Source organism: Podarcis bocagei (genome assembly GCF_964188305.1).
Source record: "Podarcis bocagei genome assembly, chromosome: 14".
Lineage (NCBI taxonomy): Eukaryota > Metazoa > Chordata > Lepidosauria > Squamata > Lacertidae > Podarcis > Podarcis bocagei.
Window position 1 is genome coordinate 31,107,453 of NC_138139.1, and position 122,221 is coordinate 31,229,673.

Below are 122,221 nucleotides of genomic sequence, written 5' to 3' on the forward strand. Positions count from 1 at the left end.
AAATCCTTTAACAAACCAGACTAAATTTCTGCTGAGCCTCTTTCAAGCTGATGAGGTCTCATTCGGTGCTTGCACCTGCCTATGTCTTTATTGAAGGGATAACTTGCAGAGCTTTAAAGGAAGGCTGTCTATGGAAGGCATGCACCCTTGTGTAAACAGAGATCTCACTGGCTGGAGTTGGTCCCAGGGCCAGTGTCCATCAGTGTTCCACCTAGCTCCCTGGGGGAAATGCTAGCCAGACCAGCTACGGAGGCTTGCTTCAAATTTGTTTAGGTGGGTTTGTTGCCGTTTGTTCGATTCGCAGCGGAGCTGGGTGTGTTGAATTGCCCATGTCACATATCCAAGCCAACATCCTTGGCATTAGACTTCCCAAGAAAGGCCTGATCCATTCTTCAAACAACCAAGTATGCAAATACGAGTGTTTGGATGAGAGAGATATTTATAAAGCCCAACAGGGAGTTAAGGGAGAGAGACAGGGTGGTGGCGATAGAAGGCAACATCCTTCAAGGGAAATGGTGAGACATCTCTGGAGGTGGGACTGGGCTGCTCAAAGTTCTTTCAAAACTGTATATAGTTATACCTTGGTTGTCAAACGCCTTGTGATTTAAACGTTTTGGCTCCCACAAACCCGGAAGTGAGTGTTCCAGTTTGCGAATGTTCTTTGGAACCCAGACAGCTGGTGTGGCTTCCACTGTTTCTGATTGAGTGCAGGAAGCTCCTGCAGCCAATTGGAAGCCGTGCTTTGGTTTTTGAATGTTTTGGGAAGTCAAACGGACTTCCAGAATGGATTCTGTTCGAGAACCAAGGCACGACTGTATAAAATATTGAAAAGCAAATTAAAAGCCCCCCATTTAAAAGTCCTGTAATTGCACAGGGATGAGCCAGTTGAGTTATCTTAAGAACATCAGAAGAGTCTGGCTGCTGAACAGGCCAAAGGGGGACCATCCTGCATCCTACTCTCACAGCAGCCAATGAGAAGCCACAAGGAGGACATGAGTGCAACAGCAACTGGTATTCAGGGCCATGCTTCCTCTGACACTGGAGGTCCTTAAAAAGCTTTTAGTTACGGAGCCATAGCTCAATGGTGGAACCCTGTTGGATCAAACCAAAGGTCCAACATCCCGTTCTCACAATGGCCAACCAGATGTCCCAATGGGAAGCCTGCAAGCAGGGCACGAGTGCCGCAGCAGTGCTCTTTCCTTGCATGTGATTCCCGGCCACTGGTATTCAGACATACTGCCTCCAATGCTATCACTGATGTCACAGGCACTGTCCAATATGTGGCTGTGCGAGAGTTGACCAAAAGCAGAATATAGCACTGATGGTGCTTGGGAGGTATAGAGAGGAGCTTATTTCACCAGCAGCCTCCAAATGCAGCCCTTGTGTTGCATGATCAAGAAATCAGCTGGGCCTCTTTGCAACTCAGGCATGTTAAGGGTGTACAACTCCCTGCAAGATGCTGCAGTATTGGTGGTCTCTTATTTTAAGGATACTTCAGAGAGTTGCCAGTGCTCCACTCCCTGCTGCCCATCCCTCCTGCTGGCTTCCGGTGTGCTCTGCTGCCCAGCAATCCACCTGGTGCCTCATGACGGGCCGGGTTGCCTTTGCAACAACACCAAGGCCCAAGATCTGCAAACAACAGTAATTGAAAGGGACTTTATTATAGCCTTTATCTTGCTGGTATTGACACATTGGAAAATGAAGGCAGGTGTGTATTTTTAGAAGTGCTGTTTGTGTGTTTGGTGGGGCTGGGATGTAAGTGTGGGTGTGTGTGGACTGAGAAAGTGGGTTCAGTCTTCTGAACTAAGGAAAGGGTGCTTTCCCTGTAACGGTTGCTGAATCAGAAAAGGGCTGGGCATTGGCAGAGGCAGCTGCACCACTTAACTAAATCAGGGAGGGTTGTGCTAGGCTCCCTGCCTCAAATCTTGGAGGACCGCTGCTAGTCAGGGTTGACAATACTGGATGAGCCAAGGGTCTGGAAGTATAAGTCTGTGTTCCTATGTAATGGGGGGGGGAGGGGACAGGACCTCTGGCTCACAGGCCATCTTGGGCTGACACAGTCTAATTTGACCCATGAGGGCCCTTTAGTAAAACCACAACTAGCTGTCCGTCAACTGACATCCCCTTAATGGGCAGTGTGGTGGGGTTCAGCTCTGCATTGGCTGCACCCACCACCAGTTCCCCACAGGAAACTGGTTCGTGCAATCAAAGCAGCTGATGAGAGGGTGGTTAAATCCTGCTCAAACCCCTGCAGAGAGCAAGGTTGAAGACTCCACTCATTAGCAGAGAATTCAGTCCTGCTGGGTGAAGCTAAGACAAGCCTGCAGGATCAGGCCAGTGGCCCATCTAGTCCTGCATCCTGTTGCCGTGGGGCCAACCAGATACCCGTCAGAAGCCCACAAACTGGACATGAGTGCAAGTTCACTCTGCCAACCTTGGTCTGCCCTGTGGGTTAAACTTGATGTCACTGTAATATCAGATGATTGACAGGCAGGCGTTCCCACCCACATTTCAAAGTTGGCCCGCAGGGTTGGGGAAGATAAGAGCTGGTCCACTGGGCCAAAAAGGTTCCCCACCCCTGCTGTGTATGGAAAGCTTAGTGAGGTGGTCAAGATAGAGGTTGCTATCTCTAGCACCCCTAAGAATCAGCCCTGTGACTCTTGCCAGAGAGGAAGAGCTGCCTTCTCAGCAGGGACAAAGGAGAAAAGAGTTGTAGCTCAGGGGCTGGGCACCTGCAATGAACACAGAGCATGCCCAGTTCAGTCCCCAGCAGTGCCAAGTGGGGCTGGGCAAGGCTGCTGCTGCCAGCCAGTGAAGACCTTTTCCATCCTAAGGGCCACATTCCTGCTTGAGCGGCCTCCTGAGGGCCGTGATGGGTGTGGGCTGACCACAGTGGCTGCTCTCTGTGTGTACATCTTTGTTCTCAGGCCTGCTGCTGCTGAGCAGTAAGCTCTTTGAGGTTCAGGAGCAGTAAATAGATACCTGCCACGCAAGGTCTGTGAGAGGGAAGGCGTCCTTATGCAGAAGAGGCTGCAGATCACAAATGATTAAGATTTGAGTGGTTTCATAGCGCAGCTGTAAGTGAGAAGAAGCGGTGGCCTTGCCAGTTTCTTTTCTGGCTCTGCCCCATAGTAGATTATTCCCAGGTACCAGTTTGGCTTTATTCATAGAACCAAAGGATTGTAGAGTTGGAAGAGACCCCAAGGATCATCCAGTCCAACCCCTTGCAAAGCAGAAATCACAATGTTTTACGCATTCCATTTTAAGTGGAGCTGACATTCTCCAGGAGTGGCCAGCATCCCTGCACACCCCCTTGGGCAGAGACTGGTTCAGTTCCAGCCCTGCCCACTCTATCTGCAAGGAATGTGCCCAGCTCAGCAGAAGTTGCCTTTGCCACAACTGTTTGTTCTGGTTTCTTCACCCTGATAGCCACTTTCTAGGATGGCGGCCCTTATCAGCCCTGATGTGGGAAGCGTGCAGGACCTCTGCTTCTGATGGCGGCAAAGGTGACCTCAGCACTTCCGATAGGACACACCATAGCCAGCCCTCGATTGCAGTCTTGACTGGTTTCTTCACTTTTTGGGGGGAGGGGGTGTACTGTAGTCTGGCTGTGCGAGGGGGGAATCTAAAGCCTCCATCTCCAGCAAGGTAGCTTGACTTCTCCCTAAGACAGCAGCCCTTGTCAAGCGATCAGTTCAGACCCCACAGCATGGGCAAGCAGTGCTCCCTCCCCTGGCAGCCTGCTGGTTGGGGAGGAAGAGAAAGAGTTCACCACTCCCTTCAGACTCTGATTCTGCCCGCCACTGCATGTGGGTGGCATGGGAAGGAACAACAGATTTACCCTCAAGGGAATATAGCCTTTTGACAATATAGGGTACCTTTAAAGCATATTCCTGCATTGCAGGGGGTTGGACTAGATGACCCTCGGGTCCCTTCCAACTCTACAATTCAACACACATTTAAAGTACATTACTTCTTCCAAAGAATCTAGCAGATACAGTTTGCTAAGGGTGCTGGAAATGGTAGCTCTGTGAGGCAGAAACTGCAGATACAGTGGTACCTCAGGTTACATACGCTTCAGGATACAGACTCCGCTAACCCAGAAATAGTGCTTCAGGTTAAGAACTTTGCTTCAGGATGAGAACAGAAATCGGGCTCCGGCGGCGCGGCAGCAGCAGAAGGCCCCATTAGCTAAAGTGGTGCTTCAGGTTAAGAACAGTTTCAGGTTAAGTACGGACCTCCGGAACGAATTAAGTACTTAACCTGAGGTACCACTGTACCAAGATTTTACACTGAATATGCTTTAAATATATAGCATGGACCTGCCTTAAGACCACAGAAGCATCCCACCCCATGTGATTGGAGGTTTTTAAGCAGAGGTTGGATAGCTGTCTATCAGAGATTCCTTAGCTGGATTCCAGCATTGTAGGGGATTGGACTAGATGACCCTGGGGCTGCCTCCCAACTCTGCAATTCTATGATTTTTTTGCTGCCATCCATTTTTGGGTTGCCACTGCTGCCTGCAAGCTCCACCTGCCACTGCAGCCTCTTGTGGAACTAATTTCCTTGGACACCAGCATGGGGGACAGGTAAGGGAGAGGGGGAGAGAGCATGCGGAACAAGTCAGGTGGCTACAACTGGGCACAGCTGAGGGCCTTGTTCCAGGACCCATCCTTAGTGACTGCTCACTGATGGGCATCGGCTCTTCTACTGCTGCAGTGAAAGGCTGGATCGTAGAATTGTAGAGCTGGAAGGGACCCCAGGGATCATCTAGCCCAACCGCCTGCAAATCAGGATTCACGTTTTACACTTTTCATTTTAATTGGGAGCTGAGCTTCTCCAACGTTCCTTCAGCCACCCTTGGGCAGTTCAGTTCCAGCCTGGTCCAGTCTTTCTGCAAAGAGTGTGCCCAGCTTGGCACAAGTCGCATTTGCACATTTCACAACTGTTTATTCTGGTTTCTTCACCCTGATAGCCACCTTCAAGGATAGCGGCCCTTATCGGCCCCGATATAGCAAGCATGCAGCAAGAGGTCTGCTTCTGGTGGAGACAAAGGTGCTCTCAGCCCTACTGATGGGACACGCCAGGGCCAGCCCTCCAATCCGGCCGTTTATCACTTGCACAGTCCAGGAAATGTTCAGTTGAGAACACAGAGAGATTAAGGGGGGGAACACACAGAGAGATTTGTGAGCTGTTGAATGATTGCATTGAGCAACTGGGAGAGCCTTCGGGCACACTGCTGGCAGCTTTAGGCTTTTAAGAGAGCTCTTTGGTTGACTGGGCAGCTGGAAAGAAACCCTTGATATTGCCCGAGTTTGGGTCACCCAGCTGGTCAGTCCACCCAGCAGCTGGCTAAGAGCCCCTCCAGCCCTGCATTTGCAAAGCTGGTTTTGTGGGACCCGGCTGGATTGGGGGGGGGGGTGTTAAAGCCTCAAGCAGCTTTGATCCTGGCCACCTTAAGGATGGTCTTTTTCCAATGGCAGGCCTTGCAGCGGCCCAACAGCAGAGGCCATTAAGTAAGGCGGAACATAAGAGTTTGCTGCATTGCAGGGTATTTGGTAGAGCCCCATGATAAGTTTGCTGGGCCTTGGCTCTGTACTGTTTCAGGCACTGGGTCCAAACTGGGCTCTTTTCAGGAAGCACAGGCTCAAACCAGTTCACCGCCATGTGCAGCTGTTTGACATGGGAGGGAGGACCTGGCACAAAGAACCTGGGGGGGGGGCACTCATCCTTTCCCTCCTTACTTGGCAGCAAGGAGAGCAGCAGCAGGCATCAAGGAGGCAAAAGCCCTCCTGCCTACGCTGAGATTTGTATCCCAAGGCCACCCTTTGAAAAGCACAGCCCTGGAGAATGGAAGCTGCCTCCACATGACCTTCAATGCCATGGCAACAGCTCTGGAGGTCAGGCTGACACAGGCATCTCTTGTTGCAAAAGCTCTTTGCAAGGCCATTTTAAACACAAAGTAAGAGGAAACAGTCCCCTGGTGGACTCTCCTTCGCTAGAGGGATTTGGATTAGATGACCTCTGAGGTCCTTCCCAAATTCTAGAATTCTATGTGTGGAAACACTTACAGGTAGCTGGGCTGTGCTAGTCTGGGTGGCGCATAGCAGCCCATTTATTCAGCAGTTCGAGATTTCACCAAGGAGAGGTGCAGCTAGCACTACCCCCCCCCACCAAAGCAGTAGGTGGTGACGCCAGCGGGACACTCCCATCTACCCCACTCTGTTTCCAGAAGATTTGTTGGAGGAAAATTACCACTTCAAAGCACTTGACCTACTTGAGAGGATTTTAATTTGTGGACAGCAAAGTATAAACAAGACGGACAGTGACGCGATTGTTAACAGCAGCTCCTCCAGGCTTCTGTGTTTGGAGAGGCCATGGCTAGTTAATGGGTGGCAAAGCTGTACGTGCCGTAGATCAGATGAAAAGAAGAAGCACACCCACCCGCCTGCCTGCCAGTATGCTGGCACTGTATCCAACATTCGGGAAGCAGCTGGGTGGGAACCAGGGATATGCACAGCCACCAAACCAATGGACTGGGGGTTTGACCTGGAAAGAAGCAAAGGAACGGCAGAGCGTATATGGCAGGGGTGGGAGTCATTTGCATCCCCAGATGGAAGCTGGTTCCTTCATGTTTTCCAGCAGTGTCTACCCTAAAGGGAAGGACACAACCTTCTCTTGCAGATGACCCAGCCATGGGGAAGCTGTGGCCTGTCAGCGATGCTGGACTCCCATCAGCCAGCTTGGTCAGGCAAGATGGGAGTTGGGAGTCTAGCAGCTTCCGAAGAACCACAGGAGCCCTGTCCCTGCCCTATGCCCTTCCAGACATACTACCCCCAATCATAACCCTGTGCAGGGACCCCCACCCCTGTGCAAAATCCACAAGGCCACCCACCTCCTGCCTGCACTCAAGCCCTATGCTCTGAAACAACCTCTACAAAGCCACCGCCTGCAGGAGGAAACGAGTCAAAGCAGCTGCTTGCCGAGGGCATGTGTTCAAGAGTGGATTGCTATGGTTAAGTGCCAGGTCACCTCCTCAGCGCCACCCTTTTCTCTGAGTCACATATCTCTCGCTGCCTGAAAAATATGCAGCTGATAAAGGGACAGTCTGGACAGTCTGATCTGGGTCACAGTGCATGTCCCACATCTACGATGGCCTTCACAACAGTCGTATGAAGTGGAGATGGAGGCTTGCTGGGAAGCCTTCAAGGGCCAAATAGATGAGCACTTTCTCCTCTTGTCCAGGCAGGGAGCAGAGCATTCCTCACTGGAAGGTGGCAGGCAGGGAGGGAGGCTACATACACACCTGCCTGGAGGAGAGGGTGCTGAGGGGCCTCTGGTCACGTTGGCCTCTAATTAGGAATGTGCTGGGTGGGGGGAGATGACAGCAGAAGCACACAGACCCCCCCCCCGCTTGTAGGCTGGCCGGCCGTCCTCCCGCTCAGGAGGTTTGTCTCTGCCCATTTCACGTTCCAATGCACCCTGGATCTAGGGATAAATAAATAACATGTGAGTCTCTCACAAGCGAAGGAGTAGACAGTGGGATTAGTCCAGGCTGGTCAGCGGGAAAAGGCCTCCCATATGGGACAGAACAGTCCAGATCGTGGGCAAGGGTGTGAGGCGGAGGAATGAAGGGGATGCCCAAGAAGGGAAGATGGTGTTACACAAGGCAGCTTCTGGCAGAGTTTGCCAGTCAGGCTTGGAGCCAGCTGCTTGCAGGACTCTCACAAGCCACGCCAGTCACGCCAAGGCTTCTTCCCACTCTTCCTCCTGCAGAGGGCCACGGGAGGGCCAGGTGGAGACGGCTAGACCTGGGTGAGGGGCAGGAACTTCTGGTAGTAGCTCTTGGTGACGTCAATCATCAACTCCTGTGTGCACTCGGGAAGTTCTCCAGAGAAGAGCCCTGGGGGTGAAGTGGAGTGTGAGCAGCCAGCTTGGCAATAAGGAACATCCTTTGCTGTGCAGTCACTGTCCCACTTTGAGTAAGGCACACACAGCTTTATAGGGCAGGCCTCCCCCCCACCCCTTTTCCCCCATTTACCTGGGCAGCCTGCAAAGACGGTAAAAGGTGGGACCACTGTTTCTGGAGGCAAGACTGTGTTGTCAAGGATCTTGCAGCAGTCTTTGAGGACACACCGACGACCCTAAAAAGGATGTGCCACAAGTCAGTTTGGAATTAGAACAGGCCCCAGGTTCCCACCCTTCCACCTGCCACTCATGCCCTGGACTTCCAGGCTTAAAGGGCCAGCAGGCAGCCCAATGCTCAACTGCATCCAAGTGGGTGGTTTTGTTCTTAACTGGCAATATCACTAACTGCAGCACTACAGGACTTTACTTCTGAGTACTGCAGACGCTCCTTCATTGGAGGTTTTTAAACAGAGTTTGGATGGCTATCTGTCAAGGATTCTTTAGCTGTGATTCCTGTGTTGAAGGGGGTTGGACTAGGTGGCCCACAAGACTCCCTTGCAACTCTACAATTCTGTGTGTGGTTTGCAGCACTAATCTTGGGTAGGGAATCAGCCTCTGTGAAAAGATGGGCCCCCTTTGGCCTGATTCAGCAGGCCAGTCTTATGTTTTTCTGTACCACACTCTAGTTCAAGGGTGGGGAAACCATGCCTCCAAATCTATCAGTTCCAGCCAATGCAGCAGATGGTCAATGCTAATGGGAACTACAGTATAGTCCAACTCCATCTGCAGGGACACAGCTCCCCCACTCCAGCTGAAGTTCCCATAGAACCTGCTTGAGCAGGTGAGCAAAACGTAGTGATTAACACCGGATCTTTTACTGTTCTGGCAAATGTGTGTTTTCGCTTCAGACGCCTCTGGGCTGCAGTTCCTGGGCATGAGAGGAGCCGAGTTGCTCAGGTCAGGTGCCAAAGGCAGGTTCTGGGACAGTTAAGCGGGAGTCACGTCCCACACACTGCAGTCCCCGGACAGCCAGAAGCTCTGTTCTCTCAGCAAATAAAAATCTAACAATGTTTGCTCAGGTGGGGACGTGGGAGAGATTCAGAGAGCTCTCGAGTTACCTCGTTCTGAAGTTTGTTGTTTGGTTTGGCTGCCAGAGAGGGGAATCATTCCCACCAGGAAGACTCCGTTGGGAGATCAGGACGTGCCCTCTCTTTAAAGAGACACAGAGAGTCCGCCCCACTTTTCAGGGAGATTGGAAGATTCATGACGGATAAAACTAAGTCGTTCTCCAAATGGCCCATAGTTAAACTTCCTCAAAACAGTGCATAGTTAAACTGTGGAACTCACTCGCACAGGAGGCAGTGATGGCCACTGTAATGGGAATTGGGGTTGCTTGTGCGTAAACTGCAAACTGCTCCAAGCTAGCCGTGTAGCTAAAACTTTCCCCGGTTGACAGCCCTTGAAACACGACTGTCTTAGTCACTGGCAGAATCCGTCAGTGGGCGGGACCTAAATTTGCGCCAACATAGGAGTTGACTCCAAGTCTCCGCCTAGATTCCCTGCGTGGAAGCCTTCTGCGCAGCGTGGGCGTGCCAAGCGGAGGTCCTGTGCTCTCTCCGCTGATTTCACTGGAAGAGTCTCTGAGCCTCCCCTCCGCCTTGCTCTCGGCTTCCCCTTTCTCCCTGGTGTCCCCTGGATTTCTTTCCCCCGTGGGAACCCTCTCTCTCTCCTTGCTAGATCCCTCCCCTGCATCACTGGAGCGACTTTCCTCTCATCTTCCCTCTGATGGCAGTTCCCTGACATCCACCAACTTGGATGTCTTCAAAAGAGGACTGTACAAATTCATGGAGGGGCGGCCTATCAATGGCTACTAGCCAGGATGACTATGCTCTGCCTCCACAGTTGGGAGACACAAGAGAGGAGAGGGCTCTTGTGCTCAGGTCCTACTTAAGTGTTTCCCATAACAGGCATCTGGCTGGCCACTGTGATAACAGGATGCTGGACTAGATGCTGGCTTCGTTTGGCCTGATCCAGCAGGCTCTTCTTGTGTCCAGGAAACATGCTCCCTCCTCAGGTATCTCCACACATGCCAAACCACAGTGGTATCTTGTTCAGGTAAGCTATCCTGGCTGTCCTCTTCACATTTCCCAGCAACAGCAAGGCTGACAAACCAGGGGCTCTGAACTGGTGCCAACTCTGGGAACAAAGCGCTTATTCAGGGCAGCCCCCACGAGCAGCTGGCGCTTGAGCTCAGGCCACTTTGACAAAGAGGGCGCAGGCAGGAGAGATCCGATGCAATGCCCGTTGACAAAAGAGCAGGGGAGCCAAGAGGCATTTAAAGTGCAAACACTGAGTCACGCAGGACTTTTTTTAATACTAGGGCTGGATGGTGAAAGACAAAGGAGAAGGTTGCTACAATTGGGGCTTAGATTGATACACTCTCCTGGGATCTCTCGACAGGCACTCGGGCAAGTTATCAACAGGTCCCGTGGGTGCAGCTTCACAGCTATATCGCTGCAGGATGGCCACCAACTTGGATAAATTATTATTATTATTATTATTATTATTATTATTATTATTATTATTATTATTATTATTATTATTATTATACGGTGGAGTACAGGATCAGGTTTAAGGTGCTGGTTTTAACCTTTAAAGCCCTATACGGCCTAGGACCCTCATACCTACGGGACCGCCTCTCCTGGTATGTCCCATGGAGGACCTTACGGTCTTCAAACAAAAACACCTTGGATGTCCCAGGCCACAGAGAGGTTAGGCTGACCTCGACCAGAGCCAGGGCTTTTTCGGCTCTGGCCCCGATCTGGTGGAATGCTCTGTCACAAGAGACTAGGGCCCTGCGGGACTTGACATCTTTCCACAGGGCCTGCAAGACAGAGCTGTTCCACCAGGCCTTTGGCCAAGGCACAGCCTGACCCCCTCCTTCGGTAATCCTCATAGAACTCTAGCCCAATGGTTGCCATTAATCTGATTTGAACTGATTTTATAATGAACTGATTTTAGAATGTTGTATCATTTTACTGTTGTTAGCCGCTCTGAGCCCGGCTTCGGCTGGGGAGGGCGGGATATGAATCATTATTATTATTATTATTATTATTATTATTATTATTATTATTAATACACCGCCCATCTGGCTGGGCTTCCTCAGTTACTCTGGGTGGTTTCCAGAAAAATATAAATACAGTGGTACCTCGGGTTAAGTACTTAATTTGTTCCGGAGGTCCGTTCTTAACCTGAAACTGTTCTTAACCTGAAGCACCACTTTAGCTAATGGGCCTCCCGCTGCCGCTGCGCTGCCAGAGCACAATTTCTGTTCTCATCCTGAAGCAAAGTTCTTAACCCGAGATACTATTTCTGGGTTAGCGGAGTGTGTAACCTGAAGCGTATGTAACCTGAAACGTATGTAACCCGAGGTACCACTGTAATGATAAAATGTCAGACATTAAAAACTTCCCTGAACAGGGCTGCCTTCAGATGTTTTCTAAAAGTTGTGCAATTCTTTATCTCCTTGACATCTGATGAGAGGGCTTTCCATAGGGAGGGTGCCACTGCCGAGAAGGCCCTTTAAAAGAGGGCTAGACAATATCATGGAGGAGAGGGCTCTCAGTGACTACCAGCCATGAGGGCTATGCTGTCCCGCCACACCTAGAAGCAGCAATGTTTCTGAATACCAGCTGGTGGAAACAACAGGAGGGGAGAGCTGCTCTTGCATTCTGCGTGGTGGTTTACCATAGGCAATTGCTCAGCCTCTGTGAGAACAGGATGCTGGATTAGATGGGCCACTGGACTGATCCAGCAGCAGACTCTTATGTTCTTACACTCAGCCATGGAAATTGTGTGTTATAAGCGTATGGGTGTATCTTTTATCGCTAACCACATTACACAGATATGATGCCTTTTTCTCTCAGACAAACTGTGTTTCTCTCACACACTGATGAATCATTGGATTGTACCCCATGTTAGCCTTATTCAGAGCAGACCCATTACCAGTCATGGACATTACAGTACTAACTTAGGTTCATTGATTTCAGTGGGTCTACCCTGAACAGGAGTTAGTTAGATACAGCCCCATGGCTGTTAATTGGGAATGGCTTCATTAAGTCTGTTCAGAAAGGGTTAGGTGCATAGAGAGGTTCTAACTGTCAGGGATGGAAGTTTTATGGATGTAGAATCTACTAGAATCTTCCTGAACTTTCACAACAGAACAAGCTTGCAGCTGCATTTATCTAGTCAAGGTCGTTGCCTCAGTGGGAGATACATACCCCAGCCTGCTGGGCATTTTATCTTTTGTCCTTCATCCTGCTCTTTACTTTTGTTTCCATATATATTGTGTGATTTTGCTTCTGTAACTGGATGAGTTTTGGAGCAAAGATTTTGCCTTACTGGGAATCTAGTAAGTTCCTGTATGAATTTAAGCCTCAGTAAAACTCATACTGAAGAATCCTGCTTCCTGTGTGTGTGCTTTTCTCTGATCTCTACAAGGAGTGGACTCTGCTGGGGTTTTTTACCCATATCCTGGGGTTGCCCAGGCATGAAGACAGGGGGTGACTGGATTTGGCCATCAGCCCTGTCACTGGCATGCTGCTCATCCTGTGCAGTGCAGAAACTATGCACACATATTCACTCAATAACCTTTTCATAAGAACATAGGATGCTGCCCTATACTGAATCAGGCCCTTGGTCCATCTAGCTCAGTATTGTCAACACTGACGGGAAGTAATGGTTCTCTAGGGTTTCATGCAGAGATCTCTCTCAGCCCTACTTGGATATGCTACTGAGGATTGAACCTGGGACCTTCTGCATACCAACGAGCTATGGCCCTTTCCCAATGCTCAGTGGTAGAACATCTGCATTACATACAGAAGTTGGGGCCTGCTTCTCAGTTCCCTCGGTCTGAAGTTGCGTCCACTCCCCACAACACAAAAAGAACTGCACAGACCAAACTCTTGCTGCTGTCCCAGGTGGAGCTCTGCTAGGTGAGCAGCAGAAATCTCTTGACAGGCCTGCCAAGCCACAGCCCTTCCCATCGCCATGACCCCACCCTCCTGCCATTAGCTGTTGCAGACAAGAGGGGAACACAGCAGCTGGGACTGGAGTTTGGCAGCCACAGCAAGCAGCTGACCAGGAGCAGAAGGCTCCACTCCACAAGTTGAAATCTCTGGCATATGAATGGGTCTCAGCTTCCGCCTGCCTCCCCAGCCAAACACGGACATGGCGAGGAAGTTCCATTTGAATGGGTGCATGCGTGGATCTTGAACTGTGGTGTAATCTGCTTAGGCATCCAGGCTTACAAGAGCCTCAGGGTGAACTAGAGAGCCCGTGTGGTGTAGAGGTTGCTGTCAGACTAGGACCTAGGACCTGGAAGGGTTCAAATCCCCACTCAGCTAAATTCACTGGGGGACCTTGGGCCGGTGACTGCCTAACCTACCTCCCCGGTGGTGTTGTGAGGATAAAACAAGGTAGAGGAGAATGATGTAGTCCACCTTGAGCTCCTTGGAGGAAAGGCGGCATATAAATGCAGTAAATAAATAAAACTTGATTCTGAGCCAAATAAATACCCTGGCTGGTTGCCCACAGGCACCTGGTTGGCCACTATGAGAACAAGATGCTTGACTAGATGAACCCCCTTTGACCTGGTCCAGCAGGCTCTTCTTAGGTCCTTTTGACCCCCGTGCAACTGCCTGAAATTAAGTGGGACTGTTATGCTACATAGACTTTGCAGGATGCCCAAGGGGAGCCACACTTACAATGACGCAGTTCTTGCCTATGTGGACATAGGAGCCGATCTGAGCCGCATTGACGACGCAGTCCTCCTCAATGAAAACGTGGTCACCGATGTGCAGAGGGAAAAATGCAACCCTGAAGAAGAAATATACATGTGTGTTGGGGGGGCATATTTATAGCCAGCAACACCTACCCCACCAAAAATAAAATAAAATCTAATCACTGAAGCCCCAGAACAATAACAAATTTGGTGAGGATGACTTGCAAAGCTTGATCAAACAACATGCATCACGCCCAGGAGCTACCAACGCCCAAGTGGGATTGGCAAGGAAGAACACAAAGATTTCCTGGATCCCACCTCCGAATTCCTCACAGTTGGCAACCTCCAAGCAAAGCTCTTCCGCTCTGCCCGTCCTTAGGTTTTGGCTGCAGCCATGTCAAGAAGCAGATGTAAGGCAGTACACCAGCCCCCACAATGTCTAGGGATGCTGTCTTTTGGCTAGAGGTCTCCTTCCAGTTCCACTGAGACAGCAATCACCCTCTCAGCCAAGTCTCCACTTCCAAGTATGTGGGATCCTTAATCCCCCCAGACTCATCATCACCAGGAAAGGTCCCATGCACTCTTTGAACAATTATATTGAGTGAGGTAGTAGATTCAGCTGGTGGGACTGGTAATCTCCCCCACCAACCATGGGTCAAGTTTGACAGTTGGGAGAGGCCGCTCGTCTGTCAATGGCATGGCATCATGACTGGAATCAAACCATGTGGGTGAGCAAACACAGCACTATGCAAGCCCTGATGAGCAGCTGGTTGCTGGGGCTTTGCTGGAGCTATCCAACTATAGATATGTAGGCTAAAAAATGGTATACACTCTTCTCTTCTCAAATTCATGTATCTAAAAATGGAACAAAACAATGGAGCCAGGCAGCATGGGTCACCTTCACTAACCCCCACACTTTTGAAATTGGGATGTGTACGTGATTTCTCAATCATCTCCTATGGATAGTTGTCACTTCTGCCAAAGGATATTCCAAGTGGGGTTGGGGGGAGATATCAAAAGGAATTGAGCAGTGGGATTATCAGTCTAGATGATTGTATGTTTATTAAGGAACCCAGCTCCTTGAACTCAAAACTCAGCACTACCCTGTTTCAAGGAAGCCCTCCCACCTTGTCCCAAGCAACTCCTACCCCTTGCTGAATTTCTTGAAAGGTGGACGGATGACACTTCGGCTTTTGACCACGCAGTGGCGCCCAACTCTCACATTGGCCAAGTCCCCTCGGATGATGCAGTCGTTCATGACAATTGTCTGAATGGGAAAGAAGAGAATTACTGCAGTTTTGGAGGTTTCTCAAAGCAGGACAGCATTCTGATGGGACCCTGAGAAACATGCAAATAAGATGGGTTTCATGTAAATGTGAACAACACACTAAATGGTTCGTCTTCCTTGGTTGCTGTAAGAACCACTCCCAGATGCAGCCAGTGTCAAGATTATCTTTTATTTATTTTAGTATTTTTATACTGCATTAAAGAGTCTCCCTAGGTGGTTCACAATTAAAAAAAACATAGAAACAATTTAAAACATAAATTTAGGAAATGGCTTTGAAAATGATGAGAGCAGTAAAAGGAAGGAAGTAGAAGGAAGAAAGGTATTTTGCAGTTTGCTGTAGCCTGGTAAATAAGCAATCAACACACTTGAAGGGGCCCACCTCAAGAGCCCCCTTGCCTCTTAGCACTCTCCAGGTTATCCCACTGCCCCCCCCTCAGGGAGCAGTACCACTCACTTTGGGAATCACTGGCCTACCTGAACAAGAGGTCTTATTTTCCACCCTTTGAATCTATCAGTAGGCCATGAACTGTTCACTGCACTTACAATCCCTTCCTACCCTGTCCCATAGGCAGCCTCTGGAGTTCAAGGGCCTCTCACCTTGCCATTGAGCACAATGTTCTGGCTTCCACACAGCACAGACTGCCTGCTCACTTTGTTCCCAGATGCCTAAAGAGATAGAGAAAGGCAGAAATGATTAGCAAAAACAAAGCTCTTAGAGAAGGTACTTGGGGGAAAGCCCTGCGGTCTTTGCAATATGGGTGGGAGCACCAAACGGACATAGTTATCTGTAACCCAATGGCCTCCAGATTAACTACCATAATGTTACATGTGGGGTGCATGCCTCTAAGTATTTCTCAAACTTCAAGGGTGAATGGGTGCGTTTCATTTGATATAATTAAGTGCTGTTGTGCTATTATTTTATTATTTCACTGTGCATTCAAAAAAATTCTTAGCAGCTTTGCATGAACACAACAATAGCATATAAGTTCATAGGAAGCTGCTTTATACCCAGTCAGATTAATTGTCCCACCTCCCTCAGCACTGACTGGCAACAGCTCTCTATTTAGCCACCCCAAGGAAGCTGAGAATTGAACCTGGGGGTTTTGCATGTAAGGCAGGGACTGACCAATGAATTATAACAGCCCTCCTCCTGTTCATGGTAACTGGTTATTAATTGGGAAGAGCCAATGGAAACACACGTTGCCGGTACTGAAACTGCTTCACTAGGTGTTGGTTAGTTTCCAAATAGCCATTTCTATTACCTTTTCAGCAATCGGGTGCCCTCCTGATGCTTTGGAGTACAAAACACCCAGAGGGCACCAAGGCCAGGGAAGTCTGCTTCAAAGCCTTTGCCAGCTTAGGAGCCAGGTACCTAGAGGGCCACCTTAGTCCATGTACAGTGATCATGGCATAGGACTCTTCGCCGCATGCCCCCACCCTCTGAAGCTAAGTGGGATTGGTGGTTCAGGCACTAGCCAAAGGCCCTTCCAGACCTCACCATCACAACACGCACTCTGCTGCTATTATATTATTTAGACACTTTCCATGTTGCTTTTCAGGCAAAAAAATGGAGGCAGCCTTCCAGAGCGGCTTATATATCACTTTAAAAAAGGCGGCCCCGCCCGCAGCCTTAAAATTTTTTTAAAAAAAGACAAGGCACGCGAGGAGAAAAGGCAGGGAGGGAGGAGGAAACGAACGAATTGTGGCCTCCGCTCTGCCTCCATACGTTTCATGCATTATTCTGAGGTGAGCGCCCTGGCATGGCGGTGCTTCTCCCACTCCCACAGGCCTGGTTCCCGGGTAAAGAGGACTAGCGCCTTGACTCGACACGCACCGTCTCGATGTACTCGGACTTGTTGTAGAGCATTTCGCTCAGCTCCATCGCGAAGCCCCCGCGTCACACCCAGAGCGGCTCCCCGACTCTATTGTCCCCGCGGGGCTACCGTACAAACGTCCCACTTCCGCCCTCCAGCGGGCCGTAGACTTTGCAGCCTATCAGCCCAGACCTTCCCGGAGGCCTCCAAACACTGCCAGCCAATGACTGAAGACGAAAGTGACGTGAATACGTTTACTTCCGGTTTCTGTTTGAAACAAGGCGACTCCCCCCTCCCTTGCCTTATTCTCCATGGTGCCCTGTCTTATTTCAACATTCGGCTCTGACTAGAGCCATCCCTTTGTTGGGCATGCTCTGGCGTCGCAGCTACGGAGAATAAAGCGCAATATTAAGTGGGTGGGTGATAGCGACGCGGGAGGGGGAATGAGCCGCTCTACCTTCCGTCTCTATGGCGCTAGCTCCCGTTTCTTGACATGACGCATGCGCAGAGACATTCCCTCGCTCCAGGCGAATCTTGCGTTTCCATGGACGCCGTTTCGCTGGTTCAGCTACTGCGCAGGCGCAGCTGGCGCGAGGTGCGTGGCGCGCAGAGAGCGGGAGATATGGAGCCTCCGCGGGGCCACTTCGCGGCCCTCAACGCGCAGGAGAAGGCCCAGGTGGGCGCCGGGCGAGAGGGGCCGCGAGGGAGGGGCTTTGGCTGGAGGAAGAAAGGGCGGGAGGGTCTCTTGAAGAGAGGGGCTTTGGCCTGGCAGCTGGGGAGGTAAGGCCCGCCCCTCTCCTCTTTTCCTCTGGTAGAGATTTCAGGAGGCGGGACAAGGGAAGAGGGCCCTCACTCTGCGGTATAGAGCATGTGCTTTGCACGCAGAAGGCCCCATGGGTGGGATTTCCAGATATGGCTGGGAACCTTGGAGAGTTGCTGCCAGTCAGTGTAGACGGTACAGGCTAGATGGACTCAAATAATCTGACTTTGTGTAAGGTAGCTTCCTATGTCCTTGCTTAAACCAGCTGTTTATTTAGAACCATGTGGACTGGATTCTTCCTCAACCTTGGGTCCCAAGATGTTGCTGGGCTATCACTCCCATCATTCCTAGCCAGCATGGCGAGGGGTCAGATATGATGGGAGTTGTAGTTCAAGAACATCGGGAGACCCAAGGTCGAGAAAGATCATGGCTTGGAAGAACATTCTCACTCCAGTTTGCATACAAAAAAAGTCTGTTTTTAGTCCCCACTGGCATCTTCAGGTGGGAGTCAGAAACACCTTTGCTTGAAACCCTCGAGAGCCACTGCCACTGTTGACAATACTGAGCTAGATGGAATCTTACTTTGTAGGGAAGGAATATAAACACTTGCTTTGCACACACAAACTCCCAGGTTCAGTTCCCATCAGCATCTCCAGGTGGGAGTAAGAAAGACCCCTGTCTGAAACCCTAGAGAGCCACTGGCCCATATATAGATCCATAACTTAGCAGTAGAGCAACTGCTTGGCGTGCAGCTGGTCCCATATTCCACCTTCAGCATCTCCAGGTTGAGCTGCCCTTACCTGAGACCCTGGAGAGCCACAGCTGTTCAGTGTAGAAACACTACTGAGCTCGATAGGGCAATTTCCTATGTACTCCTTTTGGAGATCTGTTTAAACCAGCCTCCCCCAACTTTGTGCCCTCCAGATGTTAGGCCTATAACCCCTATCAGCCCCAACATCATACAGCTGTGTTGGCTGGGGCTGTTGGGAGTTGCACTCCAAAAAACCTGGAGGGCACTAGATTGAGGGAGGCCAGTTTATACTGTTAGGGATGCGGTTTTAAGTTACACAGAACCCTTCATTTTGAGTACATTGTTTTGGTGTGCAGTCTTGTGTTCCTCCTTCCTCCAGCAAGACCGAGTGTTTGGCAGTGCAGTTCATGTAGCTGCTGCCTTCCTAAATCTTGTTTTAAAACAACTTGTGGTGACCACCTTGTAACATCTTTGTCTTCCAGCTGAAAGAAAAGTTGGCCTTATTGAAAAGAGAATACAGCAAAACATTCCACAGGTTACAGGTAAGTAAACAATAGTGTCTGCCAAGGACTTATAAGCAAGGTCCTGAGGGCTACAACACGAGAGCAGGTCTTTTCTGCAGTGGCCCCTCGCTTGTGGAATGTGCTCCCTGGGGAGGCTCACCTGACTCCTTCCTTACATATCTTTAGGTGCCAGGCAAAAACATTCCTCTTCTTCCAGGCCTTGGTTAATTAAACAATCTATGGCCTTTTAAACTGGGGAGGGGGGTATTGTTTTGTTTGTTACTATAGTGTGTAATTTTGTGTTTCTGTGTTGTAAACCCCTCCTGTGATCATCTAATTAAGAGTGATGCAAAATTTTAATAAATAATAATATTTTTGGCAGAAAATGAAATCACATCTGATTAAGCACCGGTCTTCCCATTACCCTTTTTATTCTTTTTGTTTTTGTAGCGTGCTGAAAGAGCTGAAAAGGTGAACAACTATGTCAAGAAAACGGTTGCAGAGAAAAACCTGTTGCTTATGCAAGAGGAAGCTGAGGGGGACCTTGCAGGTAAGCCTGGAAAGGCAGATCCATGGTTCTTTGGGTGATTATCTGTCCTGATGAAGTCATTGCTCCATGGCTCTCACTCTTGTATTATAGGCTCATTCTACCTTTCCCAAAAGGCAGAGCACTTTTTGTATTGCACCCAATGCTGTTCTTGGGCAGGCCTCTTGGGCTGTGGACTAAGTGAGACCATTACAGGGAGATGCCATAAAACTTAAATTAATTTTTCTTCTGTTGTTTCTGCTCCAAAACTTTGCATTGTTGAGATCTTGGATTCTGTTCACTTAGAATCCCGCACATTTTCTGTTTGGCTATGTACAGATGAGGCCTGGTGTTCCAGTTCAGAACTAGCCCCTTACTCTGGGGTATTTGTGAGTGCTTATTTTCTAAAATGAGGGGAACTGGGACTAAAGCCATCTTGAAAATTGTGCTGGGTGGACTAAGGACTGTGAACTCAGTTCTAGCACTCAATTATTTAATTCTAAGTGTTTTTTATACCTGACTCTGTTTGATGAATCTCTGGGTTTTAATTTTTAAAAAAGGAAAGTTGATTTGTCAAGCCTGAACTCTGCTCTCCACTCTTTAGGAAGTGAAACAGAGTCTTATGTTAAACTGCCTTTGTAGTTTTCAACTTTTTTGATTAAAATGCACTTCGTTTTGCTGTTCTGTGTGCTCCCTTGATGGCAGTGTGCTGTTATTTTTTCCTTCACAGATGGTGGCTGTTCAAAGAAGAGCGCTGCAAAAGCTGCATCAGTCACCTTCAAGCCTGAGGCCTTCAACCAAGAAGACAGCTTGCGAGGAAACTTGAGTTCTTCGTGTAGCAACCAGGACCGCAAAAGGGTTCTTTTTAGTCCTGTTCTTAAGAAAAACCAGAATAGTTTGTCAAGAAGTAGAACCAAAGTGCAACAGAGAGCATCTTTGGCTTTGGAGGAAAGAGAAGAATCTACATGGGATGCACCTCTGGGAAATGTGGGACCCCAGCCAGAGAGCTCCCAGGGCTCCAGGTCGCCAGTTTTCAACAGAAGTGACAGTTTATGGACGGACCATAGCATCCCAGTGGCCTCCTCAGGGAACACAGCTGAAGAAGGAAGAGGCAGTGATGTTTCTCCTGTGTTGCTGCATCTGGATTGTTTACAGGAAACATCTGGGCAAGCCACTTTTCTTCATGATCTGTCGCGTGAAAACCAGGAGTCTTCACCTGAGCATCTTTGTGAGGAAGGCCTGTTTGATAGCTCTGGAGGTCCAGCTGTCAATAATATTGTGTCACCTGCAGACATGCAGATTGAATCTCCACAGATGGAGAAGGAGGCAGGCCAATCTGCAGGCTTAGCTGTGACCATTGAGGCTGCCTCTCATACACATGGAATGCAGCAAGAAGGCAGCCGATGCCAGGAACCTCAGAAATTGGAGCTCAGCGGCGGTGACGCTCCCACCAGCAAGCCCAGTGGAAATGGTTTAGGGGATCAGCTTGAAGAAACTGGATCTCCCCTCCTGGATAGGGCTCCAGCCACACCTGCTAAGGATGTGCTGAGCTCATGCACAGTAGTTGAGGGGCTCCTGTTTCCTGTTGAGTATTACGTAAGGACAACACGGCGAATGTCCAGTCAACAGAGGGAGGTGAACTTGGCGGCCGTCATTCAAACCCAGCTGGGCAAAAGTAGGAAAGGACAGAGAATTGTGTGCAAGGAGAAGAGCACAGATCCAGCCTCGTCGTCCTCCCAACGGCAGACAGAAAGTGGTGAGCAGAGGGAGGCTGTTCCTCTCCCATTTCCCGATTCTGGTGCCAGCCCTGGCACTTCTCCTCTTCAGTCTCTTTCTAATGAGAACACATCTTCCAGCGGGGATCTAGTACAGAGTGAAGGCCTAGTGCAGCCCAGAAGAAAGAGAAGGCTGAGAGGGAGGTCTAATCACAAGGCCTTGTCCGCCGCAGCAGAGGACCCAGCAGAGAATGTGGAGCTGACAATTCCTAAGGTTGATAGTTCTCTTGTGCCAAGTGAAGCTCAGGGAAGGAAGGAAAACCACCATGGAAGAGACAAAGCCACAGTGCTTTACATTACAGCTGGTGGCAGCGTGGAATCCAAGCCGAGTGGCAGAAAATGGCCGGCAGAGTCTGCAGTTTCTGCTTCCACACACCCTGAGACTGAGTTAGAGACTGTCCATGTCTCACAGGTGGTGAACTCAAAGGCCAGTGTTCCCTCCAGCTTCATGGGAAGCCTGGAAGAAAATGACAAGACATGTTGTCCTGACAGTGGGTCTCCTGAGCAGGCTGGGAATTGGAACAACGCTGGGGTCAATCTGGCACGAGTGGATAGAGACCCCTTGCCTCACTATGCACCCCTAGTTGCCTCTGTAAAATGCAAGCGGAGGGGAGCACCCCGAGGTATGTGCCCCCTGGACCCAGAGCTCGTTCAGCTTTATCACCCAGGGGCAGCTTGGGGAGGGGGCTCCTACTTGGTCCCTTTAGAGCAAGGGTCGCCAATGCAGTATTTGTGGGCACCACAGTGCCCACCTATTTCTCCAATGGCTCTCAAGAAAGGCCTCAGTAAATATCCCCTTGGGAATATTTTGCTCATTTCCTGTGTACACTGGCTTAGCTTCTTCAGTGGAGACCCCTCCCCATGAGGCAAGTTGAGAAAGCTCCCTTAGGTGGCGTATTTTCATGAGGGTGGGTGGGCTGACCTGCAGGATCTCCTTAGGAAGTTCTTTGTGACTGGCCCCTTTGAAGTGAGTTGGAGGTGCTGTGCAGCTGGCACACAAGAGGAGCTCCCTGATTGATTGATTGATTGATTGATTGTGCCCCATACTAATTGGGGATGGGGAGGGTTTTTGGATTTCCAGCTTGATCACTATATGCTAATTTTACAGGCCCCTTGGTGGTCTTTGATATTTCCCCATTGTTTTGGGGCCTTATGGAGCTGGGGGATGGGGGCAGAGGACAAGGCTTTTCAAAATGTCCCTGGAAGCACACAGGTCCTTTGCATCTGTCCATTTCTTCCAGGAGAATCCTGAGATGCAGGGGAGTTCACAGCTTAGAGCATCTAGGTGATTCAGCAAAGGACACCTGAGAGCATGTTTCGAACCAGCAGGTCTCCTGCTGCTAATTTGAAGCAGGGTGGCTTTAAGGATCCCAGGAGCCCTTCTAGAGTAAGATCCTCACAACTGCAGTGAATGACAGGCTAAGCTGTTTCTCTTTTGTATTTGCAGGTAGAAGGAGGGCCAGCCTGCCTGTGGAATCTCGGGATCCTACCTCACTTTACCTCTTTGGGACAGGTTCCCCCAAATTGTCCCTTCCTTTTCATGGCAAGAGAAGTAAGATGTCCAGTCTTGAATGGCTGCCCTGTGGCTTAGAGCTGCAAGAATTCCACCTACCTGAAGATGAATTTGGGCTCCTTAAACTGGAAAAGCTCAAAGCCTGTGCTGTAAATCTGCCGGAGACTTTTGACACTGGCCAGTCAGCCAAGTGCCTCCAGGACACTAGTGGGGCTGGCTTTGAGAAAGATTCAGCACTAGGAGAGAATCCCATTTCCCTGGAGAAAGAGCCACCCTTTCCAGTGGGCTCCCCTCGGAAAGCTCTTCCATCAACTGAGTTGTTCCTCTCTCTAGCCCTGGAGGGTGTCCCAGAGTCCCAGCTGCCTACCCCAGTTTTCCCCCGTTTGGGGGCAACCCCAGCCTCCCAGGCCTTGCCAGGCACACCTGGCGCATCTGCTTTGCAAGCTCATGCCAGCCCTGAGCCAGGGGACTCTGCAGGTATTTCTGCCTTGCCCAGGAGCAGGCAAGAGGAAGAAGAGGGAGGTGGCGAAAGGATGCCCTCATTGTCACAAGGCCAAAGGGAAAAGAGCTGGAAGCCTGATGAGGACATGGCCAGCTTTGAAGAAAGGCTGCTATCAGCTGGCGAGTCTGTTGAGTGTTACAAGGAATCCCCCAAACAGGAAGAAAGAGCAGAGGAGCCTCTGGTTGGTTGGTTGGTTTATTCATACAATTTCTCTGCTGCTTTCCAGTGTACAAACAATAATCAACAAGAGCAGAGCATCATATTTACAGCACAAGTTATATAATTAAGAGTTTTCAATAAAACAAAAGAGCAGCTAAAAATGCAGCTGAACATTATTACTCACTCCACCCACATTCTGCTGTAATTATCAATCAGTGATTGCACACTCTTGCTGGGTAGTACCAACTGCTCTCTGCTTTTGGTCATAATTGTAGAGGTCTCTGGGATTCCCAAGGAGAAAGCAGAGGCGTTTCTGTCAGAGCTGCAGGCTTGACCTTCCCGGAACTGCAGTTATAATCAAAACTCGCTCCCTTGTGTACCTCTTTCTTTCCTTTCTCTTGGCTGCCTCCAGAACTCCATGACACTCCCTGTTCTTTGGCCCTGCCTAAGTTTCCCACAGCCTCTCTGTGTCTTTCCCTTTCTTTGCTTCCATGTCTTGCCCGTTTCTCCCTCCCTTCATCCCTCAGTCTCTGCCCATTCCTCAGGTTCTTGTTGCCTACTGTGCCCTCTTTCTTTGGTCACCTTCACCTGGAGTTCACTTGGGTCCCCTTAGCTACCCATCCCTCAACATTCCTGCCTACTCAGCCTGTTTCTGCCAGCACCTCTCTCCAGTCATTCAGCCCTGTGTGAGAGTCCCCCCACCTTTCCCAGCCAGATCGACTTCTCTTTCACAGAAGCTGCATCAATTGCCAGGGTACTGTGGCTGAAACCTTATCTCTGAGCAGGTAGAATGTTCATCAGCATTCCAAGACCATTCCCAGCAAGGGGCAAGTCACTGTTGGTTTTTAGCCTACTAGGTGCGGAATACCCTTGCGTCCAAAAGAAGGCAACCTAGTTCAAGTTTCCTCCCTTAGGCAGGATATTTCATGCATAAATCCTTGGTATAGCCTACCTTGAGTGGGGGACTTCTGTTGCTCCACATGCTGCTGAACTGCATCTCCCAACAGCCCCTTTAGGCATGATGGGAGTTGCAGATCAACAAAATGTGGAGCACCAAAGGTTCCCCACCTCATTCAAGGGGTTGGAATATTGAGAGTTCATGTTTCACCTTAACTTCCTGGAATCTTGATTTGGGACAACTGTGCTTGTCTGCCCAAAATCACATTTCTGCAGATGTAATAATAATAATATATTTTATTTATATCCCACCCTCCCTGGCCGGAACCAGGCTCAGGGCAGCTAACATCAAAATATATGATACATTAAAACATTTACAGTTTTGGCAACTCAGTACACTCCAATTAAATAAAACCAAACAAATCTAGCCAAACATCAAGTACCTATCTGACTAATTAACAATTATTGCATTGCTTATCAACCTACTATTAGCATTCCAGGTGCCTGGCACTTAAGAGGCAGGTGGGAACTCTGCTGCCTGGAAGCCATATGGTTCTTCATTTTATTACCTTGATGTTTTATTGCAGAACGAAGTGGCCATAGAAGACCCAGCGGACGACAGCCAGAGAAAAGGGAGCTTGCAGATGACCTCAAAACTAAAGGTTAAAGAAGAAAACCATGTCACTTTTTAAAAAAGTGCTTTACTGATGTAAATGCACGTCTGCACTTTTTTTTTTTTAATGCCTTGTTCGGATTCTACCTACTTCTGCACACAGATGTGTCCTTCCCCTGCCCCGGAGGTTGGGCCCTGTATGGACAATGTTATTCAGGCTTGCTAGGACTGATTCACGCTTTTGTTTATTTTTCCTTTTATATGCTTTTATTCTGTTTTATTGGTTTGGGTTTTTCATTATAATGGATATTGTATTTATATTGTACGTAGCTTACACTGCTTAGGGGTTAAAAAAATTAAGCAGCTCAGAAATGGTTATGAATAGGTAACAAAATATTGTAGAGGAGCAGATAGCCAGTTAACTGTGGAGTGAGAGGAGTGGCACAGTGGCCCCCACCCTCTTGGGTACTCTCCTTTCTCTTGCATCCTCCCATCACACTCTCCTTTCCTAGGACAGGCCTCCAGGATAGTGCCAAGAATCCTGCTTTTTTTTTTTTTTTGCATGTGTGTGTGCGGAGGACAGAAGTATTGTAGTTGGGTGCCCATGTGTGCTCTCCTTCTCAGTCTCAGGAGGTGGGGAGGAAGCGGAAGGGCAGGATTAGCCGGGTTCAAGTACTTGATGTCGTCTCGGCATCTGGCATGAACAGGGGAAAGGCCTTTAGAAATGAAGTACCGGGAGACCACATCTGGTCCATATTGGGAGGAAGGCCTGGATATGCAGGTGCTTTCCTGGCAAGCTTGAGCCTCGGCCCCTTTATTGAGCTAGCCGCTGGTCTGGTGCCTGCACGTGCCCAGTAAACTGTTTTCCCCTGTGTAGGGGAGCACCAACCCCTTGCTGCTGCTGGAGGAAGCTCTTTGTGGCGCAAGATTTGCCTTTGCTGGCAACATTTCCCTCCCGCCCACCTTCCCCCCTATTGATTCTTTTTCTCTTGTTTTGTACAGAGCTGCTCTGGTTCATGCTCAGTGGACGTGAGCACCGTGTGGTGGGAGGCCGCTGACTTCACAGCACTGTGTGTTGTGACAGCTTGTGAGGCTTCCGTTTCCCTCTGGAGGCATCTGGAGTCCGGCCACTGGGGCTGTGTGCACACCTGGCACTTTACAAAGGTTAGAAAGAAGGGGTCTTTACTCCTGCTGAAATAGAATATGTGTGGTCTGCCCCATGGTGGCTATCATAGCACCAACAACTTGCTGCAGTTGCCCTTGAGTAACTTCTGGAAACAAGAACTGGCTCTGGGCTTCTTCCCATTGGAGCATCCGGTTGGCCCTTGGGAGAGCAACATGCAGGACTAGATGGGCCCCCCTTTGGTCTCTTCCAGCAGCCAGGCTCTTGTCCTGGAAGGGGGAGCACGGATGAGAAGGAAGAGAGTTGATTCTTGTTACTCTGGTTCCCCAGGTTCCGGTCATTCAGATTGTCCCTCTTCCAGGTGTCCAGAGCCTTGTGTGTGTTGCATTGGGAGGACTGGAGATTTCAGAGATCAGGTGAGTTGCACTTGTTTTCAGAGATCCAAACTCTGTGTTCCTCCGCAACATAATCATTGTGCATCTTAAGTGTTACTTTAAAAATGCTTTTTGGGCTCTGAGTAGAGGCCAGCTCTACTGCTGTGGCCTTGAAGAAGGAACCTTGACAGTTAAGTCTTTGTGGTTATTTCGGAGTGCTGCTGCAGAGAAGTGAGATTGACCCTCTTATAACATGATGCTCTGCTCTTTGGGTATTGTCAGGGAACTGCCATCAGAGGGAAGAGGACAGGAAAGTCGCTCCAGTGATGCAGGGGAGGGAACTAGCAAGGAGAGAGAGAGGGTTCCCACGGGGGAAAGAAATCCAGGGGACACCAGGGAGAAAGGGGAAGCCGAGAGCAAGGCGGAGGGGAGGCTCAGAGACTCTTCCAGTGAAATCAGCGGAGAGAGCACAGGACCTCCGCTTGGCACGCCCACGCTGCGCAGAAGGCTTCCACGCAGGGAATCTAGGCAGAGACTTGGAGTCAAACAACTCCTATGTTGGCGCAAATTTAGGTCCCGCCCACTGACGGATTCTGCCAGTGACTAAGACAGTCGCGTTTCAAGGGCTGTCAACCGGGGAAAGTTTTAGCTACAGGGCTAGCTTGGAGCAGTTTGCAGTTTACGCACAAGCAACCCCAATTCCCATTACAGGTATTAATAACTCATCCAATTGTACTTCTGTTAGGCCGGCTGATATGTCACAAAATAGTGTGCAGACTCTCGAGCGCACCTCGTTTGTGTCTCTCCCCCTACCCCACTTTGCATTGCTTGCCATCTAGCCTGATGGAGATCTCCTAGAAGTTATGTCTACCAACTAGAATAGCTTTAAAAGAGTAGGATAAGGCCATGAATGGCTACTAGTCATGATGGCTATGTTCTACCTCCACTTTCAGAGGAAGCATCCTCTGAATACAAGTTGTTTGGAATCACAAGCGAGGAGAGGGCTGCAGTTGCACTCAGGTTCCCCTTGTGGACTTCCCAGAAGCATCTGGTTGGCCTCTATGATGCTGGACAAGATGGGCCTTTGGTATTTGGTCTGATTCAGCAGGGCCTTTTTTATGTTGTTAGTTTTGGAGAACTTGAAAGCTTGCACAGTATTTTGCGACATTTCAGCAGGCTTAATAAAGGTATTTCTCTAATTCGGATTTTGCAATGCTTCTTACAGACCAGTACAGTTACCTTTCACCTTTTCAGCAAGCGGTGCTACAGGTTACTGAGTTACCACAGTTATGCATAGAAAAAGACACAAGAAACCTCCCATCAATGACTTTGTGGCCTTTGGGAGAAGCAGAAATACAGAATTTCCTTGCAGTGCTCTGTAAAAGAGCTGAACATAGCAGACCCTTTTCATAGTGAACATAAATACACCCAAATCTCAGAAGTTCACAATACATACTGTAAGACAGAGACAAGGAATTATGAGGGCTGCCTTGTCAAATAACCCTGTTTTTCTTGCACGGTAGCACAGAGATGTTACCAATACACTAAGGTTCTCAGCATACCTGCCTGAAGTAAGTGCCGTTGACATAAGGGGGGGGATTATAAACATGCTTGGAGTCGGGGCCAAAAGCTACCATGTCACCTTTTCTTCCAGGTTCTTGTTTTATTCTTCTGAAGATGGCTGTGTTAAGCAACCCCTCATCAAAACTGGAAACATAAATGCTGTCCTTGGACTAAAGAATAGGAGGCTGGTCAGTAGTTGTGGGTCACTCCAAGACCAAGAAGTGGAAGTCCTCTCTTTCTCTGAGACAGGAAGGTGAGAGGTGGCAGCAGTGGGAAAGGAAAGTTGGTGTTGGGGTGGGGGTTCCACTGATCTCCTGGAGCAGCAGCAGAGACAAAAGGTGTTTTGCTGTCTTTGAGGCGTCTTCTACTTCTTTCAGCTTGGTTTCAACATCCCTGGGGGTTTCTTTTGTTTCTAGGAGTAAAGGGAGGCAGGCTTTGATGCCTCCTGAAGAGACTGTTTTGGCTTTTGCTGAAGTGGATGGGATGGAGGAGGCTTTAATTGCCTTGACTACCACAGATTGCTTGGTGGTCTGGTAAGCATCTGTATGGAGTTTACTTGCACCACTGCCAGAACAAAGTTTTTCTTTAAATCTAAAAACTTACAAGTGTCCTAAATTAATGAGACTCTGATGTTTGACTTATATTTCATAAGGAAACCAGAAGAAAGCTACACTGCAATTTTATAAACATATATTCCACCCCCACTCACATGGGAGGAAATATTTATTTGTGGGGAGAGGAGACTAGTAAAGGACACTTTAAATATTTTTAAATGGTTTTTTAAAAATTAAGACTTGGTAATTCAACAGCATGTGTTTGTCTTATATTTTTTAAATTTTGGGGTGGGATGGAAACAGTATTTTTAACATGCTAATCTTAGTAAGTCCAGAAAGTCATGATTGATAGTGGATTTCCTGTGAACAGTCCTGAGACCTGTGGGTATAGAGTGGTAAATTACTACTACTAATAATAATACTACTAATACAGTTGTACCTTGGTTTTTGAACAGCCTAGTTCTCAAATGTTTGGCTCCCAAACGATCGAAATCCAGAAGTGACTGAAACTCTCTTGGGTTTCAGACTGGGGAGTTTCTTCCAGCCCTACCTGGAGGGGCTAGAAATTGAACCCAAGACTTTCTGAATGCAAAACAGGTGCACTACCACTGAGCTACAGGCCCTTCTTTGTAACTTGTCCCTCTCTCAGAGGCAGGGTTTTGTTTCCCAGGCTGCCTTCATGGCCATTTATCCCGAGGAGGGCCTGTTCAAGTGGTTTGGTGCAAGGATGCCAAAGAACGATGCGAAAAACAGCAGAATGGTCAGTTCTAGTGCTTTATTAAAGCAAGGTGTAAACTTACAACACAGCCTGAAGAGACCTGCTGCCTTTACAGACTCAGGGCAGATACCGAAACAGCAAGCAGCCATCATGACTTGTCTGCAAGGTGCTACTATGTTAAGCATTACTTATACACAAAGCAAGCTACGCAAGCTGGCGTCAGTAGCCCAGTTAACACCCCTGGCTTAGAGGCCCCTTCCCAGCTCGCATTCATCTCCTTGGATAAGGGAGTAGCTGACAGGCAGCCGGTGGGAGAAGTCTCTCCTCACCTAACTGAATCAAAACAAAGGCTTCAAAGCAGATAAACATATGTGACCTCATTTTTGCAGCGACTAACAATTAGTCTTGGGGTTATCCTGACTATCAAGATGGTGTTTACAGGCCTTCCAAAACATTTTCACAGTTTGATTCTACACACCACCTCCCCTTTTGCTGCACTCTGTACAGGAGCAGGTGACATTTGCTTTCTCCTTTTGCAGGAACTTGACAACTGGGCAGCTGCTGAGAAAGGTGCCCCTTGGTTCTTCCTACCCAGGATCTGTCTGCCACAAAGCCTATTCTGACTCGGTATGTCTCTTAAAGCAGGTTCTGCTCTGTGAAATAAACAGTGCTGCAGTTTGGGCTAGGTCAAGGAGCAAGGCATCTTGGGGAAAAGGGGATCTGGGATTCAAGTTGCACCCTTGCACTTACCTCTCCTGTGCCCTCCCCTGATGTTCTTGTCTTTGTGTTGCACTAGCTCCCTAGCTCTAGACACCACCAAGGTCCAACTTTGACCTTGAAGGCCCTAAATCCCTTTAGTTCTGCATTCCTAGGAGGTTGCCTTCCTTCCTACATCCCATTGCAGTGTAAGGCATCAGCAAAGTCTCCATCAATATAGCCTTCTGTTCCCTGGGTTAAAATGTTTCTGGATTGGCATCTAAGAGCTAGACCACAACATTTCCCGATCTGAGATTTTAACAGAAGCTCTGCTTTCAGTCAGGTTTGCAGCAAGCTGCGTGCACCTTTCAGACTGCAGCATGCCTTGAGTCTTTGAGGTGGGTTAGAAACAGAGTCACAATCTTGTTAAGGGGGTACCACTTTCCTGAGCCCTGGTTATCCTCTCCCTCCCCCTAGTTCCACCACCAGTCGCTGCTACTTTTGTTGCTTGCTGAATTGATATTTCCACTTGCTTTTCCTTCCTTGTGGATCAGGGCCTCCTGTTCGTAGTTCTGAGCCACCCGCATGCCAAGGAGAGCAACTCATGGGTGAACCCTGCCTTCCAGGTGGTTGTGCTCAACCCCAAGACAGCGAGGAGTGCCAGGCTGATGTCCTTATCCCTTCCCCTGGGAATCACAGGAAGGCAAGTTGTTGTTGTTTGCTGTTGTTTCCATAAAACCAGCAGTTAGAGCAGATTGCAGCCAAACTAGGGTATGGGGATCTGACTGCCCATTTAGCTCATTTCTTCCTACTCTGGCTGGCAGCAGCTCCCAGGCTCTCCGGCAGAGGTGTCTCCCAGTCCTGCTACCTCTGATAAGGTTAACTGAGCGCAGCAAGGACTGGGGATGTCCTGTATTCAAGGCACATGCTTCCCCTCCCCCACTTTCTTTCCAGCCCAGTGGAGCTACATTCCTGTTGATGCTTCTGTAGCTCTAGGTCACTGGGAGGGCACTGCCTCCTTCCTGCCAGCCTCCTGTGTAAATCTGATTTTAAGCACTGGAGCTTCCTGGACTCTGGTGAAGGGAGCTGCTTCCTCTGCAGCTCTTCATGTCAGGAGTTCCTAATGAAGCCTCTGCTGGCGTGTGTCATGATGGGTTATCGTTCAAGTGCAGACCACTTTCTGCTTGCCACCTTCTCTGCCCTTTGAACATCCTGGACCTCTTCCACAAACAGCTTTTTTTCCTGGTTGATAATGAGGGTCATTAAAACATGCTGTAACTTCCACTTCTATTTAAGCAGGCTTTTTAAGGATCCAGATTTTACTGCACTGTTGTGATTTTAACAGTGATTATTGTTGTGTAAAGTTGTAGAAAAGTGTTAAATCTGTTTTTAATCGTGTGAGTCCTCTGTGTTTCTTGTTTTTATTTTGACTTTATGCTCTTGCATTTTAGTTCTACTTTTAAAAAATAATAATAGTTATGTTATGGGGCAGCATTAATCTGGATATTGCTTTTGGCTCTAGGTACTTGGAGGGTGAAGTGAAGGGCGCTTCTGCAGCAGCTGTGCTAACATCTGGAACCATTGCTGTCTGGGATTTATTTTGGGGGCAGTGCACGGCTCTGCTGCCCCCCAACTCCGAAGGGAGCTGGTCTCTCGCCAGGTGGTCTGTCACTGACACTTGTCTGCTGGCTGGGCAAAAGGACGGCAGTGTTTACATTTACAGTTACACAACAGCTTTGAGGGACTCGCTTGGTTAGATGAGTTAATTTGGACAAGATTTCCTGCACTTGAACAACATGTAAGGACTGGTGGATCCATTTCTCCAAAAAGTTGAATGCTTTCAAAAGTGTTATGAAGTGGCCTTAGGAGAAAGTTATATTCTGTTTATTCTGGCATTGCCAGTATAGTTGTGCCTGCTGGGGCCAATGGTAGTTTTATCCCAGAAGGCTGGTCTCAGGAATTGATAATGGGCACGATCCACTTTGAATGTTTTCTCTGCATACCCCAATGGGTTTCCCTGGGCACAGCATTGTGCAAAATCTATTGTTCTTACTGTTCACCCCCTTGACAGGCTTTGAACTGTTAAAAACATTTTCTGGAGTGTCTTAAATGTAATATTAAAATTTCTTTTTCAAAAAATGTATAAAGTTTTCTAGGTGATGGGTTATAAATTGCCTAAAATTTTCCAAGTGCTGTATGTGTATCATTGAAAGATAAGACAGTCCATTCACCCAGCCTCACAGTGGTAATAGACCCAAAAGAAAAGAAAGAAATAATAGACACAACAGAAAAGGAAAAGGTAATGGGGAGGGAAGAAGAAAGCAAGTGTTGGAACAGCTAATCCTTTACTGTTCATTATGATGTCTCCCTCTCCATAATTATCCTCCTGGGCTGCAGATAATGGTCTACAGATAGCTGGCATGAAAGTGGAATGGAGTACAGTGGTACCTTGGTTCTCAAATTTAATCCATTCTGGGAGTCCATTCGACTCCTGAAACGGTTCGAAAACCAAGGCATGGCTTCCGATTGGCTGCAGGAGCTTCCTGCACTCAATTGGAAGCCACAAAAGCCACGTCGGACGTTCAGCTTCTGAAAAACGTTCGCAAACCAGAACTCTCACTTCCAGATTTGCGGCATTCGGGAGCTGATTTGTTCGGAAGCCAAGCCATTTGACTACCAAGGTACCACTGTATTTGAGATTTCAGGCACACATCTTCAAATTTCTAAAGGACTGTCTCATGGAAGATGGAGCAAGTTTTCTCCTGCTCTGGAAGGTAGGACTTGAACCAATGGCTGCAAACTCCAAGAAAGGAGATTCCAACTAACCTTCAGGAAAAAAACTTTCTGACAGTAAGAGCTGTTTGTTTGACAGTTTGGAACGGTCTCCTTTGGAAGGTTGTACACTCTCCTTCCTGGGAGTTTTTTAAGCAGAGGTTGGATGGCCATCTGTCATGGATGCTTTAGCTGAGTTTCCTGCATTGCAGGGGTTGGATTAGATGACCTTTGGGTTCCTTCCAACTCTACAATTCTGATTCTATGGGGGATCCCTGCCCTCCTCGGCACAAAGTAAGTAGAGAGGATCTGGGGTGCTGTACTGCACCTGACTGGTTCCTCTTGTTCCTACCCTCCTGCTGTCGTAGACTGAAAATTCTATTGACAAGAATGAGGCTTCCAGACTGTTTCCCATAAAAAGAATGAAAAAAATCCTGGAGGTTTAGCATAATGCTAAATGTAATGATGAAAAAATGACTCCCTCTACAGTGAGAGTGGGGAAGCTTTGGCCCTCCTGATGTTACTCCCATCAGCCCTAGTAAAAAAGGTACAGTAAAGGTAAAGGACCCTTGGAAAGTTAAGTCCAGTCAAAGGCGACTATGAAGTGTAGCAGTCATCTCACTTTCAGGCCAAGGGAGCCGGCGTTTGTCCATAGACAGCTTTCTGACTAAACCACAAGCCGGAGCGCACGGAAACACCATTTACCTTCCCGCTGCAGCGGTATCGATCTACCTGCACCGGCATGCTTTCAAATTTCTAGGTTGGCAGGAGCTGGGACAGAGCAACGGGATCTCACCCTGTCATGCGGATTGGAACCACCAACCTTCTTATCGGCAAGCCCAAGTGGGCCACCTGCGTCCCTTACCAGTCCTAGTAAGCGTGGCCAATGACCAGGGATGTTGAGAGTTGTAGTTCAGCAACCTCTGGAGTGCCAAAGGTTTCCCACACCTCTACAATGATCAGTGGGGGTGGGAGGCTTTGTGTGTGTGTGTGTGTGTGCGCGCGCACATGCACACATGCACTACACAGCTATACCCTCTGCAGGCATGTGTTCCCCAAAAGGGTTTCATCCTGTCCATGTGCCCTGCAGGCTGGCTTTGTTAACTGGTGGCAGGGTTTCAGGTAGGAGTCTTTCCTAGTGGTGGCGTAGCGTGGGTTGTCAGCACCCGGGGCAAGGCAAGTAATTTGCGCCCCCTAACCCCCAGATATTGCGCCCGGTGCGGCCGGCCCCCCCTGCACCCCCCACGCTACGCCACTGTTTCCTAGGTCTTCCTGGAGATGCCAGCCACATAACATGCCGAAAGGCCTAGATTCAAAGTGGGCAAAGATTCCAGTCCCTGTTGTTCTGAATAAAAGGCTGGTTTTAATGGCAACATTGTAATCTATTTTTATTGAGTCAGACCTCTTGGCTCATCTAGCTCCATATTGTCTGCCTGGGCTGGCAGTAGTTCACCAGAAGAATATCCGCAGCCCTTTCTGGGACCATCTGCGTGCAAAGGAGGTGCTGTCTGGCAGTGAACCTTAGGGCTGCAGGAGGGAAGAGGGCAATGAGGCAGCCTGGAGGGCTATCGACGCTACTCCAGTTTTACTCGGAGTAGTCCCATTGAAATTAACTGAGGTCCGTTACTTGTCATTTAAGTCACTGGACGGGGCAAGAGGAGGAGCCACCACGTGAGCCTGAGGGGAAGGCGGGGCTTGCTTTGCATATGCAAACACGGCGCGCTGCATGCCGGGAACCTCCCCTCCTCAATACCCTTGAAGCCCGGCGGGCGAGCGGGCTGGCGCGGGGCATTGTGGGCGTCGGCGCAGGCGCACTCGCGGGGTCATCATGGCGGCCCGTGTCCTCCTGCTCTCCTCCACCTGCCTCCGCCGCCGGTGTTGCAGCGGGAGCCGCGGCTTCTTCTCCGCCTCCTCCTCACCGCTCGGACGTCTCAGCCTCCCGCTACCGCCCGCCTCCCGCCTCGCTTTCTTGGCCCCCCTCCTGCCGTCAGGACCCGCCAGGCTGACGCCGCAGGTGAAGAGCGCAGGCGGGAGCCCGTCTGGTGCAGCGCAGGGTTCGGCTTTGCAGGCCGCCCGGGATCCCGACGCGGGGGGTGGTCTGGAACCCAGCCCAGCGGATCGCGCAAGATTCGGGGTTTTATCATTTTCCTACCCCGCCTTTCAACCAGCAAATAGCCGAAAATAATTATATTAATTAACACAGCTAAAGCTGGATCAAGAATAGCAACAAAGAACGGGGTCAAAACCTGAAGCAGCACCGACTCCCCGCTGCATGAGGGTGGTGCCTCCCCCTCGTGGCCTTTCTTGGCCTTTTACTGCTGCCATGGGGAGATGATTCTGCTGCTGCTGCTGCTTCCTTGGTGGGGTAGTCCCAGTTTCGTTTATTCTTGCATTTGTTACCACTTTGAGGTTTAAAGCTCTTTTCGTTCTTGTTTTTTTACAATCAAGCGGTATGTAAATTTTATGAAATAAATAAGTGAATCTATGTATGTGCCATGCCTCCCCTCCAAGGAGCTCAAGGTGGCAAGGATGGTTCTTCCATCTTGTTTTATCCTCACAACAGCCCTTTGAGGAAGGTTCAAGAGAGAGAGAGAGAGAGAGACCAAGACCAGCCCAATGTTGCCCAGTCAGCTCTGTGGCTGCGTTGAGGATTTTGAACTTTGAGGTCTCCCTGGTCCTAGTTCAGCACTCTGGGCACTGAACCACACTGGCCCTGGATTGTAGGCTGGGCTTCCTTCACAAGCACAAGGTGCTTTGCCATGAAATGGGAGATTTTATGTGCACACCAAGGCAGCAAATGCCCAGTGGAAAACCCCTTGCACTGCCCTCCCTGCTTTTGGAGTTCCCTGTGGCATCTGATCCCTAGGAATTATATTCTGAGACTCTGCTTTTCAGCCAAAGTTGTTTTTTTGAAGGCGCATTTAGTTTGCCATAAATTTTAGGGCTTGAGAATGATCTATCAGGCTCAGATTTTCAGGAGCTGTGTTTCAAAATCAAACATGCACACTGCAGTGTCTCCATCTATGAATATCTGGGGAGCTTTAATGACCAGTTCTTTTTAGGTGTCACCTGTAAAGAGTTAGTATTTCAGGTGAGGGTGCTGAGGATATTCCCAAATCATGAAAAACATATCTCTGGCTTTTCCTATAGGTCTCTGGAACGTTGCTTCAATTATGTCGTCATTACTCTGAGATGCCTCCTTTGACCCTGGATAACATCAAAGATCGAGTTCTTTACGTCCTGAAACTGTATGATAAGATAGATCCAGAAAAAGTGAGTAACTGTGTTACAGCTTCTGTTTTGACCCTCTTTTTCTTGAGTCCCAGATTCTTCATGTGTATGATTAACATACATTTTGCACTGGAGCAAACTGCACCTTTGAATGAACCACAAAGGTGTGTTCCCTATCTTCCTAAAACTTTGTGCCAGCCCAAACAGGTCATCTGTTATGGCCATAGCAGATGATAGGAAGAAAGTTGTCTCTCTGGCTTAATGAAACAAGTGAGCATCCAGACACCAAGAGGAAATAGGAAATGAACAATAAGGGGTGGGGGGGATTTCACTTTAAGATTGTCCAGTAATGGGAACAAAGTCAGAGCAATGTTCTGGGTGGAGTGGAGAGAAGACCTCTATATGTAATAAAACCCAAATCTCCCTGGAGTCTTTGGCCCCTATTTTCTTACTTTTGACATTATTTTGATGGTTATTGACATTGTCCGTTATACCATAATTTGGGGTTTTCTATTTTGTCTTCCAGCTCTCGGTAACTTCCCACTTCATGAAAGACCTGGGCCTGGACAGCTTGGACCAAGTGGAGATCATCATGGCAATGGAAGATGAATTTGGTAATATGTTTGATGTATGCAAATACATCTCAAGATGTGCCTGTTAGAATGTCACAAGGTCAGAGTGTGCCTGCTGTGGAGCTCAGTCTTAATTGAGAAAAAACAGAATTTAATACATAACAAAGTAACACTCCTGGGCAGTTGCTCTGAGCATCTGAGCTAGACAGGTCTGGAAAGCAGATGTTTTCATCTTCCATAACATTGGCAGCAGCCCACCTAGTGTGCCCTTTGATGTCTCTGCCACAGTGTCAGGGAACATCAACTCTGTGGCATTCCTTTGGCAAAGCAGTCTGGGCATTCATTCTAGCAGGGATAGCCAACATGCTGCTTTCCAGATGTTGCTGTGCTGTTCACCATCTCTGACTGGGCTGGGGCTGCTGTGAGTTGTAGTTCAACAACATCTGGAGAACACCATGTTGGCTACTCACATCATTATACAAACTGCCCAACTAGGCTTTTAACGTGACAATCCTTTCATTCTCCTTAGATATGCACACATTTCCCTTTTCTCTCTTATTTGACCTTTTAGTATAAATTTACACTCACTTAGTTTCTCTCTATATTGGTGTTTCCCACAGTTCTCCATGGCACATCGGTCATTACACCACTTCCTTGCTTAGGCTCAGCCATCTTGCACTGCTGTGCATACTGATATGTGATTTGGACTTGTAGGAATTTATACCAGGTCAGATTATATTTGTCTTTCAAGTCCAGTATCATCTACTCTGGCAGCAGCGCTCCAGAGCCTCCTGCAAAGAGAGACATCCCCATCAGCTGTTCCCCTGGTCCTTTTAAGTGCAGATGCCAGTAGCTGAACTAGGGACTACCTTCATCTAGAAAAAAGGGGGGGCACTGGGTTGTGGTCCATCTCCAGTTGCATTTCTGACAAGACTACTGGAAAAAGATGGAGCTCATGCATTTTAGCATAGCCCAGCTTGCTGAACTCCCTTCACTGATATAAGGGGCCTGGTACGTTACCCAAACTGCTGCTTCTTTGGTGATCACTTGTAGCCATGTAAGATTGTCTTCCATTAATATGGTCTTAACAGTGAGTCTGTAGGTGACTGTGGAGGCCAATTCTGGATCCACACATCCTTTCACAGTGGCGCCATAGGTTTCCGGGTGAGAGTTGATCACGGTGAGGATTTGCCAAACGTGCCTTCCTCTTAGCACGTTTCTGCCTTTTATCCCGAGTTTGTGCTTCTTCAAGTTACATGACACCTTTGGTAGAGGCTGTTCTCCAGTTGGAGCACTTACAGGCCAGTGTTTTCCAGTTGTCGCTGTTTATACTACATTCATAAAGATTTGGGGACCCAAACTATAGTGATGCTCATTGGTAGTTGGATAAATTGCTTCTGTTAAATTCCCTTTCCCTCCCCTTACTTTTTAGTAGCACTTTAAGCAGTTTCCGGGAGAATCTCATAAGCAATAATGTGCTTACGAGCTGTTCTTGTATGTTTACACCCTGACTCCCAGGGGATTCTGTTAACTTTCCTGTACTACATGGCACCCCCTTTGCTCCTCCTTTGGAAAACTACAGCATGATCCCTTGTCTTGTTGACTGAGATTCCTTCACCTCTGGACTAAACAGGCCACATCTTTTTCAGGATTTGAAATCCCTGATGTGGAAGCAGAGAAGCTGATGTGTCCGCAAGAGATTGTAGATTACATTGCCGATAAGCAGGACGTGTACGAATAATTGTTTGTGTTGAGCTGAGTAAGTAGAGACTCCTGCTGGAAGGAGTGTGCAGTGGTCTTTTGGCAGAAAACCTGCATGGAGTGATGCTCTCCTCATTCAGAGGGCATCTGATGCAAAGGAAGCAGAAGATGGACGTCTTGGGGAGGACTTCATGCTCTTCTCACTGCAAAGGCATCGGGCTCTGCTAGATAGAGAATCTTGGGTAGCTTGGAGCAGCCCCCGTTAAAACTTCTTTGGGAGGGTGGATTATTTGATTCGTGTTTTGCTTGGGAAGGCCTTGGGAGCCTGCTGCCTCTCCTCGCTGGTGTTACTACACTTGCTTGAGGACACAGCCCTCTATCTGTGTTCATAAGCCACCTTTCCATGTTCATGGAATAAGCAACACACAGCTGTGGGAAGTTACCCTGTTGCTAAGGAAACATCATCCCCCTGTGACGTCCTTTTGGAGTTGAGGCTACTGCAAGCTGGCCTAACACATTTTGCCAAATACAGAGGAACACAGCAAAGGTCCTGTTATGACCAGGTAGCTGAATGCCCCTAGACTAGAGCTTTTCCGGAAAAGGGAGCACTTTTTCTAAAGTAAAATGCAAGGCAAAGTGCAAGAAGAGTAAGTGAAGGCTGTTCCAGAGTGGAGAGGAAGCAATAACTGGCATTGGAACTTGAAAAGGTGACCAGGGGTGGGGGTAGAATGAGAGATTGAGTTTTAGCTCTATAACAACCTCCCTTTCCTTTATGATCAGTCAAAACCATGTCAAAAGGAAGTGGAACCCCCTAGTTTATAAGGAAGTATTTCACTGTGTGTATTACTTCTCGGTGATCTTTTTGAGTTTCTAAGCCATACGTGTCTCCCTCTCCCTTCCACAGGTGACTTTGTTCTGTCGTGAGGGCTAGGATGATGTCAGCAGGAAGAAGGGACCGTGTCATGGAAGCTCTGTGCTGTATTGAATCACTATTACGCTCAGAGGAATAGCCCTGCTGGCTGCTGTATTTAAAGCTGTGTAATATATGTTGGCCTCCAAAATAAAAAGACTGATACTGACTCCTTTATTCTGATTTTCACTGGGTCCAAGCATGTGTGTATTACATGTCTCAGGGTTAGGGTTACAGCTACATTTCCTGTTCTCTTCCGGTTAAGGGGTGTGGTCCTTCTCCCTACTTGCATCTGGGAAACTCCAGGAGTCTTTTGCCCAATTGTGGGGCTCGAACCCATGACCCTGTGATGAAGAGTCTCCTGCTCTACTGACCAAACTATGTTAAAGACACCTCTTGGCTGGTGAGCCAAGAGGTGGGAGGAGCTCTTGAGCCAGTGTGGTGTAGTGGTTAAGAGTCACGTATTCTGGGGAACCGGGTTCGCAACTCTGCTCCTCCACAGGCAGCTGCTGGGTGACCTTGGGCTAGTCACACTTCTTTGAAGTCTCTCAGCCCCACTCACCTCATAGAGTGTTTGTTGTGGGGGAGGAAGGGAAAGGAGATTGTTAGCCGCTTTGGGACTCCTGAAGGGAGTCTTCTTCTCAGGTCAGACAAGGGGAACGTTTTTCAGCCTGAGGCCTGCATTCGAGGGGCCACTTGCCAGAGGCAAAGGTAGGTGGAGCCATGAATGTGAATTCTCCCTTTTGTACAGCAGGCTGATTTCTACACACACCCCTCTCTATCCTCCATCCAGACTTTGTGTCCAGAGTTCAAGGACACATTCCAGCCAGGCAGAAAAACTCAAGGAATGTGCTAAGCTGAGCTGGTGAGGGGTGAAACTATGGCTCAGGGAGGGTCCTGTGAGCCTTTGGCCCAGAGGTCCCCACACCCATCCCTGGCTTAGATTCTCTGCAAAGGCCCTCTGGAGCCCCATGTATTCTGAGGCCAGTTCCTGCCAATTCAAGAGCTTTGCCTTGTTGGGACTTGCTCTGCTGTTGTGTTTGGAGCAGGGGCGTGAGGGTTTTGTGGCCCACCAGGAAGCCTTAGCTCCTATCTGCCCCAGCCATGATGGCCAATGGCCAGGGATAGTGGGAGTTGTGGGCCCCCAACAGGCAGGACCACACCGCACCCTTCCTTGAGCTAGCATGATGGGACATAGTGGTGGCCAACTACTCAGCTACCAAGGCCTCTTGCTCCTGCTCTGCCAGGTGGAGGTGACTTCATGGTTTCCAAGGAAGGGAGAGGGGTTGGGGTGGGGACACTTTTCCACTTGCTCCTCTGGACAACCACATAACAATGATGGGCACCCTAATGCCAGAGCAACTAATGCTAATTTTCCCTCTTTACGGTAAGCTAGTTTCCCCACCTGCACCTCTGCAAACTAAGGCATTGGAGAGTTCAAGGAGACATTTCAGCCAAGGAGGAAGGAGCATTGGGAGGGGGGGTGTTCCCTAGGGCCAGAGAGAGAAGCCTGATGTGCCACATTTGGCCACCAGTGCCTGAACTGTCCTTGCAGCTGGCCTGCTCGATGGAGGCTCCGAGAGGTCCAGGGAGTCCCTGGGATTGAAGTACCTAGCAGGGCGTCAGTCGAAGTCCCCGAGCGGCTGCCCCGAAGAGGGCAATCAAGAGACCCCCTCGGCTGCTCTCGGCCCCACACGCCCCTCCCTCGAGGGGGAGGCGTGGGGAGTCAGGGCACTCTGCAGATGCTCAGAGAGCAACTTTTCCTCCCCATGTGCGCCGGCAAGCTCTGGGGCTGCTGCTTCCCTCGCCTCCTCCCGTCGTGCCACCGCGGGCGTCCCGGAGTTGGGGGCAGGCGGGGACTTCCCGTCTCCAAGCCGGGGGGCTCCGCTTTCCGGGTCTGGGGCGGCGGCGGCGGCTGCTGCTGCTGCTTCTCCGCCTCCTCCTTTTGTGCCCGCCGCGCGCTCGCTGGCTCGTGTCGCGCACGGGAGGTGGCGAGCAGGGCGGAGGGGGGGGGGGGCTCCGCTTCCTGGCAGCGACGGCGGCGCGCTTCGGAGGGAGCCGGGCGCGCAGCATGGACCTCCACCGCCGCTGCTGCTGCTGCTGCCGCCGCCTCCGCTTCTCTCTCGTGGCGCTCCTGGCCCTGCTGGCCGCCGCAGGTAAGGCGCGGGCGAGGGGGGCGCGGGGTGGGCCGGGCGCTCCGTCGGGCACCGCGGGGTACCGCGGGCTCCTCTCCTGCCCTCCTCTGTCTCTCTCCGCGCAGGGCACTCCGGAGGCTGCGAGCGACGCCTGGACGCCTCGGCCGCCCCCGAGGAGCCCCCCTGCTCGGATCTCCTCCCCAGGCAGCCGCTCGCCGTCGAGGGGCAGGAGGCGGCGGCGGCCCTGCCAGACCCGCCGCAGGTGGACTTCGAGGGGGGCGGCCGGGAAGACGGGCGGCAGCGTCGGCGGCCCCGCGGGGAGCAGCAAGGCGCCGGTAGGACCCCTCAGCCTGGCCTCGCCATCACCCCCTCCTCCGGTAAGGACCTCTTCTCTTTTTGTTCCTTCCCTCAAGAGGGTTCCAGAAGGTCGCCCGGCTGGCCATCGGTCTCGCTGTCCTTGGCATCGGGGAAGACCCCGCCCCGTCGGGTACTGTCTGCCCGGGGTGGGCAAGGCTTAGGGCGCTCTCTGCACACGCTCAGAGACCCGCTTCTCTGGATGATGTTGCCAGCGCCCTCCAAAATCGGGCAACAGCCCTTCTTTGCCGGCTGAGGTGCTGGGCACCGCTGGGGACGCTGGAGCCGAAGGTCGCCCGCTGGGGGAGCCAAGTGGCCCCAGGCATGGGGCACCCCAACAAGGCGTCTCGCTCGCCCGAGGACCCCCCACACTCCCCCACTTGTTGCCTGCCTGGAACTGCCAGCAGCGGGTATCCCGTGTGGGTGGTGGAGATTTGGCAGGTCTGAACCTGGGGCTGGTGTGGGGTGGGTGAATTTGGGAGTCACTGGTGCTGCAGGGCGCCCCCACCCCAATTTTGATCACTGAAGTGGCTTGTCTGTGCCCCCCCCCATGTGTCTGGACTCCATCTCCCATCATCATCCTAGACTTTTGGCTGTGCTGGTTTGGGGTGATGAGAGCTCGGTTTCATCTGGGAGCCACAGGGTAGCTCCCCACCCCCTCCTTCATGGAAGATACACCTGGTCTACCAACAGGGAACATTTTTGCACACCCCCAGTCATTAATAAATTATTGCTCATCATTTAGGAAGATTTACATGCCACACTTAATTTTTTTAAAAAATAGCTAAACTGCTTACATAAGTATGATGGCCATGTGCAGTACTATAATTGTTTAGTGCATTCGAATGTTCTTGGGGCTTTTCATATTTTAATCTCAACAACAGCCTAGTAAGGTAGGACAGCAGCATCAGAGGCAGATTTAGGGGAATTCTAATCCCTGCGACGGGGTGAGCTCCCATTGCTTAGTCCCTGCTCCTGCCAACCTAGCAGTTCGAAAGCACGTCAAAGTGCAAGTAGATAAATAGGTACCACTCCGGCAGGAAGGTAAATGGCATTTCCGTGCACTGCTCTGGTTCACCAGAAGCGGCTTAGTCATGCTGGCCACATGACCCGGAATCTGTACTCCAGCTCCCTTGGCCAATAAAGCGAGATGAGCGCCGCAACCCCAGAGTCGGCCACGACTGGACCTAATGGTCAGGGGTCCCTTTACCCTTTACCTTTTACCATACTGTGTGCCGAGCTGAAATGGCACCGCAGGGGGTGCTGCAGCAATGACAAACAACGGAAGGCAGAAAGTAGAAGAGGGTGTCAAATTTTAAAAAGAAAATAAGAAAATAAAAAGAGCCTTCTGGATCAGGTCAGTGGCCCATCTAGTCCCGCGTCCTGTTCTCATAGTGGCCTACCAGATGCCCCAGTGGGAAACGCATAGGCAAAACCCAAGCCCAAGAGTGCTCTTCCCTGCTCTGGTTTCCAGCAACTGGTATTCAGAAGCACAGCAGCCTCCAGCTGTGGACAATGGAGTTCATAGCTTTAAAGCACCTGCAAGCACCATGCCCTTTAGATGGCCATGTGCATTTTTTCACTGGCTTCAAAATGTCCCACGCTGCTCTTGCTGTGTTTCGGGAAACCAGCTGCTCCTTCTGCTAAGTGGGGAGGGGCCCGGACCTCTGCCCCCAAGTCTTACCCCAAAGGATAATGCCCGGCTGCGAGGCCCCATGTACTTCCTAATGTCTGCCATGTTTGGGAGGCTGGTTGTGGCTCCTTCATGGGGCAGGAAGGAGCACTCTGCACATGGCTCTTCTTTCTCCTCCCTTGCTATGTTCCAGGAGGTGTCTGATCTGCAGGGTGCTGCTCTGTCTACAGGTATCTGCACCTTTGCCGCCGCCTGTCCCCTTGCTCGACTCCTATCTCCACTCCAGAAAGACATCGTCTCACCTTATAGTGCTGCGAGGATGTATCTGTGTGGGTGTGCAGTTAGCTGCAGGCAGGTCTTTTGGGGTTGGTGCTGGCTTTGTGCCAGAGCTGGGTATCTTTCTTAGAGCTGCATTCCTAGACTGAGTAGAATGGAAATATTACGCAAGAGGAAAAAAGCAACAGAACCACAGTAGGAAGCAGCTGCCTCTGTGGGATCCCAGCAGAATTGTTGGGGCTCCCATCCTTGGCTAACTTTCCTTCACAATCCCTAGATTAAATATGTCCATCTCATGCTTGCCTACCAACCCCAACAAAAACTTCTTGCTAGTGACCCAAACTCTCCTTTACCTTTGCTTAGGGTCATCGATGGAGGAACGAAGCTCTCGCCCTTGACACATGGTTGTGTTTAGAATAAAGCAATGCCAGACAAATTCATAGCACACTTACATGGTCAACAGGCATCTAGATGCTCATCTCTAGGTTGGGATGGGAGGAGGGCAGCGAGTTATGACTCTGTTCCTTTGGAAGAGTGTGGCTAGGCATGTAGTTTCCCCTCTGTAAGACAAAGTGTGGGGAACATTTTTGAGCCTGAGGGCCACATTGCCTTACAAGCAACCTTATGGGGGCCACATGCCAGGTGTGGACAGAGTCGTGGGTCAAAGTGAGTGTGGCCAGAGGCAAAACAGCAGTTTCCACCACCATTCTCCACTTTTCTACTTTCCAGCCACACAAAAGCCAGATATTTCTGCACAGCTTTTGTCTTCCATCCAGGCAAGCAAAGTGTCATCATTACACTTCAAGGGCACTTGAGGAGATGGCAAGGCAGGTGAGGGCCAGATAGTCATGGAGGGCCGTATTCTGCCCCCGTCTTCAGGACAAGAGATGCAGGGCTGATACAATGCCCCTCTTTGATTGTTCAACCTTAGGTGGAGAGTAGGAGGGCAAAGGCTTCAAGGTTTCACTCAACTCTTAATCAGCGAGGTCATGGGCAGCCTAGACTGGCCCGGTGGTCTGGCTGCCAGCTTAATATACCGCAGGCTCTTACTGGCCTGGGCTTATCTCTCTCAGTCCATCTGTATGAGTGACATGCAGTGCTCTAAGGACAACCTGGCTGCTTGGGGGGGGGGGCGGGAGGGAAGATTTTCCTTCCCCACTGGCAATCAGACGAGAAGTAGTCATTGTAAGCCTATCAGAGACTGATAACTATGGGGTGCATGATGCTCTGCCTGAATCCAGATGTTCGCTATGATGGATGACATCGCAGCTGTGTGTGTGTGGATGCAGGGAAGAGTTGTGGCACTTATCCTACAGTCGCTGATGCACACCCTTCCTCATTCCCTGGGGTCACTGCCTTCTGCTTTGCCCCCACCCGTCAAGTCCTGTGTCTCGGATGTGAGCATATGAATGCAGAGGATCCAGGAGTTCCTCGTACAAAACGTGGATTTCTTCCACAGCAGACACGATGCCAGCCTCCTCCTCCGAACCAGCCGTGTCAGATAGCGGTCTGTGCCAGAGAAAGCTTGTTGCCTTGGCAACACAGAGAGAGTGATGCAGAATATCAGGGTGGGTTGTCTTGAGTGCCTGTTCTGGATTATTAGCTGGGCTTCTGTCGAATATTCTGCCACTGAGACGGCAGCTCCAGAGCCATTCTTACCCAATAGCTACGCTGTGGCCCCTGGGAGGCTGGGGGGAGATTTCTGCTCCACCCCATGTTCTTGCATAAGGTTTTGGTTCCCAACTTCGTCTTGGGATTGAGAGCTGTGTAACTATGGTCTGGATGTGTGTGTGGTGTCCATGCGTGGTGCAGAAATCTGGTGAGAAGCAGGGCAGCTGCTCCACCCCCAAATCAGCAAAACCAGATCAAAAGCAAATCATTCATTCATTCTCCTTGTATGCTGCTTTTCCATGCTCAAAGCAGCTTACAACAAAGAAAAGAGGAGAGCATTTCAAAATCAAAGTGCAAAAATAATTTCCTAATAGCAACAAAACACCACAACAGTATAGAGAACACCAGACAAAAGCAAAACAAAACACTTCAGTGCTATAAATACAGCAAGGTTGCATAAACAACTACAGTGGTACCTCGGGTTAAGAACTTAATTCATTCCGGAGGTCCGTTCTTAACCTGAAACTGTTCTTAACCTGAAGCACCACTTTAGCTAATAGGGCCTCCTGCTGCTGCCACGCCACCGGAGCACGATTTCTGTTCTTATCCTGAAGCAAAGTTCTTAACCCGAGGTACTATTTCTGGGTTAGTGGAGTCTGTAACCTGAAGCGTCTGTAACCCGAAGTACCACTGTACATCCAGCATCCAATTGCAAAAATAACAAGGGAGCTTTACAGTTGCACCGAGAGAGCTCTGTGTTTAAATGCATTTTTGGAACAGGAGGTTTGGGGGCTTTGGCTTATTCACCCTCCCGGGGCTGCCAGCGTGTAGCATCAGCGCAACACCACTGCCTGGTACCTCCCGGTGCTTTAACCTCCTTGCGTCTGGTTGAACAAAGGGCAGTTGCTGACATTTGCAGCTCAGATCCCGTAGACGCCTTCGCTTTTCTGCCTGTAGGGGTGGCAGTGAAGATGGTGCTGCCCCTCGACTTCCTCCCAGGGAGCTCACTGCCTCTGCTTTCCCTCCACCCCACAGGGTCAGATTTCTCTGGGCTGCAGGACTCACTATCTGTAGGGCAAAGCACCAGTAAGATGCTGAAGACCCTCCTCCATGGCAGCGCTGAGCCCTCTGGCATCACCTGGCATCATCTCTCATCCACTGCTGCTGCTGTCCCCACTGCGTGGCACCCAGACGTGCAGACTGGATCTGCTGTCCTTGATGCCAGCCAAGAAGAAACATCGAGGAGGCCAACAGAGGTGGAAGAAAGCAGAGCAGCAGTTGCCACTGGGAGAGGCACTCAGTTCCCCACTCAAGAGAGCACATTGGGGGCTGGCGGGCTGCCCCAACCAAGTCCACCCCTCATCACAACCAAGCCTGTGACCTTCTCAGTATTGCTTCCTGGGCCCATTTCCCCAAAGGATGTTGCAGGTCAAAATTCTTGGCCCTCTTCTCTTCCGGAAGAATCCTCCAGCCCTGGAGCTGGAGAGGAAGCCCCTGAGGTCTGGCAACCCACCAGCCCTGCTCTGCTTCTGGCCTCCAAAGTGCAAGCTGCTACACAGACCCAGGCTGAGCCTCAGCACCCTTGGCCGGAGAGCCAGGGACCCCCAAGTGCTACGACAGGTGGGAATGAGACACGCAGCGTGGGCCCTACAGATGACCTGAAGATGCCCACCAGAGCTGGCAGCCTGAGGCCCCAGGAGACCCAGTCACCCACTGCAGAAACTCAGGGGACCCTTCTTCTGGCTTCCACTCCACAGCCGGTTGAGGCTGATACTGGGGCAGCCCAGGAAGAGGATGTGGCAACCATCACAACACAAATATTGCCACAGGGCTGGAGCACAGCCCCATCTGTGGTGGGTGCTGAGGGGCCAGGGGGCAGCACACCAGGCGTGGAGCCAGAAACCAGATCTCACGAGTCTTGGGGTGCCGTGGGACCCTCTGATCCTGGCTCCGCCCTTGCTCCACCCCCAACGCTGCTGAGATCCCGGGCAGGGTTGGGTCACACGATGGAGACGACCCAGGAAGCCATAAGCGCAGGCAGTTTTGTTCCCAGTGGAACAGCCCTGGTGCACAATTCCACAGAAGCCATGAGAGCAGCACAGCCTGTAGTGGATGCTCAGCCTACTTCTGCAGAATCCCCACATCGTACAGAGGTGGCTCCCCACTCATCCTCATCTTTCCACTTGGGGACAGCTTTGCCCCTGAGGTTGGCGGACTCTGCCACCCATCCTGCTTCTGCCAGCAACCTCCCTGTTGGGTCCACATTGCTCACCTCGTCTGTGGGCCCAGGTGGTGTAATGGAAGAACCAAGAGCTTCCAGAGCAGGTGGGCATGTCAGTGCAGACGTGCCCATGTTTCAGAACTCCACAGACCTGCTCATGGCTGCAGAGACTGCCTCCAGCGGGGCTTCCACAGCCACAGAAGAGCCTGGATCTCAGAGCCCCTCGGAGCCTGGCAGTGCCTGGCCCATGAAAGGGGGCGATCCTGTACAGCCATCCTCACAGCCAAGGCAGCTGACACCCAAGGGGACTGCAGAAGAGGGCACCTCGCCCACCATGGTCCCCACTCCAATGGAGGTCTCTGTCAATTACAGAGAAAGAACAGGGGTGCCTAGCGACGCCAGGGAGGGCCGTCATAAAGCCACAACACGCCCCACCCAGCAGGCAACAAGAGAGGGGTCCCTTTGGCAAGCCACAGAGGCAGCAGAGCCCTTCACCAGCAGCAGCAGCCTCTCAGGAAAGGGTGCCCCCGCTGGCTGGACTCCCAGCCCAACCAAGACCCCAGCAGGCTCTGAGGCTGCCTTGCTCACTCCAGAGGGAGATGATGTGAGCACAGCTCCTTCACTGAATCCAGAGCTTCACTCCCAAGCAGCCATTTCCTCCAGTTTGGGTTTTGGAACAGCTGTGCCCACAAGCAAGATAGGAGACACTGGGACCATGCCCGTGACCCACCGGCTGTGGACCTCTCCAGGCAGGACAAGGAGCTGGGAATGGGGGAAGAGGCCCAGCGCCACAGCCGAAGGTGGCTCCATCAGGGAGATTGCCCGTTCTCCACTTAGTCTGGAGGGCCTTGTCCAAACAACAGCCACTCCGACAGGGAGCAGTGGGCACACACAGCCGCCTTTGCCAGCTCCAGGACCAAAGAGCACTGCAAAGGAGGAACCTCTCGTTGCCAGCACCTGGCTCTCGCCAGCCACACCAGAGAAGTCCACAACACAACTGCAGCCGGCCGTGCCCAGGGAAGGCCGCCCTAGAGCCCACCAGGTCTTTGTGGCAGAGAATCAGCTGCCCCGCCTGAAAGGTCAGTGGGGCACCTCTCTCTGCAAACTGAGGGAGGGAAGCAGAGCTGAGCTGGGGGGCAAGGTTGGTGAGCTAGGAGGGGATTCTGTGGCAGGTGAGTTCCCTGTAAACTGAGGTTTAGTGGGGGCTGAAAAGGACTGTCTGTGAAGGCGGTGGGCTCTCATTCATTGGAGGTTTCTAAGCAGAGTTTGGTTGGCCATCTGACACGGATTTCTCTCTCTCTGATTCCTGCATTGAAGGGCCTGGACTAGGTGGCCCCTGGGGTCCCTTCTACACCTTTTTATGATTCTGTAGTGCCTGTTGGGCCTGGTAAGGCTGAAGGCAGAGAGGTCACAAATAGCTGGAGTTAACTGATTCTAGTTTCAACGCTTTCCTCTCCCCTGATGAGTTTTACAGAAGTGGGGAGGAGGAAGAGGACAGCCAGGGCTGCCCCCTGGATTGGTTGTTAAGTTAAAAGACAGAAGGTGGGGGCTGGCAGAGGATTTTCCTGGGGAAATCTGGGTGTATGGTAGCTGTACCCATTTGCCCTAATGGACCAGTCACCCCCAGGTAGAATTTAACACACAGGAGGCCCCACCACCTTGCTGGAACTAAGCTGGTCTGGGTCTGAATGTAAAAACATAAGATGACTTCCTGGTCAGGCCAAATGGGACCCCACCTAGCACCATGTTCTGACAATGGCTGACCCAGCACCCATTGTGGGAAACCCACAAGCATGGGCATAAAATGAAAAACCTGTAAGAAATGCTCAGTTTCTATACTCATTCTCCTGGTCCAGCTACAGCTGTGGCCACTGGCTTCTTTGAATCAAGTTTTCTGTTGCAGAGACTCTTGGCTCTCCTTTTTAATGCTATAAGCCTGCAGCCTCTGTGCTCCCTACACTTGTGGGGCAGGTGGAGCCACCCTCACCATCCTGCCATGCTGTGGCAGCTGCCATCACTTGGGGCTCTGAAGGTGGTAATTGAATGGTAAACTCATACAGTTGGAAGGTACAAAGCAGGAATCACTACTAAAGAATCTCTTCTCTCTTTCTCTCTCTCTCCCTCCTTCCCTCACCCCCAACCTTGGGCTGAGGTGAGTCCTATTTTCCTTCTACTCCCTTCCTGCAGCCACTCTCCTGCATATCCCTTGTGAGCTGGTCCTGGCCATGGAGTTTTCCAGAGGCTTCTGGAACCCCGACTCACTTGAGTACCAGGACCTGGTGCTCAGCGTCAATGAAACGGTGGGTTAGCCGTGTCTGTTTACCCAGGACTTGGGTGGGATTTTAACTGGGTTGTCCAAGGTCCTGAAGCCTAAAGGCCACATTCCCTGCTGGTCAACCTTCCCAGGGCCACATGGCCATGCCATAGCTTTTTAAAGGGAAATCCTATTCGGAATAAGGGAATTTCCCTTAAAAAAGGGGAAACGTTGACAGCTATGGGTCATGGGGGCGAGGCAGGCCTAGAGGCAAAAGTTGGCGGGGCTGCATATGGGAATCTGGCCTTTGAACATTCAGCTAGTTTCTATGCACCCTTCCCTCTCATCTTCATCCAGGCAAGCAAGAGACATGATTAGAGTACAGTGGTACCTCAGGTTAAGTACTTAATTCATTCCGGAGGTCCATTCTTAACCTGAAACTGTTCTTAACCTGAAGGACCACTTTAGCTAATGGGGCCTCCTGCTGCCGTCGGAGCATGATTTCTGTTCTCATCCTGAAGCAAAGTTCTTAACCTGAGGTAATATTTCTTGGTTAGCGGAGTCTGTAACCTGAAGCGTATATAACCTGAAGCATATGTAACCTGAGGTACCACTGCACAAGGAAATCATTCCGCTCGGGCAGAAGCACTCAAGGAGGGCGTGAAGCATGGGCCAATGAGGGGTGTGGCCTGGGAACAGTGGGTGGGGCCTGATGATAGTTCCAAGGGCCAGGTGAAGAGGACTGGAGGGCCACATTTCATCTCCAGGCCTGAGGTTCTCCAGCCCCTCCTAGAGTTTATTATCTTGAACTGATGATGCTTCATTGTTTTAATACCTGAGGGATTTTTTAAATAAATTGTGTCTGTTTTGTTGCAGGTGTTATAATTTAATTGTATTTTATGCGTGATTTATTTCATGTTAGCAAACCCCCCTGGGATCTGTTTTGGTGAAGGGTTGGAGATGGAAGCTCCATAAATCAATGACTAATTGACTACCCTTCCTTCCCCTTCCCCTTTTCTCTCTCTAAGGTCACACCTCTCTTCGATTCTCTGCCGGGATTTCAGCGACTGGAAGTGAAGGCAATCCGGTATCTATCCATCCACCCACCTCTCTCTTTGGGTTTTCTTGTCTGCCGTATCCCAGGGCTCAGGGAGGGCAAGATGACTGACACCACTGTGTGGCAGGTGAAAATACAAAAGTTCAAAATGGTCCCGGGTGGCTCCTTGGAAGGCAGATGACATCAGGAAGGCCTTGATGACTCTGAGGAATCTCTGAGGGTGCAGGAGGTGGGCAGGGAAAAGGCAACCTACTGGCCAGCTCCATCTGAAGGCAGAGTTGGATCACCAGGAGAGGCTGGTTGCAGGAAGGCCTTTAAAAACTCATGGAACTCAAGCAATTTCCTAAAGTATTTGGTGCATTCATGAGTCACGTTTCCAAAACCTGTCCCTGCAAAATAATTTCGCTTATGGGTGATGACAGGGCCCTGAAACTTCCTGTGTTAGGAATGGCAGTGTGTGTGTGTGTGTGTGTGTGTGTGTGTGTGTGTGTGTGTATCTCAGGACTCAGATGGGTCTGCCCCTGCTGCCACCTTCCGTGTATTGCATTGGACTAGATACCCTTCCACCTCTGCAATTCTACCATTCTCTTATTCTCTTTGCAGGCCCGGGAGTGTGGTGGTGGCATTTGATGCCCTCTTCCTGGTAGCGGCTCCTGGCTTGTGGGCTGCCCTGAATCGCTCATCCCTCTCGGAGCGCTTGCGGCCGGGGCTCTGGGTTGGCAATGCCCGGGTGCTGCAGAGCACGACGCTGGGTAAGCTTTTGCCGACAGGCAATTTGCCCATTTCCCAACCCAGCCGACATCAGTTGCCCAGGAGATGCCGCTGGGGACAGAACCTGCGCACCTGCAAAGCAGCGGCTCTCCCACTGAGCAATGGCTCCCTCCCCACAAGTTTCTAGTCCTCAAGATTTTAAACAAAGTGGCTGCTTTCCATTGACACATCAGAAGCTAGCTGCCTTTCGCCAGTGGGCCCACCTAGGTCTATATTGACTGGCAGCAGCTCTCCAGGGTTCTCAGGTGGAGTGTCTCCCAGCCTTACCTGGTGACAGAACCTGGGGCCTTCTGCATGCCAAGCAGGGGCTCTGCCACTGAGCTGTTGCCTGTTCCTACAGAGCGGCACCTGGACCTCTGCTCCGTGCTCTTCGCCTGCCAAGCCGGCTACGAGTGCGTCTCCACCGGGGAAGACGGGAGTGCCGTCTGCACCTCTGCGTGCCACCGCGACTACTGCAAGAACGAGGGCATCTGCACACACGCTGTCAACCACACACCTGTCTGCCAGTGAGTGCCATGGCGCACTGGCCTTGCGCCCAGTCCCTCTGCCCCTGCACACACGTCTCTGCCTTCAAGGCCTCTGTCTGATGGTTTCCCCCTTTCATTCCCCAGGTGTCCCGTGGGCAGCGACTTCTGGTTCCTGGGGGTGCGCTGCGATTACAAGGTGACCCAGCAGGGCTTGCTGGGGGTGGCCTGCGGCCTCTTGCTGAGCCTGGTGGTGGTCGGAGCTGCCATTGCCGGCCTGGTGATCCGCCGGGTTCGTATGCTGCTGCTGGAGGCCAGAGCGGATCAGACCAAGAGCAGGTGAGACCCTGTCCCTTCTCCTCCCTTCCTGGACTCCATGGAGGTGGAAGGAAGGGAGAGAAACTGGGGCACTGTTCCCATTGGTTTCCTGCCTTCCCAGCCAGTTTAATCAATGCACTGGCTACCTTGGACAGGGCTGGTTTAAACGTGGAGCAAAATAAGCACAAGCTTAGGGTATCAAGGGAAGGGGTTTAGGGTTAGACATTTTCCATAGCTGGATTTTTAACAATAAATGGTCACAAATTGCTCACCTGAGCATTTGTTTTCTCAGCTGAAGTACAGTGGATCCTTGGGTTACGTTACCTTCGGGTAATGTAACTTTTTTGGGTTGTGAACACAGCAAACCTGCACGTGGATACTTCCGGGTTTCGCCGCATGCGCAGAAGCGCTCTATCACGCCACATGCGTGCGCAGAAGCAGCGCCTCATGTTGCGGACTTTTCAGGGTACATACGGATAGCCAGAATGAATTAAGTTCCTATCCAGAGGGTCCACTGTATATTAAAAATCCCAAAAGCACAACTGTGCAACAAGGCAGGCTTGATGTCTTATCTCTACTAAGTATAGAAGTGGATGCGTTAAGGTAATATTAGTTTTGAGGATCTGACCCTCGACTTTGCAGTTAGAAAAAGCAGGAGAAAACTTTTCAAATATAAAGTACACAAAGATAAGCATTATTTTCCATCCTTATTGCAGGTTTTGTTTCATTTCAATAAATAAAATTTTATTTTATGGTTTGTTATTGTTCATATTTTGAATTGAATTTTGTATTTTGAATCGGATATATATAGGGGCACCCAAAATTAAGTGGTTAGGGCATCTAAAGGTCTTAATCTGGCCCTGACCTTGGAAGAGGAAGGACTTTCCTTCATCAAAGGTGTTTAAGCAGAGGTTGGGTGGCCACCTGTCTGGGCTTCTTTAGCTGTGATTCCTGCATTGCAGGGGGGTTGGACTAGATGACCCTTAGAGGTCCCTTCCAGCTCTGCAATTCTATGATGTCTTCCCCCCTATTCACGACATTCCTCATTAACCTCTTCTCTTAGAAAGGGCACCCACAGGGGCTGTTTGCAGTGCTGAGTTTCTGCTGCTTCCCTTTCTCTGGGCCTTGTTGGGCTCACAGGGGCTGTTCACTCATTGCTCTTCCCTTATTATTATTTATTAGATTTGTATACCACCCTTCACCCATAGATCTCAGGGCTCTTGTCTTTTCCCATCTGGTGTGGGGCTGCGGGTGGGTGGGAAATGGAATGGGGGCTGCTAGGCTGAGCTGAGGGATCTATTTCCTCCCGCCAGGCCTGCTTTCAAGGGAAAAGCAAACAGCCAGCAGCTTCTGGCTGAACTCCAAGGGAAATCCGGGGGTGGGGTGTGAGGGGGTAGAGAGTGTGTAACTGAGCTTTGTGTTGAGAGAGAGACAGGGGGGGATTCATTTCATTGAATCTCTGGCTACAGGCTCTCAGCATATGCAGAGTGTAATCCCCTTTCTAGGCTCTGAGCATATGCAGAGTGCAATCTCACTCCTAGAATGAAAAGACTGGGCAGAAGGTCTCACTGTGGGCATCTTGTCTAACCCCCATAAACATCCTCTAAACCACTTTGACCTGCAGAACTGGCACTGTTACAGGTGTCACAATATACCTGTTCCACATTTGTAAGAAATAGATATTTTAGTGTGGCAGCATCTATGGTCTGGAACTCCCAGACTCTTGACATCGGGCAGGGACCTTCATTGTACAGTGGTACCTTGGGTTAAGTACTTAATTCGTTCCAGAGGTCTGTACTTAACCTGAAACTGTTCTTAAACTGAGGTACCACTTTAGCTAATGGGGCCTCCCGCTGCCGCCGCGCCGCCAGAGCACGATTTCTGTTCTTATCCTGAAGCAAAGTTCTTAACCTGAGGTAATATTTCTGGGTTAGCAAAGTCTGTAACCTGAAGCGTATGTAACCTGAAGCATATGTAACCCGAGGTACCACTGTACTCTTTTCTGTGCCTGCTGCTAGAAACATTTTTGTTTAGACAACCCTGCTCAGGCTTTTAGAATGATGGTGCGTATATTGGCCATTTTAATTTTTTTGAATGTTTTAATTTCTTTTACTAATAATTTCTTTTTCTAAACTGCTATGAGGTTTCCTACCATCCACCAGCATATACTTTTTAATTACCAAGGACTTCCCAACAACATGTTGCTTCAGCATGTTTTGTTTTTGCTTTTTAAAATAACTGTATTTACAGTATTAGGATTTTAGATTAGTTTCCATTACATGGGGGGTTGGATTTGATGACCCTCAGTGATCCCAACTCTACGATTCTATGACTCATAGCAACATAAAGGGATCATAAACTCTTGACCCCTCCAGCTACCGCCGCTTCTGCCGCCTTGACGATGTCTCGGCCCACTACTGGTCGGAGCCTTGGCTGGCCTCAGCAGTCTCCTTGGACAACCCGGCCTTCAGCAACTCGGAAGAACTGCTGCACTTGCAGATCCTGGACACAGCCTGCTGCAGCTGCCAGGACGACTGCATGGGCCCCGACGGCTACTGCAAGCAGCCACAGGATGCCCCCTGCATCGGGGCCGCAGGCCGGCCGAGGTAACCATCACTGCAGCCATGGTGGGTGATGTAAGGGGTGGAGCACGAAGGGTTCTGGTGAAAAGGGGGTCAAGGACTGCAATGGCACAGGGGCATACAGTGTTTAGTTTCTGAAAGGGAGGTGCCCTGTCATCCAGCATCAAGTTTCTCAGTGATGGGACACCTGCTTGGCATGCAGAACGTCCCAGGATCAATCCCCAGCGACATCTGCAGGTAGGGCTGGGAGAGACCGTACACACCTTTGTTCTGGATGCTCCTCACCTTCGTGCAAAGGTGGGGGACTCAGTTGCAACAGGAAAATAAAGATGTGCTTTGCTTTGACTGGTTCCTACCTCCACCCATTCTTCTCTGACTGACAATGGACTCTGGGGAATCTAAATCCCTTGATGGAGAGTTGGGTTGTAAAAGCCAACGCCCATTTAAAAAATATATCAGCTTGAAACCCCAGAGAGCCGCTCTCAAGTCAGTTAAGGAGACTGTAGGTGGGCCAGCGGTTCTGTCCAGGTGAAAACAACTTCCTCTGTGTCTGGCAATTGCAAATTCATCCTCCTGTTTTTTAAAAGATGAGATGCTCTGCTTAGAGGGCCGCTGGATGTCACAAATCACCTTCATTTGCCCTCTGTACATATAGGCTAGCATATGCAAAGGACTTCCATTGCTTAGCGACTTCCCACCCCCCAGCAAGCAAATCATGCTTAATCTCCAGCAACAGGCAATAGCCCAGCAGGGTGGAGAGCAAGCTGGGCAGGGAGGTGGGAACTCCCCAAGGAAAGGACAGGCTGAGCCCAGAGGACTGACCTTCAATTGTCACAGCTAACCTCCTGGCTGGCCTGAGGCCAAGCAGCTGGCATAAACTTTCCACTTATGCTGGTTTGTTTGGTGCTAAAGGGAAAAAACCTCCCCAAACATAAAGGCCTCTAACAGCGCCATGGAAAGAGGAACTCAGGAAGTTTGATAACCAGTGGCAGAAATGCAGAGATAAGCCCCCACACTGCAGCCTTGCGCTCCAATTTCTTGGCTGCTTTTCCCAAGGCAGCATCTGACTTTCTGCTTCCTCCCTTCGGCTTGCTCTCCCCAGCCCCGCCTCCTCCAATCTTGGAATAGGAGCATTGATCCAGCTGCTGGATGAGGCCAAAGGGGTGCCACCAGGGGCCCATCCCTTCCAGCACCCTGTTCCCACAGTGGCCAACCAGGTGCCCCAATGGGAAATCCATTAAGCAGCACCCCAGCAAAAGAGCCCCCTCCACCTTGTGGTTTCCAGCAACTGGTATTCATTATTCAGAAGCAGGCCACCTCGAATATCCTTCCTGAGAATGCACCATGGCAGTAGTTCCTATCAACAGAGACACTGGGCTGCATCCAATAGTTGCAGCACAACTACTTGTGCTACTTCCCCTTTTCCAAAAACTCTGGTGAACCCTGGAGTGGTCGGAAAGCCGGTGGAAGGACCGCATTGGCATTTGACAAAATCTACAACTCTTTCTCCCTGAACCCCCACCGTAGTTGATTCTGGTGCGCTTTAAATCACTTTTAAGCAGGATGTGGCAAAATGCTGGCCTTACTTTCATTCCTCGGGGAAAGTCATGGGCTTCCAAGGAAGAGAGTTGGGTGTTCCACGTTTTAATGTGTGTTTCCTTGCATCTAATGCCCCATGTGTAGATATGGCTTCCTCCCATTTTGCATCTTCTTCCTTCCAATCTTTTTAGCGCTCATTACAACCATTGGGACGTGAGCTCCAACAGCATGAACGACCCTATGATAGACTCCGGGAAGGCCAGTGAAGTCTCCGTCTCCAGCTGGCCCATGGAACCTATTCAGTGGAGCCCTTGCCCTGCTCTGCACAACCCCTCCAGGGAGCAAGTGGTGAGTGAGGCCCAGGCACACTTCCCTGGGCTGTGGGTCTCTAGTTTGGAGAGGTGGCGCTTTGGCACGGAAGCGCACGGGGTAGTTTGGCACAGAACTCTGATGAAACACAACTATTCTTTTCCATATTGCAAAACAAAACAAAAAAAACCTTATTTGCATGTTATGATGAATCTCCAAGGGGGCCAGAGGGTATAAGATATAAATTTGCTCATGTAACTTGATTATGGTGGAGACTACGAGAAGAGACTTTTGCTCAAGGTCACTCCATCAGTTTGGCGACAACTAGTAAGTTGTCTGGCTGCTCACCCATAAAGTAAGTGTCCTACATTGTGGTATCTGCTCATTGGCCCTAGAAAATGAGAACGGGCCTTCTCTGCAATGGCTCCCTATCTGTGGAATGCTTGCCTGGCGCCTTCATTATACACCTTTAGGTGCCAGGCGAAAACGGTCCTTTTTAACCAGGCCTTTGATCTATGCCCTTTTAAAATGTGCTTTTTTTGGAGGGGGGCTATTGTGTCGTTGTTTTTATTTTTATTATGTATTTTGTGGTTTTATATCTTGATTTTATTCTTTGAAACACCCTGAGACCCCCTCCCCCAGGTGTAAGGTGGTATTTAAATTCAATAAATAATAACAGAAATCAGCAGGAAGGGGAGAGAGGGGTTGGGCCCTTTCAGCCAAATTAGCCCCCCGTGGCATTCCCAGTACAAAACAATCCCTGGAGCCCCACTCTCTCTCCTTTCCACAGCACAAAGCCCAGAGGCCTCACTCTTACTGCGAGGGAATGGAGCTGGTCAACCTGGAGAGAAGCTGGACAGCCTGAACCCTTCCAGTCAGACACAGGACGTGTCAACGTGCTCGAAACCAACCTTTTAATTTCTACCTGACCAGCTCAGAGATTGAGGTGGCTTTGAACCCTGCGAGCAGTGCAAGCCCATCAAGGCAGGTGGCCAATGTCAGTTTTCAGTGCAAAGGCTTGAGGAGGCTCAACCATCAAGCAAACTAGCCTTACTGGTTTGGTTTGGATTTTTTATTTTTATTTTTACGAGTGGTTACTCTTGGGAGGAACAGCACAGCACTGGAATCCAACACTGGGACAAGTCTGAGCAGTTGGTTCCTATTTGGACGCAGGAGTTAGTTCCTATCTGGAGACAGGGATCTCCTTGACAGAAAAAGCTGGACAAGTAACTGGATTAAAGGGCAAGGAGGAAGAGCAGTTACTGTTTCGTTTTGTGCAAGTCGCTGTAGTGGAAGTATTAAACGCCAGAGTTTAAAAACAAACAAACCAAAACCCAGCATTTTTTCCCCACACGCTCCTCAATTTCTAAGTGTCCTGTCAAGGTGGGAGCTGGCCCTAAAAAGAAACACACATATACTAAACCCTTGTTAACCTAGCATAATCTAGCAAATCTGCCTGTGCACCAATAGCGGAGGGTCCCGGGGGGGGGGGGAGAGGGGAGAGACACGGACAAACAATACAAATCACGAATGAGACCGTTCCATGGTAAGCAGCCAAAAAATGTCATGATTTATTAATATCTGGAGAAACTTCATAATTAGAACACAACCCAAACTGTACATTTTACAATCACACTCTATTTGTAAACAGTTAAAAAGCCACTGGCGACTTTTGCATCTTCAGACACAACAGTTAGAATCAAGGCAATGAAATGAGAGCGTCTTTCAGCACAGTTAAAAAAATTGGTTTCGTTTCTTTTTTTTATCCTTGTTTAGTCTTTCATCCTCCAACTAAACAAGCTTCAGGTAATAACACCATTTGTGGCAAAAGAGAAGATGATTTTAACACTTTCACAAGAAAAGTATTTGCAGGAACTTTTAAAACATTTAAAATTTATACAACAAAATTCTGTAAGCCCAAGTTCTTGGTTACAGTCTGCATAGTTACTTCAGCTTTAAGGTTAAACACTGAACACAGTCACGAGAGCAGGAAGAAGGGCCACACCAAAGGGGGGGGGAGGGGGAGGAGGAAAGGAACAAGGGGGCCGGCTTTACAAAAATTGGGGGGAAACTAGAGATTAAGAGCCAAGCACCCCTCTCCCACCCCACACTATTAAAAAGACAGCATTGGAAAGCACAGAATGTCGAACTCCAGCGATTTGAAGCAATTTTTGGCAGAAGAAGGTTTACAGAGCAAGTAGTAATCAGTGCTAAAAGTTATTTTCCTATAAGAAACTACAAGGAGTTTTACGTAGGGACCTTGGTTTTTCCTGAGAGCCATGCTCTTAGATTTAGGAGGTGGGAATAGAAAAAACACAAATGGAACATGGCCAAACACTGCTCGTTATTCCCAGAGATAGAAAGCATCTTTTAACATCCACAATTTTTTTTTGTTTTTAAAAAATATTTAAGTGATGGTCGAGTAAACATTGTTTCTCAAAAGAAAAAGAAAAAAAAGGAAAATAAAAGATTTCTGTAAACAAGGCAGCACCCCAACACAGGAGCCCCCCCAAAATAAAACAAAAACAAAAATACCAAACGCCTATTGAAAGTGCAGGACCCCCTGCCCAGACAAGCAGGCCGGGTTGCCAGTCATAGCTGTGCGTGCAGTTTCAGAAACTGCAGAGCTCCATTCTTTAGTTTAATTCCACATGAACAAACAGGTGCAAGGCTTTTCCGCTCGGCATCCTAGGTACCAGTCTCATCATTCGATTGTTGGGTGCTGGAGGACCACCATGTGGCGGCTAGGTGGGCAGGCAGGCGTCAAGGCATAGTGGGGCACACAGCCTGGTCCAAAGCAAGGAGCATCCTTCTGTCTGTCCTCCAGGAAGCGCCACCTGTGAGCTGCTGCTGCTGCTGCCCCCACCTTGACGATTGTAGGGCAGGGAGAAGGGCAGAGTCTGTGCAAAGCCTAAGAAAGCTCAAACTCCATCATCAGCAAGTTGCAAAAATAGTAAGAATGATGATGACAATGATGATGAATCCACAAAGCAAAAAATAAAAATAAAATAAAATAAAAAAGCGATGGAACACATGAAAAGCAAGCTGATTCTACGTAGTTTTGTTTTTTCTTTAAACTATGTATAGCACTATATCCTGGAAGTGTAAAATCTATAACTTTTTCACATTATAATTATTGGCCTGCACGATTCAAGTATTCAAACTGGGATGTTTTGGGCTAAAACAAAGGGGGCGGGGAAAGAGGGGAGGAAATGTGCGCACGAAGTAACCGTTTCCACAGGTGACCCCTGGAGGCTGCAAGTGGGGAGGGCGGGTTGGCGGGGAGGGATGGGGCGGGGGAGTCCAAATTTAGTGCTGCTTTGAGGTCACAGTTTTGTTCACTGAAAGAAGAAGAGGTGGCTACATGGACTCCCCTCCGGCCCCCAGGTGGTCAACGGAGAGGAAAGCATTGAGGGGGGACGGGCTGCTCAGCCCTCCCCTGGTGTCGTTGTTGCCCAGGGAACCCCAGAGGCTTGTGGAATAGTTAGGGCTCCCCCAGAGGGATGTGCCGTGGAGGTCTCCGCTGCCCGTTCCTGAAAGCCCAGCACCATTCCAGTGGCTGTTTAGGTCGTTGCGGTTGGAAAATGCGTGGGAGCCATCGAGGCGCCCCAGGCGGGTCTGACTTGTGCCCAGAGACTGCCAGGCAGGGGAGGGGGAGAGAGACTGGCCTTGTGCAAAGAAGCGGCTGATCTCCTCTTCACTGGCAAAATCAGCAAGGATCGTAGTGTTCCCGAGGACACACCTGTCCAGAAAGAGGCCCAGAAATGGGTTGAGGCGGGCACAAGTCCTCGAAAGCAAGCGGCATCTTCTCTTCCCCGACTCATCCTCCACTACTTCAGCCCACCTGCCTTCCTTGCGCGCAGAGATTGCAGCATGCATCCCTGTCCCCACTATTCAGGCTCTGGCTTGCGCCAGCCAGGCCCTTCTGAGGCAGGAGAGTGGTAGAATACCTGCTCTGCATGCAGAAGGCCCCTGGTTCAAACACTGCCCCCCCATCATGTCATCTACAGGTAGGGCTGGGAAAAGACCCCCTTGCCTGAAACCCCAGAGAACCCCTGCTAGTCAGAGCAGACCATACAGAGCTAGATGTAACCAAGGGTCTGACTCAGTATAAGGCAGCTTCCAGTTAAGACCAGCCCTTCATTCAGAAACATGAGGACTAGAATCTTATTTTTCAGGGGAAGCAGCGTAGCTCAAGGGCAGGGCAGAAGGTCCCAGGTTCAGCCCCCCAGGTCATTTCTAGGGAGAGTTGGGGGGGAGACTCCCCTGCCTGAAAAGAGAGCCACTGCTGCCAGTCAGTGTGGGGACAATGCAGAGTTTGATGGACCAGTGGTGTCACATAGCCCAAGGCAGCTTCTGGTGTTTCTAGGAGATCAGTTCTATCTGCAGCCCTCAGACTACCCTGTGCTCAAAGCAATTTTAAGAGTTTTGTGCTTTTAAATCCTACCCTGCCCTCCATCTCTCATAGCAAATGCATCTCCAGCAGTGTATCTGAAACAGAGTTGATCCTAAGGATGAACGTTTTTTATGGGAAACGTCTGCGCCCTGCCCAGTGAGGGGCATTGTAAGGGACCACCCGCTTACACAGAAGTGTGCCAGCTAGACGCTGCTGCTCTCGGCTTCCCCTGAGGCCCCATTCCTTGCCTTCTGCACACCGCCCCCCCCACCCCAATGAAGCAGGACAGAAAAGCACCTCCCCTCTTCCTCCCAGGCTCCCGGCCGTACTTACATGTGGAGAGATTTTTGTGCCTTCACCACCTCTTCTTTTGAACTGTAGCGGACCAATGCATTGCCGTGGGGCAGGTTCAGGTGGAATGTGATCAGCGGCCCGTGCTGCATGCACAGTGTCCGCAGGGTGGAGCCATCAATCTGGATAGGGCGGGGGGGGGGGAGGAGAGAGGCACACACAATCACTCACTGTCCCTACCTGCCTGAGCCCTCAGGGCAAGGGGAACAGGGCCCAAACCTCCCTGTAGGCCAAGCTGTGCCCTCACTCACCTGAGGTGTGAGGTTCTTCAGGACAAGACAGTTGGTTATTCTCCCTGAGCTGCTCTCACCCCAGCTTGAACCTGCCGGAAGCAAGAGAAAAATGGCACTGCCTTCGTGGAAAACGGTGCCTGCAGGCCCCACATGGGAAAGCCAGGTTTTTTAAAAAGGTCCTCTGCCCCACCCAGTGAAGGGCCAGATTTCACCCCATAGCGAATGAGGCCGAAGGCTTCTAGTTCGTGTGTGTGAATCAAACCAGCCACTCTAAAGCAACAGTGACTTTGCAACAGAAGGATAACTGTGGTACAGGGCTTGTTGGTCATGCCCTCAGGCTGCCATGTTCCCAGCCACCAGTCAGTTCAGAAGGCTGGCACTGGAGATGCTGGAAGTAGAGAGATTTGAGAGGACAGAGTGCGGGGAGGGTCTGAACTTCAGGCCCTGTTTCAGCTCCTGATTGATGGCCCATGATCCTAATTTCCAGGGCCTCCCTCGCCACCATCTTGGGTTGCCCTTCTGGCAGGCAATGCTACCAGCTGTGACAAGGCAGCTCTCCCACAGCCTCTAGAACTGAAAGCAAGGAAAGGTGTTCTTTCTCCTTCTGCAGACCCCACCCTCCACTCTTTCTCACTCCTTCAGGCAAAAAGCCAGCCTGGCCAAAGGCAATCCAGACACTCACCAGGGGTATATCTGGCATCGGAATTGCTCCAGCTGCCCCCGAGCCGCGCAGAGTTCTCCCATGAGGACAGAGGCAGCTTCTGCCCGGTCAGTCCTGGCGGTGGGCGCGAGGGAGCGGTGATGCTCTTGGGTGGCAAAGGAACCTTCCACAGCTCATGAGCCAGAGAGGTGTTGTTAATGGAAGCAGGAGACCACGTCGATTTGGAGTCACTGTTTCTGGCTGGGAGGAAAGGAAACCAGAGGCATGTGAAAAAAAATAAAAATGAAAAAGGAGAGCTGTTCCTGGTGCCCCTCCCCAATCTTCCCCGTGGGCTGATCCAGGCAGCACAGGACTCTGGGCAGATAAGGGCTGGGTGGAGAAGCAGGAGTTCATGGCAGCATCCGAGAAGAGGCAGCAGACATAGCCTGTGCACTGGGGTGTGTGTGACGCACCCAACCTCACCTGAAGAAGAAGTGCTTTGTGCTGTACTGCTGAGGGAAACATTGTAGTTGGAGGCACGAATGGATGACCAGGCACTAGTTGAAGGCAGCGTGGTGTTCAGAGATGAGGATGACCCTACCAGGAAAAAGTCAACAGCTCATCACTCCCCTGGAGGTCACCAGCAGCAAGGGAGAGACAGGCACCTTTGTTTCTTCACATGCACCGCAGCATTGAAATGCAGGTTCCAGGGCTGAACCCTGCTGCAAACTGGAACGCAGAGCCCAGCGAGGTGGGTGCAGCTCTGGTCACCCAGGCACAGCTCAGTTCTCTGCTGCCCACAGGAACCCTTTCTTCCCCCCAGCACTGCTCAGACCAACAGACCTCAACTCAGGGATCAAGCCATGGCTGGCTACAAGTTACTCAAGGCAGGGGGGAGGGAGACCCCTAAGGCGATGGTGTTCCGGCCCTCTTCTCCCACTCTTGCCAAGATGCACACTGGCTAGTGAGTTCCACCATGGCTGCAGTTCTGCAGAAGCAGCATGCAAGGCTTGCTTTGCCCAACTGCAGCAGAATGGAGGACGTGCAAAATCCAAGTGGACCCGATTGCCTCACACCTGGGCTTTCCAGAATGTCTCCTAGGTGGAGAGCATCTTTGAGATGGGCTGGGGGGACCCTTCTTGCTCAGGTCAGGTCAAGCGAGACCTAGCCAGCTCCTTGTGCAGGGTATGGAGAAGGACTCAGCAAGAGTCTCAAGAGCTGCAGGATTTCCTTCCTCTAGAGACTTGCCAAAGACCAAGCCACTTAAAGCAGGCATGTTAACAAAAAGCTCAGAAAAATAGAAACTGGCACAACCTTTGGACCACTGAAGGGGCTCTTTTTGTGCAGAATTCTCAAGTGACCAGCCTCTGCTCCCAGATACATACCGCTGTTCCTGTCCCTGAGGTGGTCGGCCTCCCGCACAGTGTTAATCGACAGATTGTTTGTGACGCTGCCGGGAGTGATGTACGGGTCAGTTTCAGGGTCGATGTTTGGATAACCTTTCCACGGCTCACCAGGACGAAATTCTAGCATTTTGAAAAAAGTATCAGGAGGCTGAGCTTATTCCATGGGAGAACTATTGGGCCCAATTCAGCCTCCAAGTGAATGCTGAGCAGATGATCACCATACATGGTGCTGGTGGGGCTGAGGCTGTTATTTCAGACTGCAGGGGAAGGGCAGGGATGGGGGACCCATTTCAACTCACAACGGGACTGATCCTTCTTCGATAATTCTCAGAAAAAGATTGGGCTTTCCCCTGAGTTCTTTCAAAGTTTGGAGAGAAATGCGTCCTCTTAGGAGCTCCTTTGTAGTCCTCCTTCCCAGCTGCAAGATCACATGCATGTCCTCTCCCCCCCCCCCAAACTTAACTTGTGGAACTTCCTAGCACAAAACTAATACTTCCAGCTGCCTCTTGGGTCCACAATTTATTGTCACGGCCAGAGAAGGCACGTAGGTGAACTCCTCTACCGTTCCCTAAAGATTTCTCAAGTCCCCCTTCAACCAGTTGCTTCCACCATCTTCCTCTGCCCAAGAAGGGAAGAACTTGGCTTCCTGTGCCCCAGGCCCCAAATCTTGGGGGAACAGACTGGTGCAAGTCACCCACCTGGTGGCCAATTGACACTGCTAGAACCGTTAGGCGATTTGGCACGTGGCCAGCCGTCCCCAATCGATCCAGGAGGGCTGGCTGGTGAGTTACTGCTGTTCATGAAGTCGTAGGGAACAAAGGGAGTTTCCTCCAACCTAAAGCCACTTGAAATAGCACCTGGAAGAGAGGAGACTGCTGATCAGTTTGGCCACTGAGCTGCCAACAGCAACCACAAGATTAACCCCTTCCTTTACACCCACAGATCAGAACATCATTCTGAGTTAAGTCAGAAGTAGTCCTCCAGTCCCTGCCAAGGTGTAGCAGGTCATAACCCCACTTGCACCCAGGCGTCATCCTGGTCCAGGGTAAGGTCTTCATTCTCCTCTAAATTAGCTATGGCTGGCAGCCAAGGTGAATGAGATGTGCCTGCATGGGCAGAAACTGGCAGGCAACTGCTGCAAATTCCCAAGACCATCGGCTTTCTTTGGCAACCAAAACAATACACCTCAGTGTGAATGTGGGATTATGCTTCAAACCATGAAAGGGCCTCTCTGAAAAAATAACCATGCAAGGAGCTGCCCAGAGTGGCTGGGGAAACACAAACAAACAAACAAACAAACAAACAAACAAAATATATACCCCCCCTTCTGGCTGGGTTTCCCCAGCCACTTGAGGCGGCTTCCAACAGGATATTAAAAACACAGTAAAAAAATCAAACATTAAAAACTTCCCTAAACAGGACTGCCTTCAGATGTCTTCTAAAAGTCAGATAGTTGTTTATTTCCTTGACATCTGATGGGAGGACATTCCACAGGGCAGACGCCACTACTGAGAAGGCCCTCTGCCTGGTTCCTTGTAACCTCACTTCTCACAGTGAGGGAACTGCCAGAAGGCCCTCAGGAGACAGAGATTCTAGGGAGGCAGCTTTGACATCCTACATGACATTTTGCCCCCGTGTGGCCCCAGGTCCATTTCCCCTGCCTACTCACAGCCCATTCCTCTCTCCTCTTGCCACTCTTGTCACATTTTGCTTAAACCTCAAAGGATTTTTGAAGGGGAAAAAAGCTTTGAGCGCTACATCAACTCTTAATTTCAGAAAAAAGCATCCAAAATATGCAACCTTTCAGGTATTGTACAGATTTGCATCCTTTAGTCCAGGCTTCCACAAACTTGGCCCTCCAGATGTTTTGAGACTACAATTCCCATCATCCCTGACCACTGGTCCTGCTAGCTAGGAATCATGGGAGTTGTAGGCCAAAAAACATCTGGAGGGCCGAGGTTGAGGATGCCTGCTTTAGTCAGAATAAAAGGTGTATGGTACGAAAGCTTTATTGCCACCTTTCACAATGAACATCCACAAATTACACCCCTTCTCTCTGCAGCACCCATCTTCAGGAGGTCCTCTTTGCACCTGGAAGACAGTGTTTGGGGTCCTCTTTGCTCCCCCTCCCTTGCATTCCACTCACCGTTTTTGCTGGCATTTTGATCCAACGATGTGTTAGCAGAAATACTGTCCACAGTCATCCATTTTCTCAGCCGGGACTGTGGCTCCTTAATACTGCCCAAGTCCATATTTACATTCAAGTTTGAGTTCAATCCTGCATCAAAGAACTTGGGTTACACTCCCAGGACTCCAGTTCAGCTAAGCATAACAGTCTGAATAAAACAGGCCTCTGCTACCTTCACTGTCAAGAGGCAGAATTTATTATCATCACAGACCACTTCCGGGTCACTTAGGAAAATCATAAAACACAACAGTAATACACTGAATTGCAACTGGGTATGTCAGAGACAATTCAGCTATAGCGGCAGTTAAAAAAATATATTAAATCTTGATCACTAAAATATAACCTAAAATTATTATTTAAAACAATCATTTTGGTAGTACAGCTTGTTCCCTAAGTTTTATGGCAGTGTCAAGAGGCAGGATTCACTATGAATACCAGCTGCTCAGAACCACAAGCGAGGAGAGTGCTGCTGCTGTACTCAGGTCCCAAAAGAGGCATTGTGATTTTTTGAGCTGGGAGACTGTCCCTCAGCAAAACAGAAGCAGCAGCTCTTACACAGCAAGATGGGACACTTTTCAGAAGGCTCTAGTAATTAAGCCTCAAACTGAAGAATGGAATTCAAACTGAATCTTGGGAGGAAACAATTTTTTTTATTCAATTCATAACATTTATCAATAAGAAGGAATTAACAATAAATTTTAGTCTTTCAAACAAATTAAAATAACCATAGGCTAAATACGGATTAAAGCTCACATCAATGTTCTAAACCTTGGGGTAGGCTTGTCTAAATAAAAATGTTTCTAGCAGGCGCTGGCCTGACGTCAAGAGGCAGGGAGTTCCACAGTGTGGGTGCTGCCACACTAAAATATTGAATTCTGCCGATCAAAGCAGCTGATTGAATGGAATTGAACAGAAAACCTGTTAAATTATACATTCACTTGCAACTGGGAATCCTGTTTCCTTTGAGGATCCTAAAGGGGTACCTCCACTGAGGATTTCCATTGAGGATTATGTCTTTAATCTGGTGAAGTCAGGCACCAAAAGAAAGCTAGGTAACCGACTAGCAGGATTGTTATTGCTGGCTGCAGAATCAGAGACAAGGGGCTTAGCCAGGCAGCCACTGGCTCTCTTTTGAGAGAGGCTAAGACCAAGCACTGACCCAGCTCACAGCCTTGGTCACCTGATGCAGATTAGCCATAAGACGAGGTGGAGAGGACACTCACCTATGGGAAAGTTGCTGAATGCATTGATTTGTGACGGCCCTTTCTGCAGCTCTGGGTTGGTGTGGGGCACAACGTTCTCCACGAAAGACTTCATGGCAGAATGATGGAGCTGCTGTTGGGATGGGAGCAGCTGCTGTTGTTGTTGCTGCTGCTGCTGCTTCATGAGTAGGTTTGGATCCAGCTGACAAGACTGTTGCATCATCTGTTGCTGCATATTGAGAGCGCGACTCTTCAAGCAGAGAGAGGGGGAGAAAATGGATTTGAGACAGATGTCCTGTCTGAGGCCTGCACAACTAGGAAGTGGCTCCACTGTAGCTGTGAAACAGAAGCCACGGCATATATAGCAGGCAGCTATAGAATCATGGAATTTTAGAGCTTGAAGGGACCTCAGGACCATCTAGTCCAACCCCCTGCAATGTATGAATATGTAAGGATCGAACCTGCAACCTTGGTGTTATCTGCCACTGAGCTGCTCAGTGTGTGCAGAAGGTCCCAGGTTCAATGCCCAGGTAGATCCCCCCGTTTGAAATCCTGGAGAGCCATTACTGCCAGTCAGTGTTGTACACAGTATTGAGCTGGATGGCCTGACTCTGTCTAAAGCGGCATCCTAAACTTCTAATTCAGTCTAGTGGGTCATATGTTCTACAGACTTTCTGCCCTTACAACCTGTGCACAAAGGTGGAATTGGCTTAGCATCCAGCAAAAAAGGCCGTAATAATCATTCTTATAATAGTCAAACAGAGCAGCAGAGATAATTCAGAAAACACACACAACCAACATGACTTGAATCTGCAATATGGATGCAATATTAAATAATGTTGTCGATGTGTTGCTGGCAATGGATGTGAAAATAATTTTGTTATTTGCAAATAAAACCTATCTTCTTTTCAACCTGCAAAATGATCACTGTTAACGTACAATATTTAAACAAAGCGAGTCCTTGATCTGGGCTGCAAAACATAGGTGGTGAACTTGCACTTGTACTTTGAAATAAAGTGGTCCGATTAGAACAACCTTTAGAATAACTTTATCCAGCAGAGAGAGAGAGAGAAAAAAAAGAGACGCTCCTTTGACCATGCATGAAGGCAGCAGGAAGGAAAATAGGATAATCTCTTCCGGGTTAGCGCCATCGGCAATGGCGGAGTTCCTCTGACTGAGAGGAACCTGCTCCGTGAAAATCGGGTCTTGCCGCCGCGGCGAAGGCAGAGACCCTTTAAAAATCCCAGGCGGAGGAAGCCTGGGAACGTGGGATTCGGCTGACACCAGGAGCGCCTCCCCTACTCGCAGGGAAACCCTTTTCGCAGCTCCGAAGCGACGTGGGGTGAGTGGCGCGGTGTTTTGAATCAACCGCTACTTTGACGGAGTGAAGCCGCACAGCCGTTGCCGGAGAGCACTGACTTTTTCCTGTGGACAATTGGACTCTAAACAAGTACCCGTGAGTAGAACAGAAAATTGGATTAAGAAACATGTTAATTTGGCACTGAAGTGGGAAGGTTCTAAACAGGAAGTCCGCCTCCCCTTTTTGTAAATAGATTGAAGCAAAAACTTTGCAACCTAAAGTCTGGAAAGTCGTATATAAAGGTCTAAATTTCCTTCAGTTATTACCATCAAAACCCCTCTTGGAAGCAGGAGAAAAGGGGGGGATTTTTGATTGTTCAAGCCTGCAGGAGTGAGAGTAAAGAAAGATAAATTTCCACCGTCTCAAACCTGGGAACGGGGTGTCAGAGACAGAAATTTATGGGGAAGTTCATTGACTGTGAATGGAACGTCTTTTGACAGATGGTTAAAAAAGAGAAACAAATTGATTCCAATGTTGCCTTTTGCATTCAAAAGAAACAAAATATTTGAAAAATGAAAGTAATTTTCTTTTGTTGGTCCTGCTTTCAAAAGATGGATACAAATAGAAATTGTCTCCTTTAGAGGGAGCTTGTTAAATTGTTGCTGGAGTCGATCTGGGGATTTCACAGCTGTGGAGATTAGGATCGTGAGACCAGACTCTGACCTTGAATAAAAATGTGTTTAGAAGAAGTTTTGGTGCTTGCTTTTTGCAAGACAAGCGCTTTGCTGGAGCAGATGCATGAGAAGATGGATTTGATGACTGTTGCAGTCAAAAACTTTGGACAAACGGTGAATACCCATATAGAAACCATTCAGGAACCAACCCAGGAACCTGTTTTGACAGGGCAAGTGCAGAAGATAATGGAGGAGGTTGCTGTTGAATCTCAAGTAACACAAATGGAGAGACTCGAGGCCTTGCAGGAGCATAAGCCGCTGTTCTTGAAGTTTGAATCTGGAGTGGACCAGGGGGGGTCTGGAGTCGTGAGGGCTCTTAATTTTGGAGGGACTTTGAAACATGCTCTTAAATACTTTCTGGATTACAGTGTTGACTGTGGGGAATGGGACTGTGGGGAATGGGCTGATTTGCTGAGGGAGATGGAGATATTTTTGGATTGGAGTCCCCCCGAGGCCTACCCCCCAATGAGAAAGGAAAGAAATTAAGAAAAAGATCAACAAAAGACGAAGTATAAACAAGAAGAAGATCTGCAGAAGGGACATGGAAAAGACTTAAGAGCCTCGGACATAAGATCACCAGGTTGATGGACTAGATGGAATGGACAAGAAGGACTGACAAAACCCGAGACCAGGAAGAAGAGACGTTGGATGAAGATTGGAAGAAAGTTTTTTAAAAATGTATTTTGAGAATTAGTGTAAAATTAACGAGTATTAGGAAAAATGTTGGAATGAAACTATTTGGCTTTAGTAGAAATGATATAAGGAGTCATGTACAAATAAGTATTAAGTTTTAAGTTTTAAAGTTTTTTTATGGTAAGATAAGGTTAAAATAAATTAAGGTAAATTGAATGACAGAATATAGTGAAAGATGGAAAGGATTTGCTGAGTTAATTAATAGGTTAGACCGTTAAGATAAATTATATAACAAAAACTGAGAAAGATGGAAAGAATTTGCTGAAGCAATTAATTAAATTAGAATACAAAAAGGGAGGTGTGAGGAGGTCGATGAAACAAGTAAATGAAAGATAAAGATATGGAACATTGGATGTGTGTTTTAATGTTATTGGTTTTTTTTGCTGTATTGTTGTATTGTTTTTTATGCTTTTTCTTTTATGTATTGTAATGTATGTCTTGTCAAATTTTTTGTTGTTTTCTTTTCTTCTTTTTTCTGTAATTCTTAAACTTTTAATAAATATCATTTTTTTAAAAAAAGGAAAATAAGATCATCATAGAATCGTGGAGTTGGAAGGGATGATGATGTTGATGATGATGATGATGATAATAATAATAATAATAATAATAATAATAATAATAATAATTTCATTATTTATACCCTGCCCATCTGGCTGGGTTTCCCCAGCCACTCTGGGGTCGTCCTGCAGTGCAGGAATATTTTGCCCAATGTGCGGCTTGAATCCACAACCCTGAGATTAAGATTAAGAAGTGAGCTAGTTCTTCCACAACAGATGATTCACCTATTTTGCCAAGGTGCATTGCTAAGTGCACCCTGGCTTTTGCAAAGGGCTGTCCACCGTTCCCGTGAAATATTCCAGTTCTCAGGCAAACAGCCCTCAACCGGCATCAAGAGATTTGTGAAGAAGGGGATAATGTATGGGTCAGCGGAGAAAGACCCAATTCAACCTGATCTTTCCCGATCAATTCAGGTCAAGAGAAGGCAGAACCAATATTAAAAATGAAAGAGAAAACAAAAAGTTTCCCCAAACCCTACCTGCTGCTGCTGCTCCTGGCGGCCGCCACCCCCAGCAGAGGACATGTTTCTCTGGCTCGGCACTTTCCTCTGCTGGGCCAGCAATCGCTGCAAAAAGTCAGGAAGAAGTCAGGGCAGAGTCAGGGAGGATGAGCACTTTCTAAGCAAAGTTGGGGGAGGAAGTGTATCACTTACTTGTAACTGGGAGATCTGGGAAAGCTGGTTGAGCTGGGAGAGTTGGTTCAACATGGCTACCTGTTGCGGGCCGAAGAGTGGATTCAGGCCCCCGTTGTTTGGTGCATACTTCAGCAAGGATACTGGAACCTACAAAGCAGAGAAAAGCTTGACAATGACATGAAGGTTGGAAGTTGGCCAGGAAATAGGGAGGGAGACAAGCAACCAACACCTTCTCAGCACAAGCAGAAAGACCTGCCCCAGCAGATCCTGACAGCCTTGCTTGGCTTGGAGGCCCTTTACTTAGCTGTTTAAAAACTTGGGGTGGGGGGGAAGAGTCTTGTAATGGGATGTGGAAGGGAGAAGAGGAGAGGTGGAGAATGTGACTTGTGTTTGCTTGTACCAGGGCAGGTGCTATTGGGACCAAGCCTGGCAGCCATCATTTTTGAAGAGAGGAATGTCTTTACAAAACTAGCACACCCATCCACCCAACATCAGGCCAGGCCTTCTCTTTCACAAGCCTCACCTGAGGGGAGAGCAATGGAGGAGGCACTTGAGCACGTGGATTAGGCTGAGATGAGTTAAGAGGCTGTGCTGGAGACGGCTGCATACTCCGGGGCTGTGCTGCTAGATTTCCAAACATACTGGGGTTGCCATTCTGCAGAGAGAATGTAAAAAGAGGGCTGAGCAGCTGTTCCCACCCTCTCCAAAGACAGGAGCAGGAGTACATAATCATAATCATACATAATCATAAAGTGGCAGCTTAGGTCAGGAGTGACAGAAATTATGGTCTGCCGGCTACTGAAGCTGCTTCTTGCATTGCCCTTAAGCGCTGCATTCAGCACATGTAGGGAAAGGGACAACCTTCAGCCTAGTGCCGTTTTGGTAGGAAGGTGGCATTTCTAAGAAGGTGAGCTTGGAGCTGAGATGTACATTGAAGCAAACAAGCATCACCCTGAAACCAGAGAGTAAGACCAAGTTTCCATCTCCCTCTGAATTCTACAGAGTGAGCTACTTTGTGGGCTTCCTCCCACTGGGGCACATCTGGTTGGCCACTGTGAGGCTCCACCTGCTGCAGAGCTCTTTTGACATTCTTATATCCTTGACTCTTAGTAGACCCTGAAACTCTTTGGCCTGGAAGCAAAAAAGAATGCCTGCATCCCAGCACTCCTGCAAGGAGCTGAGGGAAGTATGCCTAGTGCAGTGCTTTTTTTTCTAAAAAAGATGTTTAGGGGTACTCTCATTTTCCTACTCATATTGAAATACTGCCCCTCAATGAGGCCAATCTTAGATTCACAAAATGCTTAAGGGTATGTGTACTGCTGCGTCCCCAGAAAAAAAAGCACTGCCTAGGTGTGTGGGCACATACGCACTGTCCTCACGATGGAAGTGGGATGTAGGTTCAAGTGAAGGGATTGGGATTTGCCATAGCCAGCTAGTGATCTTTCAAAGCTCAGGGGAAATATGAATCAGGCTTTTCCATGTATTAAGACCAGTGTTTCCCAAACTTGGGTCTCCAGTTGCTGTTTTTTTGGACTACAAATCCCATCATTCCTAGCTGGCAAGACCAGTGGTCAGAGATGATGGGAATTGTAGTTTGAAAACAGCTGGAGACCCGAGTTTAGGAAACACTGTCTTAAACCTATAGTTCAAGCTACAGCACCACAATGGAGCTCCAGTCAGTATGATATGTTTATCTGCCACCGAAGGAGACACTGGGAACCCACTAAGTCCTTCACCAGTAACAGGATCCTTGGTTAATGAGGGGGATGCCCTGAGGGAAGAAGGGAGCCCCCAAGACATACTGCAGTGGCACAACTGCTTCTCTTCTCGCCCCAACCACCCTTTCTGGACTAAAGTGAACATGCCAACAACAAGCAGAACACAAAGGCTAAGCCTGTGCTTGCAAAAATAGGCACACACTGCCCTCAGATGGGGCTGTAAACACAAGCCCTGTCCACCTAAGGGTCTGGTTCCTGCACTGTAGGGAGTTGGACTAGATGACCCTTGGGGTACCTATGAATCTATGATTCTGTGCTGCCTTCAGTTCTCCATATGCTATTGCAAATACGCGGACAGCGGTTGGAGGGTTGAGAAGTTAAAAAGAAACTACGAATGAGAAGCAGGGGAGAGTAACAGGCACATATAAAGAGGAGACGGTGTAATGAGGCAAATGAAAAGGAAGAAAGGTGCTCTCCGACCGTGGCTGTTTTTACAATGCCGTGCAGATGACTGAACCCTGGGGGAGGGAAGCCAGCAAGCACAACAGCAGCCCCCCCCCACCTTGTATGGCACCAAGGATGAATCTGGGAAACCTGATCTAGAGGATGACAGAAGATTCTCCTGCCTGAAAGATATTTCATCTGGAGAGGCTACGAGAAATACGTATCTAGAGCAGTGTTTCCCAAAGTGTGGTAAGCGAAAGGGTTTCTAATGGTACACAAAAGAATTTGCTCTAGTCGAGATGAAATATTATTATGAAAAATACCCACAAATTAACTTTGCCCCAGAAGGGGTTTGCCGGTAAGACTAAACTTGCAAAAAGGGGCACATGATTATTCTAGGTTTGGGAAACACTATCTAGAGGGTTGCAGGTTTTTTAAAACCATGTGTGCACTAAGTGGAAGAGGACCAAAAGGTTTAAGCTGCCATTCATCTTCTCTAAATGTCTGTAAATGAAGGGGGATGAGACAGCATGCTAAAATCTGAGGAAGTACCCAATGGCTTTGTTGAAACATCATGTAAAGAGGATGCTCACAGCCTTACCTGTCTAACAGAATTCAAGTTTTGCATACCCAGCCCTGTTAGGGAGCCAAGGGCCTGGTTAGGTAGTGCACTGTTTGAAGGGGGAAACTTCACGTTCTGATTGGACATAAACTGCATGTTCTGGGAATCGTCTGCTACAACAAGGCCATCCTGGTTGGGCAAACAAGTTGGAGGAGCAAGGGTTGGACAGCAAGCCAAGCAGCAGGACGGATAGACGGACAGGAAGAGGCAGACAAGTCCAGCATCAACGGGGTGGGGAGAAAAAGTCAGAAAACAGGAGAGAGGCGGTTAGTGCCACTGCAGTCCAGAGCCAGATGATTCTCTAAGCATATGGCAGATACTCTTTTATTTTATATACTGTTTGATTTGTAAGAAAACCTCTAAGCAGTTTACCAAAAATAAAAAACTTTAAAATTATTGATAAAATAATAGTGGGTTGTATTCAGCGTTGCATGAAGTCAGGATCCCATTAGTGAAAGGATGGCTGCTAGTGCAATGGAAACCCCCCCCCCCAAAATCTATTTTAGGGCTTTCCCCATCCCTCCCAAGCCCATTTGGCAGACACAGAGCAGGGGGAGTCCTGTTGTGCTAGCAGCAATCCTGAGCCAAAAGGATGAGTTTGTGGAATATCTAATAATAATATTTATGAGTCACATTGTTGGAGGAAGGTGAACTCAAAGCAATTCACTAAACTAAACATTGAGCACAAGAGCAGTGAAAATGCTTTCCTGAGTTGCCCACCCTGATTGAGAAAAGAGGAGTGCAGACTCCTCTCTTAAGGGCCTATGACTCATAGCAAAAGCAACAGCAGATGCTCCTGGTGGAGGGTGCTGGGCTTTCATTTGATGCACTGAACTTAGTCCCCCACCCCTGCAAACTATTTTCAGTGAAAACACATCAGCGTCCCTCAGAATCTTCCCCTGCTCTGGGTTCTAGAGGCACCAGAGTCAGTCTTCCACTCACTCATCTGGAGATGGGCAGCCTAGAATTAAAATTAAGGGTTAAGCAGAAGCACACTACAGCTGCAATCCGAATCCTATTTATCTGGGAGGAAGCCCCACTGAATTAAGAAGGACTTACTTCGGAGTAACATGGAGGAGCACAATGCAACTCTTCAGTAACACAGCAATTTTTTTTTAATACAGGAGCAATCATTTTATTGCGTACAGCAGCAATTGTTTTTTTACTGTCCCTTGGGAGGAGACAGGCTCTCTCACCTTATCAAAGTAAGGATTTCGATCCACGGAAGACTCTTTGGAAATCTGAGGACGGGTGCCTGGGCCTTTTCCTATCACCCGGCTGTACTCTCCAGTATTCAGGCTGTGCTTGTCCATCTCCATCCGTTTGTCAGGCAAGATCCCTAAGGGGAGATGGGAAAGCATCTTCACACAGCTGCTCTGAACAGTGGATCTCGACAGAAAAGACTAACACTGCCTCTTGCTTAAACTCCATGGGCACAAAAGGTTCTCCTAAAGTAGGCATGTCCAAAGTCTGACCTGTCGGTCGATCATGCATGTTCACTTCATCAAATCTGGCCCTCTTTGAAAAAAGTTTGGGCGCCCCTGTCCTAAAGCAACCTTCCCCAACCTGACACCCTTCAGCTGTTTCGGACTGCAACTCCCATCAGCCCCAGCCAGGATGAAAATAGCAGTCCAAACCTTGCACAGGAAATTCCTGCGAAGACAACACAGCTGAAACGGAGTCTTTTTTTGACAACAATACGCTCAACTTCATTTGCTTTAGGCGCAAGTTATAACTGGGATTGCTGATTTTTTAACAAGGCCTGAGCCATTTGGACTAGAAATGAACACCATTTTTAAAAGACCACAAATAAATAGGAACCTAGGAACTTGTCTTTATACTGAGACAGATCACTGGCCCATCTAAATGGACTGGTAGAGGCTAGTCCTTCCCAGCCCTACCAGAAGATGCTGCCATTGGGGATTGAACCTGGAGCCTTCTGCATGCCAAGCCAGCGCTCTATCACTGAGATACTCTGCACCCCCCTTCTATCTTGAGTCACCTTTCATTCATCCCACCACAACCCCTCGCCTGCACTTACCTCCAGATACATCCATCTTATTGCTCTGCATCATTTCTTCTGGTGACTCTCTCTAAAGGAATAACCAAGAGGAGCTTAATTACAGTCAGCCTCTGCTTACTGGTATACTCCAGGCTACCCCTTCTGTTTTTCATGAGGGAGGGAAGGCAGGCAAGCAGGCAGAAGATTACAGAATGCATCTTAGCAAAACGTGAAAAAAGCAGGTAATATTAAGTGGGGCTGGAAAAAGAATGAATTGCCATGGGATGAGTCTTTGCCCTGCCACGCACACCCCACTTCAGGACTTACATGGAAGCCGAGATTCACAAACTGTTTCACAAATGGATTGATCCACGTTTCGTCTTGCTTGTTTCCATTTTTCATTGTTCCCTACAACCAAACACAAACAGCATGGAAACTTTATTATTAGATATATGGCTACTGATCAACACCTACATAGGACTTTAATGGGGCACAGGCTTCAGGTAGTTTAAGAGGTAGAGGGAGCTTCTCTCTGTCTTGCTCTGCAGCTAAACTCGGTTACCTTAGAAGGCATCTTTTTAGGGTATGGTGGCCAGTGTAGAGAGGCATTGGCATCTTGGGCAGAGTTGCTGTTCCACATCCCAATCTCAACGTCGTCCTCTTCCTCCCAGTTCGACTGATGGCTTCCTGGCAAAGGCATGTCGCCCCCACACCAGCCATCTGGAACTTGCATAGACTTAGGTCCTGATAATAATAAAAATAAAAAAATCACTCTTTACTCATCAGATACAACACGCCCCCCCCCCCGCCCTCATTATAGCCGCTATGCAGCACTATCACCTGGGGAGCTGTTATTCACATTTTACAAAGAACAAGAGTCAAGCTAACAGCAGCCAATGACGAAGGAAGGATCTGAACGCAGATCTCCCAAACCCAAGTCGTAGGGCCTCCCTTCTTAATTCAGCTCTCCAAACGAACCCTTGGTTCCCTGCACCCCCCCCGACCTCGACAGCTAGCAACTTCCCTAATGCAGTTCCCCACTTCCAGCCCACCTAGAAAAGCACGTACCAGGTTTATGAGTAGGCTGCTGCCCAGCAGATGTGTTCCCCCAGCTACTGGCACTCATAGCATCACCGACCGATTCTCCCCAGCTCGTACCAGCATCAACAGGCTTGCCCCAAGCTGATGTGCCATTGTCTACAGTAACAGGAGCAGGAAGAGGCTCTCCCCAACCTTTCAAAAGAGGTTCACGTTATTAGCTGGTCCCAAAGCCAGGCAACACATGGCTAGGCTAACTTTTGGACTGTTTAAAGAAAATTTACTGACGTTTTTAGTAATAATTTCAGTTCCATTGTGAGGAAAGCTGTTCTATAACCAAATGGAAAGCTCACATTATCCTACCACCAACGCAAACTGATCTTCAAAGAAGATTATCTAATAATAATAATAATATTTATACCCTGCCCATCTGACTGGGTTGCCCCATTTGCTGTGTTAATGATTAATGCCTGTTGATCAATAAGGAAGAAAAATGCTATGTGTGGCACTTGTTCATCCCCCCAAAATACTCACAGGAAAGGATATAAATTCTTATTTTGCTCCTTGAAATTAAAACAAAATATAAGTAGGAATTGACTAGAAGGCAGCTGAAGGGTGGTGGTGCTATCTTTGTATTGTTTGAAAGGCAAAACACCAAAATCAGTCAACCTTCTGCAAATCTCCCAGGACCTTTCAACAACCGTGAGTTTTCATTGATTTGACAAGGCTAAGATGTACCACTGAATGATTTTCTGGCTACTTCTCTACACAATTTTATAGACCATGGTTTGCACCCAACTTTACACCATAGCTTAAAAACAAACAATGGTTAAACACAAATGACCAGCATTCTTGTGCAATGCAGCTAATACAGTGCTTGCTCTGCTTCTGCCCTGCTCCTGTTGCTCCACTAGGAAATGAGCCGGAGCCTGACTTGTGATACCTGAACATGGGAAGATGGTTTGTTTCTCTCCAGACAAACCACACCTGGAAGCCCTGGTATATTCTTGACTTCCCACTAGCTTTTTGGAGCGAAACAAGCAACAATGCTTTTCAATAGACATTCCAGTAGCCTCCCCCCCCCCAAGTAGCGCCTGAGGGTTGCCTCAGTTGGGCAGATCACGGAAAATGGAGCCTTACCAGAACTGCTGCCACTGCCGCCACCAGTCTCCATGCTGCTCACGGCGCTTGAAGAAAGCCCTTGCTGCAGTCCCTGTGCCTGCTGGTCTGAACAGCCGCTGCCACTGTTCAGAGTGTTCTTGTTCCACATATTCACATTCTTGTAGTTGTACTTGCTCGGGTCGCCCCAAGCAGAAGTTCCATCGTCAATCTCCATTTTGCGGCGAATGGACTCGGGGGATGGCTCCTCCCACCCGGTGGGCTCCTCTTCCTTGGCTGCAGACGGCATTGGTCCTCCCAGCCATCCTGCGGCCGGCGGCTTGCTTGCCGCAGACGGTGCCCCCCAGCAGCCCACCTCTTGTTGCTTGCTCCAGTCTGGGGAAGGAGGGCGCTTGGAGGGTGCCTCTGCCCCCCAGCTCTGGGAGCGGCTTGGCTTAGGAGATTCTCCCCATCCCTGGCTTTGGCTTGGCTTGGCAGACTCTTCCCATCCCGTGCAGCTCGTTGGCTTGGTGTTGTTGCCGCCGCTGCCTCCCCCCCAGTGCGCAGCGCCAGACTTGCCCGGCTCTTTCCAGCCAGAGGTCGACTTGTCACTGTCACTGCTGCCGGAACTGGATTTCTTCACCTCGCCCCAATGATTGCTTCTCAGGTTCTCCCCCCAGCCGTCGACAGCTGGGGCCGCCCACCCGGGGCTTGCCTTCTGCCCATCTCCCCACCCCTGTTTGAGCTTGTCTGGGTCGCTCCACTGCGATGATGAGCACCTGTCCTCTTTGCCGCTCCCCCATGATTGATTGCCCTTGGCCTGTGCAGTGGAAGCAGAGCCCTCTTCCCACCCCCCCTGGGTGCCGGAGACTTTGGAGTCCCCCCACCTTGTAGCAGACTTTGGATCGCCCCAACCCTGGCTGGATGGAGCGTTGTTGCCATGCAGGCTGGACCTCTCTGTGAGGCCCCCTGAGCCGCAGGCTTGGGCCACGCAGCCCCCCCAGGCCTCCGTCCCATTGTCAGTCTTTTTCTCCCCTCTTGAAGAAACCTCTGTGTCCCAGGCAGTGTTTTGTTTGATCGGAGTCTGTCCCCAACCGGAATTGGAAAGGACCCGGGGGTCCAGATCTGTCCTGTTCACTATGCTCTGGAGCAACGCGTGCTGGTCAGCTTTCCTCCTTTCGCGGTTCGCCCCTTCCGCGGCGGATCTTTCCTCGGGGCTCTCGGTACTGCCGTCGCTATCCCCAATACTGCTTTTCGTCCACCCGCCATTCTGCTCAACATTCTGAATTGCTGCAAAACTCTGGATGTCGACTGCGGCACTCTCCTCCTCAGAAGATTTCCGCATGTTTGTAAACTTCTTACTGTTCCCGCTGCCGCCCTTGGAGGCGTGAGGGTTGCTTGGAAGTTTGTTCCACTCTCCGTCGGCTAAGGTGGTGCTTTGGGCAGGACCCCTCCGGCCGCTGCCTCCTCCTCCTCCTCCTCCAGAGCCCATTCCAATCCCACCCCCCCACACCACATTCTGGGTGCTGGCCCCCCCGCCTGTCGCCTCCCACGCCCCTGCTCCTTTCTCCCCATTGATTTCAAAGTTAGTGCTGCTGGTCCCGCTGAGCCCAGGCTGCATTAGGTTTGCATTCACAGTGTCGCTATTGGCTTGGCTGTTTGAGCAGGTGTCTCCGGAGTAAGCGGGGCTGTAGGTGCCCCACAGAGTACTGGGAGTTCCACCATTTTTTGCTTCACCATTGCTCAGGTGAGAAACGGAAGTGCTGCTTATTACTGGAGAGGAGGCCTGGGGCTGAGGCCGACTGCTCTTGGCACTCACGCACCAGGCCCCAGGCCCTGTATTACTACTTGCCGGTTCAGTCACCTGCATCGAACCAGCAGGGTTTGGTAAACTAGAGGTCATAAAGTTAGTAGTGTTATTATTATTTGGTCCATTCACTTCGGGGTTAAGGCTCTGAGGCTGCCCACTCCGCGAAGTCTTCCTTGTACCATTCGCTTGGGGATCACAGTTTTCCTGGAGGCTGGCCCAGGAGCCGCCAAGGCTGGACGAGTTCATACTCTGATTGTTCGCTATCTGACCTAAACCTGTGCTGCAGCTACCGCTTCCTCCGGGCCCTTTCAGGGCATGCCCATTGTTCTCCAAGACAGGCCAGGCACTGCGGTGGCCGTTGGAATTCAAAGTGCTGGGATTTAATCCTCCATTGGATGAGTTGAGCGCGCTCCAAGTGTTCATTCTATTGTTGCTACTTTCCGACATGCCGTTAGGAGCATCGGCGGGCATCGGCGAGCAGGAGCTCACGAGGGAGCCAAGGGACACGCCCCATGACCTGCCAACGCTCCCGTTGCCCACGTTATTGCTGTTGCTACTGTTGCCAAACTTGGCCTGAGGACAGTGGCCGCCGCCGCCGTTCCGCAGGCCATTCACTTCACTGCCCGGGCCCTTTGAAGCCATGGCGATGAGGTTCCTCTCTGACCCAGAACTCGAGGCAGAAGCAGAGTCAGTGTCCGTACATTCTGAAGCCAGCTCCACGTCACTGCCGGTGATTGAGGGCCATGCCTCCTTGTCTGAGCCGTCTACAATAACTTTATCCCAGTTTGTGCTGGAGTCACCACTGGAAGAGACTGTTCCCCACTGAGAGTTCTCATAATGGGATCCTAGTGTGCTGTGGTTCAGATCTAGGAGGAGGAGGAGGAGAAGAAGACATCATCATCATCATTGGAAATGGTACAGCAAAAAAGAACACTCAGTACAGTGAGCAAAGAAACAGAGGCAAGAAGACTATCCAGAATTCTGGAAAACAAGGACCACAAGATGTTGCAAAAGTACATGGCTTAGGTAATTGAAATATTCTTAGCAAAAGGGCAGGCACAGGTATGTCCATTTATTCCACATGTGAAATGAGCACTGATACCTAAAATGACTTGCCTCTCCCCTTTTCCCACTCATTAAGATCTACAGGAGGGGTGTCTCACTACATCCCACTGGTAGCTGAAGTGCAGCTAGTGGAATGGTGGGAGAGTGCCTTGGCTATAGAGCTCATCTTGGCCCCTCCCTCTTGTTAAGAACTCTGGCCAAGCTCTGGAGATCTCTTGCTTAGACTATTACAGACTTCTCTGGTCTGCTGTGGTCTCGCAATGGTCAACTCATCCCTGCTCAGGGCTCCAGATTCATTCACCTCTCTGGTCACTCTGATCATCTGACAAGTGCCTACAACGGCTTGCTGTCCATGCAGACTTCTTAGGACCGAGCCTCTTATCACTCTGAGAGTAAACTGCTGGCATATAGAAAGCATGTGCCCCCATTATGCTCCTCTTCAAAATGTTAAGTCACACAATGGGTGCACCAACCTTCCTACTACATTGAGAACAGTCCTATATTCTTAAGTGGAGAAACTCTCTAGCGCTCCTCTGGTCACAAGTGTATTATTCCTCCTGCCCGCTCCACTCCCCCCAAGTGTGGAAAGGCAGGTGACACAGCTGAGGGCAGAGAGACCATGTGTTGTGCCTTGGCAGGTTCTGCAGCTGCAGTCTTGGCATGAAGCACAGGAAAAGAACATCCGGTTTCTGCAGAGTTGTGACATTTATAAATGGAGGCGAAATGGGTCTTAAGGAGCATGGAAAAGAGCTAGGTTGGGCCTTCCTCCAAAGTGTGCAGCCCTCCTGCCAAATGAGCCAGAGAATTTACAGGCACTTGTCCCTTTCATTGGGAGGTCTTTGCCGCCTCCTCACCTGCTTGCTTTTTGCTGCTGCTCTGCCCTTCGCCACCGACTGCAGGTTGCTCGCTTGTTACTGGGCTCCCTTCGGACTGGCCGTTCAGCAGTTTAGATGCCGCCCCCAGGGTTGCAGCGATCCCCGGCAGTGGCTGCCCTCGCTTCAAGAGTTGCTTCTGCTCCTGGTGCCGGAACCGCGGAGGGACTTCGCGAGGTGGGTAGCGAGGCAAGGACGACGACTGCTGCTGCTGCTGCTGACTGCTGACCAAAGCCCTCTTGGCATTATTATTGCCACCAACACTGCTGGTTGCTGTGGTTGTGCCGGCAGTGGAGGTGGCAGGTAATAGCTGATTGACACTGGGCTTGGCAGGTTCCGGCACTGCACTTGCCCAAAGCAAGATGTTTGACGGGGGAGGGGGAGAGAAGAGGGAGGAAGAGCAGGTGTTAGTAAATTGTTTTAGGAGACCATTAAAAAACAACAACAAATATTCATTCAACAAAACACACAATTGTTTGTTCTCAAAAAGACTTCTAAAACATAGAACTTACACAAGGGGTTTAAAAAGGCCGTAGCTGTGCAGTCAAACCTCGATTCTCAAACGGCTCTGTTTTCGAACGTTTTGGCTCCTGCATGCCGAAAACCCGGAACGTTACTCAGAACTCAAACGTCTGGCGTGGCTTCCGCTTGAGTGCAAGAAGCTCTTGGAACCAATCGGAAGCCGTGCCTCAGAACCCAAACAATTCTGAAGTCGAATGCTCTTCCGGAACGGATTATGTTCGAGTTTCGAGGTTTGACTGTATGCTTTATATACATGACAGACTAGGTGGCTCCTGCTCTTGCTGGAAAACCCTCCCCTTCCCCAGTGGCAATGGAACCGCTGGGATGATGGGAATGATGAAGCACCCCAGTGGCAGAGGGGTCAGGAACAGAATAAACAGCTGGCTTGAGCATCTCTGGAAAAAAAGACAAGTTCGGCCTGGACAAATCTCATGGAGAAACAGGCACCAGGAGGAACTCAATGTTGGTAATCAGAAAGGAGAAAGAAAAAGCAATAAAGAAGGATGGAGGAAAGGCAGGCTTGAGGGGTGAGCTTCATGTTCAATTACCATTGTATGTCCACAAGTTACTAGAGATGAGTGATTTTAATTGCCTTGTTTGTCTCCAATGCAACCCAGGCTCACACACTTGAATGCTCAAAGATGGCTTCAGTTAACTTTCATAAGAAAACCATTCAATTTCTCACTTCCAATTCTCCCTGGAAAATTTCTTAGCACTAAACAGAAACTTTAAAGCAGTTGTGCAGCCCTTGATTTGCCTCAAAACTTAACAGTGGGGAAGATGAGCAAAGAACATGTTTTCAAGATGCATAAGCCTTGTCTTAATTTTTTAAAACCTGTTTTTTAATTTTTTTTAAAACTCTACAGTAGAGATTAGAAGAAGCACATCTAATGTGCTGCATAAACATCACTTAACTGCTGGAAGGGTATAGTTTTACAGGGCTAGTTAGTGAGTAGAACTCTTCTCTCAAGTCTTCACTTAGGCATGAAAACAAAACTACAGTTGCTTTAACATCTTCAGTGCAGACAGGAAACAGTTTCACTAGCTGAAGAACCACCCTGCAAGTGTTGGTTTCACTCCTTTTTCTGGCACAAAGCAGGCTGCATTTAGACCTCTCTGCTTTCACTGTCACTTACAAACATAGCAACGTACTTTCCTTTTGAGTGCCTCACTGAGCTGCCAGTCTGGGGGTGCTAAAGGGCACATGTGGATTTCATATCACCAAGATGAGACATGCAAAATGCAAAAGTTCCAATGGAGGCCCCTGGGGAGGATGGATAGCTACAGTTGACTCCCCTAAGGCCATGAGAAGGAACAGGAAATGAGTCAAGGTGGGGACTTTTGACAGGAAATACCTGCCCTTTTACAGATAAAACAGCAATGGCTCACCAAAGCACAGTTAAGAGTGTGCAAGATTTTCTGGGAGTTCTGATGTGAAAGGAAACCAACTTTAATTTTAATAAGAAAAGGGGCACTTTATACTACTTTATAGGAAAGAAAGTTTTAATTTAAGGAAGATGTTGAAAAGCTGGAATGTGCACACGGGAGGGCAACCAAGATTATCAAGGGTCTGGAAATCAAGCCTTATGGGGAAGGGTCGAAGGAACTGGGTATGTTTACTGAGAGGAGATACGATAGCCATCTTCATATATCTCAAGGGCTGTCACACAACTCGAACCAAAGGCTTCAAATGACAAGAAAGGAGATCCCAATTAAACATCAGGGTCCGGTTAAATGACCCCCCGTGGGCTGCTTGTGGCCCATGGGCCTTAGGTTGCCGACCCCTGAACTAGAAGATCCTTGGGGTCCCTTCCAACTCTACAATTCTGAGTCATCCATCACAATTGGAACAAACAAACGAAACAGGCCACCAGGCTCCAGTAGGGTAGATTTATTTGAACCTTAAGAAAGACTAATTTAAGTGATTGTCAGAGCAATCCTAACGATGGCAAAAGGCCGATTGAGGGTCTGCTGAAAGTAGAATGAGTGCCACAGATCTAGCTATGGGACAGTACAAGATCCCCCAAGAACATCAAGAGCCCACTAGATCAGGTCAAATGGGCCCATCTAGTCCAGCATCCTGTTCTCACAGTGGCCAACCAGATGCCTGTCGGAAACCTGCAAGCAGGATTTGAGAGCTAGAGCACTCTCCCCTCCCGTGGTTCCCAACAATCGGTACTCAAAAGCATTCCTGTGCCTGCCTGTGGATTGCAGTCTTCAATCAGGTTTCCAATTTCGAAATGTATACATACTTCCTGAACAAAATCCATACTGACTAGGCACTATAATATTTAAAGCACTGCAGTCTGTAATTAAGCAGGACCTTAATTACAAGCCAAGAAGCAAAATCCAGAATTTGTTGCAATACTGCCCATATTAGCATTGCACTGCAAAATTATAACCACTTGAAAACAATAGTCTTTTGTTTACCCATCTGTGCACATCTAAGTAGACTAAGCAAGATCACTTACTTGCAGGCTAAAGCTGAATCCTATGTACACTTATTAAAGTAATTCCACCAAAAAGACTGTGACTTATATGGGATCAGATTTTTCTTTTAAACCAGGCTATTATTGTTTTTCTAAATTAAAGAGGCACCTTTCATTCTTAAAAAGTTAATTAATTTTTATCCACCCTGGGCACGTGTGTACTACAAGCTGGTCTGACACCCTTAAGCGAAGCAAATTAGCCTATTATTCAAAATGCACCATTCTTAAGTATACTAAGTTTAGAGTGCACTGAAGCTTTTGTTTCCTAATCGAGCTAAGATGCCTAGCATTTTGGAAGATACTACTCAGAGCACCCTTATAATGCCAAAAGGACTCTTAGCCAGTTTCACTCATGAGAAAAGTAAAATTAAATTGAAAGAAAGGAAGCCTTTTTGAAGTCTTATAACTGCCCCCAAATCCCTCTTTCCCTCTGCTTTGCACTTAATGCAATCTGAAACAAAACATTAGATGACTCCAGACATCAAGGGACACAAAAATATCAATCTGCTCAACAAAAGATTTGCAGAGCAAATGTATTTGTGTAATCTGCAGTACTATCTTGGAAATATCTCCTAACGAGAGAAATTTAAGTACAGGATAGTTTTTTGAAAACCCCAAAAAACCAAAACCAAAGCTGAGAGCCAACATAGCATGAGAGGGTGTTTGCCTTTGCAGTGGGGCTTCTCCTTCCATTCCTCCCCTGAAGCTCCAACCACACCCAAAAAATCTGCTCCGGAGTTTTGGGGACCCTCCAGAGCAATTTTGTGAGTGCATTTGAGGGGGGCGCAGGAGGGGGAAATCAAAGAAACCACAAGCTACATTGCACAAGCAGGTTTCCGTTGTGCAAGCAGGTAGACATCTTGGATGTTGTTCCAAATTTCCTGCTTTTAGACAGAATGCAGGCATTCAAAATGTGCAGCAATATCTGGTATCTAAGGAGGACTACTGGGTCTGGGGAGGGGGACTTTGCTCTCCATCCTCGAACAACTAGGAAAGGGTTTTGAATTACAAGAGTTAAGGCAGGCATCCCCAAACTCAGCCCTCCAGATGTTTTGGGACTACAACTCCCATCTTCCCTAGATAACAGGACCAGTGGTCAGGATGATGGGAATTGTAGTCCCAAAACAGCTGGAGGGCCGAGTTTGGGGATGCCTGAGTTAAGGCATAGGGTGGGTGGTGGGATGGGGGGAGGAATTTCTCATTCATGCACTTTCCTCCTCTCCTATTTCAAAGCTCTTTGCTCATCTCTTCCAGCCTGTCCTTCAGAATAGGGGTTCAGTGTTCAACATGACAAGGGCTGGGAGAGGCTCAAAGGTGTGAGGATTCTTTTATGCGCCCCTCTGGAAAGTAAAAAAGCTGGTGTCTCAAATAGAAAAGGCCTCATCACTAAAAAGCCAGGTCGTAGGCTTTCTCATGGAAGAATCTCCAGCCCACCAAAGGCACATTCAAAGCTCTTCACCAGACAAAGAGGAGTCATATCAAAGTTACGCCAAACCAATAACCATAACTCACCTTTATTTTTTTGTTCAGCGGCCTGAAAAACAACAACAACAACCCAATTAATGATTATCAGAGACTTGCTTTCCCAACACTGGGCACAAACTGGCAGCTTATAGGGCATTATCAGCATATGCATCTTTCTCAACATAAATATGAAGCAAGGTTGTCTCCCCCCCCATAAAACTGTAGTCAGACCCCTTTAAAGTTGAAGGCTTCTCCCCCTGTGTGCAAAGAACCCAGCATTAAAGGCTAAAACATCTGATAATCATGCAATGTGAGGTTTACAAACACATACATTTTAGGCCCATAAAAGAGCCCTGAAGCTGGATCAGATTAAAGGGCTCCCATCCAATCAAGCACCCTGTTTCTCACAGTGGCCAATAAGATGCTCCTCTGTTCCATCATGACTAGTAGCCATCAAGAGTCTCCTCCTCCTCCATGCATCTGTCTAAGCCCATTTCAAAGCTGCCAAAGTTGGTGGCCATCACAACCCACTAAGTGCCTTAGTTTCTGACTCACCTTTTTCTGAGCAGCTTCTTTCTTCTTCTTGTCGTCTTTCCTCTTTTTCCTTTCTTCCATCAACTGTTCTTCCTCCTCTTGCACCAATTCCCTGAGAAGGACAGGGCTGCAATTAGACCTCCAAAGACACACAGCCAATGTCTTCCCTGTAGGGCATGGACCCCAATTTATTCTACTCTGGGTCTACTCTGGGTAAAACATACTTGGATATAACCCACACTAATTTGCTAGGAATTAAAAGTCTAGTTCTGCCTACTATACTGAAATACATTAAGATATCTGTCACTCTAACTTTAATAATCCTAGCAGTATCTTCCTAGATATACCTTTTAATTCTGCAAGCATGAAAAGAATTATGGCGTGCACTTTTTAATTCAGTTTGAATTCGGACTAGAAATGCTTTTCACAAGGTGCAAGTCATGCAATATATATTTTTTAATCTGGTAATTGCTATGCTCCAATATTTGATTTGTTACACTTACTCCAAGGCAAAACTAGAAACAAGGGAAAGGAGGAACTGCTAGCTACAGAAAAGGAAGAGTTTTCAGAGGCAAGGAAGGACTGGAGTGCCTCACAGGCTCCCAAACCAAGGAAGGGGAGCCCAAGGAAGTGCTGGCAACTAAGCTGCATAAACAGCAAACCCTCCACTTCTCCCAACCAAAAAAAAGAGGCCGCAGGGTTTGGGGGAAAAGGTAGCAAAGGTAAGAGAGGCCTGCAGGACGGTGAAATATTTTGAGTTCTGCCCTCACAAGAAGCATACAAGGTTGGGTGTGGAAGAGAAGGCAGACACCAGCTCGCCCAGCTAAAGGCATCACATTGCCAAAACCACAAAACAACTTTGTCTATGTATTTACAGCTCCTGCCGTTCAAATTAATTAAATAACTAAATCAGTACTAAATTTTGTACCACTCAGAGAGGCTCGCAACTGAAAAAACCATAACAGATCAAGAAAAAGGAATGGGACAGATCTTAAAACAGTAAGATACGTAGATGACGCTATAACAATAACTGCCTTAAAAGTAAGGGGGAAATATGAAAATTGTGTTGAAGCAGAGAGGGTCATTAAGCCAAACAACAGCAGGCAAGGCCAGGAAATCACTTTCTGAATTGCCATGGGAGGCTCTCTTCCAAACCAATTCCTTCCACATGGGACTGTGCTGAAGAAGACAAAGGTGAATCACTGAGCAGGAAACAGACCCACCCTCAGGACACTCCACCTGCATTAATTGACAAAAGGCAGCTGCAATCACAGGGCATTGGGGGGGGGGGGCTGGCTGCTTAATCCTTTCAGCTGCTTTTCTCCCCTTAAGTGAGCTAAGTCCCTTACTTCCATGAACATAGCTGGGGAAGGAGTTATTTAAAGTAGAAAGCAGCCAGACGGGTTAAGCAGCCTTTTCACCCCACTCTGTGCTCCACTGAAGACTGCAAGCCTCCAGAGGCTGCTTTTCACTAATTAGCTAGAATTGGGCAAGGTGTCACATGATTGCATGCTAGGTATAGCTTGGTCCCGGTAAGGTGGGGACTGTGAGGGGATTCAAGTTGCTGCCAAGTCAGTCTGCTCCCTGCATCAACAAAAAGGTACAGCAGACTCCGCAAGATGGCGCTAGTCTGACTCAACGGGTCTAAGCAAACAGCTTGACAATTGTTGCTTTATGAAGCCCTTCCAGCTGTAATGGAATTCTACTCCTAGTTTTATTGGCCTCATTTTGACCCACTTAAGTGCCACATGTCCTCAATTATTGCATCTTGTTGCAACCAACCAACCCCAAAGCCTCAATTTAAGGCAATTACAGGGACAGTAAATTAGACCAAAAGCAAACATGTTTGTCCCCCTCATAATATGCTCCACTGAAAACCTTTTACAGATGTGTAGCATTTACCCAAGTAGTCAATAGATCCAAGCAATCACAATGTGATATATATATATATGTGTGTGTGTGTGTGTGTGTGTGTGTGTGTGTGTATGCAAATCATGCTTGTATTACAATTCAAGTCCTCTTGAGACTTGACACTCCAAATTGTGGGGACCCAGGGGGCTATTGGTGTTATAAAGCAGCATGCATAAGCAGATAGGGAGGCGATTTAATCCACAGATAATGAGGTTTGCCTGCACAAGACCACACCCAGAGATCAGCTCACACCCAGAGTTCAAAGAAGCCCAGACAACTGAATGCACACACACTATTCACACCTTTTGCGCAGCAGCCTGATAAATCTTCATATGGAAGTAATTAGGTGCTGTCTATCACAGTACTATGCAAGACAAACTAAGCAAGCAATCTTTTCTTCTACCAACTTCAGATAAACTAGGAGCATGCATACACTCAGGATAGACCTGAAAGAGATCTGGGAATTTTGAAAACTGCACAATATGCTACCAACTGTAACTGTCACAAAAGATTCAATACTTTATAGGTTTTATACCACACAGTCCACTGAGAAGATCAAAAACAGAACAGCAATCTTAAAACTTTAATTCCTGAGTGTCATAGCTGAATGGTGACTGAAACCCTGGACTCCTAGGTCCTGGTTCGGCACTCTAACCACTACACCACACTGCCTCTCACCTGATACTTAAGGTAAAGGGACCCCTGACCGTTAGGTCCAGTCGCGGACTACTCTGGGGTTGCGGCGCTCAACTCGCTTTATTGGCCGAGGGAGCTGGTGTACAGCTTCTGGGTCATGTGGCCAGCAGGACTAAGCCGCTTCTGGCAAACCAGAGCAGCTCACAGAAATGCCATTTACCTTGCCGCCTATTTATCTACTTTGACGTGCTTTCAAACTACACCACACTGCCTCTCACTTGATACTTAACCAGTATCAATACTCAGGAAACACTGTGACATCAGAAAAAGTGCCTTTGGTGTACTCTTTTCCACACTGCTAAAAATATTTTTGTTCAGGCATGTATCCACACATGTGTTTAAATGTTTTTAGCTGAACAGTTGATTTTAATTATATTTTATTTATATTTAATATACCTGTCTTTAACTGTTTTGTATTGATATTTAAATATTGGTCATACACCTCTTAGAGCAGGGGTGCCCACACTTTTTTCATAGAGAGCAAGATTTAATGAAGTGAACACGTGAGAGGGCCGACCAAAGTTGTTGAGCTTTTTTTTTAAGGATTGAAGCTGAGCTTTTTTTGAGGGTTTTACCCTGGGACATATACTGCCAAATTAGGCCCCCAAAACGGACTTTGCACATGCCTACTTTAGGAGAACCTTTTGTGCCCATGGAGTTTAAGCAAGAGGCAGTGTTGGTCTTTTCTATTGAGATCCACTGTTCAGAGCAGCTGTGTGAGGATTCTTTCCCGTCTCTCCTTAGGGATCTTGCCTGAAAAACGGATGGAGATGGACAAGCACATGCCTGTCTTGGAGGTTCTATTTACAATCAAGCCATATTTAATTTTTGTTAAATATTTAAAATAGCATGTCCTTTGCACCTCTAGAGAATGAATCACAGAAGAAAATCAAAGACAGGAGGGTAGCTTTTGATAGGGAACAAAAAGCCCAGCCCATGATTTTACTGCCTTATCAAGAAGGCTATCACAAAGTGTCTGTCAAATGCTTTGCTGAAAGTGAGATATACTACAGGCATATCCCCATCTCTCTGCCTTGCTCAGATTTAACTTGTACAATTTCAATCAGCTTGCCTTCAACTGCATATGGTCAAAATCTCGCAAGTTTATTACGCATAAGATGCAAAAATGCTGTACAAACTTTCCCCCTGGACACCTCTCAGCTCGCATTTTACCTTCGAATACCCTTTGTATGTTTAAGCACCCAGGCAGTCTGTTTACAAAGGCTCAACAGGCAATTTCATTCACAAACATCAAAGTGTCAAGCAGAAGCCAACCTTCCCAAGAATCAGTTACATTCGGTTTAAGAACAAAAGGGCAAATCAAAGAGCTGAAACAGACATCCGCCTGTGCTAGATTCCAGGCCTTAAGGCAGCTGGCCTCACGCAAATTATGTGCCTTTTGCTTGGTGCATTTATGGAATACCCATCTTAGAAATGCAACTAATGATTAGTTCAAAGCTTTGAGGTCAAGACGACAAAACCTTTAAGCAAACATTAATCACCTCTGGCTCAAGGACTCCCGCAAATCAGCAATGGAGCTGAGCAAACTATGCATACACAGCCAATTCATTCACAGCACTCTTACTTTGGGGGCAAGCGAAGCGGAATATGAGACTTATGGTCTATATGACTTGCACTGGAAGTCAAGGTACCCAGAAGAAGGGAAGCTAGAAACTCTGCAAAAGTTATGGTCAAGCAGCAATGGCAATCAAGTGGGGTAAGCCATCATCTGAATAATAATAATAATAATAATAATAATAATAATGGCAGGAGGAGGTTGGCAGTGTTGCTCTTGACTCAAGCAGCATGCAAGCACTGGAAGGGGTTAAATGGAGCTGCTTGCACAGCCCCTTCTGACTCATCACAACTTCCGATGGTGAACCTCCAAATACTTGGAAGTCATTTATAGCATCCACTTAGGCAAAGACCTTGAAGGTTCCGGCACACTGCCTGTGCTGGCTGCTAGGGAGATAAGGCGGCCACCAAATCCACCTACACATCACTACCTGGCAACCCGGCTGACCTTGAGGCCTGTACTTCAATAAATTGGAAATATTAATTTATGTTGTTGCTATTTTGCTTGTTGACCTTATAACAGAATTGTCTGGTTGTTTATTGGTCCTGTTTATATGATTTTTTAAATTTCTGCATGTTGTTTTTCTCTGTTTTTATTACGAAGAGTGGGGCTATAAATACTGTAAATAAACAATATATACCGTATTTTTTGTTCTATAAGACTCACTTTTTCCCCCCTAAAAAGTAAGGGGAAATGTGTGTGCGTCTTATGGAGCGAATGCAGGCTGCGCAGCTATCCCAGAAGCCAGAACAGCAAGAGGGATTGCTGCTTTCACTGCGCAACGATCCCTCTTGCTGTTCTGGCTTCTGAGATTCAGAATATTTTTTTTCTTGTTTTCCTCCTCCAAAAACTAGGTGCGTCTTGTGGTCTGGTGCGTCTTATAGAGCGAAAAATACGGTATTTTAAATTATTTCATGAGAAGGATGGCACACCAACTGTTTGGGCAGCAGTCCTATAAGCAGACTAAGACCTGGCAGAGCAAGGCGCAAATCCCCACCCAGCCATGAAGGCCACTGGGATGCCTTGGGTCAGTCACAACTGCTCAGCCTAATCTACATCACAGGGATGTTGTGGCGAGGGGGAGAATGATGCGCTCCACCCTGAGCTCCCTGGAAGAGAGCTGGAACCTAAATGTAATAATAAGGGGCAGTATACAACTAATAGTCCAGTCAGTGCAAGGGTGTACACTTGCCCAGATGGACTTTCCCTCTCTCCCCACATGCACCCTCTCCAAATCTACTAAAGAGTCTTGGGGAACCCCAGGAAAGATTCTGCAGAGGCGAGTGACATCCCAATGCACAAATTGAAACTCTTGCACTGACGGAATGTGTTACTCAGAGCTACTTTGGATGTAACCCAAAATAAATCAGCTGTGGATTGCAATCCCAACAGATCTCTGCACTAACTGCTGCAGGCCAAGTTTCCACTGTCCTGTAAACCTACCCCAGGCATTTCAGTCATTAGAAGTGACTCTATTATATGTACTGCCATCTTGTACCGTGCGGAAGATTGAGACGTAAAATCAGGCCTTCTCAGTAGCAGCTCCTAGACTGTCAGATCACACAGGGCAGTAGGTTCCACAAGTCTGTTTCATTTTGCACGCTCAAGTCAATGTCAAAACAGCTCTTTTTTTATGTTTCACAGCTGTTTGGGATTTGTGTGTGCCCACATCCCTGCTGTGATTTGCTGTGATTTACAATTTCAAAAGGGTCAAAAGTAGGGTATAAATGATCTTAAGAAAGAAAATAGTGTGGAGGGTTTATGTCAGACAAGCATATCCAATGGGGTTTCCATGTCAAGTTAGATGGTGCAGAAACATCTATTAAATTAACGGGAGGGGCGACAATTTCCTGAAGGTTCAACAAACAAGTCAGTATTTTTGCCCCAAACAGAGTACACAAGCACAATTGTTGAGCCACCAACTTAACAGCATATTTTGCCAAGGGAGTTCATTCAGATCTTTAAAGAAGGAAAATCATTAGTTTTCTCTGAAGCCAATGTGCCTTCAAAGGGCATAACAAATGGCAAGAACTGACTAGAGCTGGGTGATATATCACCCAAAACCGCTTTGAAATTCACATCCTAATAATTGTTTCATAATATTTGAGCTGGCAATATATTGCAAATCTCAATGTGTGTAAGGGCTAGGCAATATCTGGTTTTCAACTTTGTGATAACTCACCAGCAAAACATTGTGCCACTGTTTGTGCTGCCGTTGCAAGGCCTTGCAGGCTGCTACTGCCGACAGCTCCTGGCACTGCCAAGAGGACTTGCAGGCCACCACTGATTTTGCCGCCACCGCCAGGCCTTGCAGGTTGTCACTGCTACTGCTGACACATACCGCAATCATGGCAAGCTGTTTATGCCACTGCTTCTGCTGCCTCCTAGCAGGCCTGCTGGCAGTCCCAGATTATTTCTATTCTTTATGACTCATCGCTGTACTTTGGATTGTCTGAACAGGACCATTTGGTAGCCAAACCCAAACCCAAAAGTCCTGCTGGGATGCATTTTGGCTTGCCTGCTGATGAAACTGAGTGTGAGATGATTGATAATATTGTCATTTATCCGTTTTAGACCCCTAAGTAGTAGCAGCTGCCAGGACATTGTCCTGTTTGCCTCTGCACAGTTCCTTCCTTATTTCAGATATTGTGATATATCGAGATGTTTAACTGATATATTGCAATATTGAAAACAAGCTATCGCCCAGCCCTAGATCTGACCACATGCTTTGAAACTCTGCTCAGAGTTTCATTAAGATTCCTGCCTGTCTATGATGAACCACTCCACAGCATGAGCAGTGCTGTAGGCAGCAGCAATTGGCTCAGGAAGGAGACTCAGACCATTACTGAACACTCTGAAAATTTGTTACAGAGCCGCCTTGCATGAGCTCCTAAGCTCTGGCCAGACAGCTTATGTCACACACTCTAAACATCCTCACCACAAATGCAACATTTATTATATTGTTTTTATGCAGCAAGGTGCTGATTGCTTTAAAGAAAGTTTGTGTCCTTTATTGAGTTTCACTTCTAAACCCCAATAGGGGTGTAGCAGCGGCAGGTTATGCTTTGATGGCATTAAGTTCTAATGCTAGTCAGAATTTCCTCTTATTTATTTAGCACCAGAGATGCCAGGTTGGGTGATTTCAGTATAAGCAGTACCATTATTTCAAATTTACCCTAGCTGCACATGCGCACAGATTAGAGGGGTAAAAATGATACTGCAATTAAGCCACCCTCTGCCAGTGAGGTGTAAGGCCCCTGACCATTCATTTGCTTGATAGGAGTCCCATGCCACCCTATAAAAATCCTCCTGTAATGAAACACACTATCCTTCCACTGCCAGTTTCACTTTAAACATGCCTGCAGCAACAGATTTGACCAAGAAAACTACAGTTGTCTTCACAATGACAAAGGCATCCTTGGAGAGTTCAGGGTATTTACACTTGCTTCTCTATTCACACCAAGAATTGTGTGAGCAAAATCATTCAATAAAAAATATTTTTAAAAAAGAAAAGAATTGTGTGAGCAAAGTCCTTTGCATAAATCAGAGTTCTCAACTGTTTTCTTTTGTAGGACAGAAAAGGGGGCCCTTCCTTCCAAGGCGAATAGAGACAAGAAGGAATTGGGGAGTGGGAAGGACAGGGCCCTTTTTGGTAGCATTTGCAGATGAGTGTTTCAACTGGGAGCATGCTTTTCTTCAAAAGCAGAAGTACAAACACCTCCCTTGAAAGGGAGTACATATATTTCTTCTTATTTACTCCTCACTTGTGACAACGCAAGGTTGAATGCGTTCATCATAGCTCTTGTTCATTTTCATGCTGTTATTGTATATGGGCTTTATTGTTGAAGTATTTATTTTATTTTCGTGAACTTGGGAAACCTGGTGTCTCACTTAGCTGGTTTTGGGAAGGCAGCACAAGAGCTGGGGTCAACTTTTGGCCTCACCAACCCCTGCCCCACAACAAGGCAGTGTGCGGTCCACGGGTTCCATGTTGAAGTACATTTGTGGCCCACTTGGTATGAAAAGTTGGGCTGGCCTGGTGAAAGCCATACCAAACTAGATGGGCCCAGTGGCCTGACTTGGTCTAAGACTGCTTCCTATGTTTCTAAGAATTAAATGGCAATGTTCAGTAGATTAACAATAAACTACTCTTCTTGACCTTCTACTGATGTGCAGAACTATCACAATTACTACACATTAAAAAAACAAACCAAGGCAAGATGTAGTAGCCTTGATTTCTGCTCTGTAAACTCAGTCAGGGTTTTTCAGAAAGTCTTGTTTTTAACTGTATAAATCTTGACAAGATACAGTTTTCATTTTTCAACATTTGGGTGTATGCTCGGGAGGCTGTTAGAGCTGAAATGAGGTATACAGACGTTTAAAATAATTAACTTCCTGTCTATTGGCTAAGACCAAATTGTGGCCAGTTAAGGGGGGAAAGTTATCAAACACAGAGTGTGGCAAGGGGACGGGGGTCTGGGTGGGGCTAGACATCATTATTTAACCATCTGTAGAAGGCTTAACTGTAAACAGTGTATAAAAAAGAGAAATATGCAATACAGTTTTTTAAAAAAAGTTAATAGGTGTATTTGTTTTCAAAAAAATCAGAATGTAATTAAAATCAGTAGTTAAGCTAAAATTACTAAATAAAACATAGGTCAACTTTTAATATATTTGGATAAGAATCCCTAATCAAAAGTGCTTTTAGTTTCTATTTAACGAAATGTATATACCACTTAAGCAGTTTACAAAACTACTAAGCAGTATACAATAAATATTTAAATCCTAAATAAAAAGTTAAAACCAAAGACATATCAAAATAATTAAAAGCAAAAGAAACTAAAATACATCAACATCTACATAACTGGATAGGCTTACATATGCAGAAATGCTTTAAGCAGGCGCCAAAACGGGTACAGTGAAGGTGCCTGCTTGATATCAATAGGCAGGGAGTTCCAAAGTGTAGGTGCTGCCACACTAAAAGATCAGTTCCTTACAAGTGCAGAAAGAATACTATCTGACATATATGCGTAATGCAAGAAAACAGAAAGCACTTGAGCAAGTAATTTGCAGGGTTTTGATCTGAGCGACCTGGGTTTGCAGTGCACTGCTCATTCTCAATTGCCTAGTTGCACTATGGGAATAGTGGGCTACCTCTTTGCAAAGATAAAGGAGGAGCACAAAAGTACTGAAAAATAATTTGGTCAGATATTTACCCCCCCCCCCATTCCCACTCCAAACTCTTAAGCTAATTCCAAAGTTTCTATTACTACTGTAGTAATGGGAAGTTTCAAATTTCCCTGGCTATTAGCAAGCAGCTACTTCTCACACTCCTTAATACAGCACATAGAAAGGAACAAATGTTTATTTCACAAGATGCGGCTTGTGTTGAGTTCAAGGCCAGCGATGATTTCCAGCCAATAAAAATCCATTTGGCTAGGCAAGGATGAAAAACACACACAGCAAACAAACCCTGCATTCATTTTTGCTCTTGCTTGCTTCTGGCAACAGTTTAAATGTAGCAAAAGAAAATATGTTCGGCAAGATATTTAAAGGAGTGGAGGACGCCGCTTCACAAAGGACCCCTCTGCTCAATTACTTTTTATAAGGAAGCTTCACCACATTTCTTTAAAACAAATCACGCAAACTGTCAATTGTCTAAGCGCCCAATTCCTACATGCCCTTCAGTTCGTTCTCTGCCCTTTTATTTCTGACTTACCTGCTTAGTTTTCTTTCGACTTCTTTGGTAGCTTTAGCTTCCAACACTCTGAAAAAGAACACACATATCCCCAAATCAAGAAAACAAGCACAGGCAGTAACAAATCAGAAGTACAAATACAGGCATACTTGTCTGACCAATGATTTAAAGGGTTGTTTTATTGTGCACAGTTAAATGAGAAATGAATATGCAATGAATAAAAATACACATATGCACTAGCTGATTGAGAAAAGCAGTGAACACGAACACACACGTTGGTGCAGGAGAAGCAAGAGTTCAGCAGCTGAAAACCCTCATCAGTCCCGTTCTGAGCACAACATGTATTTCTGGCACCAACAGGAAGACAGCCATGTCAACCGCTTGCAAGAAAACCCAAGGAAGGAGCTTTGTGGCACCTTCAAAATCGACACATTTAAAACTGCTGTTGTAGGCAACGACCCATTTAATCAGATGAACTAATGTGAAGGTGCAGGTGAAAGATAACTGAGGCCAGCAAAAGCAGCTAACAGGATAGACTCAGATAGCACCAGAGACAAAGCTGGAATGCACTGAGAAGCCCTGTCCCAAAGAAGCTAGAACTATACAGCTCAGCACCAGCTTGTAAGATTAGCAAACAGAAAGTCTATTAATAATATAGCTTCAGAACAGAAATTGCTATTGCTTGATGTGCTCCACAAGAACATTCACTGCATGTAGGGTACACCATACTTGCAACACTCTGCCCTAGGTGGGACTGAGGCCTAGGCACCAAACATGGAACCACAACATTAAGTGCTCTCAATATGTCCAAAAGAGATTCAAATCTATGGCTGAGTTGGAAACATGCTGTAACTTCCCACCCTCTGGGCTCAGAGCAAAGGAATTATAGGAGGTGGATTAACGGTTCGGCCAGATTCTACCTGCAACAGAACATGGTGACGTACTTACTTGTATCAGCTGTTTTGCTAAAGACGCAGCTGCTACTGTATACAAATGTGTGCCCAACAAATGGATGGGGTGGTATTTTCATACCTCACCAGTGTCCATTCAATTAAAATAAAGGGGGGGGGGGTGTTTCAGAACTTAAGTGAATGGTGCTGGCAGCTAAAGAGGTATAAAAGCTCAGCAACTTGTACTCTATTGAGGCCCTTCAACGCTGCTCACCCTGCAGGGATCTATAGAGGGCATCCTAAGGGTACAGCCACTGTCAAGCCAACAGGGTGGCACAGACTTTTATGCTATTTATTACAACAGGGGCACCCTTCCTCTCCATCTAAGAATGCACCCTAGGGAGCTCGACTGAAAGAACCTCCTCTGCCCATGCACCCCTTTAGTTCTACTTAGATGCTATTCTTTGGGTGGGGAAGACATCCTTTCCTTCCATCTGGGCAAATCTGGGGCGAGCAGGCTGCACCCCAGCCTCATTGCAAGTATTTCTCATTTGGAATAAGGGCCCCCACCGCCTCCTGTCTGCAATGAGCGCAGGATGGGTGGACGGCTGCCTGCGCTGCACTCCTCCTCCTCTCGCGCCATCCTCTGCTGCGGCCGGCGCGGGGGGGGGGGCGAGCGAAATTTCCGCTTCCTCGCAGAGGCCCCCTTTCACGCTTTCTTGCATTTGCAGCTGAAGTAAACAGAAGAGGAGACTCTCTCTTTCTCTTTTCCCCACTCTCTCTTCCCTCTCCTTCCCCCGGGCGCCATGCACCGATTTGCAGCCTCCCCGGGGCAAGGGCGCACGTAAAGCGCGGGCACGGGGCGGTGGCGGGGCGCGCGTTTCTCTCTCTCTCTCTCTCGGGCAGCTCCGTGCAAGGCGGAGCGCTGGCGCAGCAGCAAAATGGGGGGGGCAGGCCCGGCCCTCGCGCGCCATGTTTAGTGAGGGGCTTTTTTTTTTTTTTTAAAGGTGCTGGGGAGATATATATGAGAGGAAAATTTTGTCCCGGCTGCACCTTGTCCTGCAAACGACACCCCCCCTAACCCGGACCACGGCGCCCCCTCCTCACCGCATGTGCTTTGGGGGGGGCGGCGGGGGTGTCGCCTGCTCCGCCTCTTATTCCCGGCGCCCCGGCCTGGGGGTCCCCGGCAGGGTGGCCTCGGCTGCCTCCTGCTGCTGCTGCTTCTCCACCCGGGTCGGCCGCCTCCGCCTCCGCCTCTTCTTCTTCTCCCCCCTCCCAGCCGCCGCCATTTCCAGCCTCCCTCACGGAGGAGACTCCCCAGCAGCCCCGTCGCCGCCACGCCCCGGAAGCGGACGCCCCGCCTCCCCCCCGCCGGCGGGAAGCACTTCCGGGGGGGCTCCCGTCGCCGCCAACATGGCGCCCTAGCAACGAGCGGGAGAGGGAGGTCGAATTGGCGCGCCGGATTCGCCGTGGAACGAAGCGTTAGAAAAAAATGTGGTGGAAGAAGGGGCAAAAGAGTCGCCTCCGTGGATGTAGGGATGCGGCTTATTCATCAGCTCAGCTGCTGCATTTATTATAGCCCGCCTCTTTTCCTCTAAGGAGCGCTAGGTGGCGCACACGCTCCCCCTCCCCGCACTCCATTTTATCCACACAGCGACCCTGCGAGGTAGGCTTGGGTCCATCTCGCTCAATATTGCCCACACCAGGCACGTCCAACAGGTAGATCGTGATCTACCAGTAAATCACCGGACGTCTGTGGTAGATCACTGGCTGCCCCCAAAGAAGCTCAACAACTTTGGCTCCCCTAAAAAAAAGCGCAACATTTTAGCCCTTCACCTCCCAAAAGCGGGGCTTCCCTCCCTAAAAAAGCGCTCAACAACCTTGACCTGAACCCCCCAAAAGAGGGTAGATCACTGGCAGTTTTTAACTCTGAGTAGATAGCAGTGTCTTGGGTGTTGGCCACCCGTGGCCTAGACGGACCGGCAGAGACTCTCCAGGGTTTCAGGCAGGAATCTTTCTCCCAGCCCTAACTGGCGATGCCTTGGGAGACAGAGCCGGAGACCTGCATGCAAACATGTGCTCTACCTGTGAGCAATGGCCCTTCCCTGGTAATGTGGCCTTCCTGCCATCTCCCACAGATGTCCCTTTAACGCCACAGTTCTGCTCTTTTAGCTGTCTCAGCCCACCACCCCACCCTCCGAAGCTTGTGGCTGTGCCTTCAGTATTTCACTTTTTATAACCTCCCTCTTTAATGTCTACCCATGGCATCCTACCCAACTGTTGCTTGAGCTGTGTGAACTTGGCCTTCCATGGTGTACACTTGACTGTCTTTTTATCACAAATCCCAAGATGACACGGTCACTTTCCCTCAAGATTCCTGCCACTTCCACTCCTTCGATCAGTTCTTCCCTGTTGGTCAAGATTAGGTCAAGGGTAGCAACTCCCCTCCCCCCCTCCTTCACCAAGAGAATATGAGATGGCACCTCTGGATGTTAAGTTGACTCTCTGCTACTCTCTGCTACCTGCCCCATTAATGAGCTACTCTTACCCATAAGCCTGCCAGAGATATGGCATATTATCAGCAATTCCCTCATGTCCCTCTGATGCTTTGCTTCTAACAACTTAAGGAGTTCTAGGAAAGCAAATTTCTTTGTGGATGTTTTTCGTGCTATTCAGAAATACAATTTATGATCTGAGCAATTACAACTGTTCAGTGTCATTATTTATATCAGCCTTCATGATCCTGATGTCCTCCAGATGTTTTAGACTACAACTCCCGTCAGCTCCAGCCAGTCTCAGAATGTGTTTTAGTCCTGCAGCTGTCCTGTGAAAGTTACGAGGTTGGGCTATGAGAGACGGGGAAAAATAGAGAAACTATTTTGCTCAAGGTCTGTCAGTGAGCTTCATAGCTTAGGAGGGATTTCTGCTGGCAGTGGGTTTCCCTTACCTGACACCAGGGGCTCCTCCAGATTTCCTGTTTACTGAGCATTCATCTTGATTTGCTTATAGAAAGCTTATGCAGAAGTTACATGATGACCAGTCTTTATTGAGCATTTATGGGACAGTTATATGACAATGAGCATTTGTCCTGATTTGCTTCCTGTTAATCATTAATTCATCCAACACTTTTCTTGTCACTTTCCAAACTGCAAAAAGTTCATTTTTAAATTTGTTTTGCTAGGGCAACAGAGCACTTTAATCTCCTTTAATTGCACAAACCTAAAATTCCGATATGCACTTTGAATCCTCCTCCAAATTAGTGACAGGCTGGAGGCATCCCAACAACTGAGTTGTCCTTGAGTTCCTTTGCAAGCTGTTAACAGGTCATGATCTGGATCTGACCTTAGATCCCTTTGAAATCAATATGACTTAAAGTAATTCATTACTATATTTGCTCATTGATTTCAGTGGAGCATAAGTTCAATAACAGACTGGATAAAAGAATCTAATAAGGAATAACCACAGTATGAGGCCACCAGTCAAATGTGTATTCCTCAGCCTATCTATCTCCAGTTACAACTCTGCTCTTATGCTCCACAGTCAGAGAGATCATATAATTCCTGCCATCACCAGCTTGATTTATTTTGAGTCGAGGCACAAAAGCAGCATTTAAATACAAAAGACTCGCAGGATTCACAGAACACTTGAAGCATAACAATCAAAGCATTGCCCCCCCCTTCCTTTATCTTCCTGGGTCTGCAATTTGTAGTCAAGGCTTCGAGAAAACCTCAATAGGGGAAAATCAAGGGAATGGGGTGAATTTCCTGTGGCCTTTGTCTAGCATCTTAAGGAGAGGAGAATGGAAAAACCATGAGCAAACCGATAGTTTTTGGAAACATATTTGATTTGTGTCTAAATTAGTTGTATGGCAACGAGTTCTTGATGCACAACACAGTGGGTGTAATTTTAACATGAGGTTCGTGTTGCCCCTGATCCATTCAGAGAATGTTCAAATTGGAGTCCAGCGGGTGATTCATCGTGTACACCAAATCCTGCCCTTATTTGGCTGGGGCCAAGAAGAGAAAGCTGAAGAAAGCGCGGGCAATGAATTGAAGCCTGGCCCTTGGTACTGGAGTCTCTCTTTCTCTCAGAAAAGAGAAGAAGCAGAATATCATGCCAGTCCTTTGATTAAACAAATCTTAGTTGAATTCTGTGATCTCCAACCTGATCACCATTGCACAGGAGAAGAGCCCAAGTAGGGCTGATGAAATTAGAATGGGATCCTTCCCTTTTATGGGCCAAACTCCAGGTGATGTGGGGGGCTGAAAGCAGGAGGAGAGGGCTGGAGGGCCCCCCACTGCTGTTTAACCCTTTCCCTGTCTACTGTTAAAAAGGTAAAGGGACCCCTGACCATTAGGTCCAGTCGTGACCGACTCTGGGGTTGCGGCGCTCATCTTGCTTTATTGGCCGAGGGAGCCGGCGTACAGCTTCCAGGTCATGTGGCCAGCATGACTAAGCTGCTTCTGGCGAACCAGAGCAGCGCACGGAAACGCCGTTTACCTTCCCACCTATTTATCTACTTGCACTTTGACGTGCTTTTGAACTGCTAGGTTGGCAGGAGCAGGAACCGAGCAATGGGAGCTCACCCCACTGTGGGGATTTGAACCGCCGGCCTTTTGATCGGCAAGTCCTAGGCTCGGTAGTCTACTGTTAGTCAAATCAAAATTGCTTTTCTCCCCAATTGGGGAAAAGGCGCAGGGTCGGGGTGGGGGGTGGGGAGCAGCTGGAAGCAGCTTAGTCATGCTGGCCACATGACCTGGAAGCTGTATTGAGTGGGCAAAAGGGATAGGGTTAAGTAGCCCTGCTCCCACCATAAAGACCTAAGAGGAGGATGCTGGGTCAGGCCAATGGCCCAAGTAGTTCCGCATCCTGTTCTCACAGTGGCTGGCCAGAAGCTTGTGGGAAGCCTACAAGCTGGAGGGCAATGCTCTACTCTCAATTTCCTACTCTCTCCATGCATAGCCAGGCCCTCCCATTTCCTGCAGTGTTTGTGAGGACTTCTTACACAGCCACACACAAAAACACATTTCTCCAAATTAGTGACACGCACTACCTTTGGAGAGCTGTTTCTCCAAAAACAGAGATTTTATTCAGATTTTATCCAGACGTAACGGCTGGATTCATTCAGCCTTCCCCAAGCTGGTGCCCCCAGAGGCTTTGGACGGTAACTCTTGATGAGGCTCACAATCCAAAACATGAATGGGCACCAGCTTAGGGAAGGCTGGATTGATCAATTAAAATTCATAGGATTAATCAACTAGGCTTCCCTTAAACCAGGCGGCTGCCTTGTCTAGGTGATATTCCCAGGCTGCAGGTGAGGTGTGTGCGCATGTGGTCCTGCTGCTCTTCCCCCGCAATGTCCAGCCTCCTCCTCTCTGCTGCTCCTGTCCACTCCTGACTAGCCATTTTGCCCATAAAAACAAAGGCTGCTTTTGAAATGGATGCCTGGCCTGGCAACTTGCCAACCTGTAATAGGAGACAAAGGAGCAGAATACAAATGGGGGGGAGCTGGGAAGCACAGGCAAGAAGCACCACAGAAGGGAATGCAGGTTGCCATGGAGACCAAGGCGGCCCAGCCGGCGGTGGGGGGGGGGAGAAGGAGGAGGAGAACCTGTGCGCTCCAGTTGGGCTCAGCACCGCCATCTGCAAGCGGAGGAATGTTGGCACGGAGCCCAAGTGTAGCACTGGCGGCTGCTTGAGGAGGAGGATGGGCACCCGGAGTGGCCGCCCAGGGGAGGGTGTCCTGTTGACCATCATGGCAGATGGTAGAACCTCCATGTACAGGGGCAGCCTACCACCCAGAAGCATTTGCTGAGGACAAACAAGAGGGGAATGGTGATCAGTGTTGCGCCCTCCACATGGGCTTCCCCCAAAAGCTTCTGCTGTTGGGAACAGGATACAGGGGGCTGGATGGACCTTGACCTGGTCTAGCAACCTAGTTCTTACTTTCAAAGAACTGTGGAGTTGCAAGGGACCCCAGTGTTCATTTTGTGCAGCCCCGTACAATGCAGGAACCAAGAACCCCTGGCAGATGGCCACCCAACCTCTCTTTAAAAACCTCCAACGAAGGAGAGTCCACCCACCTTCTGTGGACATCCATTCCAGAGTCTTACCATCAGAAAGTTATTTCTAATGTTTAATCATTCACTTTGATGCTAGGCAGGAGCTTACAAACTGGCCTTGTTATTCATGCACGACTAATTTATCTTATTTTAATGAACATTAAAGTAGCCGGCATTCGTCCGTTTCTTTCTTCTTGGGAAAGGGAAGTAAGAAAACGAAGCAGAGGGGAAACGCAGCATGGAAGGAAGGAAAGTCTCTGAAATCTATCTGTAGCTCTTCCATAGGCTTTTGTCAGAAACGAGATCCCTTTTCTTGGAACAAAATAATAGTTATGTGCCTCATTCAAGGGCTGCCTCTTTGCATATTCCTCTTGTTTCCCCCTCTACATTCCCCTCAGGGGTCAGATTCACTGACACAGAATATAGTTACTCCTCTCTCTGTGTGTCTCAATCTATTTTCAACTTTCCACACCACCACTTCTCAAAACAAGACACAGTTCCCCCTTTGCTTAAGACAAATTTTGAACAGAAGGCGCATTTCAAATTTTGAGGAGTACTGTGGGTGCCAGTCACAAAATGGCTGCCATGGTGCTCCTCACCCAACTTCTGGGCAAACTCATGCTTACCATAGGGAAGCCAGCCATATTCTGTTGGTCCTGTGAAGATACAACTGTTAAGGGCATAAGGACCCTATTCCCCCCCCCCCCCATGACAACTCTAACATATGGACATAAGGAGAGTCAGCTGGTTCAGGACAAAAGGGGGGGTGCATCTAGTCCAGCATCTGTTTCTCACTGTGGCCAAATGTCCCTTTGAACCTAGGAATCTAGATAGACTGTCTCTGGACCTGGAGGTTTGACAGCAAGGGTCCTGTAGCTGGGTCAGGCCACAGCAGGCCCATCTAGTCCAGCATCCTATTCTCACAGGGGCCAACCAGGTGCCTGTGGGAAGCCAGCAAGCAGGACCCGGGTACAAGAGCCCTCTCCCCTCTTGTGTTTCCCAGCAACTGGTATTCAGAGTCATCCTGCTTAAAGCAAAGCCTAGGCTGCCAACCTGTTAGATCCCTTAAATACAAAGAGACTTACTTCTGAGTAGACACATATGCTAGTTGTACTGCAAGTACAAGGGACGCAGGTGGCGCTGTGGGTTAAACCACAGAGCCTAGGACTTGCCGATCAGAAGGTCGCCGGTTAAAATCCCTGCGACTGGGTGAGCTCCCGTTGCTCGGTCCCAGCTCCGGCCCACCTAGCAGCTCGAAAGCACGTCAAAGTGCAAGTAGATAAATAGGTACCGCTCCGGCGGGAAGGTAAACAGCGTTTCCGTGAGGTGCTTTGGTACGCCAGAAGCGGCTTAGTCATGCTGGCCACATGGCATGGAAGCTGTACGCCGGCTCCCTCAGCCAGTAAAGCAAGATGAGCGCCACAGCCCCAGAGTCAGTCATGACTGGACCTAATGGTCAGGGGTCCCTTTACCTTTACCTTAGGCTGCCAACCTGTACTCACTTACTGGAAGTTAGATGCATTAAATACAAAGAGGCTTACTTCCTAGTAGACACATATGCTAGTTTTACTGCAACTTAACTGTACAGTTAATTCTTTTTCTTTTTAAGTAAATTCTTATTGAGTACTTGGTGTTGGGTCCTGCACAGCAAGAGACATGCCTCAGCCACTTCCCAAAGCTTTCACGTTTTGCGTTTTGGATTTTTAAACACCCACATGCACTTATTCTGTAATAGGATTTGCAGAAAGTAATTCCTAGGTGTTACCCGATCTCAGACGAACCCAACTGGTTGTCGGGGGGGGGGGGGCGTGGAAGGAATGGCAAACCATGGAGCGTCCGAGAACTGCTTGAAAATAAGACAGAGGATTGTAGCCAGCAGTTGCTCAGAGTAGACGCATTGAAATGAATGGGCCTGAATCAGTCATGTTTATTAGTTTCCATGGGTCTTCTCACTGCTGGGATAGCTCAGTTGGTAGAGCATGAGGCTCTTTATCTCAGGGTCATGGGTTTGAGCCCCACGCTGGGCAAAAGATTCCTGCATTGCAGGGGTTTAGACTAGATGGCCCTTCGTGGTCCCTTCCAACTCAACAATTCTTCCGCAACCTCTTAGCTGGAGACGTTGGGAACTGAACCGTTTGCAAATGACACAAAATATGGCTGCCGCAACCACTGCTGCAATGAGACTCCCAGACAACAGGCCAAAGGGGAATGTGGCTCTTGGGCCCCCAAAATTTAGACACCTCTATCTATGCTCTCCACAAATCCTGTCAAATAATTCCATAGTGTTGTGATTCTTGTATCACAGGGGGTTGGACTAGATTAAGGCTACCGGACGTCCCCAGTTCCTGGGGACAGTCCCCGGATTTGCAAATCTATCCCCGGACAAATTCCCGTCCCTGGAATGTCCCCAGATTTGCAAATCTGGCCCCAGGAAACATGGCAGTGGCAGCCTCAGCAGCCCATAGCCAGTCTGGTAGTGCAGCTGGCTCTGGCTGGCTTCAGGAGCTGCTTGCTGCTCTCTCCCGTGGCGCCCACCATTTTTCCTGCACCACGGCAGCACGCAGCGAGCAGCTCCTGAAGCCAGCCAGAGCCAACTGCGCTACCAGGCTGGCCCCTCCTGGGCAACGGCCGCCTACCCGTGACTCCCAAGCCTCCCCTGATCTGTCAAAACAAAAGGGGAAGGGGAAAGGAGATCGGGGAAGGCTCAGGAGTCACAGGCGCGCGGTGCGCCGTTGCCCAGTTTAAAAAAACCCTCTGAGCATTTATGTTTCACAGGGTGCGAAAGAAGGGCTTTGCACCTTTATACAATATGCATGTGTGCTTGGGCTCAGGGTCTTTTGCCTCACCATCCATACTACTGACTTCCTGTTGCTACTCAGCTTCAAAAACAAAAAAACCAAGTGTGTCGCCGGATTCATTGAAAAAAAATCTGGTAACCATAGACTAGATGTACCTTTGGGCCCCTTCCGAACTCTACAGTTCTATGATTCCATGTTGAATGGCCACCTCCTGCTGCAGTCAGAGGTGAAGCTGTTGTGGTGGCAAACTCCAGGATCTTTTATGCAGCTGGCGAAGGTGTACCCATATGCCCCACTGTAAACCCGGACAGCCGCTCTCTAAGCACAGATGAGTGCAGCACCTGAAGCTGCAACATGTAAAAGAAAATGATTTTTTTGGAAAAAAACCAACCATTTTGCATTACAGCCATACATGCAAACACAACACAGAAGACTGGAGCTTATGTGCAAGCAAAAAGGTGTTTTGCTGCCTCCTGCAGGCAGGGACTAGACATTGCAGGCTGGAATTGAGGGGGGAATCTCTGCCATTTCCCTACCCATCCCAAAACATGTACCTAACAGCCGGCAGTGATTATTCAGCGATGGTGGGAAACACTCTGTGCACATCCAGTGCACTTCCCATGTTCCAGAGCTGGTCTGTCACCCCCTCAATTAGCTCAGAAGCAAACTGGGGGGTGCCCCAAATAAATAGGGGTTCCTTCATGCACCTCCCCCTTCCCAGCACAGACTCTAATTCATTGAATATAATTTTCAAGATAGGGTGCCCAAAATTCACACAGTGCTCCTCATTATTGTCTTCTGGAAAGAAAGAGGCACGGCGGCTACAGATCTGTCCTGGTTCTTACTTGGGGCTCCTCTAGAGCAGTGTTTCCCAAACGTTTTTGGGCAACGGCACACCTGTGTACTAAAAAAAAATCTCGCGGCACACCACCATTAAAGCCCCGCCCCGTGACGTCAGCGCGCAGCGTCACGCCGGGAGGGACGCACAAAAGTGAACGTTTTTTCCCTCGGCAGCTCCTCTCAGCTGCGCTCAATCCGCCTCCGCGCAGGCTGAGGGAGGGAGGGAGGGGCGCGTGTGACCCGTCTCTGCTGGGAGACCAAACCCAGCGAGACAGAGTCGCGCGGAGGCGCCCAGGCAGCGCTGCCGGCTGCGAGGAGGAGCGCCAGGCAGCAGCAGGAGGCGCGGCCTCTCCTCGCCGCCCCCGCCCCGCCTCTCGCCGCCCGACTCGCCCGCCTCCCTCCAGGCATCTCGCGGCACACCAGCCGGTGTCTCACGGCACACTCGTGTGCCGGGGAACACCGGTTGGGAAACACTGCTCTAGAGCAGTGTTTCCCAAACGTTTTTGGGCAACGGCACACCTGTGTACTAAAAAAAAATCTCGCGGCACACCACCATTAAAGCCCCGCCCCGTGACGTCAGCGCGCAGCGTCATGCCGGGAGGGACGCACAAAAGTGAACGTTTTTTCCCTCGGCAGCTCCTCTCAGCTGCGCTCAATCCGCCTCCGCGCAGGCTGAGGGAGGGAGGGAGGGGCGCGTGTGACCCGTCTCTGCTGGGAGACCAAACCCAGCGAGACAGAGTCGCGCGGAGGCGCCCAGGCAGCGCTGCCGGCTGCGAGGAGGAGCGCCAGGCAGCAGCAGGAGGCGCGGCCTCTCCTCGCCGCCCCCGCCCCGCCTCTCGCCGCCCGACTCGCCCGCCTCCCTCCAGGCATCTCGCGGCACACCAGCCGGTGTCTCACGGCACACTCGTGTGCCGGGGAACACTGGTTGGGAAACACTGCTCTAGAGGACATGTTTATTCCCCATCTATCCTTATTTGTTTGCAGAATGGCTGGATGGGAATGAGCAGCAGTCCTCCTGCATCCTGACTGGTGCTTGTGAAGTGTTTATATGTCTTCCCGTCAACTGTTTGTTCATTTTCTATGCGTTTCTCCATCACCTTTTTTCCGAAACCATAGTTTTTATTTTATTTTTCAAGTGGATTTGTTGTGCTAGGGCAACAGAGTGCTTTAATAATCCACTGTAACTGTGCAAACATAAAATTATGGTAGGTGCTTGAATCCCTACTGAAACAACAGTGGCAGTCTGGGGACACCCAGAATCTCAGCTACAGATCATGGATCTTACTTGGAGATCCATACAAACAGCTTACCCGCAGGGCATCTTTCCGCAGGGCCTGCAAGACAGAGCTGTTCCACCAGGCCTTTGGCCAGGGCACAGCCTGACTCCCTCCTTCGGCAATCTTCACGGAGCTCTGGCCCAATGGTTGCCATTGGTTTGATTTTAATTAACTTTATAATGAATATATAATGAATGATTTTAGAGTGTTGTGTTGTACTGTTGTACTGTTTTATTGTTGTTAGCTGCCCTGAGCCCGGCTTTGGCTGGGGAGGGCGGGATATAAATAAAATTTATTTTTTTAATTATTATTATTACCAGAAGGTTCTCAGATGGTTCCCTAGGTGTCTGCGAGTCCACACATGTACATTCCATAATTAATCATAAAAACCTATAGAACATAGGAAACTGCCATGCACCAAGTCAGGCCAACAGTCCATCTAGCTCAGTGTTGTCTGCACTGCCTGGCAGCAGCTGTCCAGGTTTCCAGACAGGAACTCTTTCCCAGTCTTACTGGGAGATGTCAACAATTGAATTTGGGGGCTTCTGCATGCAGGGCAGATGCTCCACCAACCACCGAGCTCCACCTCTTCTCCAGATATAGCAGTCTAATGAATCATGTGTGGTACTTCTGCAGGTCTTGTTAGCTTGACAAATTGCACTGTGTGAGAATGTGGGCATGTCGACCTGTTCTCCAGATTAAGATCCATTAGGTCCTTTGTACAAAATTGTATCTCCAGAATGGGGGTGGCGAGAAAGACAGTTAAGCAAAACAAACTTGAGCGGGATTCCTGCCTTGCCTGTTTCCCTGGTCATCTGACTGCATCCCTGGACTTTTCAAACATTTATGAATGGGGATGAATGATGGTCAGTGATGATGAATGAAAACAAGTTGAAGTTTGGAGATCGTCCAAAGTTCTTGAGTTTTTTTATTTTTGGAAGATAGCCCTATCCAAGCCAGGCCCTCCAGCCACTGTGCCACCCAGTGCACCCCACCCCCGCCTTCCTATGTTACTGATTGTGCATGAAAGTGCACCATGCGTTTAAACCACATTTATAGCACATTGTCCCGCCCTGACAGATGGCCATACAACCTTTGCTTAAAAACCTCCAATGGAGAGTCCACCACCTTCCAAGGGAGTCCTTTCCACTGTCAAACAGCTCTTATCATCAGACAGTTCTTCCTAACATTTATTCAGAATCTCATTTTTTTGATCACTTGAATCCATTGATTCAGGTCTTTCCCTCTGGAGCAGCAGAAAACAAACTTGTTCCATCTTCCACGTGACAACCCTTCAACTACTTGAGTCACCTCTCAATCTTCTACAGGCTAAACATACCCAACTCCCTCAATTGTTCCTCGTGGGGCTTGCAACTCAAAAAGCCAACAAACACAAACAACCCGCCGAGCAAAATATTTTTCTGCTCAGTTGGCAACTCTGCTCATGAGAGATCAGGTTGGTGGCCGCTTTGCTGCAGGACAAAACATCGGTGCATTTTAAATCCATCCTTCCTGCCATGAACTGCTCAGAGTAACATGCATAGTTCCCCCCTTTATCCTTACAACAGCCCTGTGAGGTAGATCAGGTTGAGACAGAGAGAGAGTGAGGCCCAGAGTCCCTCTGTAAACCTTGTGGAGGAGCAGGGATCTGAACCCCGGACCTAGCAGTCTGACGATCTCGCTAGCCACTCCAACACCTGCCTTTTGGAACCCGGACTTTCCCTGTCCTGCTGGAATGCTGCTCTTGGAAAGGGCCGCTGCTGTGGCGATGGCGGCGCATTGCGCCATGTGCTTAATAATGCCAGTTAATTTGATTTGAGGCACTGCCTCATTATCACAGACAGCTTGCAGCGTCTCAGGCCAAGATAATTACAGCGTCTCTCCGCTGACGGTGGCAGCTCATTCATTTCCCCATTATCACTGGCTTTCCTTGGGATCAGCACCTCTCCTGGATTCCCTCATCCCCCCTCTCCCTAATTAGGTTCCATTCATTCCCATCCAGAGACGCCTGCTCAGACTCATGGGCAAAAACCAGCTCTATTAAATGGACTATTCATTGCATCCAAGCTGTAAGGCCAATTGCCTTGATAAGATTGCTGGTGTGCTGTGTTGAAAAGCAGGGTGGGAAGCGTGTGACATCTCACCAAGTACAGATCCTACCTGCCACTACGCCAGGGGTGGCTAACCTGTGGCTCTCCAGATGTTGCTGGACTCCAGCTCCCATCAGCCCTCACAGCCAGCATGGCCAACACTCAGGGATGATGGAAGTTGTAGTCCAAAGACATGTTAGTCTGCTTTGCCCTATGAGAAACCCTGCTGAAGGCCTGTGTTTGGAGCTGTCTCAGGACTATGTTTGTGTGCTTGTTCCACCTGCATGACATCTGATTCAGTAGCAGAGGTTAAACAGACAATGAGGCAGTGTCAGCGGGGTATAGCTTCTGCACAGAGCAATGCAAGGAATCTGACTCCCATGAATTTTGGAACTGGGAATTTTGCTGGGCACTAGACTAGACTTGGAGGAGCTGGAGACTGAAGGACCAGAAAGAGCATCAGAAAAATGGACTAGATAGAGTGAGACCCAGTTTATGTCATGTGTGAAGGTTCAGGGCAGATAAAAGGAAGTGCTTCTACACACAGCACCCGCCCTATGGAAAGCCCTCCCATCAGACGTCAAGGAAATAAGCAACTATCTGACTTTTAGAAGACAGCTGAAGCCGGCCCTGTATAAGGAAGTTATTAATGGTTGATGTTTTACTGTGCTAATTTGCTGGAAGCTGTTCAGAGTGGCTGGGGCAACCCAGTCAGATGGACAACATGCAAATAATGAATTATGCATTATATAAAGTGTTCATCACAGTAGTCACTCAAAAAACCACTATCTTCCTCAGTTCAGGCACGATCACCCAAAAATAACCACAAAAAAGCCAGACCATTACTTTTACCTTTTACTATTCAGTCATCCAGAGAAGGGTCAAAGCTTAATGGCAGAGCATGAAGAAAGTCCCAGCTTCAATATCCATGTGTGGCTGGGAGGAAACCCAGCCTCAAACCCTGGGGAGCTGCTGACAGTCAGTGTAGACAACACTGAACTAGGTGGCCCAAGGGTCTGACTCGCATGGTGAAAGGCTCAGTGAAAGAGCATCTCCAGAAGGTCTCCAGCATCTCCAGGTAGGCCTGAGAGTGAACCCTGTCTAAAACCCCTGGATAGCCACTGCCAGTCAGAGCAGGCAATACTGAGCTAGTTCAACCAAAGAGCTGACTTGGTACAGTGGTACCTCGGGTTAAGTACTTAATTCGTTCCGGAGGTCCGTTCTTAACCTGAAACTGTTCTTAACCTGAAGCACCACTTTAGCTAATGGGGCCTCCTGCTGCTGCCACGCCGCCGGAGCACAATTTCTGTTCTCATCCTGAAACAAAGTTCTTAACCTGAAGCACTATTTCTGGGTTAGCGGAGTCTGTAACCTGAAGCGTATGTAACCTGAAGCATATGTAACCCGAGGTACCACTGTATAAAGCAGCTTCCTATCTCGCCATTATCTGCAAGCCTTGAAAAATAGATAACGTCTTTGTCTGGCACCCAAAGGAAGGCAATGTTGGCGCTGGGTGGGCTTCCCAGAAGAGAGCACTCTCTAAGCAAGGGGCTGCCACAGAGAAACAGAGATTGCCTTTCTCTGGCCATCTCTCAGAGGGGGCATTCAGAGCAAGGCCTTGGGTGCCCATCTTAGGATGTCAGGGCAAGAGTTTTCTGCCACTGTTCTAAGTTGTGACAAACCCCAATATTCTGATGCAGCTCAACAGTTCCCCCTAGAGCTCCTGGGGTTCTCACCTCCTGCAGTTAGCCTTCAACAGAAAGCTATCAGGCTGCATTGTTTCTGAATATACATCTTTTGGCTAAGCCTCTCTGTACAGTACAATGACTCAACAGGTCTGAACTGGCTGGGCCTTTGCATTGTAAGTTCAGAATCTTTAGGGAGGTTGAACTGTACTTTTAGTAGTTTTGTGGCTGGCCACAGGAACCACTGACATCAGAGATGGAGGCGATTTCATGATTGGCTAAACAACAATTCATCTTAGGATGGAGATCCAGCTCTTACTGATCTCACATCAGTAAGGCTTCAGCTTTGGTCTTCCCAGAAACACTGAACTGGGAGTCCAAAGATGCTGTCTCTCAGAACTTCTCTTCGACAATGAAGTCTGCACATGCTCTTAAGACCAAGACTCCACTAAAGCAGGTAACATATAACTAGCTATATTAGACCGACTTTATTACTTTTATTTGCAAACCTGTCTCTGTGTTGTATTGCCCTTTTGCCCCAACAACATTCTCCCCATTTTGGAAATTTGGCTTCATTGGTTTTAAAAGGTTGTTCCCTAGAATTGCTCACCAAAAGCTTTCCCCAGTGCTACGCCTGCCTGGCTAAGTTATGTTTCTGTAAAGACAATTCAAGAGGTTCTGTGAAAGATCTGGTGCTTTGGGCTTAGGGGAAATAAATGCAGTAATCTCTGCTTTTGTATATTTCCCCCTAGAGCTGTTCTGAAGGAATCGGTCCTGCCTCTCCATAATAATAGGGTTAGGCTGAGAGGCACTGAGTGGCCCCAAAGACTGGCTAAGTGGGGATTTGAACTCTGGTCTTCAGACTCAAAGTTGCATCTGACTCTAACCACTGCACCACACTTTTCTTCTTCTTAATAATAATAATAATAATAATAAAATGTATATGCCACCTTTCAAGAAAAAATACCAAGGAGTTTCACAAGCAAATATAGGCCAACCTCAAAATAAGAGGAATGTAACCAATTGTAAAACTGCAGCCACCCATAATTAAAATATATAATAAACATCCCCATTAAAGCAAAGTCCATTAGAGAAGGAAAGGGAGTTTACCAGTGAGGAGTGGACCACCTCAACCCCATCACCCCCAGCAACTGATATTACTCAGAGGCATACTGCCTCCACTATTGGGAGGTTGATAGCCTTGACCTCCATGAATTTGTCTAATTCCTCTTTAAAGGTTAAGGGACTGCTTGGTTGGCAGGAGCAGGGACTGAGCAACGGGAGCTCACTCCATTGCGGGGATTCAAACTGCTGACCTTCTGATCGGCAAGCCCTAGGCTCTGTGGTTTAGACCACAGCGCCACCCGCGTCCCTTCAATCCCTCTTTAAGGTCATCCAAATTGGTGGCCATCCCTGTATCTTGTGGTGGTAAATCCAGGGCTTTTTTCAGGAGCTCAGCTTTGGCACCTCTCATAATGCCATGAGCTCAGGGTAGGGTGATGGAGGAATAGAGAGCCAGCGTGGAGAGAGGGTGAATGGAGGGCTCTGTTGAGAAGGGCTGTAGGTTAGTGGCAGAGCACTTGCTTGGCATGCAGAAAGTCCTCAGCATCTTCAAGCAGGGCCAGGAAACCCCCCGCCCAGGCCTAGAACCCTACAGAGAAGCTGTCAGTCAGTGTAGGCAGCACAATGAGTCACATGGACGAGGGGTAAGTCTGACTTGGTATAATGCAGCTTATGATGTTCCTCACGAATCCAGCGTTTAATGAGAGGGAATTATTTTACCCAGGAAGCAAATTCCCATCCTAGATCTTCTCAGCCTAAGATCAACTTTAAAACTGCCTAGCGAAAAAAGCCTTGGACCTATTTATTTGCTATTTGGCAATTTTCTTACCCTGGGCCACCTCTCTTGTGCTTGGAATTTTCAGTCCAATTGCCCACAAAGCAAGGAGACAGAGTGGTTCATTTTTTTTACTCGCACTAAAACTTAAATTGCTGCCATTGTGGGAATGGGCACTGCAGTTATTTTGAAATTTGGCAGGATTGATGCCCTCAGCTGGGGCAACCTTGCCTATAAAAGTAATGAAAATTATAGATCATTCTTAAAAGAAAAACTTTAAAGGTGCCCAGGACAAAAAGCTCCAGGACAAATTTACTTGCAGAGTGGTAAGTTTGACCCCCTATGCAACAGCTAATAAGCCTGCAAATTTCAGCCACTTCTGCCAAAAGGGGATTTATCTATTTTATTTTATTTTTAAAATTGAAGTACTGAAAGAGAGGGAAGCAAAGGAGACCCTGGCAGTTCTGAATTGAATTGAGCAGATTCCGAAGTGCCTTGGGCTGAGGCAAGTTGCTTTCCAAAGTGCTAAATTGGGATCCAAACTTAATTGTGTGGTTGGTGCTCACCCAAACGTATTTTGAATGAAGTCTGCTTTCCCATTGCAATGCTCTCTCTTTTCCATCTCCTCCCACTAACCTAAGCATCACCTGGGAGGAACATTTTCATCCAGAAAGAGGAACTCTTTTGCATGCAGAATAAAACGAATAACCCCCTCTATAAACACCGACCTGCCCCCTTTGTTATTACACAGCTGTAGAAGCCATCCCTCTTGTGAGGTGGAAGGCTGAGGTTCACCGCTATTGCTAAAATGAGATGCAAATGTATGCACCATCTTTGTTCCCAAGGAGGAAGGCAATGTTCTTGAACATAACCGATGAAATTTATTTTTTCCAGTTTTCTCTGTTGACAATGAAACAAAAGCTGGATGTGGGGATGGGGGCAATCATTCACTGCCTCAAATCCTCCTCCTCTGAGCATGGCTACCAACCACACCACATGCTAAGTCAGCCGGACACCCCTGTCCAAGTCCCCTCCCACCATCTCCACGGTAACGACAATGGCATTGCATCCTAACGAAGGGCCAGCCTGCTGACCTGGAGAGAGAGAGAGCGGGATGTCCTGCCTCCTCTTAAATTTTGGACTGCTTGTCTTTGCAAGCCCAGCCTGCGATCTGAGGGCAAGATCAGTTCCGAACGGCTAAAAACTGCAGAAGAGCAAGTGGAGCCGTCCCTGAACATCACAAAAGACTGAGTGCCGGGATGCCAGCTTGCTTTTTGGCTACTGGCAAGCTTTGATGCTGAAGCCTCTTGAAAGTGGCATCCCTCTTTGGGGAGAGGGAGAGGGAAATTATCCCCTGCAACCGGGACAATTCGCCACCAGCTTCAGAAGCTGCTACTTGGATGAACAGCCACCCTTTGGGTGCAAACCAGGGTTCCTGGCTGGCCACCCTCCAAAATTCTCTCGAGAGGCTCAAGACTCTCCAAGCACAACAAGGTGCCAAGCACTGGGTGATATCCTCACTGCTTGCACCAATTCAGGCACTGGGGCTGCAGAAAGCATTTCTCAAACCAGCAGGTGAACAGAAAAACAGGCATTCCCAGGAAGCCCCCTTCCCCCGCCGCCACCCCTGAGCTGGAGATACAACGGCAGCCGGCAGGCAAAGCACACGGAGCAAGGCACCCTCTGCAGTGGCGCTGGCGCACCAGGCATTGTCGGGCAGCCTCCACGCCGGCTGTGCAGTGTGCATGCTAATGAGTTACTCTGGGAAATGCTGCGCAAATTAATTGCTCAAAGTATCTGTTAACTTACCAAACAGGGCGGTGTAACACGCAGGGAGAGGGAGAGGGGGCAGGAGTCTCATGGTGTAGGGAGGGAGCTGGGCAGGCAGGATTTACTATGCCCAGGTGGTCTTTCCAGGGACTCTGAACTGGGGAGGAAATGAACTATTACAACAGAAGGTGAAGGGAGGGAGGGAGGAAGGACAGAATTCCCGATATTTTTTTGTATTTAATTTTTTTTAAAAAAAGCTCACATAGCTTCTTAGGGTCACATGCTGCCTTTAGCACTAGTCTGGGCTGTCATGTGATCAAGGTCACTAGTCACATGGCAACCCCCCCCCAAAAAAGAAACCCCAAAATGTGCCTGGATTTTAACGTCTCAGTGAATGAATTCATTGCAGAAGCTTTCATTTAACCTTTGCAATTAAGCAATTGTTCCTGAGGGGGTGGGCAGGCGAGCGGGGGGGGGGGGTTGCGAGGAAAAAGAAGAAGAAAGCCAGCTAAATGCCAATGAACCTGCCTATGAATATTTAATACCCGCGCCTTCGATTTCTCATAAACCGCAACCTGGACCAGTGCCAACTCCATTTGAATAGCCTCCTTTGTTAATCGCAAATCTGACGCCTCTGCCGTCCGTCTGCAGGGCTGTGGCTCTCTCAAGCTGGAATCTGTCACAAAGGATACCGGGGGAAGCATAACTCATAACCACCGCCAGGCTTCCCTGTCCTGCATCTCAAGGTGCACGGGCAGCTCGTCCTAATGACTAATTACGAGAGGCAACTCGCAGCCATCTCCAACAAGGCTGAACAGCGCTACCACCTCAGTCCCCAATTTTTTTAAAAAAACTTAAAATCTTAAAGCCGTGCATATTAGAGATGGCTATGGAGATCCACAGTGCTTGAGAGCATTTCTTAAAGACGAGAACAAAGAGATGGTTGGGAGAAACCTGGTTCCTCCCCCTGCCTGAGCCCCCAACACTGATTGAGGCTAAATCCTGATCTATTCCCACTCCCCCCAGAAGATGGAACTGTGCAACTTTAAGAAATAGGGAGCTAGTAGTAGTGCAACATCCCAAACATTAGAAAGAAAGAAAGAAAGAAAGAAAGAAAGAAAGAAAGAAAGAAAGAAAGAAAGAAAGAAAGATCTTGATAAGTGAAGCTCCTTGGGATGGGCAAGTAGGGATAGGGGAGCTATTAACTTCAATTTGCACTTAAAGGCAAACCTACCCAATTTACACTTCCCAAAATAGCATGTCATCCAAAACACAACCACCTTTTGAAATTTGTACTTCTCTGAATTTTGCAATGCAGTTCTCCAGCCCAGTAAGGTACTCATAATACTGGGGTTATGTGTGCATAAATATGCATATACAGTCATACCTTGGAAGTCGAACAGAATCCGTTTCAGAAGTCTGTTTGACTTCCAAAACCAAATCGCGGCTTCTGATTGGCTGCAGGAAGCCCCGTCGGACGTTCGGGTTCCAAAAGAACGTACGCAAACCGGAACAATCACTTCCAGGTTTGCAGCATCTGGGAGCCAAAATGTCCGTGTTCCAGGGCGTTCGGCAATCAAGTTACAACTGTATTAGTGAAACTAACACACAAAAGCCATTATATCAGGCAGTTTCATTGACTAGCATGCATATTAGGAGAAATTCACACTAAAAAACTGATGAATTTTCAAAATGACTTTTTTTAAAAAAAACACACAACACACACACTGATATGCAGAACTGAATTTGAGACTGGAAAAATTAGAGAAACCAAATTGGATAGATTTCATCAGCTTCTGCATTTTCATCTGGACCTACTTGGCAGTCATGCACTAGCAACTTGCTGGGGGGGGGGAATTAAATGCTGAATTTATCAGGATCCAAGCATGTTACTCTTCATCCCAGACTACTATGCAGAATCACAGAACATACATGGCTCTGAAACAGTGGGCTGGTGGGAATGGGAGCCAGAAACCTGAACTGGGATGGACTTGCGGCATTGGGTCCTGGAATCTTTCCCAGATCGACACCGTAGCCTAGGGCCAAATCAAGTCAAGACAGGAGATGAGCAATCTCAGACTGGCAAGGCTGAACTGGGTCCAAGAGCAGCTGAGCAGATTGGCTGCAGAACAGCCAGAATAGCCTAAGGGAAGAATCAATAGGAGCTGCATTGCAGGCAGAAACCAGAGGCCCAAAAGCAGCAGAGGGAGGGTTAGCCAGGAGGTGATTCTTGGTGCAAGACCTGCATTCCCAGTCAAGGCACTGAATCCTCTTGGGGTCAGGGACCACAGTGTTGGGTAATTTCCTTGCCACCTAGGGCGGCCACCCAACAGGTAACAAATCCTTGTGACAGCCTAGAGTTGACCACCCATGTGGTGTATCGGTTAGAGCAGGCACCCCCAAACTCAGCCCTCCAGACGTTTTGGAACTACAACTCCCATCATCCTTAGCTAACAGGACCAGTGCTCAGGGATGATGGGAATTGTAGTCCCAAAACAGCTGGCGGGCCAAGTTTGAGGATGCCTGGGTTAGTGTTGGACTAGGGCCTGGGAGAGACCAGGGTTCAAATCCCCACATGGTCATGAAGCTCACTGGACAACCTTGAGCCAGTCACTGCCTCTCGGCGTCACCTACCTCATAGGGTTGTTGTGAAGATTCACTGAAGGGGGAGGGGAGACCCTTGTGCTCACTGGAGCAAAAAGGAGTGATTTCTGCATTGCAGGGGGTTAGACTGGATGGCCCTTTGCATCCTTCTCAACGCTACAATCCTATGATTCTATGAAATGTAATGGATGAATGAATGAATGGGGGAATGAATGAATGCAAACACTCAGATTTTCATAGGCCTTGAGCTTTTTGAGAGCCAGTGTGGTGTAGTGGGGAGGAGTGTTGGTCTAGGACAGGGGTCAGCAAAATTACCACACCTCAGGCCGGTGTCTCCAGCGCCAAATGCGCGGCAGGCTGGAGGAGCGTGTGCCCATACACGTGCGCACATGCTATTTCTGGCACACTTCCGGGTCGAAGGAGCACCGGAAATAGCTTGTGCACATGTGCACAGGCCTCCTCTGACCCGGATGTGCATTGGAAATAACGCTTGCGCATGCGCACAAGCTATTTCCGGTGCTCCTCCAACCCGGAAGTGGGCAGCCACACAGCTCAACGCCGGTAAGATAGGACGGTGGCAGTGGGTGGTGGGGGTCACCGCGGGCCGGATAAACAAGTCCCTTGGGCCTTATCCGGCCCATGGGCCTTAATTTGGGGACCCCTAGTCTAGGACCTGGGAGACCAGGGTTCATATCCCCATTCAGCCATGAAGATCACTCGGCATCCTTGGACCAGTCCTTCCCTCTTAGCCTAACCTACCTCACAGGGTTGTTGTGGGGATTAAATGATTTTTTTTTTTTTGGGGGGGGAGAACTATCTATGCCACCTTGAGCTCTTTGGAGAAAAAGGTGGGATACAAATGCAATCAATACCATTAAGTAAGCCAGAGTTGGTGCACAATGGCTGAGGGCGGCCTGTGTCCCCAATTAAGGGGGAGAAAAGGGGTGGGCTTGCTTCCTACCTGGTCTGCCGGCACAAGAAGAGACAGGCCGACGAATGATGCCGGAGAAGTCTCGGGCTGCACCCCCCACTGGCTCTCTGCAGCACAAAGGGATCCACGGCTGGTGCCAGGCACGGAGGCATTCATGTAGGCCAAGGAGATGCTCCAGATGGCACCTTGGCACATGAAGTGCCTTCCCTCCCTCTTTTCCTGGGAGGCAACTTGCCGGAGCTTTGTCCCTTGCGGAGGATGCCAGTGGCAGGCAGCTTCCTCGGCGCTCCGCTACCTCCTTGAGACAGAGAGAGATGCCATCTGGGCGAGGTGCCACCAGCTCCCCGGAGCCTGGGAAGTGGCACGCGGCATCCACAAGAACAGAGAGGAACCTGGCACTGCAACCAGCCAAGATGAGCTGCTCTGTCTCTCTGGAAATGAGCAGGCCAGAAGAAGGGCGGGCAGGCGGGTGGCACTGGAAAACTGCCAGCTTGGTTGCTACACAGTGAATGCCCTTGAGTGGTGGAGCACAAGGAAATCAGAGGAAAGTTGAGTTTGGCTGCAGGAAAACCGGAGGCCAGAGCATCCACTACACACAGACAGCCCCAGGTTGGATCCCTGCTGGTGGCATCTGCAGATAGGGCAGGGAATGTCCCTGCCTGAAAACCTGGACAGCCACCACTCGTCAGTGTGGACAGTAATGAGCTAGATGGGCCAATGCTGTGTTCCTGTTTAAATCAGGCCTTTGTTCAAAACCACTAGGACTAGGATCTCCGCTCAATGATGAACACCTGCTTTGTGTGCAGAAGGTCCCAGGTCAATTCCTTGGCATCTCCAGGTGCGGGTGGGAAAGTCCCCTCTCTGAAACATTAAGAGAGCTGCTGCCAGTCTGTGTAGACAGTAATAAGCTGGATGAACCAATGGTCTTCCTCAGGTGGTATTCACAGGAGGCAACATACAACCAACCCTCTCCTATCTGGAGGGTGCCTGGCTGGGGAAGGCTGACCGCTCTGTTCACCCAGGCAGACTCTTTCAGTGTCTGGTGTCCTGACTTCTGTGCTGCGGTTTTTCTGATGTTTAGTCCCTTGGTTACAATGGATATTGTGGTGTTGTGAGATGGCCCAGGGCAGGACTGAGCTGTAGTCTAAAACATCTGGAGCAGTAATTATTTTTGCATAGAAATCTGGAAATTCAGTGTATTCTGAGTATTTGAGAAGTTTTGTGTGTTTATAGGCCCATTGCAATAATACAGATGAGCTTATGAGCTGTAAAGTTAACAATTGTCTATGTGTAGCTCTGTCACAGCAGAGATGCTTGCAACCACAGCTATCAAGTACTATACATTTTCACTGCCTAAGCAGTTTGGGTTCCCCAAAGGAGGCCCATTTCCTATCATTAACTACAGAGGAATAGCCAAGTACCCTGTGTAATTATAAAGTTGGGGCAAGGGGAAGAGATGAACCTGTAAACTCACACCTACTAAGCAGCCTCTTCCTTGCCTTCCTGTACATGGGGGAGCCTGTCTGAATAAGCCAGCTTCTCTCCAGCCCACCCAACACTCTGCCTGTAGGGAAGTCCAATTCTTGCTTCCAATGGATCTCTTCTTGCCATATAGAGAATGTGGTGGCCCTTGAAGTGGTCAGAGGAGGCATTGTTCCATGATTCTAAGGACCGTCAGTTTGAGAGATGCAGTTCTCCAGTATTGCGCAAAATACCCAAGTTTTAAAGTCAACATAAATGGTAGTCTATAAATGGCATTTTCCCTCTCCTTAATCGAGGCAGCATGCAGAGCTGAGATCCCTTAATGGGGAAATTAAAAGGCTCAGCTAAATGAAAAACTGTTAACATGCTGAGCATCTCAGATAGAGAGGAACCAAATCCAAAACACTGAACCAGAGTTGTTGTTGAAGAGGGCTGTAGTCCTCAGCATAATGGGATGCCACTTTTAAGAAGCCCCATTTAAGTGAATATCTATAAGCAACCAACTTTAACAAATACCCCAGTATGTTCTGAAGCATTATTGGGCTTCTCCAACAGCCTTGGTTGAATTGCTCATGGTGGTGTTGAAATGTTAAGGGTGAGTGGAACTCTGAATTTCATATACCCAGGTCCAAACATAACCTGACTGTTAGGACAAAACTGATATGGGAGGAAAAAAACGTGTACCTGCCCCTTCAAAACATGGGAAATTACTAAACCAGTGAGGGTCTCTGAAGGACAAAACATGCCAAATCAATTTTATCTTAGCTACTAACTTAGTAGTTCATGGAAATGTGGTAGACAGTATTACTTGGTTGCAAAAGAGCATATGATAAATTCTCTCACGATAATATTTTTGACCTATGGTTAAAATATGGGCAGGATGATGCTACTGTTAGGTGGATCTGCAGCTGGTTGAACAACAGCCCCAGAGTACCCATTAATGGCTTACATCCACCTGGAGAGCTGTCTCATCTGGAACTCCACAAGGCTCTGGCCTAGGTCCCGAGGTGGTAAATGTATTTATAAATTTGTGGTGGCAAAGGCATACGGGAGCTCATCAAATCTGCAAATGACACAAAGTTGTGAGGGGAACCACCAAAGACAAAATCAAGGACGAAAATGAACTTGGCAGGTTGGAAAGCTGTGCTGAAACGGAGATGAAATTCCAGAGATGAAAGGTAGCCTTGTGTTTCGGCACCAAAGTCACACTATAAGTTGGATGACGGAGTCCTGACTTGGCAAGCGGTACATGTGAAAAGTCTTTCAGAAATGTTAATGATAGCTGAGGCTGCAGTAACAGGATCACAGCGTACGTATCGAAAAAAGGGAAGTCTTTCACCTCTGTTCTGTGATCATTACTGCCTCTAATAATGGAGGTAGCACACACCCCTTGTAACCATTGATAGCCGTATTCTCCTCTGTGAATTACGTCTAGATAACCTGCGGCAGGAGTGCTGGAGTCCATATTTGAACAGCCTTTCACAGAACAGTGTCTACCTATGTCAATTTACTTTTGTAAGCACTAGTGATGG

General features: G+C 48.7%; 5 protein-coding genes and 1 long non-coding RNA gene across 10 annotated transcripts; 4 read left to right on the forward strand and 2 right to left on the reverse strand.

The window, feature by feature from the left end:
- Positions 1 to 6,268: 6,268 nt before the first annotated feature.
- On the reverse strand, positions 6,269 to 16,970 carry DCTN5 (dynactin subunit 5). The gene is made up of 6 exons (XM_081170341.1): positions 16,813 to 16,970; positions 15,576 to 15,644; positions 14,839 to 14,957; positions 13,674 to 13,785; positions 8,042 to 8,144; positions 6,269 to 7,903 (listed from the first exon to the last, which is right to left on the reverse strand). The coding sequence occupies exons 1-6, from the start codon at positions 16,858 to 16,860 to the stop codon at positions 7,806 to 7,808; spliced, it is 549 nt and encodes a 182-aa protein (XP_081026467.1). The 5' UTR covers positions 16,861 to 16,970; the 3' UTR covers positions 6,269 to 7,805.
- A 103-nt stretch (positions 16,971 to 17,073) lies between these two features.
- Positions 17,074 to 32,003, forward strand: PALB2 (partner and localizer of BRCA2). Of its 3 annotated transcripts, none has more exons than XM_081170340.1 (13): positions 17,074 to 17,208; positions 18,786 to 18,845; positions 19,257 to 19,356; positions 20,063 to 21,730; positions 22,555 to 23,303; positions 24,766 to 24,840; positions 25,794 to 25,955; positions 26,245 to 26,330; positions 27,943 to 28,104; positions 28,268 to 28,384; positions 29,663 to 29,750; positions 30,374 to 30,522; positions 31,342 to 32,003. In XM_081170340.1, exons 3-13 carry the CDS (start codon positions 19,326 to 19,328, stop codon positions 31,574 to 31,576), a joined length of 3,522 nt encoding a protein of 1,173 aa, XP_081026466.1. In that variant the 5' UTR covers positions 17,074 to 17,208; positions 18,786 to 18,845; positions 19,257 to 19,325; the 3' UTR covers positions 31,577 to 32,003. The 3 variants fall into 3 exon arrangements, with proteins under 3 accessions (XP_081026466.1, XP_081026464.1, XP_081026465.1); XM_081170338.1 differs by lacking the exon at positions 17,074 to 17,208 and adding an exon at positions 17,251 to 17,468; XM_081170339.1 differs by lacking the exon at positions 17,074 to 17,208 and adding an exon at positions 17,669 to 17,783.
- Positions 26,346 to 27,518, forward strand: LOC308573436. Its single transcript, XR_014002088.1, has 2 exons — positions 26,346 to 26,560; positions 27,000 to 27,518. It is a non-coding gene; the product is annotated as an uncharacterized lncRNA (long non-coding RNA).
- A 2,379-nt stretch (positions 32,004 to 34,382) lies between the features above and the next one.
- NDUFAB1 (NADH:ubiquinone oxidoreductase subunit AB1) lies at positions 34,383 to 39,174 on the forward strand. Its single transcript, XM_081170400.1, has 5 exons — positions 34,383 to 34,605; positions 35,742 to 35,864; positions 36,349 to 36,436; positions 38,044 to 38,153; positions 39,000 to 39,174. The coding sequence occupies exons 1-4, from the start codon at positions 34,420 to 34,422 to the stop codon at positions 38,133 to 38,135; spliced, it is 489 nt and encodes a 162-aa protein (XP_081026526.1). The 5' UTR covers positions 34,383 to 34,419; the 3' UTR covers positions 38,136 to 38,153; positions 39,000 to 39,174.
- Positions 39,175 to 40,556: 1,382 nt separating this feature from the next.
- LOC308573667 (uncharacterized protein) lies at positions 40,557 to 58,986 on the forward strand. 2 transcript variants are annotated; one of them, XM_081170842.1, is made up of 11 exons: positions 40,557 to 41,161; positions 41,266 to 41,517; positions 46,050 to 48,314; positions 49,423 to 49,535; positions 50,518 to 50,576; positions 51,150 to 51,298; positions 51,658 to 51,823; positions 51,929 to 52,120; positions 54,475 to 54,705; positions 56,412 to 56,568; positions 57,320 to 58,986. In XM_081170842.1, the coding sequence occupies exons 1-11, from the start codon at positions 41,077 to 41,079 to the stop codon at positions 57,392 to 57,394; spliced, it is 3,744 nt and encodes a 1,247-aa protein (XP_081026968.1). In that variant the 5' UTR covers positions 40,557 to 41,076; the 3' UTR covers positions 57,395 to 58,986. The 2 variants fall into 2 exon arrangements, with proteins under 2 accessions (XP_081026968.1, XP_081026969.1); XM_081170843.1 differs by lacking the exons at positions 40,557 to 41,161; positions 41,266 to 41,517 and adding an exon at positions 44,133 to 44,234.
- TNRC6A (trinucleotide repeat containing adaptor 6A) lies at positions 58,069 to 98,552 on the reverse strand. 2 transcript variants are annotated; one of them, XM_081170805.1, is made up of 24 exons: positions 98,421 to 98,552; positions 96,445 to 96,492; positions 86,564 to 86,654; positions 86,057 to 86,078; positions 81,516 to 81,875; positions 77,829 to 80,462; positions 76,719 to 76,883; positions 76,213 to 76,394; positions 75,978 to 76,058; positions 75,690 to 75,741; positions 74,845 to 74,987; positions 73,628 to 73,777; positions 71,388 to 71,519; positions 70,883 to 71,011; positions 70,709 to 70,795; positions 66,967 to 67,195; positions 65,702 to 65,833; positions 64,254 to 64,412; positions 63,535 to 63,675; positions 62,633 to 62,746; positions 62,192 to 62,410; positions 61,528 to 61,598; positions 61,259 to 61,398; positions 58,069 to 60,271 (listed from the first exon to the last, which is right to left on the reverse strand). In XM_081170805.1, the coding sequence occupies exons 1-24, from the start codon at positions 98,423 to 98,425 to the stop codon at positions 59,890 to 59,892; spliced, it is 5,868 nt and encodes a 1,955-aa protein (XP_081026931.1). In that variant the 5' UTR covers positions 98,426 to 98,552; the 3' UTR covers positions 58,069 to 59,889. The 2 variants fall into 2 exon arrangements, with proteins under 2 accessions (XP_081026931.1, XP_081026932.1); XM_081170806.1 differs by lacking the exon at positions 73,628 to 73,777.
- Between the last annotated feature and the right edge of the window lie 23,669 nt (positions 98,553 to 122,221).

Excerpts from the sequence above, each read along its gene's own strand:
- TNRC6A (XM_081170805.1), bottom strand. Across the intron at positions 76,059-76,212 it reads CTAAAAAGATGCCTTCTAAG|GGAACAATGAAAAATGGAAA; the intron begins GTAACCGAGTTT and ends GTTTGGTTGTAG. Across the intron at positions 62,747-63,534 it reads CCTCAGGGACAGGAACAGCG|GGTCATCCTCATCTCTGAAC; the intron begins GTATGTATCTGG and ends TTTTCCTGGTAG.
- LOC308573667 (XM_081170842.1), top strand. The coding sequence starts at position 41,077 with ATGGACCTCCACCGCCGCTGCTGCTGCTGCTGCCGCCGCCTCCGCTTC. Across the intron at positions 41,518-46,049 it reads CGCCATCACCCCCTCCTCCG|GGTCAGATTTCTCTGGGCTG; the intron begins GTAAGGACCTCT and ends TCCACCCCACAG. Across the intron at positions 49,536-50,517 it reads TGCTCAGCGTCAATGAAACG|GTCACACCTCTCTTCGATTC; the intron begins GTGGGTTAGCCG and ends TCTCTCTCTAAG.
- PALB2 (XM_081170338.1), top strand. The coding sequence starts at position 17,286 with ATGACGCATGCGCAGAGACATTCCCTCGCTCCAGGCGAATCTTGCGTT. Across the intron at positions 24,841-25,793 it reads AGATGACCTCAAAACTAAAG|AGCTGCTCTGGTTCATGCTC; the intron begins GTTAAAGAAGAA and ends TGTTTTGTACAG. Across the intron at positions 29,751-30,373 it reads ACAAAGCCTATTCTGACTCG|GGCCTCCTGTTCGTAGTTCT; the intron begins GTATGTCTCTTA and ends CTTGTGGATCAG.
- DCTN5 (XM_081170341.1), bottom strand. The coding sequence starts at position 16,860 with ATGGAGCTGAGCGAAATGCTCTACAACAAGTCCGAGTACATCGAGACG. Across the intron at positions 15,645-16,812 it reads AGTCCGAGTACATCGAGACG|GCATCTGGGAACAAAGTGAG; the intron begins GTGCGTGTCGAG and ends CTATCTCTTTAG. Across the intron at positions 7,904-8,041 it reads CGTCTTTGCAGGCTGCCCAG|GGCTCTTCTCTGGAGAACTT; the intron begins GTAAATGGGGGA and ends CTTCACCCCCAG.
- NDUFAB1 (XM_081170400.1), top strand. The coding sequence starts at position 34,420 with ATGGCGGCCCGTGTCCTCCTGCTCTCCTCCACCTGCCTCCGCCGCCGG. Across the intron at positions 34,606-35,741 it reads CCGCCAGGCTGACGCCGCAG|GTCTCTGGAACGTTGCTTCA; the intron begins GTGAAGAGCGCA and ends CTTTTCCTATAG. Across the intron at positions 36,437-38,043 it reads GGCAATGGAAGATGAATTTG|GATTTGAAATCCCTGATGTG; the intron begins GTAATATGTTTG and ends CATCTTTTTCAG.